Raw genomic sequence first — 144,179 nt, forward strand, 5'->3', positions numbered from 1 at the left:
GGGACATATTGTGTAGTTCAGTAGACCTAGCTAACAAATGGTAAGAAACGATAAGTAAATCAATCTTTTTTGTCTCAGTGTAGTTGACTTCTCCCTTCAGACAGGTATAAAGCAGTGACGCATCAGAAAATTTACCAGAACTTAAGAAGTTGTTGTCTGTTTCACCATTTATAAGCAAAACTTGAGAAAAACGTGTTTTTATCTAACTTAATTTTTACATGATCACAACATTTTAGAAACATTTCGATTTGGTTTTTGGGGTGAACCGCAGCACAGAGATTACCAGTGATTTTATGATTTTAGAGTACATTCTGCCTCTGCTTTTGACACAGTAGACCACACTATTCTTATGACTCACCTGAAACTCCTCGGCCTCACTGGTGCTGCTCACAGATGGTTCACATCCTATCTCACAGATGGATCATTTATATTGAGTGTAGACATGTCCTCCTCCCAGGTCCGTAAAATCACATGTGGTGTGCCCCAGGGTGCCTCTGTGTTTTTTTACTTGTACATGCTCCCTTTTGGTGGTGTTACCTTCCACGCCTCTGCAGGTGACACGCAGCTTTACATCTCCATGTCTCCTGAAGACACCAGGCCAATGGATACTCTTTTTAACGGCATTTTAGATATCAAATCCTGAATGGCAGAAAACATTCCCCAGCTTAACCAGGACAAAACTGAGGTTTTAGTCATTGGTTCTGAGGCCCAGAGAGAGAATCCCAAACTACAAGCACAACATTTTAATCCATTACAAGTGAAAATGTGGGCATAATTTTTTACTCTGAGTGACCTGGTTAGTCTGTACTTTGCTTCATGATTTACTGTATGTGCATAGCCTCATGTATTTAAGAGTGCTAGCATGTTTGTGTGCGTGTTTGTGGGTGAGATTGTGGTGGTTGTAGGGGTAGGGTGGTTAGGTGGAAGGACATGTGGGATTTTTTTAATGGCTGCAAAGCACTTTGTGTTACATTTTTGTATGACAAGTGCTTTATAAATAAAGTTTTATATTTACTGGACTTGTATATCAGTGTTAATTCTGAAAAAAAAGGCAACAAAATTAACCTACCCCTTTAAATCTGTATTCTTTCAAATTCACAATAATTCACAATTCTATGTTACGTCCTGCTAGTACCATGTAAATTCACTGACATGACAACATTTCATGAAGCCATTACATAAAATGGAGGTGGGAGCAGGCAGAATTTTTGCTTAATTATTACACATATTTACAAGAAACAAACACACATGTTTTACACCATCTTCTATTCAAGCACAATTGAACTAAGAAAAATTATTTTTTATTCTGGTGATGCAAAATTCTCTGGATTGCTATCAGTTGAAAAGGGTTAATCCCACAAAATCTATGCCACATTTATTACTTTATGATGAGGTTCATTTGGATATTGTATTCAAAAACTGTGAAATTGTCCACCTGGATGTCCAATTATGACATTTAGAAAACCATCTTTTTAGTTTTTTTTTTTTTTTTAAAACTCTTGTTAACTTTAGCAGAATAATTACTGCATTTTTGGATTTCAATTTCAGACCAGGGAAAAACCTATTACTTATCCCCATTTGTAAAGCTCATTTATTTCCTGTCGAAAACACAAGACTGATTCATTATTGTGGATCTTGTTTCCTATCTCCGGCCTAGCAGCTGGAGAGAAGAAGTCATTTTCCTGCTAGCTAACCGGATATCCCTGTCCAATTAGGAAGTGATGGACAGTGGAGCAGACTTCTCAGTGTCCAAATCACTGTTGCTCTATCCTGACATAACTTTCCTGGAATGCATCACAGTATGGCATTAAATGTGTCTGTCTAACATTTATTTCACTGCTTATAGTGTTTATAAATCCCTTGCATTCTTACTGTGATCAAGGTTGCCTCTCCACAGATCTGACTTGGTGCTGTCACACGCTTGTCTCCATAGAGCTAGATCTCCAAGTCACTGAATTTGATCAAATTAATCAAATGATTTACTTACAAATACTTACAGATAGTAGTATGCTTGTAGTAGTAGTAATAGGACGTGATCTATTCATTTTGCGAGTTACTTTTATATTGGCTTCAGTAGCTCAAAAACTTCACTTAATTTTGAATGAGACACAGTAGTAAGACATAACTTCAGGCTTTTATTACCTTACTATGTAGAGGATAAAAGTGCAATTGAATGTCAAACTACTACCCAAATTTTTAATGAATAGTGAAATTAGGAAATGGACAGCTAAACCCTGCAGGCGAAGCTCTTCTTTTCCAATTCAAGTGCAGTCACAGTGGCTGGCCATATGCTGAGGAGGCAGGCTGAAAACCTAACACTGTCCTTTTTTGACATCTCATGTATTTAAAACTCATTTGAATTTAGATAGCTTGCAAAACTAACCCAAGCACCGCCGCATACAAAAAATAATGGGTGGCTGAATGCATGGGATGATTAAATTAGAGAATGTATTGCCTCTCCGTTTATGGGAATTTGAATTATATGCTTACTAAATAACTTATAATGATGCATGAGAAGCAATCAAGTGGTGTAAATTGGCCTGGGGCTTATCTGTGGACGTGTTTTCAAAGTAGAACACAAGATGGCGGTGTGGTATTAAGATTTAAGCCGTGTATTTTTCTTCTTCCTCTTTTTTTCCATGAGGTATGAAAATATATTGAAAAACCAATTATAGCACAGTAAAATTATGCTACTATGATTAGATCAAATATATACAATCTTAGTATGAAGAAATATTCAACTAAACAGGCTAATAAAGCTGTTGTAAGGTTTATTTCTTTACTTGCATATCAAAACCTCGCGATGTTTCGGGTGACGTCTCGCGATACCTGTAGCAGCTGAGCCCTGTGGAGCAGAGCCGAAGCATGACATGTCCACTAAAAAGATAAATTATCGCCGCAAAGGTAACATTAAACGCGTACTAATTTAACACAGATGAAATGCGAACTCTTTGATAGCTTGTTATGAAATATCTTGCCTGTAAATTAAGACAAAAGTAGGAACGAAAAGAAAGTCGTATGATGTTGACAGTTCACTTAGCTTTGATGACAGCTGCACACATGTTAGCAATGTTTTCTGTTTCTATGTATCTACATGTTTATTAGAGCTTGATCAGGCTATTTATGCATTTGAATAGTTTTGCGGCCAGTTTTATTACCGCAAAGAGTCATATTAAAGCGTAGTAAGGTAGTGCCATACCTTATTTTGCAACTATTAAGTTCAGTTTTGATTTAGAACTTTCTAAGTAAATCAGGTGGCAGCTTTAAATATAAAATCTTTTGCATAAACGCCTGATTTCCTCTGAGTGCCCTCAAAGCATATCCTTATGCACCATTTGTTATAATATTTTCACTCTTATTTATAATTTTTTATTAATTTTATACAAAAACACCCCCATTTGTCTGGTTATCAAGTATACCAATTAAGAAATGGTGGAGTAGTAACATTAGCAGGACTATGTTGTCTTTTAACAGCTGCTAGTGTATTAATGTGGGAAATTACAAAACAATTTTTACTCAGCTGTTCGTGTCAAAGTACATATTTAGAGACTTTTAAATTAAATTAGATTTTAAATATGATCTTAATCAGTGTCTTTAGAAGTAAGTAAAGAATAATTAGCTCAAAATTCTAATAGAGGTATCACTTTTGAACTTGTAGGGAAACTTTCATGATCTGCTTTTGTCTTTTTAAAGGCATGTAAGGTGGTGAAATTTTGAGCTCCATCCATCCTTGCCCTGTCTCCACCTTGTCTCCATGGCGACCCCTCCACTGGCCCCGCCCTTTGTGGGACAGCCTCCTCCACTGCCCCAGGCTCAGGCGGCAAGGGATGTCAACACTGCGTCCCTCTGTCGCATTGGCCAGGAGACAGTCCAAGACATTGTACTGAGAACCATGGAGATCTTTCAACTGCTCAGGAACATGCAGGTGATTGCCACAGAGCCATATCAAACAGGGACTAATTAGCAGTAGTGCTACAACCTGGTCCAATTCATCTCCCCTGTTAAAGCCAATGTATACTAGGCTAGCATTGTCCCTCTCGCATTAAATAAATAAACAGAAATTATGAGCGATCTTAAAATTATGAACAATGTTAAAAAATAAAAAATGTATATTTTAAAAATATACATTTTTCATCAGAATTTAGGCTGAAAGTAATTATTAACCAGTCAGTGACCATTGTCTTCAATTAGTTGATCAGACAGATGATACATTCTGTTGCGTCATCAAGTTTTTTTTTTATTAAAAAACCCCAAAACATTTTATCAAGATTGCTGCGCAATAGGCTGACTGTAACTGAAGACCTTGTGCTGAAAATTTGTATAACTAAAAAGCACTTAAAATCACATCATTGTATATAGTCTAGATTGTGATTGTCTTTAACATATTTCCAATAATTGTTTTGTCACTATTAATCGGATTGTAGCAGCTCTATTCAGAAAAACCTTCCTTTTCTTATACTTAAATTTGTTATTACAGGGAAAGAGCAAGATTTTTAGTAGGATACATTTGGTTGAGGAAATAATATAGGAGTCATATTACTACTAATTCGTGCCATAAACCGCTCTCATTTAGTTATTTAATCTTAACTGTTGTTTTTGAGCTTCAGTTCAGTTCAGGTTGTGTCCTCAGCTCAAAGCCCAGAGTTCACAGACACTGTTTTCACAGATGCTATTGTTTGGGCTTGTTCTTTTCAATCATTCCTTTTACATCTTGATTCTTACAAAAATTCTTTCTTTATTGTGCGTCTCTTGCCTTGCTGTGTCTTTGTGTGTCCCTGTTTGCACACAGCCCTGAAGGCACTTGTTTTATGTTATGTCTGATATTGGTGAGCAGACAGACATCGTTTCAAATAAAAAACATCCTTGAATACTTTTAGTGGTTTAACACAGCAATAACGGGGAAAGTGGAGATATAAACTGTAGGACTATTTAAAGATGGGGTATAATAAAGTGTTTTTATTAGCTTTCTACCCTATTATAATGTTGCTCCCTCATCAAAAATATGCGTAAAGAGGTTTTTGTCATCATCCATGGATGTTTGAGTATTTTCGTGATCACTCCTGGACCCTATCCGAGCTCTCCTTACAGTTACCGATAAGGTTCAGTGCAATGCTCATCCCACAAGCCTACATCATCCATGCTCTCATAGATCAATTCTACATAAAAAATACAAAAAACATGATACAAAACTGTACACAACTATTGATTGTGATTATACTGTGATAGTGCTATGAAGGGGGAGTGACTTAACATGGAGAGCAAAGGGAGAGGAGACTCAGAGCATCAAAAACCAAAGTGAAGTTTGTTTTGTTGTATTTATCTCATTATGTCTATGTGGCGTCCCCTAGCTTCCAAATGGAGTGACGTACAATCCCAACACTCACCAGGATCGACTGGGAAAACTGCAGGAACACCTCCGCATGCTCTCCGTGCTCTTCAGGAAGCTCAGACTCGTGTTTGACAAATGCAACGAAAACTGTGCCGGCCTTGACCCAATACCCCCGGAGGTAAGAGAATCATTTTGGTTCAACTGGTTGAGTTGACTGGGCTAGAATTTGATTATTTCAGCTAGAGGGCATGTGCCTATATAACTCTATGGGAGATTTATTGTTTTTAATCTTATGGCTCTTAAGTCTTTTCAACTAACAACAATCACATCTTTGAGGGTGAATAATGGTGATTAATAATTATTAGGGTAATGTGGAATATAATTATTTAAAAACAGTAAATTATATTGGCCCTTTGTGTGAACTCTTTTGGCAGGAGTTTGGCCAAAACAAAATATCGGCCTATGCTGGAAATTTAAGGCCAATAACCAATATGCTAAAAAGTGCAAATATTGGCCAACTAATATATTAGTCTATCTCTAATTGTACCTGACTCAACGAAAATGAAGATTTTTTGGCTAATGTCTATTTGGTTATACCAGTTTGGGTGTAGTTGCTTGGCCTTGGATAGCCTTGACTAGGGGGTATGATGCAATTTTTTTTTTAGCTTTTCCTACCCTTTTATAGTGTTGTTTCCTCATCAAAAACATGCCTGAAGAGGTTTCAGATGTCATCCATGCATGTTTCAACATTTTAGCAATCTCCTGGCCCTATTCGAACCCTCCTTATGGTTAGCTGTGAGATTCTGTGAAATGCTCAGCCCGCAAGTCTACGTCATCCATGTTCTCACACGACAATTCTGTATAAATATACAAAAACATGATACAAAACTGTACACAACTTGTCAAAGTGATGGGATGTACAGTAATTTCATTAGCAAGATGCACGCTGATTATGTAAACTACAGCTACAAGTACAGCTTTAAAATCGACTCGAAATTACAATTATCCCCTAAAATCTACTGAAATAGACCGTGAATGGTTGGAAAATGAAATTGTACATATTATTGCATTATAACAAATTCTTAATAATCCCCACAAACGAATTGGTATTAAGTCTTCCTGAGTATTTCATGGTCCAGTGATTGCACGTGGTTGAAGTCTACAGTGTGTCAATTTGAAACAAGCTGCTGGTACATTTGAAGTGCTCTGTCATGGAGATGTGACAATGTCCCTGTACAACCTGTTTAAACAACAAGAACTAATACTAACTGCTAACTGTCAGACCAGCAAAGAGCAGAGATGGCTAAAGTTTGATAGTACTTTGAAGGGGAAGTGATGGGAGGAAGGGGAGGGCAGACTTGGAGCGACATGATGAAAGTGAAAAAATATATATGTTAATATTTTTCAGTGAATATAGCATTTCTCCAAATATGTGTTAGCAGTTAATATCCCATAGAAGTTCAATACCCCCTCTTTAAGTGACTCACCACTAACGATAACAATAAATAATTCATTCAAATTTTTAGAACTTTGAAAATTATTCCCTGACCTGTAAACACTTTAACCCAGTTTTCCCCAATGTTGCTGCTTCTAATTTAAAACGTGGAGTTGTTCATTCAAAGTAAATAGGACATCACAAAACAGTGCTAATCTCTGGGGGACACTTATTCCACAGCCTGCTTCCCCGAGTGTGCCTTATAGCCTGCCTCCTGTGTGCCTTTACCCCTGGTTACGGTCAACATCCACCTCCAGCGAAAACAAACATTATTTCGTGCAGTGTAGCGTGTCGCACAAAGGTGTTTTAGGTCCATAGACGCACACAGACTGTTTCTCTGTGGGCTAGCGCTGTACTGACACTTTCTGCACCCCTGTTTCATTGGATTTATGACTGCAGCAGAGTCCCTTTCCCAATTTCCACAGATTGGCTTGCAGCTAATCTCTCTCGCCAGACTTGGACGCAGGATAAAGCAGAGAGTGGGAGGAGAAGGGCCTTAAATTGGAACAAATTAGTGAAGGCTGCCACCGCGTTGATCTCATTCACTAATAAAGTTGGTCTGAAGTGCTTTTAGAAGATACACAGGCTATAAATGAGTCAGTGTTTATCAAAGTTTGCGGCAGCACTTTTTGTCTGAACCAAAGAGGATTGCAATTCATTTTGTGAGTTTCTTCTGATGTAGCAAAACTTTTAGTCAACAAACAGCCCTTTATTATTGGCATTGCTTTGTAGATTATGAAGTGTGTTTAGATTCCTATGCAACAGAATGTACTTGAAGCCAATTACTTTAATACAGTTGGTCTCTCAAACCAATTTACTTCTGTCCTTTTTGTTTTTTGATGTAAAAAGACTGGATTCAGTTATAACCCATACAACACAATGTTTTAATATAAATGCATATTATGATGGGGCTCCGTTTAGCTCAGAAGGTATAGCATTTGCCCATAAAACTAAAGATCAGATCAAAGGTGAAATTGGGACAAAATTCACCTTTTCTGAATAGTTTTAGAATCGTCTTTGTCCTTATCAGAACTTCTATAAGACCAAGCAGTAGTATTAAATAAACTAATATTTTGTGTTGAAAGTTACCTTCTCTTCATATTAGTATCAAAATCAAATTTGAAATGTTAGTATCATGGCAACTCTTGGGCAGATGGTCTATAGGTGCAGATTGGCAGCCATGGTTTAGTCAGTCTGTCCCCAAGGCACCTGTGGCTACAGAAAAAGTAGTAGTAGAAGCAGTAGGGGCGGTTTCTAGCTCTCACAGATTAATGCTGTCATTGTGTCCTTGGGCAATACACTTAAGACACACTTGCCCCCAGTGTCTGCGTACACTTGTGTGTGAATGTGTGTGTGACTGAACGTTTCCTTGATGTAGTGCTGTAATGTCATTTTTTATCATTTTAATATAGTAGTCTAGTCACTAACAAAAATGATCAGGCTCAACATTTTACTACAACACTGATGTCCCCAGCCACCTCTCAACATTATATCATTACTAATATATTTTTGTCATCCATTACCTCTATATTTCCAGGTTCCATTTCTCCCTCTCATCTAACCCACTGTTACGACGCCCATAGCTGTGTGTTGATGGTTGCTATTGTTGGAGTTTCTTTTTGGCCATAGTCTGCAGTCCCATCCATCATCGCGGTGCATTCAGGTGCCTCTCTGACAGCCGCGCGCTATTGGCCGCTCCGAACAGGAAGTGAATCAATGGCTCGAGCAGCGTGACCTCATGGCTGCCTAATTAGCAACAGAGGCGTTTAATGAACATCTGGAGCAAGCGCACACGTCAGCGCTCCTTTTACAGCTGCTGCAGCACTTTCTTGGCCTAAGCCTCGTTTTTAATGTTCTTCTTTTTGTGCACTGTTCCACTTCCATTTCACAAACATTATCAGTGTTCCCTCCGGCCCCTGAGGCTTGCATTGGCGATGCTGGTAGTTTAATGAGTATTTGTGGAAATTGTGTAAAATAATAGACCTACTTATTATTATCTAAGCTCAATTAGCACACATTTCACAATAATCAAACAGTATAATATATAATATTTACACATATGCACACAACATATAAGGCAAGTTAGAAATTATATAGATACAATTCCTATACTATGTAAAATTGACTCTTTTGAGGTTTAAGACATGTTATAATGCTATTGCCTCATCAAGTAACATACCTGGAGTTCTGTTTTGTTTCATTCACACGTTTGAGTAACACTGCACTATTATTTTTATATACCTTTTTTCTCTCGAAATTGGCAATTTGCTCAAATTAATCAAATGATTCTAGTGAATGTATGGAATGAATCTACTGAGTGGATGTGAATGTATGGAGACTCTTTCTTTTGCCTTTGTGGTTGATAAAATACATAATACTTAGATGCAGATGAGGCACATAGTTGACTAAAGAAATTCTTAGTCAATTAATGTCCTGCTGATCAATTAGTTGTCTAAAAAGGCATCTTGGCAAAAGTTCTCAAAACTGTTACTCAAAGTATGTCAATATAAAGACAGATTAAATAGAGTCATGAGTTTAATCTGCATTTCTACATAAATACAAAAAAATAACAAATGTTCGATTTACTAATTCACTAACTTTGGCTCTTGTCTGAGTCCTTATAATCTCACTGAAACAATTATTCGGCATAAACAAATTGTGTCAACTAAGGAAACATCAACTGATTAATCGACTAAATGACTAATGGACTAGAGCTCAAATGCAGACCGATGCCTTCAGCTCTATTCATAGACTGTGAATGGACATAGCTAATCTGCTAAATCCCGCCTTCTAAAAGTGAGCATGGGTGTGCGTCCGGCTCCATCAGCTCTGGTTCCCAAGTCACTTTGTATTGAAAAAACTTTACCCATCTTTTAACTGCTGCTGTTAGGCTCCTCAATTTGATTGATAAAAGTTTTGTGTTAATCCACTCTACATGATTGTGGGTTTTTTATGTCACTATGTTGTCTGTTAATCAATTCATATTCCTGAAGTCAGATCAGAATTATCCCCCATAATTGACCGGCATCCGTGAGCTTCATTTGACTGGAGCCTAACGCTGTGGGTGATGTCACATTCCCTTAGTCCACTTCTTTATACAGTCTTTGGCTCTACTGTAGACTCATGCTATCCCTGCTTATGACGTCCCATCACTTAACTCTCTTCTCTAACATCTCATCATCTTCCTCCTGTATTTCTTCTGTCAGACTTTCCTATTGTCTGTAAGGAAAAACCTTTGTAACTTCATCTGCTCATTCATCTGTGTCCATCTCTGAGTGTTATAATGAGACTCTTGGACCTGCTCACAATATAAAGCACACAGTTACAATAGGCCCCATTCCATCACTCGCTCCCAAACACACTCAGCGATTTTCCTTTACCTCCCAATAGTGTTGTTACGATACTAAAATTTCATGCTTGGAAAAAAAAAAACACACTACTACTACTCTATTTAATTATAGTACTATCCTTTATATTACCATGTGGTCCTATATCTGTGTAGTCCCTCAGTAGTCCAGCTAGGTTGCATAGTAGTCTGTGGATGTATACTATTCTATGTGTTCTGATACAGCTCAAGATCATCTTTAAGATGTTCAGGAAAGGTTCATTTCAGTCCTGTTGATGTGACTTTTTTTTTATCGATACCCGCTCGAATGAGTATCTAGTCCTGATGTATTGATGTATTGATTAGTATGTGATTTCTGATCATTTTGACAACACCCCCAGAATCCCTAGCCAAAATCAGCTCTGTGCTTTAAATCTGATGTCATTGGCTCCAAATAAGTTTCCCTCTTTTGTCAAGCATAAAGGTGCACAATGTAACCCTGCCACTGCTCATTTTCATTGATATGTCATTGCTTTGCCGGGGCGACAGTAGCTCAGTTGGTAGAGCGTTTGTCCACTGATCTGAAGGTTGGCAGTTTGAGGTGAAAACATCTACACATATCCTGTAGGGAAAAACTAGGGGCAAATGGGGTAAAATCCTGTAGCCAAAATGAGTGTGCTGCATTCATAAAGCAGAGAGTTAATTTTGATTAGGATTATGATATTAACTGGCTCATTTAGTTCAGCAGTTTATAAAGCCAATGCATGTCCTCACTCACCCCCACTTTGCTTTATGTCCCTTGTGTCCTGAATTGGCCTAAAATTATTTACAGTGTCTTTTAATATTTACGTGGCATTGTTAAAGGTCCTAATTTGTGCAAATCTGACTTTTGTGAGCTCAAAAACAGACCTGGTGTTGTTTTGTTTCATTTACACTTGAGTAATAATTTATTATTAGTCCGTCTACATCTCCAAAGTGCTAAAGGCTCTGCTCCACCTTGTGATGTCATGAAGCAGTAGTTTTCAAGTTAAGAAGTTGTTATAATATTGTTCCCTGATCAAAAACATGCCTGAAGAGGTTTTAAATGTTATCCAGGCATGTTTGAGTAATTTAGCAATCCCTCCTGGCCCTATTCAGACTCATACGGTTATCTCTAAGATTCTGTGCATTACATTACTCATACTCCCACACAATAATTCTCCATAAATATACAAAAACATGATACAAAGCGTACACAACAACTTGACAAACCTGATGAAATGTGCAGTAGTTTTATTTCGGGGCATGCATGCTGTGTTGTGATAGCCCTCTGAAGGGGGAATGACGTATGGAGCAAAGAGAGGGGAGGTTCAGAGCTTCAAAAACGAATATGAAACTTTCATAACATAACATATTAATACATAGTTTTTTGGTGAATATAGAATTTTCAAAACAATAAAAGGTAACATGGTGATTTAAATATGTTACAAGTAAAATACTCCCTCTTTTAAGTGCATGTCCTATCCAGTGAAGCCTTCAGTCAAGAAAATCTAGTAAAAAATAATCAAATCCAGATCATGAATTCTAAGCATTTCAAGTAAGGCTGGATATGAAATCTTTGCAGGGTAGTTAATCTTACCTTAATTTTCTGTTTGGTTGAAAACAATACTCTGCGCTGAACTATTTGGTAAAAGTTTTTGGTAGCGATTAGATAGGAGAAGACTGAAATATGAACTTATAAACGAATACAAGAATCACTTTTTAGAACATGTACAGAACTAAAGGGTTAGCTGTTTTTATGCAGAATAAGACAAGGTAGTTTGCTCTTGTGGTACTTCAGAAATTGCAGCATTTGCAATTTGGTAATTGGGTCCATTCAAATTGCATTTTCGATTTGATTACATTATATTGTGGAGCTGTACAGTACCGTATATAATTTTCTCCCATGGCATGTGTTATGTTATGGCTCAGAAAAGCTGGTGAGATTTTGCGTTCCTGAATACTTAAGGGATTCCAGTCTTATAAAAGGTTTTTTGTACTAAACCACTAAACTCAGTGACTTTAAGGTCAGTGACTCATTCAATGTTATTCAACTTGTCACCACTCTCAGAAAGTGCCAAAAACCCCTGCTTTCACACTTTTTGTATAGCTTTAGTGCTCTTTTGTAGAGAACCTTTTACTGTTGAGTAACTCTAAATTAAACTTTAAATTAAAGGTTATATTTAAAATATTATTCTTCAATGGTCAGCCTCAGAACATTCATTCTAAGTCTGTATCACCATGCAGTGTGATGTTTTTGATGTTATAATGGCAGAATTACATCATTTTGCTGTGAAATAAATGCCTATGATCGCTTGGGCCAGTTCTGTTTGTCCACAGTTTTTACACCCGTGTGCTAGCATCAAAGCTGGTTTTCTGCGTTGTCAAGGCAATTTGAGGAATGGAATTGACAAGACTGCTGAACTCATAAACATCAGAACTTCTGCATAACCACCTAATGACATCACAAACGGGAATAGAGTGGTTTGAACTCTGAAGACTGAGTACAACTAAATAACTATGCTCAAAATATGAAACAAAATACAAATGAGGTAGTTTTGTTTTGAAATAACCACATAACATTAAAATTAAAGGCTTACAAAAGTAGATTCATCACAACAAAGGAAAGCAGCAAATTTGTTGAGTACATCCCCCAAAGCAGTAGCACACAGCACAACTTTGCACTTTCTTTCTAATAATCTTTTAACAAGGTCCTCATTATGAGTAGTGTTTTCCCCCATTTGGTCAGAAGTTATGTTCCCACGGCAACAAAAACCCTGGCTCCTAATTAGCTGGAAATAAATGTGTTTTTGTGTTTGGTCAAAGAAACTTAAATTAGAGCACCAAAAACTGATCATTGTTCGGAGTTTCATTAGTGCAAATTCAAAATGTCACAAAACCAAAAACAAGACCGTGGATCACAACAAACTCACGCTCCAACCCATCACAGGAAGTGACAGCTAATTAGACCAGAGAAGAAGAAAAGAGGAAGGAACAAGAAAGTGAAACTGGCATACTTTGTAACTTTTTGATTAATTCTTTTACCTGATGTACTGTGCAAGTTTAGGATGACAATTTCAGTTCAGTTTGTCACGCATACATACATCATTGGCAGCAGTTACACAATGCAGTATAACAGCTATCTTGAGCAGTCATAAATAGGTCTGGGAGATTTTGTTGATAAAAATGGAATTGTGCTCTAGGTTTGTATTATGTGATTTTGCTAAGATCGCCAACATTGATATTGTGATTCATTAATGTTCTTCTTGAATGCAGTTCTTTGCTCAAACACATTTTCTTGTTGGCCTCAGCAATACTTTGAGTGACAAGTAGATTTAACCTATTGGTACTTTGCAGCTAATGTCATCAACATTCCCTGGGGGTGTGATGCTAGCTGAGGCACTACACTATCTGAAGCTCTGTTACTCCAGTTAGACTTTAATCTTAGCTTTATTTTAACACAGTCTGACCATAAAGAAGTGATTTGGCTGTTGCTACAACAAATGAGCTGATTTGTGCTATTAAACATGTCCTTCTCAAATAATATCACACTTTTGTAGTAACAGTTTTTCTCACCTTTTTGTTGAATATCAAACACCTAAACAGACTATGAACGCTCATATTGATCACTAGCTCCTGAAAATGTGTTATTTTAGTCCATTTGCTTTTTGTCCTGAGTTTTCAGATCTTAAATCTTATTTGTAGTTATTATTGCTAAGGTGATGTCACTGCAAAGTATCGGATACAAGAAGTCTGTTAGTACATCTTCAAGGCAAAAGAAACGGAGATAGATTTACATGAATTGTGATAAAATCGTAACCTCACTCCAAAAAATATGAATACTGACATCGCCAAGTGCAGTGGTGTTTGGATTTTATGTTTTTGCCTCTGCATCTGTTCCTCAAGACCTGGTGTGCTCCACTATACTTTTTTTTTTTTTTTTTTTTTTACTTATACCTTCTTTTACTTAAATTACCATAACTAGCCCAAGAAGTCGCAATACAGAGTTTTTGACTGTTTTATTGACAGTGAAGAAAAGGTACACAGTTCATCCGTATTTGAGACAGTAGAGTACTTAAGACATTTGGGTCTGCTATTAATCAAACCATAAAAGAAATTACTTTAAGAGACCTACCACTGGAACCTGTTTTTTTCATTTTAAGAGTTTATCCCAACTGTATGAGCTGTACAAATCATGAACACAGCTTATTGAAATGTGTATATTACAAGTCAAATGACCTATTGCACTTACCTGGAAAAATTTTAGGGGCCCAAGTATTGGACAATGGGCTAAACAGATGTTGACAATCTTACCACTGAAGAAGATGTGTCTCCTGAGAGGAGAAAAGGACTTGTTTGAATCTATATGGAGACCATTTATCACTTAAATGAATCTATTTGAAGATCACAGTGAGGAGGGCTCTTGAGACCAGATGTACATGGGACTGTGACCTGAAATTCCTCAATATTAAGTCTCTGTACACTTGGTTGCTAATTGTATTTTTGTAAGAAACACATGTCACTGAGAAGGTATGTAGTGTAACACTTAAATAAGCAATAAATATATTGTTGTAAAACATACCTTATGTAAAATTAATATATTCATTTGTGTTAGATTTTTATGACAGCAGTGCATTGTTTATTGCTAATTAAACTTGAAACTACTACAAATCACACTGGCTCTGGTGACCCAAATTCTAAATTCTAAATTGTTTAAATGCAAAACTCTCAGTCCTCTTGATGTTATATTTATCATGCTTTCAGATACTCCCTGCATTGTTTTTTCACATTTTCATTTATTTCCCATAATGCATTGCCCCTCTTCCTGCCCTCTTTTTGCCCTGTCTGAGCGTCTGCCATTTATTATTTCTCCATCTTTAGTTGTGTGGCTGTGGTGCGGTCGGGTCACTGTCTGCTCTGGGCCTCCTCTCCAGCTGTGTCCACTCTTTCACATTCACATTAACTGTGGAGCCAAATACTTATTGGGCCAATGTGAACTTGGACTTTTATGCAGTTTATGTTGGCCAACAGAGACTCCTTCTTATCTGCTTTGTTTGTGATCTTGTCTGGATTTGATTTTGAAACAAAATAGTTGAGCGGTGAATGTAGTGCGTAAAGTCTATAAATGTGTATAAATTTGACTCCTTTGAAGTTAATTCTTCAAGTTTGAAAATGAGCAATAACAATAATCAGATTAATTTTTCAGAATTCATCAGGGCTCAAATTGTAAAGTGTTGAGATCCAACTATCTCACAAAAAATGAATGACTGATAAAAAAATAAATAAATAAGTACAGAAATGTTTTGAAAAATATTTTTTTCTTCAATAGTTTTCTTGTTTTGTTAATTATAGGAGCAACAGTAGCTCAGTTAAGGGTTTTCCCGAAGGTTGGTTGAAGGTTTGAACCCTGCTTTTGACATGCTGTTGCTGGCTAGAAAACGGCAGTCTGACTGCCATTAGGTATCAGGATGAAATCCTTGAACCCACTGTCAGACCCTATGCTGGTGCTACGCTGGTGGTTTTGAGTTCCTCCTGATGCACGAGAATGCCTGGACTCATGTGGCAAGAGAATGCGGGTAGTACCTGGAGGAGAGAGGGATTGATACAATTGAATTGGCCCTCACGATCGCCTGACTTAAACCCAACAGAACACCTATGGAACATTATGTTTGGGTCCATCAGATGCTGCCAGGTTGCTCCTCAGACTCTACAGGAGCTCCGTGATCCCCTTACACAGACCTGGGAGGACACCCCACAAGACACCATCCGTCGTCTCATTAGGAGCGAGCCAAACATGTCAAACATGCATACAAGCATGCATAAGTTGCAGAAATTAATTTTTGGCAAAATTGACTAACCTGCCACATCATTATTTCACTTTGATTTTTCAGGGTGTCTATAAAATTAAGCCCTCTGTAGGCTGAAAATTAAAAGGGGTGGCATTGCCCTGCCCGTATTTGTATAGATATCTTACATATATATTTGATATACATCTGATGTGTTTTCAAAGTGGTCCTTATTTTTTGGGCATTATGTATATTATAAATATATGTATGATATATAGCCTATATACTATTATAGTGAACAGGCTGTAATACATGCATAATAACAAATGCAACAACCTGATTCACAGTTCACAACCAGTCCCAACAACCACCCCCAATGAAAACAAGCATCTTGCTTTCTCCAGATCGACTGCCGCAGACTGTATTCTTTATGCGCTGTCCTGTTGGCTCTATTTCCAAAACTGTATTATTGTCCAATATGAAGAGATGGAACTGGTCCATCCCGGTCCCGGCACCAATTGGTCCTAAAACTAGTCTTAATCCTACATCTGACTTAAATCTGAAAATTACACCAGTCCATATTATGACTAGGACACCGGTTAGACCTAAGCCCTATGCACGTGCAGAGGCTGATAGAGCAGCAAGCGTCAAACAGTGAGTCTGTGTATCTATGTCCACTGTTCTAATGTGTAAGGCTGTATTGTCTCTACCTCACACTCTCCCATGTGGAGGTTTAGGCGAAAGTAACTGGCTGCCACTAGCCAGTGTGTGAATGAAAATAAGAGCCATAGGATATACATCGCAGCCAGATGCACTCATTCCAGCTTAATGTTTCTTGCTTGGCAGAAGGGTCCCGCTGAAGAGAAGACACATAATTCTCCCTAAAAACAAATTCCTCTGACGCACTATGACTTGAAGTTGAACTAGCCATAACTCGTATAGCCCATAGCACTGTTGTTATTCTTTCATTTGCCTATACTAGAAAAATGGCACCAGTGGAGAGTTGGGGCTAGGTGGAAGATAGCTAGCAGGCTGAATCACAATAGGCTGGGTGTGATAAAAGTTTATGAAGACCAGTCATTTGGTTTGATTGCGCCCCGAGTTACGGCCCAAAAACGTACGTCAGAGCTGTAATCTAAAGCAATTGCGGGAGGCAGCAAATTTGATGTCAGATTTTCTCAAAACTTCAGGCTCTCCCATAAAACTGTACCCAGCGCATTCATAGGTCAAACAAAATGATATGACCACATTTATCTAGGACAGGTCAGGGAGAACAGCTCTCTTGGACCCTCTATTGACCAGCCGAACATGTTGAGATAGCCACCTTTTCACTTTTGCTCTTGGACATTTGATGGCTATCTATCTATCTATGTGCTTTTGGGTTAAACTTAAAACGTTTCCAAAAAAAAAAATACAATTTATTAATGAAGTCAAAGTGCCACCTTGCCTACTCATAGTTTTACAAATTTCCACTAGGTGTCACTGCTGTTTTTCACCCACAGTCATTGGTCCATTCACAGCAGTGGGTCTCCTGTTTCCTGTCCGCTCCAAGCCCCTCTCTCTCCCTGCTCTCTGGTGTATCTCGCCTGAAGCCTCTGCTCATCTCGGCACTGTAGAGTCACGCAGACAAGGTCAAGCACACCGGGCGTTTAAAAATGAATTAATATCCCTCTTTCGATTCTCTCGTTCCCTCCATTGGCGCGGCTATCCTCAGAGCTTACACCGAATCCCCATTTTCACCTATCACTGGGAACAAGATTACGAATGTGGTAATATCTGGGGTATAGGAGAAGTGCACTAACTCAGCACTATAACTGCTGATGGTTAAAGTGCAGACCAGTGCTTTGACTGTGAAGCCAAACCATAAATGTACACCGGTTTTATTCGATAATGAAGTCTTCTTTACGTCGGCTCTTTAAATTCAGAAGTAAAATACCATTTTATCTCTCAAAGTAATCTACTCCTGACAAATTACACTTTTATTTGCACGGTGTAAAAGCATTAATGGGCCTTGTAAAACACTTCGGCCGTGCAGGCTGAGAGGATAGAGTTGTATGTGCAGAGGAAAAGAGGAGAGTTTCATTTATTCACTTGAAAAGTAAGGATTTCTAGCTGATGCAATCTGACTGACTCATTTGAGGTACAATATTAATATTAAATAAATTATATGATTGAACAGGAATTACTGTATTTTTCAGACTATAAGTCGCTCCAGAGTATAAGTCGCACCAGCCAAAAAATGCGCAATGAAGAAGAAAAAAACATATACAAGTCCCACCGGACTATAAGTCGCACTTTTTGGGGAAATGTATTTTACAAAATCAGAGACCAGGAGCTGACATTTCATCTTGAAATGCAAGTTCTAGTAATAACAATAGAATAGAGAACAACAGGCTGAATAGGCCTTAATATGTTAACGTAACATGTTAACAGTTATTCAGATAATTATAGCATAAACAACAGAACATAAGTTTACCAAACTCACGGTCTCACTTCAAATCACTAAATCCATTGAATTCTTCATCCTCGGTGTCACTTCTGCGCATTTCTCACTCGCTCCAAACTTTCTTTCTGCTACTCGATTACCGTTTTCGGCTGCACATTTCACTATTTGGAGCAAAACAGCGGCTTTTTATACAGGAGGCATGCAGTAGAGTGCAAAGTGACAGTGGTACAGGAGTAATAGTAGTACTAAATATTGACACACAAGCCTAGAGTGCCCTCTTGCGGCTGTCAGTCTGAAAATTTGTATATATAAGTCCCACCGGAGTATAAGTCACAGGACCACCCAAACCATGGAAAAAAGAGCGACGTGAAGTAAAAAAAATACGATAACTAATTTACTAATTTACTAAACTAATTTAGGTACAGTATTTTCAGTTAGTATTTTTGTTGGAGCTATTAAATGTATACCACGCTATTCAACAATAAAATATACACTATGTAGGTTTCCTGGTGGAAGATGTAGGTGATCTGCTTGTCTCCATTAGATGTTGTTGCTTTGCCTGTGATGTTACTCAGTAAGGCTTTTTATGTCAGTGAGGTCAAGCAGTTGTCTCTACCAGCCCAAGTTACAGGTGATATCTGTGGCGAGGCAAGCATTACGCCAGTCTCGATAACTATATCGACTTATTGTTCAATAGATGATAGATGGAACAATATCTTTTAGAGCTCAGTTAGTGCTGAGATTTTTCTTACATTAGTTGTAATATAAGATTTGTCCTGTAGAGGGCTGAAAAAGTAACTTCTGTGGCTAATTACTTTTTCATTCTGCTATGTATTTGTTGCAGCTCATGCCTTTCAGTGATATATTTAAATAATGGTTTGCTAGAATTTGCCTGCTTTATTGTTATTGTGTCAGTGACATAAAGAAGAAATTTGTTATCATGATGGGCCTAGCAAACATGTTAATGTAAGAATGCATTTTTCCAAGGTGTTTTTTTAGCAGTTAAACCATGTATAATGAAGAAATGCAATATTGGATAGGGTGACCAAATGTCAGTTTTTCCCCGGACATTTTTCACATCCTGTTCTGGCTGTCTGGGTTTTATTTATAAAGTGATGCAAATGTCCGGGTTTTCATTATCTTTCATTGGGGCCATTAAATTGAGCAGCTCTCGTAGCTCTGTAACTCAGAAAGAGCGAGCAGACACAAACAGTTGGTCAGCCTGGAACATGCCGAAGCACAAATGCGCATTTAACGATGACTTGTTCAAGAAGTTCCCCGCTTTCCGTCCTGGTCGGGACAAGTGTGAGGCCATGTGCACAGTGTGCAAAACAGGCACATGTTTAGGTGTCCAATGGTGGTGCCAGGGACCTCAAAGCTCACCAGGACACCGAAAAACATTAAAAAGCTTTGTCAGGTGAGAGTAGCTCAATGTCGATGACGAGACCCCACCTCTCACCCCCCGTATGGTGCCCTGGTTTTGACAAACGTAAATATGGTCACACTAATACTGGATAAGCCATACTTTGGAACATAGGTCTAAACAATGACATCTCTATGGAGACAAGCTGACCCCCACCAGAAAAGTTACATGAAATTAAACTGAAGTTTTAGGCATTGATGATTTCAAAACTAAACTAAATAAAACAAACAAACCTGTGAGGAAACACAGTCAGTTGGTGTTATCTTAATGTTTAAAAAGTATTCACAGAAAATCCAACAATTTTGAGCAATTTTTCCAACATAACAAAACAATTTTGGCAAAAACAACATCGTCCTTGGTGAAGATGGTGTAATTTTACAAAATACAAAATTGATGTGTTTTTGTTTATCATCTAAATATTCATGAGATCCAAGGTTTTCTGTTTAGTACCTGCTTCCTCCCACTACCAAGGACATTTTTTAGAGCTGACACTGACTCACAATAAAAAACAGGATTTTCATACACGTTGTTTTAAGTTTGATTGACAGGTGAGATGTGCCTGATACATTAATTACGTTTTAGAAGATGCAGTGGTCTCTAGGGGGTGCGCTTATGTCCCAAAACATTTTCTACACCTAATTCCATCTCCTTTTCTTTTACTTTTCCAGATCGTCTTTTGATTAATGACTCTTTCTTTTAATAATCTTTACATAGCTTAGACTTTTTCTACTTTTACTTTGGCTACTAACTTTTGAAAGACCATCATTACATACTTGGAGTCCTCCTACATCGATCATTCTAATACAAATGTCCATATTTTTATTACAGCTGCTTATTCCTTTTGTGGAAGACGACGGGTCCAAGCTGGAGGACCGCTCCACGAGTCGAACCACGGCTGAAGAAAGAAGAGAGATCATGGAGGTCAACAAGGTACTGATGTGGAGTGGTTTAGCTTAACTGTGTGAAGGCTGTGCTAGTGTAAGGGAGCACTTAAAGAGCACTATGTTATGCATTCTTGTGGCTTTAATTCCCTTTTAAACATGCTTTTGGGTGCCTTAGGAGAAGTAGTTCACATTTTATAACTTAAAATCATGTCTGCATTTTGAAAACACATAATAAAGTATCTGTATGCATTTAGGCTCTGCTGTCAGCAATGGGAATGAACAACAGGAAATAAACAAAATACCTCATTAGGCTCTGTGAATGCTAAGGTAATAGAATCATGCATTTGTTGTGAACACAATTTGACCTCAGAAAGACTCCAGTGATGCTTTACAGACTTAAAAACTGCATAGGAGATTGTCAGATTTTTACCTGTGATGACACAATCCGGAATGCAAACAGTATTTTTGAATGCTCAGAGAACCATTTTGGATTAAAGGGTAAATTAAAGGACATTCAGTTTTGGATATCTTGGCTTTGAAAAGACTTGTGTGATTTGTTACTGGCTCTGACAATGTGCTGGATGTCTCTCCTCTCACTTCATTCCCATTTTTTGCTGCCTACTATCCTGTCTTAACAAACTCTAAAGGGGTTAAAATATTGTACATGACATATTATGTATTGATATGTATTATCTTAATGTACTATATCACAAAGATCAGTTCAATCTAACTGCATCTGGTAGGGCATCCAGTGTAAAAAATCTGTACAGATCTATTGGTGTATCAACCTCTGAGCACAACTGAGATGTGACTGCGTTAGATGGAAATGCTCACTCTATTTGTACCAGTTAATGTGAATAGCTTTCAACTTGTCCATATCTCTGAATGTCTCTGAGGCTGAATAGTTAATTAACTCTCTAATGAAGTTTTGCTCCAATATCTTTAAAATTATTTATCAGAAAGTGGCATTTTATCCTTTGAAATGAATAGATGTTTATTGTAAAGTTTACGGCTTTGCTTTTTTTTCATAAAACAAAGCACCAAACCCATTAGAGTGGCCTTCTCAGCTGCAAAATGGGACATAATGATCATTTGGATTTAAATTCATTATCCTCCAGCGTTTGTGCCATTAACCTGCAGCTTTAATTGTTGACTTTCAATTATTTTGAGAGCGTCTCTGGAGGTTGTAAAAATGTGTTTGGCGCTAAACAAAATGACGCGGTTACACTAGATAAATTTTATTGCTGATAGAGTTTTTCTTTACAGGCGCTGGCGTTCTAGTGAGATATGCTTCCCATAAGAAACCGACCGGGAACATGCCAAAACCAATAAAAAAGTTTGTACTCATGTGTTAAGATATCCTTGCACACTTCGTTCAATCAGATTCAAATATTCATAGGCCTGTCATGATAATTACTGTATTGACTATATTACTATATCGTTAAATAAGTGACTTTTATGAGTAATTATTGGTTCATTCTGTTATTTATTTGCTAAATAACCTTTTAATGACAGACTCTATTTCAAAATGGTTTACAAAGATGATCTTGCATTATTTTTATTGTGTCAGCAACATAAATTTGCTTCAATATTATCATTTATTGCAGTATAACTCTAAAGCAATATACCATGCTTTAGAATTTACTATCATGATAGGCCTAAATATTCATCATGACGTTGTGTAATTTGTAGAACTGATCTTATTAGTGGATTTTTTTTGGTACCTTTTTATTGAATAGCACACATAATCTAGTAACATGTAGGTTTGTCAAAAATGCATACCCAGATAACTGATCACGTAAATAGGACAGAATTTGAATAGAATTTTTGAATAATTTTTGAATGGTCTGTGTATCAGAGCTAGTATAAGACCATATTGTAATACTGAAGAAACTGAAAGAAACTGTATTGACAAAATAGAAATCACACATCATATATCACGCTATATCAAAAAGGTGGTGTCCCTCTGAGGCATCTGTAGTTTGAATTTCCACTTTGATTTTGCATCTAATTTGAAACATAACAATGGCCATACTCTTTATTCTTTTTTTTATGGAAATTCTGAACCAACAGTTGCTACAGCTTTGACAGTGAATGGGGTGAATGGCTGACAGCTCTATAGGAGACAGAGGAGCACAGACGTGCTGATGTCTTGATGTTTTCTTGTGAGGTGTTGAAACCGCGTCACTCTTGTAAAAGCCTCAGTTTGATGTATTTCTGTCAGGGATGAGATCGCTCGCTCACTTGGAGATGCTCCCTGACACTTAAAAGGGACGAATATGAGGCGCTTTTCAAAGTAATGTACCTTTCAGTCAATCAAGTGTTGCAGCCTGTTGGAGATACCTCAGAATTTCAGACTATTTCTTGCAGATAAAATAGCAATGTTTTTTTGCACTTCAGAAGCTTCAAAATAATCAGTTTGTTTAGGTTTTAAGTTTTTATGTTAAAGCAGACTTATTATGCAAATTCTGTTATACTTGTTTCCCCTCACCATTTACACTCTAAAACTCCAAGTTGTATTTGGAGTGATTTGTGCATTTTTTTTTTTTTCTCTTTTTTTCAATCAGCCTCTGTTTTCACTGCCCCTGGGACATGCCCACTCCTCTGTATTTACTCGATTCTCCAGTGTCATTTTCTTAATCAGTAATGTGATTATTTTTGTATAAGTGGAAGAAAAACTCTGCTGACAACTTCACGGCTCTTTGTTGTGATGACGTTCACAGCAATGTCAACTCCTACTGGACACCGCAGTTTTCTAACGCGGAAGTCAGCTGACTTGTTTCTTTTACTCAATTATTTTAAATGAATACTGCAATTTAAAATGTGCAAATTATAACATAATGACCCATGGGTGTTACAGATTATAACTGTATAGCAAGCACAAGCACAATATGTCTTCTTTAAAGGTGCACTTTATTCAGTTGCAGGCACTTTTATTGCTCTAATGCACTTAAAAACAAATTACACTGAGTCTGGTTCCCTCTCCAGAGATCTAATATGTAACTTGGTTTGATGCTGTCACCTACTTGTCTCCATGGAGATAAATATGTATGTATCAGTTGTAGAATACAATATGTATTTTCTTACACTTGAATTTAACCAAAACAAAATGTGCTCCAGTTTTATTACATTAGTGAAAAGACTGGTGGTATAATTGCTTTTGTACAAATTGTGTTCTGTGTGTTGCCTCCTTCCTTTTGGCTCCTCTGCTCCTCTCAGCAGTGTTTTGTTTAGTAGCTCGTGCTTTGCACCTCCAACAAGACCATTGTTGAGATGAAACAATGAGCTCTTGTAGTAAATACATTGCCACTGTAGAGAAAAGTAAAGTCAATTCAAACATGTTAAGTTGCACTGCTTATGCTGCACTGTAGCCTCCACTGCTCCTGACATGTGGACTTCAGATACCTTGAAGGACATTATTTTGTTGTTTGTGTCTGAACAGTACCTTTTAGCAGTACACTGTCTGTACTGTACCTATACACATTATGATATTATAAAGTAGGCCTGGGTAATATACAATGTATATTTTATTGTTATTTAAAAAAAACATACATAACACTTAGGCTGCATTTCAGACTGCAGCCTGACGTGACCCAAGTCAGATTTTTTGGGCCCCTATGTAACCTGTATCTGATCATTTAATGACAGATCCGATTTTTTCAAATGCGACCCAGGCCACTTCGAAATGTGGTCAAAGCGCATGAATCTGACCTACATGTTCTCAACAAGACACAAACGTCACTATTCTGCGCTGAAGTAGGTGAAAATTGTTAATGAACTCTGTGTCACTGAAGCGAAGCACATCGCCACTCACCACTCTTGGCTTCGTCTCCACATCCACACGTTCCTTTCAACGGACGTCGCTGCCGCTGCCCCACAAAACGCCACGGCCAAAAACCTCGTCCTTCTCCTTCTCAATCTCCTCCTTAAAACAAGTAAGTTGTTCATGTTCTGGCTCCGGTACAAGAGAAACTTTAAAATCGCCAGGTGCTCAATGCTTGCATCCATGTTTGGACAACTTCCTTAAACACAGAGTACGCTCGCTGCGGTTGATGTCATTGTGTCCTCCAGTGCTCATGCGGGACACTTTTGAGCCGTTTACCGTTCACACTGGAGTCACATACAAGTCGCATTTAATTGGAAATGTGAACGATCTCACAAAAACATCAGATTTCCCCAAAAAATCGGAATTGAACATTAAGCCCTGCAGTCTGAACGTAGCCTTAAATGTGCATTGTGATACGTTTTCTTGTGAAGGGTCCTTCAAATGCTTTTCTCCATATAGTATAGAGGTATAGAGTAAACCTTTCTATCTTCATGGAGACCAAACCAAACCAAGTTACAGGTCAGAGCTTTGGAGAAGAGACTCCACTCACTCATCAGAATGCCTGTTTTTCTAGGTATTTTAGAGCAGTAAAACTACCTGGAATTGAATAAATATGCGTTGTTAAAATACTTTTACATACTGGAAATTTCCAAGCAGAGCAATGACATATGACCATAGAAATAAGCAAGTGACGGACCCCAACCAAAATGTTGCATAGTGCAACTTTAAGATTCATAGACAAGACTGTGTAACACCCCTTCACACAAAGAACAAATAATTTTAAATGTTCCAAATCACACATCAATATTTCCTCTGGACCCAAAGGCCTGGTGGTGCTCAGATTAAATTAAATATAAACTAAAGTTAGAAATGTCTAGTTTCTCTAATCAAATGTAATCCAGCTAGCCCATTAGTTTTTATTCACTGCTATCAACAACATGGCAAAGCAGAGCTAATCTCTCATCTGTCTCACCACGAAGTTTCCTATGTGTGTGTGCTCTCTGGTGTGCAAAGCAGTAGCTACAAACAAAGACTTAAAAACCATGACAACAACTGTTCTAATGAAGTAAGAGAAAAACACCGCTCATAAAAACATGAATAATACTAGACATAACCTTATTACAATTTATGACAATTTACTGACCATGTGTAACACTAGACTCCACAGAGGCTGACGCAGGTGAATTTTAAAAGGGGCATTACACTGTGGCCGATAGACATGGCTAAGTGACCGCATCAGAAATACTGGACCAATTCTCGAGTTGTTTCTGCACAATAGTGTTGTGTGTCTAAACCTGAAAACACTGTGTGGACAATGGAGAGGGCCAGAGCTACAGATAAAAACACATCATGCATTATTTAGCAGCCTGTTTTACCGCAGCTCAGCTCTGGATTGTTTTGTATACATTGAGTGACAGCGGGAGAGCTTTTGTTCTTTTCTCCCATGCACAGTGAACACATCGGACATGTTTGGAGAGAGAGGAGAGCCCATGTATTTTACTGACGTCTCTCCCTGCCTTTGAACGCACCGTGCCTAGCTGCTGACATTCTCCCATGCGCAGTGAACACATCGCACATGTTTGGAGAGAGCCAATGTGTTTTACTAGGCCTGTCATAATAACAAATATTGATGTGTGGTAGATTGCTTAAGTAAACATCGACGATAAAAGATCATATTTAGAGATCGAGTAATATGAGTTTTTGCATGGCTGACACAAACCACAGACAAAACATGTCATATAAAACTGACAAATATAAAACAGACTTATAAAAGTCAGAAAGAGTCAATGATTCTAGGGCCGATTTTTATTATTTTCCCCAAATTATGTAATTAAAATTTACTACAAACTCATCCAGCATCCTTTTTAACTACAGATTAGATAACAAAAGAGTGTAGTCACATTTGGTGCAGTGCCCTAAGTGTTAACGTAACACTTCATGCATCATTTTAGGCAGCATATTGGCTCAAACAGAATATCGGCCTCTGGAGATTTTAGGCCGATCTCGATACACTAAAAAGTGCAAAGATCAGTCCGATATATATATCGGCCAAACAATATATCAGTCTCTAATAATATTGAAACTGCTTTATGCCACTGACACAATAACCCTAAAATAAGATTATTCCCCCAGAAACCTATTCTAACTTAACAATATACACTTAGTACTTACAATTAGTTATCAGTTTGTGTATCTGTAATCATTGTATCTATAATGAGTCATACATGCTGTTAATTTAACCTTCTATAGCTCAAATACTGCCAAAAATAAACAGACATTTCTCACTAGTGCAAAGAAAAGGTACACACAGTAATTGTTCCATCTATCACATATTGTCTGATAAGTTGATATAGTAATTATTGTGACTGACCTGTTACCGACATCTTCCTGCCATCGCTCCATGCACGTTGAACTAGTAATATCACGATACTAAGATTTCAAACTTGATTTTGATACTAAGGAATGACTCGATACTCATTACTGATTCCAATATGTAATAAAAACATGCTTTATATAGGCAATTGAATGTCATTTTCAACATTAAATTGTAGTACTTTCTTTTATATATCCATGTGGTCTTTCGCTTTTGCTAGTTCTGATATAGCTCAAAATCATTCTAAAGCTATTCAAGAAAAGTTCATTTCTGTCCTGTTCATGTGACTTTTTTAGTATCGATACCTGCTCAAATGAGTATCTAGTTTCAATACTAGTTTTAGAATTGATTCGTATCTGATTGCCAGTACTTTTAACAACCCTACATTGAACACATCGGACACATTCTGAGAGCGAACCAATACTTTTTTTCTGACATCTCCCTGCCTTTGAACGCACCGTGCCTAGCTGCTGCCTTGTACCCGGCCGTGTGCATGCCAAGCCAAGCGGAGTGCAATGATAATGGTTTGAGGTCAGGGATGTTATTTTTAAGAGCCCCGGTCACTCGGCTCCCCTGACTGCTTTTAAACGCTAGCACTGCGGTGAAACATTGCACTGACCCCTGCTGCTCTCTGCTCCATCCAAAACAAACACGCGCATTTTCACACGAAGCCTCTGTGCCCACTGAGCCGCCGGTGAAAGCTAGCTCGATAAATAACCCGGCGCTTATAACAAGGCTTTAAAATCCATTTACTTTTTTATTTTGCTGCTACAGAAGTGTTCCCACCATAGAGCCTTTTAGTGTGTGCAAGTAATGGTGCTGCAGCCAAACTGACAGGACATGTAAAAATGAGATATCAATGGCAAGGTTTGATGATGCTATACTGGAAAAACAAGAAAATATGTGTGATACTGTGGTTTCATAATTAGGCATTTTAGTAGTAGATGAGTTATTGTGATCTACATTCTTGGGTGATGCTAGAAGCTCTGTCCTGTCTGAGCTTTTGACCATAAAGAGCTGACATAGTTGGAACTACAACAGGTGAGATGATTTGTGTTGCTAAACAATCCCCTCACATAAAATACACAAACTAACTAGCCAACAGTTTTTCACTCACACCTTTTTGGTTGAAACAGCCTAAACAGGACCATGAACTCTCATATTATTGCAATTTCTGGACTGTTGAGTGCACCTGAATATAAGTAAACTAAAATCAACTAAATTTTAAAAGAAAAAAAATGTGTACATATATAGGTCTCACTTGTCTACAAGCTGCAGGTGAGATATTTATACAGAAAGATGGTGCACAGGAAGATTTTTATTTTTATTTTAAATTAAATACTGGTACATGCTTTTTCTGAACAGTACCTGTCACATGGCAGTAAAATGACAGTATTAGAACAGTATTATCAAATTATGTCAATTTGCGCTCTACCATGCATGTCTCCTGCAGAAAGAGCCGCTGTCCTGTTTGGTATCATTTCAGTGTCTTGGAGGATTTCAGCAGATTTCAGGCTAGTTGTATCGCTCAGGTATGAGTGTGCATTGTATAACCCTGAACATTCTGCCAATAGAGATACATGCAGAACATCCCCACCGTGATGTCACATCAAAACTATCAATATTGCCATTTTAGTACATATATTTCAAGCATTCGTAATGAACACATTTTCCTTCTATTCCCATAAGATCGGATAAGTGAAGATTAGTTAAAAATACAGATGGCTCAATACAATGTCAACAAAGCTCCAACAAAAGCTGGAATTTAAAAAAAGCTAAACATAATTGGAACGATTTTCATATTTAAGGCACAAAATTAACTTGCAACTCACTGTTCCTTTAATTGCCAATTTGTCACAATTATTCCAATTAACGTTATAGCTCTAGTTTTACTACTAAGGATTAAAAAATATAGATATTTTTGCTATTACAAATCATTGATATACATTAACCCCTGGTTAAAGTGAATACACAAAACATTTAATTTTTTGTCTTGAAAACATTAACAATTAACAATGTGACTGCCATGTCTGAGTGGTGTTTATTTCATTTAAGGCCACATATTATGCCATTTTCTGTTGTATGTTATAATGTTGTTTCCTCATCACAAACATACCTGGAGTAGTGTTTTGTTTCACTCAAATGCATGTTTAACCCACACATCCTGCAAATTTACAGTAGTTCTTCTCTAAAACAGAAAACACTGTTCCACTTTGTGATGTCATGTGGTAACACAAGAAGTGCTTTTTAAATTCCTTACAACTTAATTAGAATCAACTGGATAATCTTAGCTGTGGAATTTCCAATTTCTGCAAAACAAAAGGAAAAAGATAGCTGTTAACTTTGAAACTACCTCATCGTGATATCGCAAGGTGGAACAGAGCATTTTGAACTTTGGAGATGAAGACAGACCAATAAACCAGGATAACTCACACAAGTGTGAATGAAACAAAACACAACTCTAGGTATGTTTTGGACAAGGTAACAACAGTTTAACTTGGCTTAAAGAACACAAGAGTCAACTATGAATAATATAGGACCTTTTAAAAGTAACAACAGTTTCTATATTATCTATATCCATTTGACATTTAAGATATGACTTCTTTATTACAATGATAAATGCTAGTGTTCTATTACTCTTTGTTAAGCCTCTTCTTATGCACATAAAACACACTGTACCAGCCATATAAAAGTGTAAAATGACGCTATTAGCAGCTTGGTTTGTTGGTTATAAATGGCCTTATTTGCAGTTCGACCTTGCCCCTATGCAAAACATTAGCATGCAAATTGAGTCCTGTTGAATTATAGTGCCATGTATACAGATGGCGAAGAGTCAACCCTTAGGAAACTTCTATACTTCCATTTTAACACTACGCCCTCAATAACTATATAGACAAATGAACTGCTGCTTTGTGTATTGCCTCTCATCTCAACACCTCAGCATGGATGAAAACAGCTTGATAAGAAAGGATTTTAATATTGATTTCCTGTCGTGACTCACTTTTCCCTGAGAATAAAGAACTTGAAGTAAATAACCCACTCACATATTAGCGATTAGTCTTGATTAAAAGCTAACACCACAGTTATTTAAGTGTAATTTATACACAGCAGAGGACATAGGACTCTAATATAGGAGAGATAGATGACTTTTAAACAAGGGTCTATTGAGCCGCTAGCTCAATAATCGCTTTTTCTATGGTTATAAAATAGGTCATTTACAAACAACATATTTTTCATTCTGGTTAATTCAATTTACTGTGAGGGTTGGAATGGGATGCGCCAATAGCATGTAAGGACTAGCAGATATCAATTTAAACAGTAGATTGTTTGCTGGATTGAAGAATATTGCAAATTATGAATTCGCAATATAGTTCAGCAACTGACATCCAATTGACAACAATGTGAGTAATGTTAGACCTTACTAAGAAATATACCAGGTATGCCATTTAGCACTTAAATTTCTACTTTATACCACTTTAACCAGTAGCTTAAGTATCTCAAAAGCTATACACAGACTGCAGTGTAGTAGTCAGAAGTGAAAGTGGACGGGAGGGAACAATGTGGATATAAAAGGAAAAAAATTCTATTATTTCATTTCATTATTATTTTGCCATTACTTGCAGCACTAATAACTTTAACGTAACAATTTCTTCTTTATACTTAAGTACACATGCTTCTTTGCCTCACTTTCACCACAACAAAAACAACCTCAAAAGAGCAAAACTATTGAATCTGTATATTAACAATAATAACTTTACCTGCCCCCTAGAGATGCACGGGTGGGCTATTTTTTTCATCCGCAACCGTATCACTCATCAACTCATCATTCGTCCGCTATCCAGTTCCACCCATGGTTTTTGACCAATTTTCAAAACCGCACCTTGATTGCCGAGTTTCGAGTTTTTTATTTGGAGTAGTTAAGGGCGAAGTATATTTCTGCGTCAACTCAACACACACTGCTGCCGTTGCCTTGTCAGCGTCAGTTTTGATTTATGGATTTGTGTCGAGGTCAATGCGCCGCCAAGTAATTCATCGCCACAACACTAGGAAGCTGACGTATTATCTCTGAAAAGTTTGAACCATCTCCAACCCAGTAGAAGCACAGAACAGACTGACCATTACCAGATCTCTCTGTCACAGAAAGAACACATACACATACAACACCGTGTCCTTTTTAGGTCCAACAGAAGTTGACCGCATCAGGGCACAAGGAGCGAGTATGTTTTTTCAGTACTAATAGTCTACGCAAATTAGCCATGTGGTTGAACCAATTTGCGATCCACCAAAATGTTTGATAGCTGCACCGATATCCAGCAGCAGTATCAAATCGGTGCATAAAATATTATTAATTTATTGCGTAAAACCCAGCAATTGGTTCATAACGGACAATCAGAAGAGTTTGTGAAATCCCTCAGTTGTCCAATTAGGATCCATAGCAAAAGAGAACTTCAATTCTGTCAACTGGACAAAAGTTTTTTTGATCGATTAACGTTTCAGTTTCTCCTTTGCAACCAGAGGGTATCTGTCTGACAAGCAGACTAGACAACATTATCCTCAGACCCTCCTTTTTGGCAAGGAAGAACTCCAAAACCCAGTGGGGAAATTGTAAACCTTGTGGAGAGCCATAGTACAGTGAGGGGCTCTGGGTGTGTGGCACTGTACCTGTTTTTGGTGTCATATCTGGTTGTGATTGTGGCCAGCTGTGGTGCCAGTGCAGACAGCAGCTTGTGGGAGTTAGCACTGTTACTGTGATCAGCAGATCTGTGATACAGGGGACAGTGGAGGCAGATGTTTGGGAAAAGGCTTACATCTGCTGCTCTGTGCCTGACCACTACAGAACAGGACATCTCTACATCATCACAAATTTTAAAGGGCCCATATTACGCTATTTTATGCATATTTAGGCTGTGTTCTGGCGGAGATGCCGAACCGTGAGATACCAAAAGGTGAAAGTGCGGATCAGGGCACAATGACCAGGGGGGTGGGGAGGGTGGCCACCTTAACTATAAAGCGCTGTGGGAAACACTGCTAATGTGCACGCCATGGTGTCTTTGGACCAATGGGAGCGAGAGCTGCTAGAGTGGGCTCAGAGCGGGGCTTGGCTAAGTCTTACAAAGCTAACTTTTTGGAGCTTTGAGGATTTAAATTTTGAAAAGCTTATGTTGTGAAAATAGAAAATCCCTACAAAATCTGACCTTTGTGAAAGTTATCGATGCCCTGTCAGCCGAACACGGGCAGTTTGAATTTCCAAAAATGCACTGTGGTTCTATGGGAATATTCTTTCTTGGCCCAAGCTATCATTCATTATTCGGTCTCGAGCTGGGACAGAGGGGTAATGCCTTATCCAGTTTTTATTATAGATCCATGGACTCACCTGTGTTCTCTGGCCTTTGTCTGTCAAGTCATAACTGTCCCACTATCACACAGCATTAATGTAGATAGAATCTTGTGGTGTTAAGTGAGAATACAAGGAGAGTTGGCAAATCTAATTACAGCTTTAATTTCTTCTCTGTTTTGTTGTCAGCAATTTTGGGGAGAAAAATCTTATTATATTTTAACTTTTGGTTGGGTGGTCCACCATCTGCCTTTCTCCATAAAGAAGTTATTGCTTTGCTTGGAATGTTCCCCAGCAACATTAAACTTGTCTGTATTGTATGTATTCATTCATTGCAGAACAAATATCATGTAAAACGTGCATTCTTGTTGGAAGTATGATCGCCTCTCCACAGACCTGACCTGTAACTTGTAGGGGTGTAACGATATCAAAGTCTCACGATACGATATCATCATGGTATGAACCTCATGGTACGATATTTATTGTGATATCGTAGGAAAGCTCACAATATGGTGGGGAGGCTCACGATTAGGGATGTAACAATATCAAAATCTCTCAGTATATTTTCATGATATACATCTCACAGTACGATATTTATTGCGATATTTTGTGGAGGCTAACAAAACTATGAATATGCTACTTTTTCCTCTTAAAATGCCTTGACAAGACTTAATCGAAAGAACTGAGACTTAAAAGTGCTTAGAACTGTTATTTCTTCTTGTAGTCTACACTGAAATGGAGCAAAGGATCATGGTCTATGTAGTTCTTTGTCTTTTTTTTTTTTTTTAGCTATTGCTGCACCATAACTCTTAATTTAAGCAAAGAGACTTGTAATTCAATATATTGTGTTGATCCACGATATTATTGTGAAAACTTTGACGATACGATGTCACGATATTTCGGTTATTGTTACATCCCTAGTAGCTTTGCTTGATGATTTGCCTCCCTAGAGATAGAAAAGGTCTATTGAAAAAATACCAGATTTTTTTTGTTTTCTTAATGCAGTTTATAGCTGAAACATGCATTTAATGGTCCTGCTTAGGTGTTTGATTTTCAACAAAAATGGAGACTGAGTAAATGAAAAAAACTGTCTAATTCTAGCTAGTACAGATTATAGTCTAACAAGCCTCAAATAGAGCAGTGTCTACAGTTAACATCACACCACCAGGGAATGTTGATAACATCAGCTGCGGAATGTATCAATTGTCAGCTACTTTATTTTGTTTACCAATAGCAAATTATGCAAATTGAATGCAGAGAATCCATAGAGTAGAGTTACTGTTTTGGCACCTATAGAAATAAAGTTGTGAAGTTCTGAATACGTTTGAGAAAGTTGTTGAGGAGGCGTGTGTGTTTGTGCAGAGGAGGAGGAAAAAGCCCGGATTGGAAGCTCGTCTGCAGAAGTGGAAAGATTGTGTTTTGGAACAAATTGACTGTTGAGGCAGGGAAACGGAGGATGGATGAATGACCTGACAGATCACAGCGCTGTCTGAGAGAGTGGACGTGTGAACTGGAGAGGAAAACAATACAGCGGAGGTGGAAAAATTCAGCTTTTTTTTAAATGGGGAAAAATATATGGACCAGCAGCAATGCCTTCTCATATACACGATAGACAAGACATAAGTTCAGGGTTAATAAATGTTTGTCAAACCCTGCTCGCTAACAGAAAAAAGTGCAATGTATCTTGTGAATTTATTTGAAAACAATAAGTCTAATCAGGGCATAAGGGGCATAGACTTTAGTTTAGTTCAATGGACTTAACTAATAACACATACCCCTTACAACTAGGGTGTGTTGGATTCAGTTTAGCTATTTTTAAAACTTTTATCCAGTTGTATAAAAGAGTATTGAATTCTATCTCGTTCAGTTTGTACTATTTCAAAGAAGTAAATGCCTTTTGCAGTACGCCTGTGGTTGACTAAAGCAAGCTAAAGATTGACTAGTCGATCAGCAGGACATGTCAGAGGGGGGCTCTTAAAACTCTTAAGCACTTCTGTCTCACCCAAACTGCACTCTCAAGGCTACACCTGCACTGGAGTTCATGCAAAAACAACTATTAATGCAGAAAAAAAGTACTGAAAAGTGTATTAATATAAAGATTAAAGTTCTGAATTATGAGTTTAATCTGTCTTTTTGCATTTAAACACCAAAAATACCAAGGCCGGATTATCCATATGGGCCAGTGGCATGATGCCCAGGGCACCAACCATTCACAGCCAGTTGTAAATTTGTATGTTATTCACTTGAAAATGTTAAATGGCAATACATAGCTCGTGATTAACACAAATTTCATAATAACAATAACAACAATGATAATACTGAACAAATCAAGATTACATGTCCATTCATTCCCCATTACATATGAGAAATATACAAATAATGAAATCTAAAATGAAATGAAATGAAATATACAAATAATGAAATCTATTAACCTCAGTCTTAAAGCAATAGTGGCCAATACAGAGTAGGCACAGGTTTAGGATTAATGAAAGACTACATTTATAGAGCTGTAGACGTTGGTGCATTGGCAGTGTAAAGCCTTCGCCATTATGACCGACTCTTCACAAGGAATAACACAAGAGCGATGGCGCTACAGGGAGAAAATAGGTTTGCCTTCTGTCGAAACATGAGCGAGAGGGGGTTAGAGAGGAGAGATGGAGAGAGAGACAGAAGAGAGGAAGAGGGAGAGAGAGAGGAGAGGGTAACCGATGGGATGAAGAGAGAGGGAATAGATGGATAGAGAGAGAGGGAGGGAGGGGAGGTGTGAGACAGAGAGAGAGATGGTGAAAGAAAAGAGACTGATAGAGAGAGAGAAAGAGAGAGAGCTGTAGATTGATGCACAAATGAAAAGATAAGACCAAACTGCAGCCAATCAAACTGATATGTCACTGCTGTCGAGAATTGCCTTTCCACTTCTGAACAGGACTTAAAAGATTTCATAAAAAAAGATGAGTCAATCAAAATTTAAATTCACCATAGCTTCAGGCAAATCGTGAACAACAATGGAACGCACCTTGACGGGAAAAGATAGGGTTTTTTTTTCTTCGCAGGTTTTCTCGAGCACAGTTGGGAAGCTGTTTACCCATAGAAAACCAAGCCGAGTGTACACCTTCTGCTTACAACCGGGAATAATGATAAAACATGGCTTGGTTTTCCTCTGTATACGTCAAAGCTGGAAATCCAAACTTAATCCCTGTCAAAATCCTCATCCCAAACACACCGCTGCTACCGATAGCACAGGAATATTGACACAGCATCTGCGTCACCCACAGAGCCGCTTTGACAGGTTCGGATTCTGTATTTTTAGTGATGTAAGGCTGCACAAATATTACTGATTTGTACTTGAGTTCTTCCTCTCATGTCCAATGTGGTAACAAATTATTACCAAACCTAAATTAGAATGGTTTATATGTAAGAAAGGGAAATGTTGGACTCCAGAGTTGTCCAAAGTTGGTTAGTAGAGAGACTTTTCAACTTGTGATATATGTGATGTACATTATGATAATTAATTGAAATCATAATTTGTTATTCCTTGGTGAGAGGGTGGGTCTAAGGATATTTTTGACTTGTTTCTTTTGAATATCAGTAAACTTGTTTGCCTTTATTGACCTTTATTTAGTTTTGTAACCTTGTTGGTTAAAGCTACTATTTGTCATTATTATTGTTATTGTTATTATTACTATTTGTTTATTTGATTTCAGTCCCCTGTAGATGGCAGATGTGAAGCCGTCCTCCCCTCACTTGTGCTCTCTGGTCTTCTTCTATCAGGTCAAAGCTGGCACACTATCAGACAGCAGTAATGTAGATAGCATCTAGTTCTGATATGTGAGAATACAACAGGGTTGGCTCAGCAAATCTAATTATGGATGGTAGCTTTAAATCAACAATTCTGTAAAGCTGTGGATGGACAGGGAGGACCCAAGGAAACACAGCTATCTTGATTCTTGTCATCTTTTAGTATGATTTAGGTTACAAAAACTTTTTAAAATATTGAATTTAAACAAGAATGCATGATAGCAATAGAGGTGGGAAATATACATAAAAACCTGATACTATCACAATTGTGTAAGTATGCAAATATAGTGATCCCTCGTTTATCGCACAGGTTACATTCTAAAAATAACCCGTGATAGGTGAAATCCGCGAAGTTATCAACTTTATATTTTACAATTATTATATCTGTTATTCATATCACCACACCCTTTCTACACTTTTTTTTCCAGACAGGACAGGTGCAACCCTTTTTGTATCCTTCTTAAAACTTATTGCTGCTCCTTATGTTATTTTCCTCCTTCTTTACGTAACGAACCAAAGATTCATTTATTCAGTACAATGCACCGCACCTGCACTGTACAACACTGCAGTACAGCATCACACCCGTGCAGTACAACACCCGCCCATTAACCCGAGATTATATAAAAATTTTGAGCTGCCTACACCATGGACTGACCCAGGACTAACCCAGGACTAACCCAGGACTAACCCAGGACTAACCCAGGACTAACCTAGGACTGATTCCAGGACTGAAGAGGAGGACTAAACCAGGACTGAAGTAGGACTAAAACCGGAGTAAAACCGGACTAAACCAGGGAATAAACCAGGGACTAAACCAGGGACTAAACCAGGAACTAAACCAGGAACTAAACCAGGAACTAAACCAGGACTAAACCAGAACTGAAACAGGACTCACTGTCGGGACGGGCTCGGAGGTGACCGCAGGAGAACAGACCCACGCAGAGCTCCACACCTCACGGAGATAAGCATGGCAATTGCCCTATCGCACTTTGTGGACACCTTGCTTGGGGTTCTCTCTCTTAAGCCCACGATTAGTCCTGTTTTAGACCTGGTTTAGTCCTGACCCACACGTGTGTAATTACTACCTGCCCGTAATACGCAATATGCGTTCATACACTGTAAAAAAGCACTAAAGCACTAAAAAAAAAAATCTACGAAACAGTGAGACTGCGAAAGGTGAACCGTGATATAGCGAGGGATGACTGTATACGGTATTGTCTATCTATGGGTAGCAGAATGATGAAAATGTAGACATGATGTTTCCATAGCAATTAACAATTTTAAAAAATATATCTTTTCTTTTGAGTAGGCAAAAGACCCTAAACCCATGGACAGTGACAGCCATCATATTTGTATTTTGTGTGTAATAAAGAGGCTCATGTCCAGCTAGAAGAGAGAAAAAAAAAAACAGGAATCATTTTGTTATATTGATATTTTGCAGCTGATGTGATCAACATGCACTGGGGGGGTTAACTGCTAACTGCAAGCACTGTTCTATCTGAGGCTTGTTAGACTTTGAGTTTTATTTTAGCACAATCTGGGTTTAGTTATAACTACAACAGGTGAAATGATTTGTGCTCTTTAACAAGATTCTCACACATAAAATTACACAAGCTAGCCTGCCATCTGTTTTCCAGTTAGTTAGTTCTCTCACCTTTTTTGTTGACAATCAAATTCCTAAACAAGACCATGAACACTTGTAATGATCACAGGCTCCTGAAAATGTGTTGTTTAAATCCATGTTGTATTATTTCAGACTTATTGCTAATATGCATTGAGTCACCATGGTAACTGCTGACCGTTTCACCATAGAGATACATGTAGAACAACCCCAGCGTGATGTGCAAAATACAGTAGTTGATTCCCACTGCATCTCATTGAGAACTCACTGAACCCATTTGATTAAGCCATTACAGTGTGAAAAACCACTACAAGCCTCTCATTATAAATCACCATTCACGCTCTGAACAGTTTTTCCTCGTCTTTATCGTAGCCCTGTTTGACGTTTGAAGCTGCCTCCCACCGCTCGCTCACAGGAGGCAGGAGTAAGAACAGGGCTGTGGTGAAATGGAGTCTGTAGAGGAGCCAGATTAATAGTAACACGTGGAGCTTTATGGGACGTCCTGCGTGTGAAAGATGGCCCTGCACTCGTTAGCTGTCGATTGGGGTAATTGCTGTTTGTCGGGGGCGCTCTGACGGATGGTGATGCAATGGGAAGAGGAGGAGGAGAGAGGAGAGAGGGAGTGGGGGTCATCTGTCTCTCTTGTGTCTTCAATACACAGAGAGAATTTTCCCTGTGTAATCCAATGCCGCTCTTGTTATCTGTCCTTGGTGGAGATGAACAATATGTGCTCGGGTACTAATATTGATATTGGCTGGTGTAAAACAAATCCCGGTATTTAATTGGTGACAGTGCTTTCTTCTTCTCTTATTTATGTATTAGCAATGTGCAAGTGTATTTAACCAGCAAAACATACCCTTCCTTCAGTCGGTTATGTCAGTCATGTAGATTCTAAACTAACCCAATATCATTTCCAAAGATAAACCATTTTATTGAATTTTTAAATTTCACCATTATATTATAGCAATATTTTTCATAGCTCCCCCATTTTCTATATGCCCATTCATCTTTCCTTTTTGCCCTCAGTGCATCAGACGAAAGACTGAGTTAAAAATATAAGAAATTTAAGCACTATGAAGAGTTAGGGATGGCTGATTTTCTTGACAGATTTAACACCAATTATTTTAACAAGGCTTTGTTAAAATATAAATATATTATAATATATATGTATATATAATAATATATATAAATATATGGAAATAGAACTGTGTTATATGACTGTATGTTCACACTAACATGTGAAGAATTATTTTATATCTCAGATGAATACATATTGTTAGTATTTTTACAGATGGGAAATGTAGGGGTGTAACGATATCCAAGTCTCACAATATGATATCGTGACGGTATGAACCTCACGGTACGATATTTATTGCGATATCGTGGGAAAGCTTACGATATGGTGGGAAGACTCACGATTAGGGATCTGACAATATCCAAATCTCTCAGTACGATATTTTCACGATATACATCTCACGGTACAATATTTATTGCGATATATTGTGGAGGCTAATATGCTACTTCCTCTTAAAATGCCTTGACAAGACTTAATCGAAAGAACTAAGAATTAAAAGTGCTTAAAACTGTTATTTCTACTTGTAGACTACACTGAAATGGAGCAAAGGATCATGGCCTGTGTAGTTCCCTCTGTCTTTTTTTTTTTTAGCTTTTGCTCCACCGTAACTCTTGATTTAAGCAAAGAGACTTGTCATTCGATATATTGTGATGGTCCACGATATTACTGTGAGAACTTTGACGGTACGATACCACCATATTTTGGTTATTGTTACATCCCTAGTGAAAAGTGAATTTGGGATCTTTACTTCAACTTAAGATAAATGTGTTGGCATTACTATGGATATTAAAAGCTAAAAATATCTATATCGGCAAATATCAGTTATTGGTGACAAGCCTCAAAAAGAAAACAAACAAACAAAAAAACTACTAAAGAGGTGGCTCAATTGAGATGAAAATGCAACAAATTACATTATAAACAAGGTAAAGTAAGGTACACTTTTTTTTCTCATAGGGAATGTGCCCTCTGCATTTGACCCATCCTTTAATGGGGCAATCTTCAAGGGCAGTTGGCATTTCAGTGCTACACTTAGGGACCCAGCTCCAAATCCGGTGCCAGTCTTGATCAGGACTATCTTGGTTGGAGGATTTTACCTTAGGGGGTCATGTTTTGGGTTGTTTTCTGATGTTACTGCGATTTTTATGCCCTTGTTAAAGCCTTGTACTGTATAAGAGCCAGTTACTCCCAGTTATAATTAATAGTGGAGCTTTATATATCTAACCAAATTGACGCTGTTAACTCTAAATGATGCTAATGACATTTTCTTGTATTACCATTAATAGCTAGATGAATAATTACTTCTGCTCTTACCTATTCCCACAGCTTCTTGAGTGTCACTTTTATCTGAGCATGTGTGAAAGTCAAGCTGTGTTGCCATGAATCTTTAAAATGCATTACCCAGAATTCAGTGGGGCCTAATGGGTTGCAATTGCTCAGCCTCTTTGCTGCAGTCTTCATATAGTACGTAATTGTGCATTTCAATTTAGTTTGTGCTCCAGTGGAAAAGAAAGACCAGAAATCAGTTTACCCCGAGTGACCACGAAATCTGGCTCTAATGAATATGCAGAGGTTTTAGTCATGCCGCCGTTAATGAAGGAAAACAAAGGCAAATAAATTCAGTAACAAGATTATTTCCGAGAGATCAAATTCGGTGCAGTTGGTTATGTTTTCGTAGCTTCTGCTCTCTCATCTGGCTATCCTAAGCTCTGTCCAATATGGCAGATTCTTATAAACCAATACCACCAAAACAAAATGTGTATCTATATGTCATGGTGTACTATTCCCATCACTTTTCCCATCTAGTTGATGTAAATGTTGATTGACTCAAAGGGTGTGATGTGTGGCACTGCAGTAAAAGCTATTGGATAAGTATATCTATGATTTAACCAGACAACAAACTGCACAAACAAGACTCAATATATAGTACGCAAAAAGAAGAATAAATGGACTAAGACATCACAGACCCATTTGTTGACTAAGTGACCAATCTCTCTAGTGTCATTTTTGAAAGCTTGTCCCTTTGTATCCTTACACAGAGAATACTTTACACATCCATTGATTTGTTTAAAGTGCCTATGACAGTTTGGCCTACTCCTTTTAATAAACACACTTCAGTTCAACATATTTAAAATTGAACTATAAATATTAGCATTTTTTCCCAGTTTGGCAATATTTTTTAGCTTTTTATTACTTTGTTGAAATAATACTGAAATAATGTTTCAGAAAAAAATTTGTTTCTTGTGTAAATTTTAATGAACTTGTTGTTAGAATTCTCCTAGTGTGATTTCATCAGTGTGTTTTAGAACTCTCTACTTCATGTAATATTCAACATATTTTTCTACTTTTCTTCACAAATTGCTTCTTGATTGGTCTAAAATTATAATTTATATTTACATGTTTTCTTCCACCAAGTTAAGTAGATTTTAGAAATTAGAGAGTCATCAAGCATTGTCTAAGCATTGATTAAACTGACTTATATCATTTTATTATAGACTTACTTCAACATTTTAGTTAATCATACTCAGTTTCTAGCCAGGCTGGCGCCACCTAGTGCTTCCACTCAATTGCATTTCTCTTCAGCAACTAGGTCAAGAGTCAAAATACAACAGACAGTTCACAAAAACCCCAGAAGTGCAAGTTCGGGCACGAGCCAATCAGCGAAGAGTCATATTTTCAGTGCTGTCAATGATTCTTGAGATCGAGGATTTAAAGCCGGAATAAAGAGAATGTTTGGTAAATTTCATCAAGGGGAAAGACTTTAATGCCCTTCTCCCTATGGGGTTTGGGAAAAGCTTAATATACCAGTTAGCCCCGTCAGCGGCGCATTACATACGTCACGACCAAATAGCAGAGATTGGTTAAAAAGACTGGTTAAATAAAATGATAAAAAGTACTGTTGAGCGAACAAAATCTAAGGCTGCGAGGTCAGACGGTTTGTACGAAGTAAAACGAAGTAAAACTGGCTGATCAATCAGGCTACTCAGTTTCACCTTATCATGCAGTATTCATTGGACTGCATCCTTTGTAATAGCTGGACTATTTTTTACAACATAAAAATCAATTGCAAATCAAACTGGCCGCACATTGATCTGTTTCTGACAATAACATTTTCCATTTTACCCCATAAAAACAACGCTCCATTCAACATTCCCTCCGCTCTCTAATTTGGTGTCAGTTTTTGCTCGGACCCTCCAGATGTCCGCGTGGTGCTTTCCAAGTCTCTACATTATGTTCGGTTGGTGCCTCTGTGCCTGATGGGCGCATGGAGAAGCTGGCTGGCTAACTACATGCCTGGTCCAGTGACTGTGCATTTCGCAGGACGGAGGAAGCAATGATTCACGGTGGGTCTTTCTGGACCGCTTGATAATCATCCCATCTGGGCACGGGACAGGCGCTCGTGTCATTGGACCATCACTCTTGGTTTGTTCCCCTGTCCTCTCTTTTTATGTGCTGTTTTCTCGTCCCGGGAGGCCTTGAACATGACCCTGAAGGCACGTTTAGTATTTGTGAACAGAATGGCTCCAAAGAATGGTGCCATAAACCAAACAGACGCCCATGCATTTTTATCAAGGAAGCAACAAAATACGATATAACTGTATTGGCAGGGTGCAATATCAAAAGTTACACTATATTAGCATTCACTATTACTTTTTACAATGTTAGCTTTTGCGGCTAAATGCGTTGTTTTACTGCATTGACATGGTTGAAAGTAAATACATAGACCATGATGCTTTGCTCTCTTGTTGCTACACCAAGATCTTGGTTGTTATCATTGTTTTTTTTTGTTTTTTTGCCCTAATCTTTTTCAATTCAGTTCCATGTATTTTTGTAAATCCCCAAATCATAACACAACACAATTACAACTTCATCTTTTTAAATAAGATAAGAATAAGAAAAGTAGCTTAAGTCTCCAGTGGCCTGACACCATAGATCCAAAGATAGCATGGTGCCCCCTGTTTATATTTCTAAATTTAAAAAATTCCATCCTCATATCAGGTGATCTGAGACTAAAATATGTTTTTAAAAATACCTATGTAACCTTTTCTAGTGAGAGTTTGTCACAATGTACATGTTATTGCTTTGAGTGAAACTGAGATTATATATATATATATATATATATATTATATATTTTTTTTTTTATTGTGTTTTTAAATGCCCAAAAATATTTAAAATATATTGTGCCTCTCCACAGATATGACCTGTAACTTGACAAACAAGAGGCCGCAACAACTACTATAAAAGTGACATCTTTTATGGTTTGGATGGCACATATCAGCTCCATCAGCATGTGCACCTGCTCTGAACACATGACTGGTGGTTGTCTAGCCTGTACTAAACCTTGATGACCACACCTGCCCCCTCCTTGCCCCCCCGCCCCACCTCCTCCGTGCTGCTGCTGTCTGCCTCTGCCACTCGCCTTGCTCTTTGATTTAATACCGGCCTAAGTGTGAATAAATTCCTGTCACAGACCATTAAGGGGCCTTGGAGAGATCCCGGCTCTTATTAATTCTGCTCGGCTCCTCTCTCCTCTCTTAGTTACTATCTTGGTCTCCGTGCTCTCCGCCTTGGCTTTTTAATACCCTGTTAATTACTGCGCCTGTCCCTCTTTTATTCAAATGGGGAAGGCAGAAGAGTTTAGAAGCAATTTGAAATGAGAAAGCTATATCCAGTGTCTGCCTTTGCAATTGTCCTTTTCAGACCTGGTTAAATTCACCAAATGAGAATTCAGAATGCAACTTTTAAGCTATTCCCCAAATGTGTGGTTGTCAATGACTATTACATTAAGCTTGGACAATACTTAAATGTAGGAGATCATCTTTATTGGTTTGGGCCTATCCAAAAACTTTTGGATCTCTAGTTTGTGCAGTGTAAGACAATGGACTTGCAATATCTCTCACAACAATATCTCAGGTATTAGTCAACAAAAATGTTATTACTTGTGATTTCTTGATTAGAAAGAAATTGATACTCGATACTAATAGGTTTTTGTGCTGTCCCATTCCCTGTGTGCCCTTTTTGGACAGACTCATGAGTCAAAATGGAAATAGAAGATTATTGTATGGCTCTATGTTTACACAAACATGTAATATATTTCTTGCGTTTCGTAAAAAGCTCAATATTGGTATCGGCAAATATCTCTTTTTGGTCAAGACAATGATTATGTGGCCTATAAAATTATTTGCTTGAGCAGCCAGTCCCTTCTACATCCCATTCAAATCTCCTCTTGAAAATTCTTGTAACATTCAGAAAAAAAAACAACATCTTTTGCCTGAGATAAGAAATAGTTTGGTGCTTGATTCTGAGAAAATCCTTGCTTTTTCTCATTCCTTTATGTTGTTTCTTGCCCTTTTTACATTGACGCGAACAGACCATGTGTCTCTCTGATTGGTCTGCCTGGTTAATCTGCCTGCCTTTGAAATCAGGAAGACAAGATATAGCTCCAGATCCACTCGTCTTTGTACAGTTTTGTCCAAGCATGTGTTCTGGCTGGTCTGGCAATACAATTATTCTTATAGCATGTGTTGGTAAAGAGGTTTTATCAGAAAGATGGAAATGTTATTAAGTCAAAATCGGTCATGAAAAATACTGTTCAGATTTTAGAGGGTTTCAGTCTCCATATATATTTGACTTTATATTATACAGTTGTAGACCTAACTGCAAGAGTGCAGAAAGAATGGCTCTTTTTCTTCTCACACTTTTCTGTTCTTAATCTGATGCCAGCCTACTTATAAACTGTCTCTTTAAATATCACTGTGATTGTGTTGTGATGTGAGACGAGAACCTGTTTTCTATTTCCAAGAATTGTTTATCATTTATTAAAACTATGGTTATACTTTTAACTCCACCATAGCAACAGAAGACAGATTTCCACACTTGACTTGAGATGCGTTTCCCTCCAGCGTTGTTGTCATCTTAATTATCTTTGTTCGTGTTTGTTTGTGTCTAATGCAAATCTACTGTTCTTTTGCTGCAGGGGGAATAGAACCGTCAAACTAATGATGAAAAATAGGGCCTTTGTCACGTGTGTCTTATTTTATATTACACTGTACCGTCATCTGCCTCTCTACTTGTCACTTGTGTTCATTTACTCCTCTCCTCTCGGACCTCATCGCCTGCTGGTTTCTCACTATCTGGAGACCTGTGGATCAGAAGCTAGCTCACAGCACGGCTCTACACCTCTGCCTTATTAACAGCCTCATATGTGGTCCATTACAGTGACTTTTTATGCCTGGGGCTTTCTAATTGTTTTGCAAGGGTCATACGGTCCACTGTAACTGCAAACTCCCCCTCTCGCATCTGTGTTTTGTGAGCTTTTTTTGTTACAACCTCAATTATTTCAGTGTTGAGAGGCCACGCAAGCAATTAAAGCTGGCAATATAGGACAAATCGCTACCATTGTTTAGCATATTTACATTATTGGCTCGTTCACACAATGGGGAACAGGCCTTCTAGCTGCGTAATGTATTGTGTTTATGAGGCCAATTATGTAACATGCTTAATGATAACAAGGTCAGGCCATAGATGAGTCATACAGGAGATAAAACGACGCAAAACAAAAGTGCGTTTACAATGGTGCTAATTAGACAACACTGCAAATGTACTCGCTGTTTTTACTTGGACCTGGTTTGAGTTTTAAGATTGCAACATCTGTATTTCTTGAACGCATTTAAACTTAGACTAAAACATGACAATTTTGGCCTACAAATCCTGTATAAAATTGTATACAACTTGAGGTGACACGTTACAAGTTTGCTCAATGGTTAGAGCACTTATCCAAGAACCTTAAGGTCAGAGGTTTGATTTTTACTTTGACCAACTTCTGTTGTTGTCTCCTTAAGCAAGACACCCATAAATGTGGTGAGTAACTGATTGTAGAGATGCACTTATCTGATACTGGTATCGAATATAGGCAGCAGTACTGACAAATATGCTGTATCAGGTACCGGCTTTCAAATGGTTCTGCTGATATCGTAGGTGGACATATAAATTGATGTAATAAGGATGAAAAAACACGTCCAGCAATTTTCATAATGCTTGAACTTGTATTTATATAAAGTTGTTCTATAGTTAGTTGAGCAAGAAACACATTTACAGATTCACATTGGGATCAGTTTGGTCAAATGTACATTCTTGTTTTATGGAAATAAATGCGGCGCTGGTATTGGTTGATATCGGGTATGGGCAGATACGAATCGAAATCTGCATTGGAACCGAAAAAGCTGGATTGGTGCATCCATAATTGATTGGCTGTGGTTGGAGGGGCCAATGCCACAGATGCGTCTTTGCCAACTTTGGTGAAATAATTCCTGGAACACTCAAAGTTTAACGGAACATTAACTTTTTCCAGTAATGTAGAGGCCAGCCATTTTGTTTGTATATTTTGCTTTGCCCATCTACTGAAAGCTCTCATGTATTGTAATGCGTCTGTGGTCATTTTGTAAACTGCTGTAATTCTGGCTAAAATACAGCTATTCATTTTAAATTGAGGTTTTTGGTTAAAATGTTGAAGTGACAGCGAGTACAAACCAAACCTATTAAAATCCCATAAGTTTTATCAGTCTTGTCTCAGTTCCCACCAAAGACACCTTATCAGCCTTAACCTAGACAAATAAGAGATGACATATTTTTCTAACAGGAATTTTGGATGCTGGATCAGTTTCTGTTTATAGTCCTCTGTTTAGTTCACAGTATAAGTCTCTGTAATGAAGTGATGAAGTGTGTGGAGATGTGGTCCAGGGAGCGCAGCATTGGTGGAGATTGTGCAATAGACGTGTAAAACAAATTCCTTCCTCCTCTCCCAAAGCCCGATCCGGAGTTTAAATCATGTTGGATTGGAGTCGGACTCGTACTTGGATCTGCTCCAGCCTTCATCTCGGGACGTTCCACCTCCTCCATGTTCTGAACTCCTGCCCCACTTCTGTCCACAGTGGATCGCAGCCAAAGAATAGTATGATTACATTTCAGCAACTGGTTATGTAAGTTCACTGCTGAGCCAAGAATGTGGAGGGTAGAGAGAATAGTGCACACAAAGCACAATTTAAGTTCTATTTTCTTTAATAAAATTGATTTGGTAAGTTTATTGTTGCCCTTACAGGTATGTCAAGGTCGGTTATATACTTTAGACTATAAAGTGTTTTGTGCACACTATGACCCCGTTTACACTGAAACGAATCTGCGTATCACCGTATCACCGTATTGGAAACGATCTGCGTCCAGACATGTCGTTTCTGTATCCACAATCAAAACCTTCCCTGTCCACACAGTAAAGCAAAACCGCCTGAAACACTAGTCACGTGATAGACTGGTGTCACGTCATCATGATGTCCCGACGTCACGTGAGTGGTAAAAACAATGAAGTCTGAAGTTGCAGCAGCTGATTTTGAGCCGAGGGAGATGGCAAGTGTAAAAACTGTTTTTTCATGGACCGACAGCGAGGTTCAGTTGTTACTTAGTGTAAGACTGAATTTTAAGATGAGCATGGCGGCTCAGAATGTGGACCGACTGACACAGCTTTGAGTAGGGGTGGGCGATATCTCGATATTTTAAATATATCGAGATTTAAACTCGATATTAATTCTGACATATCGTATATATCGATATAATGCTTATATTCAATTTTGATTTCGCCGCTTCGCTTGTTTATCTTCTCTCTCGTCGCCTCCGCACGCCCCTGCCTGTTTAATAATAATTAATAATCTGCTGCAGTGTAACTTGTACAATAGTGTTTGGAAACGTTGGGTTTGGTCTGCAGTGGATTGTGGGAAACATCATAGCTCCTTACAGCTGGATAAGAACATGGATCTATTAAAATAAGGAACATCCTGAGCTTCCTCTGCTAAAGGAGCTCACGGTTATGATTATGGTTTGGATAACAGAGTTAATGCAAATATGAGCTTGTGTTGAGTTGTTTTATTTATGAATGAAAAGAAGGAAATATGTATTCTTTTTTTTTTATTTTACAGTTAAATTATTATTTATGTAATTAGGGTTTTTTGTAATCTTAAGTGTTCCTATATGAACTGCCAACCTCTTACACTTCAATTTAAAAAAAAAAAGACCTTGTGGAATTTGGCATATTTGTTTTTGCAGTTTTCAGTTTTAGGGGGTTATTTTTTCTTGAACATATATCGAAATATATATCGTATATTGAGATATAGCAAAATATATCGAGATATATTTTTTGATCCATATCGCCCAGCCCTAGCTTTGAGCATATTTGTTTACATTTTACAGAAATGAAACTTAAAACCACATGGCTAATTTGCATAAATTACATTCTCAGAAAACAGTTTGCTATTGTGCACTGATGCGGTTCAGCTTCTGTTGAACTAAAGAACAAGACTCAGTGGATTGTATGTGTTCTTTCTGTGACAGAGCTGCTAATGGTGAGTCTGTTCTGTTCTTCTATAGCGTTGGAGATGGTTCATGTTAAACTTTTCAGAGATTATACGTCTGCAGGTCGTAATCATAGACCGTATGTATGAATGGACATGTATTCTAGCCTCTTAGTGTTTTGGTGGTGAATTAGCCTACTTCGCAGCGCATAGACCTACATCAGCGTATCAGCGTTTTCAGGTGTCCACACAGTGCCCGATCAGATCCATACTCAAATGAATTTGTGGGAGCTGGTGGCACCAGATTGTTCCGTCTCTGGAGTTGTGATTAGTGTGGACGAACACTCCATCCACAACGAAACTCGAATACATACTAGTGTGGATGGGGCCTATGTTGTTTAGTCAGTTAAACTGTGTCATAGTTGAGTAATGATTTTATTACTTGTATACTTATTTATATGGACAATGGCAGAAATGAGAGAGCCTTAGATGATGAAGGTTAACTGAAGTTTTTGAATGAATGGACTTTTTAATTTGTGAAGATGCTGTTTACAAGCACTTCTCTGTACACATAACTGTTTTTGCATAAGTTCCTCAAAATGTTGGTAGTTTTTTCCAGCACCATACCCCCTTTTAGTCTGTTAATCATTGCTCATGGCATGTCTTCAGTAAACACTAAAGCTGTTGTTACAGGAAATGCTACATATCAGTTGTTGGCAGAGTACTCAAATCTAGAATCTAGATGTATTATTGGTTTGTACTATTCTATAATTGTTCTGCTAATTTCCATTGTAGTAGCAAATTTGGGTAGAAATCCAAAGGAGAGAGGATCCTTGTTGTGATACTGGTGTGAGGATAATGGATGAGACTGGATATTGATGGAGGAGCCACTCATCAGTGACAAGGAGCATAGAAAGTCCTAAGTGATCTTGATTATTTCTGTGTCAAGTGTTGTAATGAAACCCCAGGCAAAAATATCTCATCTACTGATAAGCACTGTTACCTTATTTTGTTCAGTGTGACTTTTCAAATCCAGGTATTGACTTTTTGTAAAGTGGTTGGTTTTGTAGGCTTAAGACAAAATATCTTTTCTCCATGGGCCTTATTAATCTTGTGAAATTTTGTGATTCTGTGCTCATTTCAATCAAATGCTCTCTGGGATGTTAGAAATTGGCAAAAAAACAACTTATCAGAACAAATACACAAGATTGAGTCTCGTGAGCTTTAAGCCATGTTAAAACACACCTGGAGTTGTGTTTTGTTTCATTCACACATGCTTGAGTATTATTAGTCTGTCTACATCTCCAATGCGCAAAATTCCACCTTGTGATGTTATGTAGTGGTAATTTTCAAGTTACCTTCAACCTCTGGTTCAGTAGTGATTGGCAGTTCCAGGGCTGAAATCATCCAAATAATTCTAGTGAAGGTGTATGGAGTTTAAAAACACAGTGAAGCAATAGTGACCTGTATTACCACATGACATCACAAGGTGGTTTGAGAGAGTTACTCAGTCTAAATATGCACGGTCGTGTGTTAAACATGTATGAATGAAACAAAACACAACTCCAGTTATATGTTTCATGAGAAAACAACATTATAACGTAGTTCAGAAAACAGTGTAGTATTGGCCCTTTAAGCTTTTGCTGCTGTCTTGGATCTCTATCACTCCAGTTTGACAAATTACACTTATTGATGGAGAATTGCAGGTTTTAAATACGCATTAACCTCTTGTATTTTGCTCCCATGCTTGTCTTCTTTCCGGTCCAGCTGGCGTCTTTGTTAAAATGATAGAGGTAATTAGACACAATTTAGCTGGAGTGTTGCCAGAGGGGAGCTGTGTTTAAGAATGTTTGAGCGATTGAACCAGTTTAACAACAACACTACAAAATAACTCACTTCTGACATCTGAAAAAAAAAAGCATAAATAAATGAAATGTATGCTAATTTAAAACAATATTTGGCCTTCCCATTTCCAACATATCTAAAACAAGGCTAGTCCAGGTCTGAACCAAGTCAAAACCAGGTCTATAATAGGACTACCACCAGTTTTATCTTATTAAGAAAAACACTGGTATTGAGCTTCTACCTTGGACAACTAACTAACTGCCAGAAACAGCTTGGAGCTATTTATGTTTTTTTTTTCCACGTCTATTTTTTGTCATTCTTGTTTTGGTTCACTGATTTTGGCATTGGATAATTGAACAAATGCATGAAGAAACTAGACTCTGAGATCCCATATAACTGTAATTATAAAACTTAAAGGTGCATTGGCAAACTTTTCTGTTGGAGGGTCCAGGAAATTATTTCCTACACAGAGATGTTATTGTTTTGTCTGGAAAATTTCACAATATAGCATTAAACCTTTTTATCATCATGGAGACCAAATCAGACCATGTTACAGGTCAAATCTGTGTAGAGGGAATACCACTCACTGTGAGAATACCCCAAAAAGTTACAAAGTGCACGTTTAAGCAGTGATAGCAAGTCAAACTATGCCAATTCTAACAAGGGTTACTACTGTATAGTGTTTCTTGTATAACCAAACCAAATGAGGACTTCAAGAGTAATGGCAGTCAAACTGAAATTACTGCAATTTTTGAAGTGCCTTTTCTACCATAAACAATATAAAAACAATAGTCTGATTCTGCATTAAAACTACAAATCCTACAAATCTGTAATTCTTAGTTTAGTTTATTAGTTTATTATATTTCAGTCTTTTAAATTCTTCTTAGGACGTTTTAAAATGTGAACTTTGAATCCTATCATTAAGACAAAATAAACTGCAAATCTACCGCAATTGCAATGCTTGTCAGAAAAATGACTATTAAATATGCCCCAGTAATATTCCTTCTGATAAATAAAACATAAAACATGAAAAAACAGTAGAGTTTTTTTTTTTTTTTTTTGCCTTGAACATTTTTTTTCCAATTTAAAAACCTCTGGTAACAGCCCTTTTAAATCAAAGCAGTGCCGACCCCTTTGGAGTGGTTCACTGGTCATTTCGGATTCCCCTGGTGTCATGTTTAGCGCTGGTGAGGTGTTGTGATGATATACGCCTCCGCACACATCAGACGAGATGAAAGAAAGGACTCCCGTCTGCTTTCAGATTGGAGCGGCGGGGTACCTGTGACTCTGGGGCACGCACTCTCAATGTGCACATGAGCTCTCTATGCACTCCTCAGTACAGGCCAGATAGAGACAAATACAGGTACAGTAACAGGTTCCCAGAAAGAGTCATGTAATTTAATGTAATAGGAAAAGAATTTCACGCTGGTGTATTAGAGTTAAGTCACCACATGAAAGAATTGTATTTTCGTTTTGGCAAGTAGACAAACTGGTAGTTTATTTTAGACCTGATGTTTTCAGTTGAACCAAGTAGTTTCAGCCTCTTGAGTTATGGGGATGATGCTTTACCAACTGTCTGAGTCTGTCAAAATTACATTTCTATACATCAATTAACCAGTGTGTCTATTAAATGTGGAGTATTGTACTTCTGTGCGGTATTAACTGTAATCATAACATAACATATTTAGATCACCATGTTACCAAAGAGTCTCCTCTACTTGGCTCTCCATGTGAAGATACTCCCCGAAAGATTTATGATTATTTTTTTGGTAATTTTTATTTTTTAACTTTTAATTTTAAATTTTTTTGCAATTTTAACCAAATTTTTATTGAAGTCAGAGCAGGGCCTGCTAGTGTTTCAGATAGGGGAACCTTTTCACATTTTCATACTATTATTTATGAAACTGTAATTTGCTTTCAGTTATATTTGTATAGATATCTCATTGTAATTGCATAATAAACCTGCTTTGCATGTAAAAAAAAGTCAGGATTAAATTAGCAATTTTTCAAAAGATCGATTATTAAAAACCCCAACTTAATAAAATAAATCTGAATAATTTTCCAGCCCTACATAAAAGTAAAATACCCCCACTTAAAGATGGCTCACTTCATTCTCAGGTGAAACCTTCAAATCTTTGCTCCATAATCTGGTCCACAACACTCACTTTATGATGTAACTTTATGGATTTAGATTTATTGCAGGCTTGATAATGATAATCATTTTAATCTTGCATCAAAACACAAAATACTACATAAAGTTTTTATTATGCCAGTGTTTTATTCATACTGGAAATTAAGTTTGTTGATGAGAGCAGATTTAATGGCACAAAAACCTCCTGTACCACTTTCTCTTTTTCACCAGCTCCTCCTCCAGTGCATAGCTCATATTGCTCATCAGGGTGCACTGTTCCTCGGACCTTTTCAGCTCCTGCTCAGGCACAATGTATTGCTTAACCTGCAGGGTGCGCTGTTGTCAGCTCTTAGTCCAGAACACTGCATGTCTCTTTTCAGTACAGTGAGCTGTTCCTTGGAACGCCTGGTGCCTTACACTTTTCTCCCTGCAGGATGCACTCTTCCTGAGTCTTCCTCAGCTCTTACTTCACAGCACCGCATGTCTCCTCCACCAGGGTGCACTTTTCTTTGGATCTGTGCAGCTCCTGGTCAAGTGCCATACAGCTTTCTTCCCGCAGGGTGTGCTCATCCTTTGTCTTCCTTAGCTCCTGCTTAAGTGCGGTGCATGCCTCCTCCAGCAGGGTGTTCTCTTCCAGAGTCCGTCTAAGACCCTCCTTCACCTGCTTCACCTCCTGCTCCAGAGCATTGTTTCTGTTGACCAGTAGGGTGCTGTCTGCCTCTGCTTTTGTCAGCAGTTGCTCTTGAGCGCAGCTGGTCTCCTCCATCAGGGTGCTCTCTTTAAGAGCCGATATGATCTCCTTGTTCAGCTACTCACAGGTCCTCAAAATGGTGGCCTCCTCGTCCCCCATTCTAGCTCTGATTTGTGATGCTAAACTGGTGCTAAAGTCTGCTAAACTCGGATAAAAATCGATTTCTGTAATAAATAATGATCAAATCTGACGGGCATTGTATTTATGACTAATGATAATCATACAAGTGGATCTCGTATATACGGACTAAATTTATCAACTTTTTGTTTAAGAAATGCAAATTATTGCTCTTTGAACAACTCGAACTAAGGTAAACACATACGCTAACAGTTTTATGTATGGTTTATTCATAATTGTGGTTTAACAGCGCATTAAAACAGTGCTTCTGTCTACTGTTATTCAGTTGTGTTGTGTTCAGTCTGGTACTGATCAGAAAAAATAACTGGATTGCATATTGGCTTCCAAATGTTGTTGACACCAATATCCTGGTTGGACATACTGATGTAATTAGGCTATTTGCTAGAAGTCTGTGTAATTCCTCAGTCATCCAGATATGATCCATAGCAAAACCAGATAATGAATTATGATGATTTTAGTAGTTGAGGAATGCGATGGTCAGTCCCTGCAGAAGTTAAGTGAAGAATATCTTTGAATCACTGCAACAGGATTAGAGATGGCATATTCCATCAGCCACCAGTCATAAATTTGAAGAGGGTGCACTTGGTAAAGCTAACAACAACTAGCATGCTAACTGTGCACACAATAAAACACATTATTTTGAAGCTTTCTACCATGTTATAATGTTATTTCCTCATCAAAAACATGCCTGAAAAGGTTGGAGATGTCATCCATGCATCCGTTGCAATCTGCGCAGATGTTTAAGTCAATTCATTGTTTTCAGTGAATATAGCATTTTCAGATCAATAAAAGTTAACATGGGGATCTAAATAGGTTGGATTGTCCCACAGTATGGCATTAAACACATTTATTGGTCCAATTCTTATTTCATTCAACACTACAGCCTCCACTGTCACTTTAAGACACATTTAACAGTGTCCTGATGAGGTGGGTCTATCTAAGCTCTTTACTGGTCCAAAAGCCTCTGAACAAGTCCTGGTCAGAGCACCCAAGGGACCCCGCCAAGCTGCTTTAATTCTCCTTCCATTGCTGTTAAAAAAAAAACGCTTAATTGACGACTTAAACTTAGCAGCTTTGTCTCCGCGGAAGGCTTTAAGTGGCAGTGCATTTTGTATTGGAGCGTCCCAGGAGATTGAAGCCTTTTAAAGGGATTTTGAGAGAAGATAAAAGGCCATTCAGTCAGATGCATCAGGAATACAATAGACGCATATACAATCCCACCTTATGGACACCTAAAATCATTGCGGTAATTACAAGTGCTGAAAATATAGTAAAATTATACAGTTGTTTTGGGGTACATGTCTTTTTGTTATTGTGTTGAGTTTTGTTGAGCAGGTTTGAACTCATGATAAAATTGTTTTGCCAACATATTTACTACCTCCATGACACCATGATGAATACACATATTACACACACAGCCAAAAAAGTCCAAAAACTCCACAAAAAAACAGACAAAATGGATTCAAACAACCCACAAACATTTTCAGGAGCCTGTGACCAATGCAAGAATTTCTGACCCCATTTAGTAGGTGATTTTCCACCAACAAAAGCAAGAGTAACTTACTAAAAAATTGATAATCCTAGCTACCTTGTGGCTTGTTTAACAGTGCAAAATCAGTTTACCTGTTGTAATTCCAGCTAAATCTGTTCTTTCTGGTCAGATTTTGTTAAAATAAAACTCAAGTTAAAGTCTAACGTAAAGTATCAATAGGGTTTCTACAGTTATTTATGCTAATGCTGATTTGATCATTAGATAATTATTTTTCATTTTCACTTCAAATTCAAATGGTTAGATGAAAAAATAAAAAACTTTGGGTTGGGTTGGGTATTTGTGCAAACTTTGGCCCAGATTAGGCTAATCCAGAGCCAACTGAGGCCTTCTTGACAGAGTATATTTACAGACAAAAAATTGTTTGTTCTGCTGCCTGTAACCACCATTATTTCTCTTGTACCTTTTTGTATTTATTATTTTTGACTTGTAATGATGTCGTGAACAAGTCAGCTCTTTTAAACAGTTCTTTAAAGTGAACAGTTGGAACCGGATCTCATTTTTTTAAAAGAACCAAATCTTTTTCATTCACATGTTTATGCAGTTTTATACTTAACTCTGAGCAAACACAAGAATCAACACAGAAGCAGAGCAGGCAACATAAATGAGAGCTTTTGTACAGAAAAACATACTATATCTAGCATTATAATAACCAAACCTCTCTTTGTGATTTAGTTTGAGCCAGTCTTTTTAACATGAACAGATCCAAAAGAATCAGGCCGAAAAAGAGCCGAAAGTCCCATCACTCTTATTGACCATGTAACCCTCTCTCTCTCCACGTTTCCCAGCTAAGTGTTGCAGAATAGGATCAATGTAATCAGAAGTCTCCTCTTTAGCTTTTGAGTCAGTGCCAGGTTAACCTCATTGATTTAGTCTGTGATTCCAGTGTAAGTTTATGGAGATCTGGAGATGGTTAAATTTTGCGCTTTTCCTTTAAAACCAATGATGTCCACTGATGCCAGGAGTAAAAATGCCAGCAGAGCTAAAACCCAGGAATACAACTGTGTTTACTGGCCACAGCTAATTGAAATGTTAATTGCATATAATGTCGACGTAATTGGCTGAATCCAACATAATTACCTTCACAGCAGACCCAAGTCTCAGTGATATTACGCTGCTGATTGTGTACCATGCCATTATATAGTTGAAAAGCTTTATTTATAAGCAGTGTGAACTAGAAACTGTGTGATAAGAAGAACTATGAAATTCAAATGAAAGGAAATCCATAAGAGTTGATGCATAGAATGTGCAGCAAACTGAAAAGTCATGGTTTATTCAATAGTACGGATTATCCATTATAGATCATAATTCAGATTCTGATTAAGTTATACAGTTTTCCATGTACTGGTGCCCATAGTCTTTCAGCTATAATTTGAAACTGATTGCCATGTGGTTCCGGAAGTAAATTTCCCATTCATTTTTCTCCAAAAAATGTAATCAAATAAATAAAAGTTTGAAAGCTTGAGCACATAACATCACTAGGTGGAACAAAGTGTTTCCTGTTTGAGAGAAGAACTCAGCCTAAATATGCAGGATTTGTGTGTTGAACATGTGTGCATGAAACAAAACACAACTCAGGTATGTTTTTGATGACACAGTATAACACAGATCAGAAAATAGCGCAATATGAGTCCTTTTGAGAAGATGATGTTGGTACAGAAGTCCCAGAATACATATTGTATTGTGGTAATTACTGTATCATGTGATTGACGGGTAACGTGGATTATATAAATAGGGCTGTCGCAGTTAGGGAATTTTTCCTGCAGTGCGGTATAGTGGCTCAACACCGCGGTATGCAGTGATATCGCACCCTCTCCTCCACCCCACATCCCCCGGAGTTATAATATTTCCAGCGGCACTGAAAACTCTCTCCAATGATGCGTTGTTGCACAGCTGCACATGTACTTTGGTTGTCGCGTGGATATAGTGTGTAGCGTGGGAGAAGTAACATTTGGCTTTGGAACAAGTGCCGCTGCATCTCTCCAGCTCTCACTGTGGCAACTCAGGTCAGAGTCCTGCTCCAGGTTGGGTCCCGCGGACTTAAGAGAGAGAGAGAGCCCCTAGCACGAGCACGCAGAGCAGGTGTCCGCAAAGCCTGATCGGGCGACGGCCACACTTACCTCTGTGCGGCGTGGAGCTCTCGACTCGTCTACGTGGGCACACCTTAGTCCTGGGTTAGTCCTGGGTTATCACAGGCATGGGCAGTAACAGGTGGTATATTAACGAGTCCAGGCGGGTCTCTAATAATGGACCCTGTGCGGGACTCTGAGTCGGGTCACGTTGGTCATGTGCAGTGATCACGGTGGCCCAATATCCATCGCGGTGGGCCTCTTAGTACCGCGGTGATTCATTTTTGCAGTTATTGCAACAGCCCTAGATAAATATATCATTATTTCTCAGTTTTTGTATGTTATTACTTTGCTTGCAGTTTTCCACAGTATGGCATTAAACTTCTCATTCTCCATAGAGACAAGCAATTGATGCCACCAGAGAAGTTTTTTCAATGTGTATTAGCAATTAAAACACCTGTACTTGAATAAATGCAAGACAGAAAACTTCAGTGCTATACTTTGGAACATTTCGGGCAAAGCACTTCAAGCAGACCCTCTTCACATTGCACAGCTTTAAGTTAAGTTGCAGTCATAGCAACATTTGAATCATTTGTGCTAACCACTGCATTTTATTATCACAGTATATTTGTGTTAGTTCTTGTTCAAAATTAGTCATGCATATTTGTTATAGCCTAAATGTTTTGTTATTTCAAAGCTTTTTACTTGTAATCAAACTGAAATTCCTATCACAAAAACACCTTGGAAGTTTGATTCTCCTCTTTCTGAACAGCACCAAATCTCTGAAACAAAGTTTGATTGTTTACTTCAATTCCGCAACGTGGAGGTTCTGTTTTTCCCGACTTGAAGCTCATTTCGTAGTTTCTGACAGTTAATATTCGCCGCTCACTTTAATTAAATTTGACTGGGCCCTGTCACACACTGTCTAAGCCGTGGTTTTGCTTGGGTGACTTGTGCAGACTGGAGCAGAGATAGAGGAGATGTGTTGGTAATATAAATGTCCAGGGATCACGCACTGCTCCTCACCTCTTTCCCATAATCCTCTCTGCTCTCTCGAAGACTCTTGTATTTGTAATTCTGCACAAGATCCGGTCGAGAAAAATCCATGTTTGGAGTCACAGGCGACAGCTGGGATTACCGGGAAAGCACGTCTTATTTGCACTTTGTATTACGACTGTATGGGACCAGGAAAGCAGGTGATAAGTGGTGAACGTTGTGATGTCGGTATAGGCTACTTTGCAGAGGTGTAGCTCACAATTCTGGGCTCTTTTCTCAAGATTTTTTCCTTTTAAATGAACATATTACTCTATTTTCTGATCTATCTAATAATACTCATCAAAAAAATACCTGGAGTTGTGTTTTGTTTCATTCATGCTTGAGTAACATTTAAGTAGTAAGTAGACAAACTAATAATGCAGAATTACTCAAACGTGTGAATAAAACAAACACAACTCCAGGTATGTTTTTGATGAGGTATCAAAATTCTAACATGGCTTAAAGCTCACATGAATATAGGACCATTACAGACTTATCACAATGTTTGATTTTCCATCTTTTCTATCGCACATTTCATGAAAAAGACTGTTTCCAAAGTGCTGCACATAGACACATTTTAGATTAGATTTTTTGTATTAAAGCTAATGATAAGCGTTTTCAGTCTTCATTTCATGATCATAAACAAGACAAACTCTGAACTCTGCTCCAAACCACTTGCTTTTACAGACGGAGGATTGGCTGTAGACCCCACCATTAAAATGCCCCAAGCTGTTTATCGACCATTTCAAAACCATGGAATTTCAATTAGATTTTTGACATTTGTACACACCACATTTTTTAACAGTCTGCAGTGGTCCAAATTTATTCCTCACTTACCTTATTCATTCTGAGCATCCTAACTCTTGATTATTTGCAGCTGACATCGTCAACATTCCCTGGGGGTGTGACGCTAACTGTAGGCACTGCTCTGTCTGAGGCTTTATTACACTTGAATATATGCTTGATACAATTTGACCATAACTGACTTAGCTGAAACTACAACAACCTAGATGATTTGTGCTGTTAAACAAGTCCCTCTCAAATATTTTTATAGACTCAAACCACCTAGCATTAGCCAACAGTTTTTCAGTTAGTCACCTTTTTGTTGAAAATCAAACATTTTAAAATGACCATGAACACTCGTATTGATCACAGGCTCCTGGACATACTGTTTAAATAAATCATAACATCATACATATACAGCCTGCATGTTGTCACTGCAAAGTATCTATAGATCTTACCACTTTGTACGTCTTCAAGCTGAAAGCATTATGTAACTTTTCTGGTGGAGGGTTTGTCATTTGCTTTTCTTTGTGGAGATGTTATTGCTTTGTCTGAAATGTTTCACATTATGATATTAAACCTTTTTATCATCATTATGGCTGGGTATCATGAAGAAGTTGCCAATACCTCGATACATAGACCACAATATGATACATATCTCGATACAGTGAGCTTTCAGTTCTATATGATATATTTCAAATCAATTTGTACAGTTCAATATAAATAATGGCAAAATTATGCTGTGATACTAAAAGTCTTTGTTAAACCAGTTCTTGTGTAAAGTGAATATGAAACACCCCCATTTTAATCCTCAAAACAGTGAAAATGTCAAATGTGTTGCATAAATGAGTTTCCTTTCACTTAACAAGCAACAAAACTGTAGTGCTGTAACAAAATAATTTAGTAAAATACACAAAAAAATACTGTTGATGATATATCAATACAGCAGCCCATGATATCGATGCTGTATCATCACATTAAACGATACGATATATCGATATTTTGATATTTTTGCACACCTCTAATCATCATGGGGACCAAACCAGACCAAATTATTGGTCAGATCTGCTGTTTGGCAAATCGACTTTTCTAGGTTTTTTGGAGCTGTAATTGAATAAATATAAGGTAGAGCTGTTTTATGTCATAATGTGAAACACTCCAGGCAAAGCAATGACATATCCAGAGAAACAAGCAGGTGACGGACCCTCATCTAAGTTGCCTAATCTAATTCCCCTTCAAGAGCCTATTTATTTCTCCCACGCTGCCATCTCAAAGCAGCAAAAAAACGACTCAGATAGACTTGACGAACGTGTGCTTGGCTCTATTTTAATCAAAGATAAATTAATCCAAACTGCACACAATACTCATTCATATTTCAATATAATTAGACAATTAGCTTAATATTCCTATAATGTGCGTATGGATAAGACTCCTCCAATCAGCTTTAATGGGAAAATAATGCTACAGACTTAATTAATATAGAGATGGCAATTATCTTTCCTGATACGCCTGGAGATGGAGGCACTTGATGACCTAGTTGCGTCAAATCTTCTGTTTACAAGATTACAGTGGTGGTATGGTGTTGCTGGCTGAGTGAAGAGCATTGATCTAGTATAGTGAAGACTTTGCAAAGATCTTTTCGCTCTTAATTGAAATAAATCTGTACTGGTTCAATGCGTCTGCCGCTAATGGAGGTCGAGATATGTTTACGTCTCGGGGAAAGTCAACTTGAAGTGAGCTGTGGAATAAATATGTAAATTAGATGCGTTTTATGTTTGGCTTCAATGGACTAATTGAGTAAATAGTCCTAAAGTTCAGTGTATTCGCTTTTATAATAAGGCTGTATCGTGACAGGCTTTTTGGCAATATGTGAAGAGATAGAGATGCATATTGGTGGTACTTTTAAAGAGCGAGTATTTTACTTCAATGGGATATTAACTGCAACACATAACATGTTACATTGCACATATATGGCACAGAATCTCACAGGAGGGTTTGGATAGGGCTCAGGAGAGATCACTAAAATACTCAAACATGTATGGATGACATCTTTAAACCTCCTCAGGCATGTTTTTGATGATTGAACAATGTTGCATAGTAGAAAGCAAAAAAAAAAAAGAAGTCTGTTAATCAATTTAAATAATGGTCATTTATTTATATTTTTATTTTATATATATATTTTTTTTTGTTGCGCTGAGCATCTTATACATACATTTACATTATATATATTTTTTCTTTGAACTTTATTTAATTACTTTTTCTAAGTATCTGTATCAGTAGGATAATAAATTTGTATAAAGACAAAGAGATGATTAAAACACACAAGTGCACAAAAAATACATAAGTCAAAACAACTACCATGTCACCTAGACCCCGTTTACACTGAAACGAAACTGCGTAAAAAAAAACAGCTCGCTATTGTGCGTTGATGCGATTCAACTTCTTTCGGACTAAAGGTTATGACTATGATTATGAGTGTTCTTTCTGTGACAGGGGTGTTCTGCTGCTGGTGAGTCTGTTCTGTGCTTCTATCGCGTTGGACATGGTTCATGTGAAACCTTTCAGAGATTATATGTCTGCAGGTCATACGCATAGACCGTATATATGAATATATGCTAGTCTCTTAGCGTTTTGGCGGTGAATTAGCTACTTCGCAGTGCATAGACCCACATCAGCCTTTCAGCGTATCAGCGTTTTCAGGTGTTCACACGGTGCCGGATCCGTACTCAGATGAATTTGTGGGAGCTGGCGGCACCAGATTGTTCCGTCTCTGGAGCCATTTTCAGTCGGATCAGTGTGGACGAACACTGCATCCACAACGAAAATGATTCAAATACATACTAATGTGGACAGGACCCTAGTCACAGTAAACATGGACATGAAAGAATGAGATAGAAATCAATCAATAACAAGAGTGAAAACATCATTCTGGAACAGGGAGAAAATTAACAGACTCAGTAAAATAAAAAAATAAAAATAAAAAAAGCATCCAATGTTTTTTGAGTTTTCAGTGAGCCCCCAAGAGTACATCTTAGTTTTTCCATGTTGACAAAATATAGAACGTCTCTAATCCAGGCAGGCCTGTGGGTGGAGAAGGAAACTTTCATTTAAGAACAATAAGGCATCAAGCAAAAAGGTAACAAAAGCAATGACATTTTTTTGCATACTTTGGCATACAGGGTTAGAATAATAGAATAACATCAAACAAACAATGGTAATCTATTATAAATTGACCAGTTATACACTAAAGCACCTGCTGATTACTGCATTAAAGAGCGTATAATGCAAGATCGACTTTTTTGAGCTTTACCATGTTATAACATTGTTCCCTCAAGAAAAACATGCCTGAAGAGATGTTATATTATGTCATATGTCATCCATGCATGTTTGAGTAATCTCACAATCGCTCCTGGACACTATTTGAACCCTCCTCATAGCAGTAGCAGTTTTTTTTCAAAGAATGTAGCATTTTTTAATCAATTAAAGGTAACATGGTGATCTAAGTCTGTTATGTTAGCAGTTAATACCCCATAGAAGTTAAAAACCCACTGCCATTTTCTACAGCCCCAAGTAACTGATACTAGTCTAGGTATTGATACTAAAAAAGTCACATTTACAGGTCAAGAATGAATGAATTGAATAGCTTTAGAATGATCTTGAGCTGTATCAGAACAAGTATAGACTAGAATACGCCCGAAAAATGCTATATGGCTCCAAATGTGTAACAATATAGAATAATTTAACGCAATCAAATAAAAGATGCAATTTGAGTTATCACAGTTATCAAATCGCTAGGGCGGCAAAACAGAATGTCCCCTGCAAAGTACAACATATCCTGTGTTTTTATAGAAACATCTTCTAGCACTTGTAGTTTAGAGATCTGCAAACACCATGGGCTTTTTGTATTCATTTATCAGTTCCCATCTTCTCTTAGATATGAGTGTTGGAGTTGTTCATAATAAGCACTGTGAACAAAATTCTACTTTTTAAAGAGGGTGGTTTACTTCTATGGGGCATTTACTGTTACACATAGACATATTTAGATCATCATGTTACCTTATATTGTTTTGATCATGTTATATTCTCCAAAAACCACATATTAACTTGTTTTAATAAGTTTCACAATGACCCTCACCTCCCTTTAGAACACTATCATAGCACAGTCACCATGCCTGAACATTGGACAGAATCGTACACCCAACCATAAGTAGGGAACCTATAGGGCTCAGGGAAGATCACTAAATTATTCAAACATAAATGGACGACATCTGTAATCTCCAGGCATGTTTTGATCACAACAACATTATAACATAGTAGAAAGTAGGGATGCACCGATACAATACTAGTATCAGATATCAGCGCTAATATTGACAATTTTGATGGGTCGGATATTGCTTCCAAAATATCGGTTTAGTCGATATCCCATTTTGATCTATAAACAGGTTTGATAAGACAATTAACTGGTTGATGTTGGCCCAAAACACCTTGAAATGTTTTTCATAGCTGTTCTGTCGTAACTTAATAACAGAGGGATTATACAAATATAAATCCACATGGTAATATAAAAGAAAGTACAATACAATTTAATGTTGAAAATCACATTCGACTGTTCAAATAAAGAGGTTTTTTTTAGTATCAATGTACTGGAATCGGTATTTGAGTCTATTGCTTAGTACTGAAATAAAGATGAAATTTTAATACCATGACAACACTAGCTTAAAGCATGGAGTAGTGCGGTGGTCTGCATCTGTTCTCACATCTTCTATAACTAGGGTTTTTCAGTGTGGCAGAATTTTGATAAAGTGATCTAAAATTCACTTCTGTCTTTCACCCTTTTGCTGAGGACAACCACTTTGATCTGAGCTAGCAAGAACTTTGACGATAGTTACTGCATTTTTAAGTGCTATAACTCCCAAAAACTCTATCTCCTTATTTGAAATCCAGTCTTTGCTCCTATGCTGGTGTTGATAGCATTGTTGTTTTACGTGTGGTGGTCAATAAGCCATCAGATAGCCCCTCAAGCCTACGACCTTCTTCATTTTACTGTCACTGAGGGGAGATATGGCCTTGTTTGTGGTGCATATTTCACTATAGAATCGAGAAGAGCTGGCAGCCTCCCAAAGTTCTGGCACTGAAATAAAACAAGTTTAAAGGCCCTGTACCTGAATTTTACTGTCTTTTAAAAATGTGTAAAGCAAAACGAGTTCATTCTAAAGCGGACCTACTATGCAAAATGGACTTTTCCAAGATTTTAACCACGTTATAGTTCTTTTCACTCACCATTTACTCACCCGAACTTGTATTTGGAGTGGTTTATGTTTGAGCAATCTGTATTAGCTTATTTTCAATTTGTCAACCCGTTTTCCACCACCACTTGTACATGCCACACGCCCACTGCTCTGTACGTACTTCGTTTTGCAATTTTCATAATGGGTGATACACATAGGATTTGGCACTGTCTTGTAATCATTTTGGTGCAAATGAAATTGCTCCTCACTAGTGTGATCTGCAGCTATCCATCAGAGGTGCTGACTACTTCGTGGCTCTTTGTTGTGGTGATGTTGGTGGGGATGTCTACTCACATTGGGCACTGCGGATTTCAAACACAAGTCAGCGAACTTGTTTCTTTTATTAAGTAATTTTAGATGAATATCCCCAAGTCAGCAACGGTCACGACCAAGGCAGGGCTGGAGTCAAATCACCCTGAGACTACAGCAGAGAGAACCTAGTCCCTCCCGAACCCTTTGTAGCTTTGCACCCCTGACCTGGTGGGTGGGTCAGTTGTATCCGACGCCCAATGGCTGCAGATCCAGATGCCTGCCTGCCTACGTTGGGTTAACTCCACACCCCTCCCCTTCCCTGTTGCTAGTTCTGTGAAATGTTTGTACTGTGTTTTGACTATGTGCTTATGTGCGAAGGTCTTGTTTTTTGTGCACTCCTCCAAACTATGCACTGATATCGGAGCATGGTCTGGGGCTGTTCTCTTTTTCTTTTTTTTTCTCCTCCCCCTATCTTCATGTTATGCTGCAGTGTTTATTCCTATCTACTACCTGTCTTCCTGTCCGGTCCATGTTGTCATCCCCATGTATAGTATTGTATGTTTGTAATGTACAAACGGGTGGAGAGGTCCAATTTTGATTCCTTTGTCTGTACATATACATGTGAAGAACTGAAAAATAAAGGACATTAGTAATTCATTCATTCATTAAACTTAAATTGCACTAAACTTAAATATTGCTTAAAGCAACTTAAAGTTATTTCTTATTTACCTTATACATTCCGAGTATCCTTATTATTCAAAGCAGATGGCCAAATCAGAGTTTTACCAGCACAATCATGCTCACAGCAATTAGCATTCTAACTTCCTTCTTGATTACTGGTCAATAGCACACTTTATATATTTATGCGGATACACAGTGGACTTTTGACCTCAATAGCTGCTTATACAATATATCCGTACTGGGCCAAGACACATTTTGCTCAAATGCGTGGGAAAAAAGTAGGGGCCTCTTAAGTATGATTCAAAATGACTAAAGAGATCCACAATGGGAACTGACTAAATCCCGAAACAATAGTATTTTGCCTAACAGGATTTCTCTTATTGAATATTTAACGTGGCGCTGCATATTAGAGCGACCACTTCAAAGACAGAGCAGCATCCACAGACTGAAGAAGTGGGCACAGAAAGAGGATGGGAAAAGTTAGGACAGAAAAACCTCATTCAAAATAAGTTGAACTTAATCGAGGAAAATGGAGAAAGTGCTGTATGGGTCCAAACGTGTAACAACAATATAGAACAATTTAACGCAATCAAATAAAAAATGCAATTTGAGTTGGCACAGTTATCAAATCACTAGGGCGGCAAAACAGAATGTCCCCTGTAAAGTACAACATATCCTGTGTTTTTATAGAAACATCTTCTAGCACTTGTAGTTTTGAGCTCTGCAAACACCATGGGCTTTTTGTATTCATTTATCAGTTCCCATCTTCTTTTAAATATGAGTGTTAGAGTTGTTTATAATATGCGCTGTGAACAGAATCCTACTTTTTTAAGAGGGCTGTTTTACTTCTATGGGGCATTTATTGTTACAGGTAGACATATACAGATCACCATGTTACCTTATATTGTTTTGATCATTATATTCACCAAAAACAACATATTAACTTGTTTTAATAAGTTTCACAATGAGTCTCCCTTCATTTTGTTCTCTACACTAAGTCACTCCTCTCTTTAGAACACTATCATAGCACAATCACCATGCCTGAGCTTTGAACAGAATCTTACACCCAACCATAAGCAGGACACCTCCATGGCATGGGAAAGATCACTAAATTATTGAACCATGAATGGATGACATCCATAATCTCCAAGCATGTTTTTGATGACAACAACATTATAACATAGTAGAAAGTAGGGATGCACCGATACAATACTAGTATCGGATATTGGCTCCAAGATATCAGTTTAGTCGATATCACATTTTGATCTATAAACTGGTGTGATATGACAATTAACTGGTTGATGTTGGCCCAAAACACCTTGAAATGTTTTTCATTGCTGTTCTTTTGGTACATTAAATGATAAATAACAGTTACACATATGGATAATTTTTTACCTTATGTTTTGTGTTTGAAGGAAATACATTTTATTTTCAGTTTCTGCCTTAGTATACCTGATAATGGTTGATATCAGGGATTGGCAGATACTTTAAACCAAAGTATCGATTTCAGTATTTGCACAGAAAAAGCTCATCCTTAGTAGAAAGCACAATTTTGCATGATACCCTCTCTTTAAACATATCACAAATTGCAATCGCAGAAATGTGTTTAATGTTTAACCCTTCCAGACCTAAGGGCATTTTTGGTACATTTGTCCTCGCCTGGATTTTTTTTCCCTAATTTTGCTATTAAAACTCCTTTTATCCCCTAATGAAGTGCTATACATCATTTTTTCAGTACAACCTGTTCTTTCACAATCTGAGTGCTGTAGTTGTGTCATATGGCTGTAATAAAAGCTATAGAACTAGAAATACAAAGGAAAAAAAAAAAAAACGGAAAATAATATTCACACTCCTTTATTCAAAACACACAGCAAACATGTATAAACAACTTTTTAGACATAATAAATACTTAGTTTAGGGTCTTAGCTACAAAAGTGCAAAATATCAAGTTTGTAGGTGCTCTAAAAATGTCATTTTTGCCCTCAAAACAAAAAAAAAGTGCACTCGTCCAAGTCCTTCACTAGTGCCAATCATGGAAGCAGTTCCTTATCAGGCACCAGGCATAGTGCCACATCACATGCCTTGCATTTCCATGCAGTACACTGCCTCTTCCCCTGTGTTTGTCAGCAGTGCACACATGACAGCCTCCCATATGATCCTTGCCTGCTGCGGTCTTCCTGGTGTAGTGGTTAGTAAGTGTGGTGATGGAGATGAAGTACTGAGGAGTGGAGATCTGGATCTTCCATGTCCTCCATCCCTGCCCCTCCTCCTGCTCTCAGAGGAGATCGTAGGTGTTGAAGGTGTTGATGGTTCTGGACGGGTGGCTGGGGTTGTAGACACTGATGAAGCTGGGGAGACACCTGAAGTGAATGGCACAGGGGAATCTGGAGGAGCCTGAGGAACATCCTCTGACTCAGCACTAAACAAAAGAAAAGGAAAAAATGTTGGCTTGTGTGCTTGTGTAAAACTTGTGTATTACATATGTACTACAACAAGTCTAAGTCTAGTGCAGCAGGGGCAAACACAATGTACAACCCCATCCCCCACCCAAATGGTGTCAAGATATTATGACCTCACTAATTAGGACATCCACACCTCCCAAACCACTTTCATCCACTTTTTGTAGCTAATTACTACAAACAACAACATACATGTCATAAGTCTAGTGCAACACAGGTAAACAGTTGTCTGAAGTTCACAATCTCATCCCCCACCTAAATGATTATACCCCTCACGCATCAAATAAAACTGTATCCAAACAATACGTAAATAGGCATTACGCATGCTACTATTATGTATTTACGCCCGTTTACTACAAGTGTTGCATGATGTTTGCTCTAAATAATTATGAAATATTTGCTACTTACTCTTCAAAAGGGTCCAGACCCTCCAGGTAATCCAACTCTTCATCTGTATAAAAAGTGTCCACATCTGACTCGGCGTCACTGCCAGGCTCCGTTGCCATCGCCACTGCTTCCAGCAAGGAAAGTGACGCTTTGCGTGCCATTTCTGTTCGTTTGTTCTTTCTTTCTTCTGATAGACTTCCCGGTGCTCTTTATCCTCTGTGCGCAAAACAACAAATGCCTTGGCACACGAATGTGCGCTGGGTCTACGCCAAGCGCGCATCTGCGCGCACCTGCTCACACCCGCGCGCACCCGATTCATTGCTCGGCACTAGGCTGTTTACGTCCTGTTGGGTGTATTATGTATCATTTGCAAGTAAAAAAAACTTTTCAAATAAAAATAGTAAGGGATGCGCAATTACGCACACCGAGATGCGTAATTTGCCATTTACTTGAGAAATAATGGTACTTAGGGCTGCTTTATCAAATGCTATGAGCACAGTTTGAGCACAGAGTAAACTATCTTGACTTACAACAATCTTTGGCAAAGTTTGGGCCAATGAAAATGGATGGAGCGCGTCACGCGCCGAAGAGCGAAGTTCCTATTTGACACCTGTTTTCATTACGTCACCACGCAGCGTGCGTGTGACGTAGGATGATGCCGGAAAGATGCTCGTAAAGCCACGGGTCTTATCTATTCAAGGAAAAAAAAAAAGTCTCTATCTTTTATGGTTAAAAAGTTATGCGCGGTTATGTAAAACATGTCTGCCGGTATCGTATACGATACCGTCGGTCTAGAAGGCTTAAAAACGTAAATGTATTTAGTTGATATTCACAACAAACTTACTTATGCACCAGCACGCTTTTGTCCAGCTCTCCTTTAACCATTGAAATTATATATAAAAACAAATAGCCTGCAAAGCTGCTGGATCAGATAACATGGCTATTTCTAAACTCCAGTACACTGGGAGCATTTTAGTCCTGTGTGTGGTGTTGAAAATGCCCAGTGTCACTGTGGCTCTGCTCTAAACCAGTGTCTGCTCCAGGGCATTTAGTAACAGCAGGTGCTCCACTTAGACTAGTGTCAGTGCAGAGGAGGTGCTTCAACTCAGTAACAGCCAAAGTGCACTACTATGGAAGAGTTTTGCTCATTTGAAAGAAAAAAAAAAAAAAAAAAGGAAAACAAAACAGATATTCTTGTGTGATTCAAAAATATTGTGGTGAAATCTCCTTAGCTGCCCCATTCCTTAGTAAAGGTTCATTCTGCTACTGTATTTTCTGCACTATTAGGCGCTCTGGATTAGAGCCTGACCGATATATCGGCTGGCCGATATTATCGGCTAATATGGGCACCTGGAGACATATCGGCTATCGGCCGATATACTTGCTGATATGGGCCGATATTTCACGTGGGCATGTTATACCTCGTTATAAAGCTTAGACTCTCTACATTATGTTCATTTAATCCAATTTACAGACAGATAAATGTCCTAATATGTGGCTCCGCATCAGTATTTATCTGCGGTGTAATTTGTCTGTGTCCGTACTGTCCCTGAACACACCACCAGAATGACGTCACTTCACTCGCGTGTGTTTGTTTACACCCGCAGCGGTGCGCAACATTGAGATTATATTCTTTTTCGGACAATCGGTTTGAGTCTGGATTAAAAGGACATTTGTTAGTGCAGACTTGTGATGTGAGGAGGAGCCTGTGTGAGCGGTGAGTATTGGAAATACATCGACTTTGAAGCTAGTTTAGGTTTTGTTAGCGGTTAGCTGCTGTAGCTCCCACACATAAACAGGCTGTTTTCTATTGGTCTATTGTAAAGTGACTACATTGGCCGTATATTTGTTACTGGACCTGCACTGATATGTAAATGAGCTGTGAATAGACGTGTGAATGATCCACATTTATGCATATAATTAATTACCGCGGTGCGCAGCATTTACGGCTAAAGGCTAATAGCGATAGTTTACTAGCTAGGAGTTATGGGTCGGTCGCGATCGAAGCGGCTCTTAGTGCCGACTCTTTGAAGCGAACAACGGGAGCCTGCTTCTTATTGGGAGCCGTGTTTTCTCTTTTTCTCACTTTTTCTCTTCATGCCGCATGTAGACCCGTAGTTTGACAGCAGCAGCGGCTGAAAACGAAACTTTCAGAAATCTGCGTGTGCATAGGATAAAAAAAAAAGTGCATATTTGGCTGCAGTTCAGCATAAAATAAATAAACCAGGACTAATCTTGGGCTCGAGTGCAGGAGAGAGATAGAAACCGAGTCCCGACACTCAGTCCTGGTTCAGTTCTGGTTTAGTCCTGCTTGCAACAAAACAATCTCAAGAGTCGCTTGGGAGCTGAAAGAGCCAGCTGCTTTAGTGAGCCGAGCCAAAAGAGCCGGTTCTCCAAAAAAAAAAAAAAAACTGGAATCCCCATCACTAGTAGCTAGAATGTGATGCAAAAATGCCATTAGGCCAATCTACTGTATGTAAATATGATGTAAAGAGTCAGAATAACAATAAATGTTGCCTAAATAAACCCAATTTAGAATTCACTAGAGCCAAACCTAAGTTTTTTAATCAATTCAAGATTTACAGTGAATTTTTACATCACTAAATATATCGGTGATTATATCGGCTATCGGCAGCGCCAACTCCCATTATATCGGTTTCATATCGGCCACCACAAAATCCATATCGGTCGGGCTCTACTCTGGATTATAAGGCACACTGTGATAGAATGGTCTATTTTCGAACTTTTTTCTCAAATAAACCGCACTGGACGAAACACGACAGTTAGATGGGTCAGTGGGACTTTGTTTGGTGCGTTCACGGTGACTCTGGGCTTTTTCAACTGTGGCTGTAGGGAGGGTGCTGTCTGGGACCGCTGGATTGTTGGCGTGCTCACAGTGACTCAGTTGTTCAGTTGTGGCTAGAAGTGGCACATTGCACTCGCTTTTTCGGATAGTTCCTCCGTTCCATTCCTTGTCCGCGCAAAGTGATGAGTGTGCCTGCGGGTGTTTTTCGCTGCACGGTCGCGGTCTGCTCCGTGTGTGTTTGCGTGCGCTGCGGGTGGTGCAGCTTTGTAGTTTACGGAAGTCGTACTGGGACACCCGAGTGGATTCGTGTATAGGGCGCTCTGGATTGCGGTTGCGATTGATGGGGTTGGAGGCTTAAGAGTGCACCTAATAGCCCGGAAAATATAGTACTTCTATACCCTTCCTCAGAATTGACCCATGAATTGTTATTTAAAGGGCCCACATTAGGCTATTTTCTGTTCTGTTTTAATGTTATTTTCATCATTCACACATGTTTAACACACACACCCTGCATATTAAGTTCTTTTCTCAAGCAGAAAGCATTTTGTACTTTGGAGATGTAGATTGCCCGGTTATGCAGGGTTACTCAAGCATGTGTGAATGAAACAAAACACAACTTTAGGTATGTTTTTAATGAGGTAACAGCATTATAACATGACTTAAAGCCCTCAAGAGTCAATTTTGCGTAATATATGACCTTTAACTTGTCTCTAAGCGCCCTTATAATAAATGAGATATTCCATAAACTGATTCTAAGTGTAAAAGAGTGTAGTGCTAATTTAGATGTGAGTGGGATTACTGTATCTCTCTGTGGTCCCCGATCGTTTTGCTCATAACTGCAGCTCTTGTATTCCTGTATGAAGATTATAGCACTGATCCTTTTCATAATGAACTCTTTGTAAAACACGCTCTGCCTCTGTGCTGTTATTTCAACTGTGAAACCAGGATTTTGAAGCTAGATTACAACAAAAAAGCAACAGTTTGGCTCTGAATGTTTAAAGATCCTATATTACACAGACTTGACTCTTGTGAGCTTTAAGCCATGTTAGAATGCCATTACATCCTCATAAACATATCTGGAGTTGTGTTTTGTTTCATTCACACATGTTTGAGTAATCCTATCTACATCTTCAAAGCTCACAATGCTCCTGTTCCACCTTGTGATGTCATGAAGCAGTAGTTTTCAAGTTAACAGCTTCTTTTTACCTTTAGTTTTAGCAGAGATTGTAAATTCCAGGGCTGAAATTATCCAAATTATTCTAGTAAAAGTGTATGGAATTTAAAACCGCACAATGTGTTTTCTGTTTGAGAGAAGAACTGTCAATGAAACAACTCCTGGTATGCTTTTTCCTCATGTTTGATGAGGAAATAACCTTATAGACTCAGTAAAATATAAATCCGTGATGCAGTTTTCAAAGTGGTCAGTGTCCAAGTGTGTGGTATGGAGTTCCTAACTGCAGCCTTGTAAATAAAACAACTAAACACTCACCTGTACTTTGAGAAATATCTAGGCATTCTGAAATCCTCTCCTGGTCTCTAGTATGGATTCAGTCTGCCAAATAAACAATGGAAAAAGTAAAATCTTTCCAAGTTTAAATTACTTTTACCAATTGATAAAATGTTCTCTTGAACTGAGTAAATTTGACAGGACAGGTAAAATGATCTACCAATGGAACATGTCTTTTTGTACTTAAAATAGGAAAGTACATCTTGTTACACTAAAAATAAGAAAAACAACAGCTATTTGAAAAAATAAGAAACAAAATCTTATTTTGCTTGAATTGAGAAAAAAATTATTCCATTGGCAGATCCTTTTTCTACTCAAATCTAAAAAAAAATCTAATTAAATGTGCTTAAATTGAGTCATTTGAATTTACCTGGACATTAGTGTCTGCAGTGTAGTAAGAGTTCTTTTCCATCTCAAAAAGTTACTCTGTAGTTTTTCAGTTAGTCACTCTCAACTTTTGTTGTTGAAAATCAAACTTCTAAACAGCACCATGAAAGCTCAGGCTCTTAAAAATGTGTTTTTTAAATCCATTTTGTAGTTTTATAGTGTCTGTTAACATCTGCATTTTGTCACCATGGTAAATGCTAAATATTCCCCCACAGAGATACATGTAGAACACCCCCAGCATGACGTCACTGCAAAGTGTCAGTAAACTAAAAGTATTTCTTAACATTGCACCAAATTGGATTGTATTGTCCCTGGGAGATGTTATTGCTTTGCCTGAAATGTTCCACAGTATTGTTTAAATTTATCTTGATTTTTTAAATTGCTAAAAAAAACTATTTGGTTTGGTGGCATTTCTTGCTCATCTCCAATGGAGATAGATCAGTCTTATGCCATTCTATCATTTCCTTCTAGTGTAATACAAACTCTGGTAACCCCATTCTTTCCCCTTAAATTCATTATCACCCCCCTAATTTTAGACCTTAATATCAAAGCTAGTTGATGATAGATGTGACTAAAAGGCCTCATATGTCCCGGGGTGATTCTTGATGTGAAAAGTTTGATGCCCTGTTCTGCTCTACACTCTGATATCTTCAAGGACAATCAGCTAAACAGTTGATATTAAGAGCGCTGTGTGAAATCGATGGCTGCCGGGGCTCTCAGTGCTGTACAAGAGGCTGTAATTAGTCACGGCTAAAGGAGCGTTAGCCACACCAGTTTCATATTAATAGATTTCTGCTCTTAACTCTACAGTAGAGAGTCTTTCTTACTTTACACCTCTCTGTGGCTGTTTATCACATGAAGAGTGAGTCATTGAGCTAAGAGATGACAAAGTAGCACAAAAGAAGACCTGAAAATTGTTACACTCTTGAATTTTATAAGAATTATGAATGAGAAAGACCATTGCATAGTGGTTTTATATGTATATATATATTTTATTTAAAACTAAATATTTCTTTTGAATGTGGCATATTGCCGCATTAAACAGGAAGGAATGGTGATATATTTTTGTTGTGATGACCTCCACTGGATAGCTGCATATCACACTGGCGGGCAGCGGATCTTTTTTCACTTGTACCGAAATGACTACAAGACGCTGCTGAATCCTACTTGTATCATAGATTTAGGAAATAAAATTAGAGAAGTACAGAGCAGTGGCCGTATATTGTTGGCAGTAAAATGGAGGTTGATCTGTAAAATAGCGTCTTAAAAATAATTTAATATTAAAGATTGCTCAAACATGCATAAATCACTCCAAATACAACTTTGAGAGAGAAAATGAGAAAGGGAAACATGGTTAAAATCTCTGAAAAGTTGATTTTGCAGAATAGGTCTACTTTAATGGTGTGCTATGTAACCTTTCTGGTGCTTTTGTACATTGAACTATTATGTCTTTACCCTGAATGTTCCACAATATGAGATTATTGGTGTTGCTAACCAGAGTGGTGTAAATATTATGGCTCATCGTGTATGCCTGTTTTTCATAAGCACTTGTACTTTTTATAAACCTTCTTCTCTACTGTAGCCAGCATATCTTTGAACAACTTTAAAATACACCAGACTGTTTTTAATCCTGTGGCCTGACTCTCCAAATATTGGTGTTGAAAATGGTGTTTCTTCTTATTTTTCAGGTCGACTATTAACCCTCCCTGGAGCCTCCAAAGTATTAAAGTATCGCACTAGTTTATGGTGTAAACTTGATAGCAGCTTAAAAGAACAGAAACACTAACCTTTAGAAATCCCACTGGACCCAGACTCTTGCTCTCTCACAAAAACAAGCACACAAAAGTGATGTTATAAGGCCCTGAAATAACATGAGCTCTTGAATATTTTACAAGGTGTTAGAAAACTGTACGTCTGGTGTCAGGGGATGTTTATCTTGAAGCAGCTCTGGCTTTTTGATCTTATTTTATGTGGTTTAATCTCCTGTTTATGTTCAGAGCTGTTTGCATTGTTTCAGATGTTTAGCTTTGGGTTGATGCAAATTATGAGGTGAGGATTAGACTAAATTAACACTTTGTAGTTTGAATTGTAGACCGCTCTATACAAGTGACGTAAACAAACTTAAGTGTGAAAGCAATTTGGGTTACACATGGTCGTGTTTTTTTCATTTGGATTAAAGAGAAAAAGTAAACTAGCAATTATACAGTATTTTATGACAGCAGAAACTCGTGTAGTAGTAAATGACAATAAATTTTTCTTTTACTACTACATGATGGCCTTAAAGAGCACATTTTCTGATCTATATTATCATGTTTCCACATCACAAACATACCTGGAGTGGTGTTTTGTATGAAGGTAAATATGTTGCAAAATGGGAGAGCGTGTAAACTAGATTTTAGAACTTGTAGAATATAATGTGAGAATGTGTAGAACAAAACTTTGAACTTTGTAATTGCCTATTTTCATATGCTTGAGTGTACTTGCGGATTAAAATTTTATTTGATATTTGATATTTGCATGAACAGATTGGCAGCTAAAAGGACTAAAACAAGTCTAAACCAGGTCTCAGTCCTGGTCTCAGTCCCTGTTTGATCCTGGTCTGATTCCCGGTCTGATTCCCGGTCTGAGTCCCAGTCTGAGTCCCGGTCTGAGTCCCGGTCTGAGTCCCGGTCTGAGTCCCGGTCTGAGTCCCGGTCTGAGTCCCGGTCTGAGTCCCGGTCTGAGTCCCGGTCTGATCACCCAACAGTCTAAGCGAGAGCACCTCTGGGCCAGTCCCGACACTCTTGGTTCAGTCCCGGTTTAGTTCTGGTTCAGTTCTGGTTTAGCCCGGGTTTAGGACTGAGACCAGGACCAGGACCACTGATAGCATTGGGATTGAGACCGGGACCAGACCAGAACTGAGACCAGGACTGAAACCGGGACAAGATCAGGACTGAGACCAGAACCACTGGTAGCACCGGGATCTGCAGCGGATCCGCTTTCGGTCTGCCATATCCGCCCCACAGTCAGTCCACTCCGTATTTGCTGCATATTTGTTGCGTATTGGTTTTATGACTATCGCTAAGCTTATCCTTTCGGCAGCCTGTTGTCACAGAGAGGGTATGCGACTAAATCATCTTCGATCCGCACTGTGAACGCACTTTTAACACAACACTAGTTAGATGTGACTGTCAATGAGCGGATCTACGGCTAAACCGGTTCAGATTCGCTGCGTGGATGCACCATTGACTTATCAGCTGTTAACTTTAGTTTTTAAAGTTTAAAAACACGGTCTATTACTTCCTGTATCACCACATGACATCAAAAGTGTTTTCTGTTTGAAAGAAGAACTAAAGACCCTAAATATTGGTTTGTTTTTGTGTCTTGCAGAAGTTGAGGCAGAAGAACCAGCAACTCAAGCAAATCATGGACCAACTGAGAAACCTCATCTGGGAAATCAACTCGATGCTGGCTGTGAAGAGCTGAAGGACTTTGAGTAAAACTAACCTTTATTTGAATTACAACAGACAGGCTAATCCAATAATGTGGTCAATAACTGGACATATGACAGGGTACAGAGCGCACTTTAAATAATAGTACACAATTTGAACATGTTTCTGATGAAGATATGAAGGACCTGAAATGAAGAAGATAACAAGATCCTCTGTTATGACAATATGGACAACAAATACTCTTAAGTCCTCAGTATTCAAAACTTTACCAGACTAACCCCAAGAGTGAATATATAATTGTATCTTTTTGTAGAGGTAGCTAAAGTGTATATATTCTATTGTTATCATGTTAGTATCTGTTGTTGTCTGTTAGTTTGTCTTTGTCTGAGTGTACGAACAGATGCAGAAGATTTATGATTTTAGAGAGCCCCTCATCTGCAAAATCATTGGTTATTTTTTAAAAGAGAACAATATGTATTTGTTTATCCATGGTCAATCAACAACAATGCATTAAGTAGGGATGCACCGATACGATAATGGTATTTGATATCTGCGCCCAAGATATCCGTGCGGCCGATATCCCATTTTAGTTTCTAAACTGGTGTAGTAAATTTTCAACTTACTGGCCAATTTTGCCCTAAAATGTTAACGTATTAAACTTGTATTTTTACAAAGCTGCTCTCTAGTTACTTTAAATGATAATAACAGTTACAAAACACATGTGGATCATTTTTGACTTATGCTGTTTGTGTTTAAAGGAAATAAATTCTGTTTTCAGTCTCTGCACTGGTATGGGTTGATATCAAATATCGGAAAAGCTGGATCGGTGCATCCCTAGCATTAGGTGGGTTAAATACTCACTCACTTTGTTAGTATTATTAGTACTTTGTTTAGTATTTGTATTATTTTTGAAGAAGGTTTCATGATTAATAATTGGAGGTTCAGCTAAATAATGTAGCTACATCATACTAACATGGACTGGTTTGTTTAAAAGGTTTACAGCCAATCCAAAGACCAGAGTTGTCACAATATTAAAATTTCAATGCAGGGAAAGGAAAAGGAAAAGACTTGATACTCAATAATATTAATCAATCATTATCAAAATAACAATTGAAAACACCTAAATAAAACATAATGTATTTTTAAACAAAATAATAGCAGTGTCTTTAAAGCGCGTGTATTGTTCACAATCAAATTTTTTTTATCTATTATTTTTTTTAGCTTTCTACCATAATATAACATTGTTCTCTCATTGAAAACATGCATGAAGAAGTTTTATATGTCATCCATGCATGTTTGAGTAATTTAGTGATCTCACCCTCCTCACAGTTAGCTGTAAGATTCTGTACTATGCTCCGCCCACAAGCCTACGTCATCCATGCGCCCACACGACCTGATGTGGTGTGCAGGAGTTTCATGAGCAAGACATACGCTGATTGTGTTGTAGTAGCGTTCTGAAGGGGGAGAGACTTAATGCGAGGAGCAAAGGGAGGGGAGACTCAGAGTGACACTTAGAAAAAAACATGTTAATACGCTGTTTTTGGCGAATATAGCATTTTCAAAACAATAAAATGTAACATGGTGAATTAAATATATTATGTGTTAGCAGTTAATACAGGGTAGCCGCGGGTATTAAAAGTCTTGAAAAGGTCTTAAATTTCACAGGTTCAAAGTGTGAGATAAAAGTAGCGGAAATTACAGTAGTTGGTTGGTCATTATTAGAATTGGATCTGGTGTTTTTCGCCCGCAAAATGGGTGTGATGTTGGTCTTAATTTTCATTCAAGTGGTCTTAAAAAGGCCTTTAAAAAGTCTTAAATTTGGGGTAGTCAAACCCGGGGATACCCTTTAATACCCCTTAGACGTAAAATACCTCCTCTTTAATATCATGACATATAATATTACCGTATTTTCCGTACTATAGGGTGCTCTGGATTATAAGGCGCACTGTCATTGAATAGTCTATTTTCAAACGTTTTTCACAAATAAACTGCACTGGACTATAACGCGCATTAAACGAAACACAACAGTTCGATGGGTCAGTGGGACTTTGTTGCGCTGACTCTGGGCTTTGTTCAGTTGTGGCGTGTAGGGAGGGTGCTGTCTGGGACCGCTGGATTGTTGGCGTGTTTCCAGTGACTCAGTTGTTCAGTTGTGGCTAGAAGTGGCACATTGCACTTGCTTTATCGTTTCGTTCCTCTGTTCCATCCCTGGAGTGATGAGTGTGGCTGCGGGTATTTTTCACTGTGCGGTCGCTGTCTGCTCCATACGTGTTTGCGTGTGCTGTGTGGCTTTGTAGTTTACTGAAGTCTTGCTGGGACACCTGAGTTGATTTGTGTATATGATTTGATGGGGTTGGAGGCTTATGAGTGCGCTCTATGGTGTGGAAAATATGGTATGTCTTTTAACTTTGATATACCGTATTTTTTGGGCTATTAGACGCACTCTTAAGCCTCTAACTGCATCAAAAATTTACTGCATGCTCCACAATCCAGAGCGCCATATACATGAATCCACTCGGGTGTCCCAGCACAACTTCAGTAAACTACAAAGCCACACCACCCGCAGTGCATGCAAACACGCACGGAGCAGACAGCGACCGTGCAGCGAAACACACCCGCAGCCACACTCATCACTCCACGCAGACGAGGAACGGAACGGAGGAACGAACTGAAAAAGGGAGTCCAATGTGCCACTCTGAGCCACAACTGAACAACTGAGTCACTGTGAACACGCCGACAATCCAGTGGTCCCAGACAGCACCCTCCCTACACGCCACAACTGAACAAAGCCCAGAGTCACAGTAAACACGACAAACATAGTCCAACTGACCCATCCAACTGTTATGTTTCCTTTAAAGTCCAGTGCGGTTTATTGGTGAAAAAAGTTCGAAAATAGACCATTTAATGACAGTGCACCTTATAATCCAGAGCGCCTAATAGCCCGTAAAATACGGTAGATCATCCTAAAACAGGAACGATCCAACTTTGGCCTACTTTTATTTCAGTATCAACACACACACAATGATTTGATAACAGTTTGAGTATCAGTTAGTATTGACAACTCTACCAAAGACGCAGTAATAACAATAAATAAAATATAGTAATAATTTGAGTAATGTAGCAATATTTCTTTTACACTTCCATCAGTTTGTGTTTGACAAATTGAAAACCAGTCTCAAGAAGCACTGTGAATTCTTATTGTTCTTATCTGTCTACTTACTCGGTGCTATGTCAGTCAGTATTCAGATTCATATTTTACCTGTTTAATCATGTGTTTAGTACATTCTGTGTTCAGTCATAGTACTCTGTTCAACACTAAATAAGCAGAACAGTTGATCAAATTTAGCCATATGTAACTGAAGCTGTGTAACCGCCATTAAAGCTGCCATCTGTACGTTTATTTGAATTCATATTTTTTGGTAACGCTTTAGTTTAGGGGCCTCGTATAAATGGTAAAATGCATAATAAGTGCTTAATTACATCTTTGTTAGTATTTATCCAGTTACTTTCAGTGCCGTATTTTGCACTTAGTTGGAGCCCAAATTAAAGTGTCACCCTTTTCTTTTTTTTTCTTTTTTTCCAGTAAAGGGCCACGTCTAATTTCTCTTTCCATTTTGCAGAGGAGACACAGCGAGGGGAGAGGATATAAACTCTCCGCTGAGACCAATAAAGTTTGATTCTTTTCTCTGATGTGTGCTCCTGAAGCCTCCCTCATGTTTACTCCTTCCTTCTGTGGTGTTTCTTTTGGATGACACTTAATATGACACATGTGATTGACAGCTGAAGAAGTGAGGATCGAGGAGAACGAAGCGAGGAAAAAGAAAAGGCTCTATTCACGCTTACGTCACAAACCAGGAAGATGTTCGAAAGCGTGCATCTGTCTCTCTCACTGTCTTTCTCCTCTCTCTCCTCGCTCTTCTTCTTGCTCCCTCTTCTCTCTCTCTCTTCTCCCTGCTCTCTCACTCACTCTTCTACCCTCTCTTTCTCCTCTGTACCGTCCTCTTGCTCTTTTTCTCTCCCCACCACACTCTTTCTTTCTCTCTTTTTTCTCCCCTATCTCTCACCCTCTTTCTTCTCTCTCCATTATCTTCTCCCCTCTTTTTGGAAACAGTCCGTGTATCATTCGTTCATTTGTTTTTCAAAATAAAACCAAAAATAAGAACATGAAAAAACTACTGTTTTCTTCATTATTTGTCTCCAAAACCAAAATGAAAAAAACAGATTACAGTGTTTTTTTCAGTTTTCGATTTTGTGTTTAAATGGTTAATTGAAAAAAACGGATAACGGTCGTTTCCCTTTTCCGTGACTTAAACTGCGATGCCGGACTTTTGCGCTGCATACGGACTGAACCAGGACTAAACCATTACTAAGCCAGGTCTAAACCAGGTCTAAACCAGGTCTAAACCAGGTCTAAACCAGGACTAAACCAGGACTAAACCAGGTCTAAACCAGGACTAAACCATCTTCAGTCCTGGTCTGGTCCCAGTCTCAGTCCTGGTCTCAGTCCTGATCTGGTCCCAGTCTCAGTCCGGACTCAATCACGATCTGGTCCTGGTTTAATCCCGGTCTCAGTCCCAGGTCTCAGTTCCCGGTCTCAGTCCCGGTGCTGGTCCCTGACTCAGTCCTCGTCTGGTTCCTGTCGAAGTCCTGATCTCAGTCCCCGTCTGGTCCCGGTCTGGTCCCGGTCTGGTCACGGACCTGGTTTAGTCCTGGTTGAGTCCATATGCAGAGCAAAAGTCTGGCATCACAGTTTAAGTAACGGAAACGGGAAATGACCGTTATCCGTTTTTTCCATTATTCATTTAAACACAAAATTGAAAACTGAAAAAACGAATCATTATCCATTTTTTCATTTTGGTTTTGGAGACAAATAATGAAGAAAATAGTTGTTGTTGTTTTTTTTTTTTTTTTTTTTGAAAAACGGATGAACGAATGATACACGAATTGTTTCCAAACGTCTTCCTGGTTTGGGACGTAAGCGAGAATAGAGCCTAATGAGACGTGGCCCTGGTCTTTGTGGAATCTCACCTGTGCTCTCTGGTCTTCTTCTGTCAGACCAAAGATGACAGCAGTAACATAGACAGCATCTAGTGGAGAAATGTGAGATTACAACTGATGGTAGCTTTAATATATTGTTTTTGTCTTGTTTTATGTGAATTTTTCAAACCTCCAGTTGCAGATCGGGGGCTCTCTGAATTGAAATCACGTCGTAGCAAAGTGCTAAGTCTGAGTCTAGAACCAGATCTAAAGCTCTAGCCTAGTTACTGTGGACATGCCATCTCAATGCCTTGTTAACCACTCTCTTCAACTATTAAATCTCTCAGTGATTTTTAAACCTCTCATTTTCTGCTCAGTATGTTCACCGTCAAAGCAAGTCGCTTCAACCAAAGTGGTATTTTTCTCCTCACAAACTGTGGTAAGACTGTACAAATTTGGAATAATATTACTTTTTCTCATAAACTTTGGAATTAGATTTAGATTTAAAACTGTTTCAACATTTTGAACATGTACAGAAGTATTGACAATTTAGAGAAGACTGAAATATGAACTGCAGTACAAAACTAGTATAAGAATCACATGTATTTCAGAATATTCTATGATTTTATAATCCAGATGGAGTGTGGAGGTCTGTAACTGTTTGGGTCATGACTGAAAAATATCCACAAATGTTGATCCTTATCATTGTTTGTTAGGCTTTGGCTGGTTGAATAATGACACCACTTTGTGAATCTATTGTGAAAATATGTGTTTATTTATGCGAACAGAGAATGTTGAACTTTGTCCCGGTTTTAGTTTCATGTGGACAGACCCAGTAATTGCAGAGGCATTAACCGTAAACCAGATCAACAAATCTGCAATCTGACAGTTACACAGCAAATTACAACATCTGACCTCTCCTCCAGCACCGTTGTGAAATATAGAGATTCTTGCAAATTGATACTTTGCAGACATCACACCGGGGATGTGCAGCATGTTTGTCTATGGTGGAATATGCTGCAGTTACCATGGTGACACAACGTACTTGATCATTATTTGCATTATACGAAAACTCATGAATCTGAATATTAATGTAAACAAAGACTTTTCAGGGGCCTGTGTTCAATTCACGGTCCTGTTAAAGGAATTTGATTTTCAACAAAAAAAAGTGAAATTGGCTGAGAGTGTTGGCTAATGCAATCTTGTGACTGTAATTTTATGTGTGAGAGACTTGTTTAACAGCACAAATCATCTTACCTGTTGTATTCCAGCTAAATCAGTTCTTTCTGCTCAGGTTATGTTGACTTGACTTTATTTAGATCTTTAATTTAACAGAGCGCCAGACAGAGCAGAGCCTACTGTTAGCATCACATCACCTGCAAAGTATCTGTAGTATTTCCTGTTTTAATTTGATAGTGATTAAGGCTATGTCCACACGACAACGCTCCTGAATGTTTTTTTTTTTGCACGTTGAAAAAAATTTGCATCCCCACACGTCAGATCAATAAATATTCACATCCAGACTACAACATGGAGCACTGAGTGAAAATGCTGTAAAACACCTGCCACACCTGTATGTGCTGCTGTTAACAATGATAATAATATTTAATAATAATGCTTATCTCATCACTGTTGTTTTAAACTTTAAGGCCATTTAGCCTATTTTAGATGTATCCCAGAAATATAGCCATTTTGTTTTGCAAAAGTTAAACATTAGTTTTTGTTTTTAGCCGTAAGATTTGAATGAGAATTATTAGAATAACTTGGTCTCAAAATCTAACAGTTTGATTGCCCGTGCATAATCTTTGTTATTGATCCGTGTGTGCAGTCTGTGTGGTGCATGTTGTTAGTATTAGTGCTAGCAGTGTGTCTCAGTTGCGGCTCCGTAGGCTACACCTGTCCCATTTTGACAATGAGGCTAGTTCGAGGGCTGCAGCCTCCGCTACATCGGAGGACTCTGCTGATGATGGGGTTGCGACGTCATCGTTTTCCAAAAGCTGTGATTTGCTTGTCCACACGACAACACAACACTGGCATTCTCAGAATTCTCTACTCTGGAACCCGTTCTCAAAAAACTCAGTTTTCACCCACCCAAAATGCCGGCTCTGTGTTGACAAAAGGCCAAAACGAATACAAACTTCACTGTGTGTAGGCCTACGTCCTACACACAGAAACCTGCACACGAGCCAAACCCAACAGTAATAGACTTAATCTTACAAATACAGTGTTTAATTATTCAGTGGTAAAGGTATTTCTCAGACTTGTCTTGTGTCCAGTAGGAGACACAGAGGGACAGTAAAGTTATTTCTCAGACATGTCCAGTGTCCAGTGTCCAGCAGGAGACACACAGGGACAGGAGGGGCTTTCAGTGAAATAAAAAATCTATGTGAGTGGAGTAAGTTCTGAAGCCTCCTCACAGAGCTAATGCAGGTGTGGTTATTGCATCCCGAAGGGCACTGTTGCATTGTGGAGTTTTATAGCCAGACATATGGAGTGGGTTTTCATTCAGAGGTCAGGGCCACAAATGATAAAGGGAATAAAAATGGCAAGCGGCACTGATGGGCCCTTGTTGACGCAGAGAGAGAGAGAGACAAAAAAAAGATAACGTTTAAAGGGCCACGCCTCTATATCATTTAAAAACGTTAAAAACAGTGTTTGATATTTGGTGATTACCGTTGGAATAAAAAGGTAAGTTTCTATTATTACTATGGGAACATTGTAAATTTTATTTTTATTTATTTTTTTGACAAATAAACCAATTAAACAGTATCAGTAAAGCTTAATCATTCTTGTTTGTTGCCTCCTCACTCTTTCTCCTTGCTTTCTTTTTTCTCCCCTCTCTCTTCTCATCTCTCTCATCTTCTCTTCCATCTCTCTTTTTGTCCCCCTCTCTCTCCTCTCTTCTTCTCACTCTCTCTCTCCTCTCTCTTCTCCTTCTCTCTCCTCCTCTCTCCCCTCTCACTCTTCTTTTCTCTCCTCTCTGCCCTCCTCTTGTTCTCTTTCTCTCATCCCCTCTCTCTTTTCTTTCTCTTTTTTCCCTCCCCTCTCTAACTCTCTCTTCTCTCTCTTGTATTCCTCTCTCCCTCTCACCCCCTCCCCTCTCTTTCTCCCTCTTTCTCCACCCCCTCTCTCTCTCTTTCCGTCTCTCTTCTGTTCCGGAGGTATTTTTAACTTGACCTTAACACGTTCACAGTGACACGTTTTACAGTCTCACCGTAGAAACGAAAACGGGATTATAATACAGAATGAACAGACATATTTTTATAACAAATATCTCTTTTCTACCATGTTATAACATCAAAAACATGCCTGAAGTGGTTTTAGATGCCATCCATGCATGTTTGAGTAATCTAGTGATCTCTCCCAGGCTTTATTTGAACCGATTCTGATTCTAAATCTACAAAAACTCGACACAGAACTGTAAACAACAACTTGACAAACCTTCATTAGCGGGATTCAGGATGATTGTGTTGTGATGACGCTCTGAAGGGGGAGTGACTTAACGCAGGGAGCAAAGGTAGGGGATTCAGAGAGCGTAAAAAAAGTGAAACATGTTAATATGTTGTAGAAGTCAAAGAACCCCTCTTAGTTTATATTTTAAGTAACCTCATTCTGACTAGCCCACACTTCTGCCCACAAAAGACACGCAGAGATGCAGTTATCAAATATGAGTTTATTTTTTATAAATCATTCTTACAAAATTGGCATTTGTCTGTTTCATTTGTGACTCTAGAAAAGTCCTCTGTAATTACACCCTCGAGGGAAAGAAAAGGCATCAGGACAGTCCCCAACCGTCAAAGAACACATTTTTATTATTCTCTGACTTGTTAAATCTGATAAATAATTCTACACATGCGTCGTCGCCCGTGGCAACAGTGTCCGGACAGGAAGTGAACAAACAGGAAGTGAAGAGAGATTGAGACAAAATGGCGACTGTGGCTGTTCCAGTGTATGAAGGCAGCGTGAACACTGACAGATCTCATGTTTAACTGTTCAAACTGATTTTAAAGGCACAAATCAAGAGCAGACACGTTTTATACTCTGCAATACTCAAGATATAAACAGAAATGATTGGCACGATTCATATTAAAGTGTGTCCTCAAGCGAACCATAAGCATAATGTTTAAAACTATTCGGGAGTTTCCACGGCTGAAGTTTTGGTCCAACAAAATGTGCTTAAAGACTAGACCAGTGTTTGAGAAAACGGTGGATAAGGTCACAAAAAGGGTTATTTTGTCAATACTGATAGAATAAACAACTGCATTTGGTAAGAACATAAAAAATATTGATGAATAATACACTTTTTTAAATACACTTTTTCTTGAACTGTATTGAAAAAGCATAATTAAAACAGACAATGCAGTGAATTGACTGGAGCCACTTTATATAAACCATACTTATTTCCTGATCCGATATAATGTTGTTTCTTCATCGAAAACAAACCTGGAGTTGTGTTTTGTTTCATTCACACATGTTTAATCATAGACTGTATATATGAGTGGACATAGCGCTCTAGCCGCCGCGTGCCAAATAGGAAGTTTGCCAAGAGACTCTTCCGGCTCCTTCTGACTCTGACTCCAGTTGACTTACATTGGGATCTTGTTGCCCCTCTCTCTACCTGCTGCAGTGAGCCTCGTCATTTTGGTCTTAAAATAGCGAAAAAAAATAAAATCAGGATCATGTAGAGTGAGTTAATAGAAACATTTTGTCAGTCAAAAAAATCCTTTTCATAACCTAGAGCCTTAGCCAGACTGTAATACACTAGACGGTTCACAAAAACCCCGGAAGTGGGAGTCCGGGCACCAGCCAATCAGCGAAGAGCCATATTTTCTGTGTTGTCAACGATTTCCGAGATCGAGGATTTAAAGCTGGAACAAAGAGAATGTTTGGTGAATTTCATCAAGGGGAAAGACGTTATTACCCTTCTTCCTACAGGATTTGGAAAAAGCCTAATATACCAGTTAGCCCCGTTAGTGGCACATTACAGACGTCACGACCAAATAGCAGCAATTGGTTAAATGAAAAAGAGTACCCGCCTACCATCAAGCGAATGAGTTCTAATGCTGTGAGGTCAGACGGTTTCCAAGAAGTGAAACCGGCTGATGAATCAGGCTAATAGAGCCTGGCTCCAGATTTGCTCCTGCAACGGCCTCATTTGAGCGGCGCTGAAGGCTGGGTGACGTTACACTCGCTTAGTGCACTTCTTTTATACAGTCTATGTGTTAAACTAAATATGTAGGATTTATGTGTTCATTTCAAACTGAAGACACTCTGTCCCACTGTGTTTTTAAACTCTGTACATCTTCACTAGAATCATTTGGATAATTTCAGCCCTTGTAATGCCAATCTTTACTGAACAAAAAGGTAAAAAATAGCTGTCAAACTTGAAAAAGACCACTTCATGACATCGCAAATTAGAACTGAGCATTTTAAGCTTTGGATATGTGCACACACTAGAAATAAAGGGTTACTCAAACATATGTGAGTGAAACAAAACACAACTCTAGGTTTGTTTTTGAGCAGATTTTGGATTTTGAAACACATAATTTGATTTTAAATTTGATGTTTTACAATATAGCGACAATCAGGGAAAAAATGTGGTTGCACGATTTGACCAAATGAAAACAGCTGCATTAAATAGTCAAGAATCAAAACCTAAACCAGATCTGGACCAGAAGCAGATGTCAAAACTCCCTTTAAGTTTCCATTTCCCCTTTACATATTTAACATTTTAAACACTTTGAAAAGTCATCCCACATTTTTTCGTCTTATTTGACCAAGCTGTGAAAGAGTAAATTTACCATTGAACCATTCTGTGCCGTGCTCCCATCTGCTCCTCCCAGTCGCCGTAGCGTTCAGTGGGATTTTTCCAATTTGTTTCCTGCTGCGAGCCAAGATGCTGTAGCCCTATTGAATTGGAGATCGCAGTTTGGCTAGAATCTTTTTCACTTTTTCCCCCCCGAGCTACAAGACTTTGAAATATATATGTGATAGTTTGATTGAAGCCTAAAGGAAAACCAAACATTATTCTCAAAGCGTATGAGAAATAAACTTCAGAAAGGACCTGTACTTGATTTTGTTAGCCATGCCCATTTCACCCCTCCTCGAACCATGAAAGAGAAACTGTCTGGGATAGTTGTGTCCGCACTTTCTCATCTAACAACAATTCTGATGAAATTCGAGATTCGAATTTTGTGCATTTTTACTGTGACCGCGGTTGATCTGACGCGTAACTTAAGACTATGTTTACACTGAAACGAATCCGAGTATCATCGTATCAGAAACGATTTGAGCCCAGACATGTCGTTTCTGTATCCCCAATCCTTCCTTATCCACACAACTTTGAGCATATTTGTTTACATTTTACAGAAGCGAAACTTAAAACTGCATGGCTAATTTGCATAAACTAAGCACTCAAACAGCTCGCTATTGTGCGCTGATGCTGTTCAGCTTTTGTCGGATTAAAGGACACGACTCAGTGGATTATATGTGTTCTTTCTGTGACAGAGCGGTGTTCTGCTGATGGTGAGTCTGTTCACTGCTTTTATCACGTTGGAGATGGTTCGTGTTAAACTTTTCTGAGATTGTATGGACAAATATTCTAGCCTCTTAGCATTTTGGCGGTGATTTACTTTGCGGCGCATAGACCTACATCAGCGTATCAGCGTTTTCAGGCGTCCACACGGTGCCAGATCAGATCCGTACTCTGATGAATTCACCAGATCGTTCCGTCTCCATTTTCCATCGTATTAGTGTGGAAGAACACTGCAATGGCAACAAAAACGACTCGAATATGTACTAGTGTGGATGGGGCCTTAACCTGATGGGTCACTTGCTTGTTTCCATGGTGATAGACACATTTAATGCCATAGTGTGCAAAAATCTTCATGGACACAAGCAGGTGGTGAACCCTCCATCAGAAAAGTTACATAGTTCAACTTTAATTTATGTGTGTCAGCGAGAATAGATACAAACTTGATTTGCGACAGTTGTTTCCTCATGGTATTTGCAAAATCACATATGCCACTTTTATTTTTTCTCACAAATTTCTGCTTTTACAATCCACTGTACGGAGTAAAAGGTGTTTTTCTGAACTAGACGAAATCAAAATCAAGTACACATCCTTTAAATCATTAATATTAGCCTAATTTAGCAACCCAAGCTCTTCATTCACATCTCAAATTTCAATAAATACATACAGAACCGAACTGTTTTTGCATATGATGTGCACAACAAGCCCCGAGTCTCTGGAGACCATGGCAACCGGTAACAAACATACATGAAAAGCTCGGCTGGAACATTTCTCTCTGACTGTGCAGCGGGCCATATGGGTTTGTATACAGATTGTTGCGTTTCCCTCCAGGATTTGATCACGTGGTACTTCAGAAAACCCAGCGCAAATATTCCCAGTAAACAACTTCAAAACCGTAGTCCAACGCGCTCGCCACCAGACACGAGATAGGACTGAAAGATGCAGGAGTAAACAGTGATATGAAGGGGCTGGAGCCGTCGGATGAGAGTTACAATACAGTATAGAGAAGCAAGCTGGACTGCACTTTCCATAATGCTTTCTGCTACTTCAAATGTTTAGTATGCTGCAGATTTGAAGCTTTGATACAGAACTTTTCTTGTATAGACTGCAGTACCGCCTTGTTTCCATGGAGATGTTATTGTGTTGCCTGAAATGTTCCGCAGTATGGTTTAAAATGAAAACTACTGGTCAAAAGTTTTAGAACACCCTAGTTTTTCCAGTTATTTATTGCAATTCAAGTCCAATGAAGAGCTTGAAATGATACAAAAGTAAGAACTGAACAGCCAGAGGTTAAAAAAAAAAGATAAAAGATAACAAAGCACAAGTCCAAGCTCCAAAACTACCTCAGGAAAAAAAAAGAACAAACCCCATCGAGCTGGTTTGGGATGAACTGGACAGAAGAGTGAAGCAACCTACAAGTGCCACACATTTACGGGAACTTCTGCAACAGACTTGGGAAAAACTTTCTGAAGCAATATTTGATTTCTGTTGTAAAAAGAACGAGCCACGAGTGTGTTCAGCTGTTATATCTGCCAAAGGTGGACACTTTCATGAAACAAAAGTTTAGAATATGTTTTGGTCAACAGTAAAAAACTGGAAAAAGGTGGTGTTCTAAAACTTTTGACTGGTAGTGTATCTATCTTGCATTTAGTCACTTACAGGTGTTTTTTTTTTTTTTTTTATTGTTCTAGAATGAAAAATATTTATTCTTACTCTTAGCAGGGTGATGTTGGTCTTCATGGAGATAAACACACTAAATAATGTCATACTGTGGAACATTCCAGGCAAAGAAATAACATTTTCACTTCGACATTTCCATAGCGAACCTTCTAAGCAATGTTTTTTTGTTTGTTTGTTTGTTTTCCTTTTCAGAGGTGTAATTTTTTTTGATACTTTGCAGCTGATCATCAACATTCCATGGGGGTGTGATGCTAACTGTAGGCACTGCTCTGTCTGAGGCTTGTTAGACTTTATTTTAACACAATCTGACCAGAAAGAGCGGGTTTCGTTGCAACTACAAAAGGTGAGGTTTTTTTTTTTTTTTGTTTTTTTTCACTCTCTCACATAAAATTACAGTTTTTCAATTAGTCACTTTCACCTTTTTGTTGCAAATCAAACACCTAAAAAGGACCGCGAATGCTCAAATTGATTACAAGCTCTTGAAAATGTGTTGTTTAAACCCATTTTGTATTTTTTCTTGAGTGTTCAGAAGATCTTAAAACTTTTTTGACAGTGTGTGCATTGTGTCTCCATGGTAGCTGTTGTGCATTCCACTATAGAGATGCACGGAGTAAACCCCCAGCGTAATGTCACCGCAAAGTATCAATAGACCGCTTATAAAATTCAGTATTATTAAATTTGACAACACCAGAAGAACTCCCCAGACGTCCCACATATCTTCAAACTGATTCAAACTGCCATACTCTTCATAAACTGCCATACTCTTCATAAACGTATTGTAAAACTCATTAAAAGGCTCTGGCAGCACATTTTAAACATGGCACTAAAAACAACAGATTTCACTTGACACTTGAAAACACTTCACATTGACAAATAAAAAGACAAAAGTGACGCATTTTTAAGCCCCTGATGCCCGCTCGGCTCCAAAAGGCCCCTAAAAGCTCCGCTCTCTCCGCGAAGTCTCCAAACGCTTCAGCAGATAATGATAGTCTCAGTCTCCGAGATGGAAGCGGCCAATTATAATGTGACGTACGGCTTTATTTATGATGCGTTAAGAGGAGACGCGAGCGGTCGGGGCGACGTTTGATGACACAAAGTGCAGGCTCATTCGGCAAATTAAAGGCTGAGTGAATACGCGCTTGACAAATGGAAGGACAAAAATTGGCAGCAGAAAACGTGCTATTAGCTAAACAATTTATGTCAGGAATAAACAAAAAATAGGCGAAAGTTTGGAGTTCCAGTGCTGAGTGTAAAACAAGTTTAAACAATTGGGACTTAATCTGGAAGTAGACCAGGACTAGACCAACACTAAACCAGGATTAGGCCAGGACAAGACCAGGACTAAACCAGGATTAGGACAGGACTAGACCAGGACTAGACCAGGATTAGGACAGGACTAGACCAGGACTAAACCAGGATTAGGACAGGACTAGAAAAGGATTAGACCATGATTAGGCCAGGACTAGATCAGGATTAGACCAGGACTAGAAAAGGACTAGACCAGGATTAGGCCAAGATTAGGCCAGGACTAGGCCAGGACTAAACCAGGACTAAACCAGGATTAGGCCAGGACTGGACCAGGACTAAACCAGGATTAGACCAGGACTAGACCAGGACTAAACCAGGACTTGGCCAGGATTAGGCCGGGACTAGACCAGGACCAAACCAAGTCTACCTCAGGACTAAACAAATATGTCTTCAAGTTTGGGGAGAAGTTTAAGGGAAGTCTAAGGCTGTGTCCACACCATATAAAAATTAGGACTAAACACAGAACTCGAACAAAAACTAGACCAGAACTAGACCAGGACTGGACCAGGACTGGACCAGGACTGGACCAGGACTGGACCAGGACTGGACCAGGACCAAACCCAAGTCTATATCAGGACTAAACCAAGTCAAATGTGAACACTGCCTTAGATGAACCATGACGAACGTTGTTTTGTGTTTAACTTTGTAAAATACTAGTGCATAATGGAAGTCTGGTGATCTTGGTAATATGGTATTTAGTCCACCCAAACATTTGACAATTTGACAATAATAAATAAATAATGCAATGACAAATGTAAAGGTGCATTAACTTTTCGGATGGAGGGTCCAGTTTGTCTCCATGGAGATTGTGTAGCTTTTCCTAAAATATCACAAAGCATGGCATTAAACTTTGCTTCATTGCGATGAGGAGGTAGCGTCACCAGGCCAAGTTACAGGTCAGATCTGTGGAAAGGCGACCCCACTCACATTAAGCAAGAATACATGTTTTTTTAGTGTGTTTTTGAGCACATCTGTAGTGAAATAAATGCAAAATCAATATGTTTAAAGGGCTTGTTTGAGAGTTTTCCCATGCATTTGAGCAAAATAATCAGGAACTGTGCATTAGCATACTAGTCACTGCAAAACTCTGCTGTGGGCCCTTAAGGTTAGTAGTAAAAAGTGCTTAGAAACTCACTGCGATGATGTTCAAAATGCAAAATGTAAGTGAAGAATATTTGGGCTTTGGATAAGAAGCTCTGTTTTTTATGTTTTTGAGGTTGTAAAAATCAGGTACAGCACCTTTAACACCACACTACGGAACATTTTACATAAAGTGACAGCATCTCCACAGAGACAATAATATGACAGACCCTCCAGCAGAAAAGTTACAATTAAAGTCCACTAAAGGCAGACAGGACGAGAATGACACTTTTTAGTTTTAATGAAAGCACTCAGACTTTTTTTCAAATCTCAAAACGACGCCGTCTGAAGTCACGAAGAAAAGGGAGGTGGAAAAACTACCAGTGCCGGAATGAGCTCGGGAGCAGCGTCACGCACCATTTAACCCCGAAATGTTCATTTGGATTTGCGCTAACAGAGGCAAAATGGACTCGGCGCGGGCTTATGGGCGGATGAGCCAGGTCTGCAACGCGCGCGCACAAAAACGCACTTTGAAAGACTGAAAAAAAGTGAAAATGAGAAAAGTACAAGCGCACGAGAGGGAAATGGGATATGAAATTGTGGTTTTTGGGTCCATCTTTGTGATAACGGAGAAGGCCATAGAGCGTTATAGAAGTGATACGAGCACAGAGAAACCAGGCACGAATGCTGCTGTTTACCGATGGGAAGGAGATTTGTGGATAGTGCCGCCATAGGACATGATAAAACTCTGTGTGGACAGCCGTCTGAAATACCAATGGTCTAACAAAAAATATATAAAAAAAAAAAAAAAAAGCTAAGTCCAAATGTTTTCATACCCAAGCTCAAAGCAATAACCCAAAATGAAACAAAAGATTTCTTACTGTTTTTGTGAATCATGTTTGAACTTTTGTGCCATCATTTCACTGCTAATGTTAGTTATATTGACACTTTGCAGCTGATGTCATCGACGTTCCTTGGGGGTGTGATGCAAACTGGAGGCACTGCTCTGTCTGAAGCTCTGTGACTCAAGTTAGACTTTAATTTGAGCTTTGTTTTATCACAGTCTGACCTGAAAGAGAAAATCAAACTCCTAAACACGATCATAAATGCTTACCGTATTTTTCAGACTACAAGCCGCGCTTTTATTTTTCTTGGTTTAGGTTGTCCGGGAACTTATACTTTGATGCGACTTATATATTAAAATTTTCAGTATCTAGTATTACTATTACTCCTGTACCATTGTCATTTCGGAGTCTACTGCGCATGTCTCCTGTTCTGCTGCAAATAGTGAAATATTCAGTCGAAAATGGTAATTGAGCAGCAGAAAGAAAGTTTGGAGTGAGCGAGAAACTTGTGAAGGACTGGGGTAAAGTGGGGATGGAAAACAAAGCTTCATGGCAACCGGGCGGGTGCGCCATGTAACCTTCCTGGAAGTCACTGCGTGAATCGACAAAGCCTGAACTTCAATGACAACCGAAACCATCCTGTAGGGTTTCAGAAAGGCCGCAATAATTCTAACTGGAACTGAAGGCGAGTCTGACGACAGCTACACAGAAGAGGAAGTGGTTTACCTCACGGATCTAAGGTTTATCTCCGGAGGTCGCACAGAAGTCACACAGAGGATGAAGAATTTAGTGGATTTAGTGATTTGGAGTGAGATCGTGAGTTTGTTAAACTTTTGTTATGTTGTTTATGCTATAATTATCTGTATAACTTTCAACATATTAACTTTCAACATATTAACGTCTATTCAGCCTGTTGTTCTCTGTTCTATTGTTATTACTATAACTTGCCTTTTAAGATGAAATGTCGATTCCTGGTCTCTTCTGGATTTTCAAAAAAAAGATACTACAGGTAATTTCAAACAGTCCAGTTCCCATGCTTTGATAAATGTGCGTTCATTCTGACCATATTTATTGAAGAAAGTAATATAACAGGTAGGGAAATATTGCTGTTAACATTATGCACATCGGGCTTTTAGCTAAAATAAGAATGAAAAATTGATGTGACTATTGTCACAATTAACAAAAAACGGTAATAATCCACAATTAATTTAGCTGTACATTAAAAGTTGAAATATGTCTGCTGATCAATTAAAAGTTACTAACAAACAGAACGCAAAAAATTATATACTAACTACTATAATATAACATAAGTAAATATAAATATAATAAGTATTTGGTTTGGATTACAAAACACTTTTTTGCAAATTGTAATTGCTCACAAATTTGAATAATAATATCTTTTATTTCTATTAATAGTATGCAAAAATCAAGTAACATAGGATCATAGAATCGTGGGATGATTGATTTGAGCGATTGACGATAGCTCAGATGAAAACTGATAACACTCTTTAAAGCCAATAGCCAAGACAGGAGAGTATCAAGTAATGATTCAGACAGTAGTGAATCAAGTACATCAGATAGTGAATTTTTCTAGGAAAAAAAACAAGAATGTCCAAAAAAAAAAATTTCTTAGAGGAAGAACCTTTTGAAACCCCTGATGCACAAAGGACCAATTCACAATCCAGACATCTTCTTAGTCCTTGGAGTACTTCAGAAAAGTTATAACTTGTGTCTTATGCCATTGTGATGCTGTGATAGACTCTATGCATCATTGCAAGTGCATACCACTGACATGAATCTACTTGTTCTGGCATCATCTATGATTTCACGTACTGACCAGTACACTAACAATATCCCTTTGCTTCAAGGAAAAAAAACTGTGTCACTGATACAAGGCTTTCTTTTTCAATAGATAACTGATAATACTTGAAGCATGAATATGTGAACTTTGATAGATAGTAAACTGAAGTGTGACTGATCAGTTCATTTTGTAAGGTCCTCTGACGATTCATTTTATAAAATACATTTCCCCAGAAAGTGCGACTTATAATCTGGTCCGACTTTTATATGTTTTTTTCTTCATTTGGCTGGTGCGACTTATACTCCGAAGCGACTTATTGTCCGCAAAATACAGTATATCTATCACAGGCTCCTGAAATGTGTCGTTTAAATCCATTTAGTATTTTTCTTTCTTTTTTACTAACTTTTTTGGTAGTTATTGCTTATGCGTGCATTGTGTCTCTACGTTAACTACTGAACATTGCACCATAGAGATACATGTAGAATACCCCAACTGTGTCACTGCAAAGTATCAATAGATAACTTATACTTTGACAATAGTGAACTAGATAAAACTGAAGACTGCAGTTTTTGTTTTTAGGTCTCTGAACACAAAATGGATGCCACAAAATAAGGTCAAGAACCATTACATTGATCATCATTAGGGTATGAATCATTTTGGGCTTAACCTTATATGGCAATTGGCAATAAAAGAAAATATGATTTGTCTATTTCCGTGAAGAGACAAAAATGGCATTAAGTGTACAACATGAACAACCTCTTAAACCCCTCGACCAGTGCTATTGATATAACTGAATGAGATATGGTTATGTAATAATCGATTAGCTGATTTGTACAGAAATCAAACCAACTCTGAAGTCCTGATGCGTAATACATTTTCGATCTTCCCTCTTTCCGAATCCCGCTGTTGTGCCGGTGACAGTCATTCCCCACGTACAAAAAATATTCTATGAGTTCACGTCAGTAGTGTTTGGGTGCGGGCCCCTGGTTTCGTCCCCTCGGCGGCTGGCTCTCTTCAGTCCGCTCTGGGGTCCCCCGGCGTGGGAGGGGGCCTGTCCTGTCAGAGGCGCTCGATGTCTCTGTATTTCTTGCGCAGGATGGAGACCTGGTCCTTAAACAGAACAGGGTCCAGTCTCATTTGGGAGTGGACGAGGGGCATGGCGCCAAACCAGCTGGCGAATTTGTTCATGCAGGTCTGCCTCTGGGCGAAGTGGTCGGGGTCGGCCCATCGCGACGCCCGAGAAGACTGCAGAAGAAGAAGAAGAAGAAGAAGAAGAGGTCAGGGGAAGTTAAACAGTGAAGTGCATTTGTGTTTGAACTGACTGCAGCAGGTACATCATCAGTGGTGGAAGAAGTACTCAACTCAAACCAGAGAGAAGAAATACTCAAGTATGAGAAATCTACTCACATAAAAGTATTAAAGTACCAGTTTAAAAATGTACTAAAAGAGTAAAAATTTTAAGCATTTTGTGCAGCTTGTGAGATCTAATAAAAGTTCAAATGTAGTGATTTTGATCAAGATTTGTGCTGAATTTTGTTCAATAGAAATATTTGAATAATTTTCTTTCTTAAGTACAGTACTACTACTACTACTTTTACTTCATTATGTTCTGTCATTAGTATTCATATGATGGATGATGGATGCAAAATTTTTTTTTTATTAATATATATGTATATTGTTTTATGGGATCTTGAAATGACCAAAAGGACGAGATCACGGATACAAGCAGTTGATATGAGTTTCGTCTGTAGGGTGGCTGGGCGCTCCCTTAGAGACAGGGTGAGGAGCTCGGTCACACGGGAGGAGCTCGGAGTAGAGCCGTTGGTCCTCCACGTCGAGAGGAGCCAGTTGAGGTGGCTCGGGCATCTGTTCCGGATGCCTCCTGGGCATCTCTCTCGGGAGGTGTTCTGGGCATGTCCCACCGGGAAGAGGCCCCGGGAAAGACCCAAGACACGCTGGAGGGACTATGTCTCTCGGCTGGCCTGGGAACACCTTGAGGTCCCCCCGGAGGAGCTGGAGGACGTGTCTGGGGTGAAGGAAGTCTGGGAGTCTCTGCTTAGACTGCTGCCCCCGTGACCCGGCCCCGGATAAAGCAGAAGAAAATGGATGGATGGGCTCTTGTAAGAGTATGTTTAGTTATGATATTCTTACCTATTGATTGATGCTTTTTATTTATTTGAATTGGGACTGAACTGGCTGAAGTTGCAATAGCCATGACATAATTTCAGCAATCTTACCTGGACTGCAAGTAACTGACCAGTGCGTATCAGTGTAAATGGTTTAAAAAACATCAAACTAAGCCTAAATGGACAGGTGATATTTTGTCCTATGTAAACTAAAACAACTCTTTCTTGAATTTTGCTATTATTACAGTGCCAATAGAAGTCAAACAATGCAGCTTCCACTTCTACAATCATCTACTTGTGTGTAATTGAGTGATATGGTCAAAGAAACAAGCCATTTCTTTCTCAAACTGATTCTAATTTTCGGATCGTTTTCAATGACAAAAAAGTAAAATCCAATTCATAATGTAGAGACTCCAAACATGATTTAACTGATAAAGGATTATTTGGTTCTCTTAAAAAGACTCAATCTGACCACTGACGATTTGAAATGATTGGATTTTGATTCCAGTTTTACTTTATTTTTACTGTTGAATGGCAGCAAATAGGGGCTGTTTTCGGTTTTCAGAGTTACAAGTTAAAGTTTTGTTTTACAGTACTAAAAAAAGATATGTTTTTGTAAAGAGTCTTGGACAGGTTTGAATTGAATCGCATTTGTCTCTCAGTGTGAAGTGTTCAGACAGCCCTGCTCCTGTGGCTCTGCTCAGACACACTGTTTACAGCAGCTCTTTGACCTGAACTTTTAAAGGGAATCATTCATGCGCTTCTCCAGCTGTGTGAGGGACCAGGGCTCAGACATGAGACAAAACTACAGCTACAGAGGGACACTTAGATCTTCACTCTAGTGTAGTGTTGTCAAAAAGTAGGGGGTGTTATAGGATTTTTTTTGTCACATTTTACATCATTAGAAAACATAACCTGAGCATGAGGGCTTGAAGAATCAGAGAGAACACAAATACAGGTATGGACAAAAGGCTTTAAGTCTCAAGGAGTTGATCAATCATAATATAAACTCCTCTATCTGTGACTAGTACTTAGTTGCAGTATGGCTTTATATACTGAAATACTTTATACACTGATTAATTACTGTATTTTTCTAACTTTAATAATTCATACTTTTTTCGTGGTTTGGGTGGCTCTGCGGCTTATACTCTGGTGCGACTTATATATTAAAATTTTCACACTGACAGCCGTGAGAGGGCGCTGTAGGCTTGTGTGACAATATCTGTTACTACTATTACTCCTGTACCACTGTCATTTTATTGGCTCTACTGCGCATGTCTCCTGCAGAAAGAGCCTCTGTCCTGCTGCAAGTGGTGAAATATGCAGCTGAAAATGATAATCGAGCAGCAGAAGGAAAGTTTGGAGTTAGCGAGAAACTTGTGAGGGACTGGCGGAAAGCGGCAACTGGGAGGGTGCACCGTGCAGCTTTCCTGGAAGTCACTGGATGAATCGACAAATCCTGAACTTCAAAGACAATCGAAACCATCCTGTCGGGATTCAGAAAGGCCAGAATATTTCTAACTGGGACTGTTGCTGAATCTGACGACAGTTATGCAAAAGAAGAAGTGTCGCTCCGTTTACCTCTGGAGGTCGAGGACGAGTTGCTCAGAAGTGACACGGAGGATGAAGAATTGAATGGATTTAGTGATTTGGAGTGAGATGGAGAGTTTGTTCTGTTCTGTTGTTTATGTTATAGTTATCTGAAGAACAGTTTATATGTGACGTTAACAGTCTGTTGTTCTCTCTTCTATTGTTATTACTGTAACTTGCCTTTCAAGATGAAATGTCGGTTCCTGGTCTCTGGTTTTATAAAATAAATTTCCCCTGAAAAGTGCGACTTATAGTCCAGTGTGATTTAAATGTTTTTTTCTTTTTCATTATGCATTTTTTGGCTGGTGCAACTGATACTCCAGAGCGACTTCTAGTCCGAAAAATGCGGTAATAGTTATTGCAGTTTCACAGTGGCCACTTTTGACATGCAAAATTTTCTGTCAACCTCTGACCACAATAAAGAAAGTTTGAAGTCTCTTTTTTTCCTTAAGATTTAATCCTGTTCTAGTCTTGGTTTATTTTCGGGTTTAGTCCCAGTTTAGTCCCTGTGCTGATGTCGTGAGTGGGTATGGCAGGTAAAACTGTATATACATTTGCATCACGTATGGGGCCTTTATTATACTGTTAAGTTCAGATATGGGTAAAAATAAATTAAGGTTTAGGTTAAAGTTAGGATCGCTCTCCAGGAGTCGATGTAATGTCCTTATGTAACTGTTAAACCCTCAGCCTCAGTGACTGGACTAAACTCTAGTGACATGGTCCTTTACCTGTCCCATCATGGTCTCCTTGTACTGCTTCTTCTGCGTGACTTTGATGGGGGGCAGTTTGGTTACCGCGGAGACCAGGAAGTTCATCAGGATGTCCTCGCAGTTGGCCAGCTGGTCCACCATGGTCTTCAAGCTCAGAGGCAAGAAGTGTGTGTACAGGAAGTGGTAATACCTGGAGTAAAGCAACAAAAGTATTACACAACAACGCCTTACACAGTACATACATCTGCTGGTGGGGACGTTTGTTTATTTCAGATCTATATATGACAAATTAACATATGGAAGGTAATTTGTTTCATTAGATTTAGAATTTTAAATACTGCTGAATTTCTCACTTTGATTTTTTTTTTTTTATTGCTGAAATTTTAAGTATACTTTTTCAATTCAACCGTCAAAATTCAGTGTAAAATTCGCATCTCATCTGTGTTTGGGGTTTACACTTAAGAAATAAAATGAGATGAGGCTAATTCTGACCATTCAAAGTGCTTCACTGCACCATTTCCTGTTTGTTACTAAGTTAGATCGATCTAGTATCTTTCCTGTGAATTTTTTTCACTGCGAATTTTACACTCTGAATTTTGATTATAGAATTTTTGGGCTTGAAAAAACATTTGTGCTGAATATTTATAAGTTTATATTTGTTTGTTTATACTGAATTTTAAACACTTAGAAAAAGTATACTTAAAATTTCAGCAACTAAAATTCAGAATAAAAATAATTCAGTGTTAAAAAATTCTAAGTATGCATTTAAAATTCCAAAATCTGATGAAACAAATTATCTTCCATATTCCCAGCAATCATATACACAAATAGAAAATCAGCCTGGTTTGAAGTTAAAGTTTTGTAGTGCAATCAAATCAATACTGCTGTTGTGTCTTTGGGCAGTACACATTTCGATTGTGGCTTTAATAATAATAATGCATTAGTATTATCTTGCTTTCCTAGACATTTGAACTCACTTTTGACACTTTTGACACAATTTCTTGCATTAATTGTTCACTCCAGATTCTGTGGTGGTCAGTAACTTCTGCAGCCACAACTGCCCTGAGGTAGACTGACAAAAATGAGGCTGCACCATCATTCAAACACCACATTAATACATATAAGGGGTTGTTGGACACTGCTGCCTTTGTGTATAACTTTCTTTTACCAACAAATTCCAACTAAAACCTGATCATGCACGCAAATGTTTGTCTGCTGTTTAAGATCAATCTTGGCACTGCTGCTCTAAAACAGTTTGTTTCTCTGAGCACTGAAACCAACTCCCGAGCCGCCCGATCCAATGTGCGCGCGAGTGCAGGATCCCCAAACGCAGGACAGCATTTGGAAACTCGGCCTTTTCATGCGCGGCCAGTCAGTGGAACATGTTACCAACAGAGATGATCACATGTACAAACTATGGCACATTTTCACACCTGGAGAAACAGTGGCTCCTCCCAAACCAAACCTGTGCCCATAGTGTGAACTGATGAGTGTCTGGAGAGAGTGTGATGCTCTGAAGTGAATGAACTGAATGTTGCTTTTGATAAGGATGATGTTTTTAAGATGCTGAGAGAAGTGGGAGTGATTGATAATACAGAATTGTTATGATGCCCCGGACATTATAAACACATTCTCTTTGTATGTTTGATTATGAACTATAACATCAACCTGCCCAGGAACTACAGGTGGAAATGAGCTCTAGTGTTACAGCCTGGTACAAAGCATCTCTCCGGTTAAGGTTAATGTAGATTGTGTACTGTCTCTGTCTCATTAAATAAATAAACTAAACTATTTCCTTATTATATTGTATAAAACATATATTTTCCATAATATTTCTTTATATCTTGCTCCTAAAGGTTCACTATGTAACTTTTATTTTTTATTTTTTTCCAAATATTTTTATTAGGAACATTAAAAGAAAATATACAATATACGATGAAGTTGTAATAATAGGAATGTCTTTTTTATATATAAAAACATCCCCATCCCAACCCATCTCAGCTTGTCATTTAAACCACATAAATAGCACCAGCAATTAAATATTAAATATTCCAAATTACAGCTATAACAGGTTATAATTACAACTACAACAGGCAGGTACTGGTACGACTATGTAAGTTTTCTAGTATTGTATTGGTTTCCTGCAACGCTGCACAGTTTGCCATTAAATGTATCTCCATGGAGAGGAGCAGCAGATGTCACCAAGCCAAGTTACAGGTCAGATCTGTGGAGAGCTGATTCCACTCACAGTAAGAATGCATGTTTTCAATGTATAGTTTGACCAATAAAAAAACATCTATTTAAATAAACACATGCTAGATAACTTTAATGCCATACTGTGGAACATTGCAGGCAAAGCAATAACATCTCCATGGTGACAGCCCTCTGCCGGAAGAGTTACCTCCTGTACCTTTAATGACATTTATTATATTCCAGTGTTATATTTTGGACTGAAGGTGTGTCTTATTGAAAGTGATGAGGCGTTGCTGAGCCCTGATTGGCTGACTCCAGATTAATGGACTGTCCCCGTCTCATCACAGTGAAGTGGATTAAACCTGACACAGCTGCAGTTCAAACGCGGGACACAGGGGGCGCTCCAGCTGTGACATTTTGGCATAAAAGGTGCCCATTGTCGGGGAAGTTTTCCGGAGGCAGTGCACCACAAAGACCACAGTTTGTGCAATCTGAACATCGGCTTCAAACAGCCTTATCAAAACCACACAAGAGGAAAGGGGGAGAGAGGGGAGAGGACAGAAAAGAGGCTGTGATCTGCTACGACTTGAAGAAAATACTGAAAGAAAAAAAAAAAATACAAAAACCACCAAGACCAAGGAGACGACAGGAAGATATAGAAAACATATGTGAGATTGTCAAATTGAGTAAGCACAGAGGCTGTGTAAAGAAACTAAATATCTTAACACATGGTAAGAAGATTTTATGAATAAACTGCATGTAATTTCAAGAAAACAAATTTCTCGAGGAAGATGTTTGAATCATTCCATTATTTTGTGTTGGAAGCTGCACTGAGGAAGACACACTGTCCATGTCTTAATGAAGATCTTTGTCCACCGACTATTCATGCACATCAGTTACACTTTTCATCACTTAAAAGATATATTTTGTTTTTAATTGTTGATTTCTGTAGCAACTAATAATAAATACAGACCTAAATTTGTATCATTCTGAAATTGGATGGATAGATTTCCTCACAAGTTTTATCAACAAAAAAATAATGTTCACAAGTTCCTTCAACATGTTTTTTTCTGCCGTGGTTTAGCAGCTGATGACGAAGATGCAAGTTTGGAATTTATGAACTAGTAATGGCAGTGATAAACAATCTATCTGACTGTCTAACTATACCACAAATGTAACTACTGTGTACTCATCTGCTCAAACATCTCACCATTGCTTTTTCCGATTTATAAGCAGATTTTGTGTATGTACCTGTGATAAATGGCCGCCCCGGTGAGGACCATGGAGTAGTCGTTGGTCCATTTGGACGTGTAGCCCCAGCGCTCTTTGTTACTGTCCCAGAAGTGACTCCGAGCCGGGTAGCCCACGATCCGCTCCGGAAAACTCTGCCACACGGTGAAGGCAAAGTCCACCTGGAAACACGGCAAGAGGAACATTAGACAAAATTCAGGTATCCATGAGTTGGTCACAGTGATTCAACTGTACAACAAACAAACAGAAACGTGATAAAACATGGATTGGGAAAGATTGTACCGTATTTTCCGGACTATTGAGCGCACCTGAATATAAGTCGCATCTATGAAATTTTAACAAATTTTTTAAATTGTACATATATAGACCACACCTGAATATAAACCGCAGGTGTCCACGTCTTCAAGAACGTTATCAAGGGCCATCTGCTTTTATTGCCTCAAAGTTTTTGTCGTCTTTTTGCATTGAGTCAGTTTGTCACGCTGCCATTAACAACGTCTCACCATTGATTCATTGATGCCGAGCTCACGTGCAGCAGCTCTGTTTTCTTCTTCCACAGCCACATCAATCACCGTTAACTTAAAAGCTGCATCATCCGTGTTTCTTTGTGTTTTCCATGAGGAGGGCGTGAGCATGACGTGCAAAATAACTGTTCAAAACTTCCTCAGTGCATCACCCCCGTCTCGCCCCGCTGTGCATGTCTCCTGCAGAAAGAGCCTCTGTTCTGTCTGTATCAAGTCAGAGTCTTGGAGGATTTCAGCAGATTTCAGACTCTCTCGGGGGCGGGGCTAGTTCTGTCAATCAGGTATGAGTGGATGTTCAGCTACTAAAGTTTGAGACGATTCTTCTCGTCATTTACGCCTATGGGTAAGACCTATCCTCCTCACTAATGTTCATTTAGCATCATTAACTTATTTTATGACACAGTGATGAACTATTTGACAATATCAGTAGCTAGTGTAGAACAGACAGTGGCGCTTTCTGCACTCAGGCTGCACGTATCTACTGTGTTTCCAAATCATAGACCATATATATGAATCGACAATGAGCCAAACATAGAATCTGTGCATATATTCACCGCATCATTTTATTAGCCGCAGGGTTCAAAGTGTGAGAAAATAGTAGCAGCTTATAGTCCCAAATTTACGGTAAATATATAAATAGCCAATAAGAACAGAGAGAACTAAACAATATATTCATGTGTTATGGCATGTTGTTTACATTGTAATTTTAAGAGTTATGAAAAATTAGCATCGTCATTTTTCATAACTCTGAAACGCATGAATACACCAAGGTGGAGTAATTATAATATAAATAATAATGAGATTACTGTACACCACTAAAAATAAGTCGCCACATAAATATGAAGTTTTGGACTGTGCATACAATTTCCAATAATAACAAAATAGTAAAAAAATATATTATTTAATTAAAATTTTCCCCATTTACACAGATTAGACAAAGTAACGGAATACACTCACATCCTATCACTACAGGCTATTACAGCAGAATCAAGAATTCACATATAAGTCTATACATCTATGTTTTTGAATTAGGAAAAAAGGTTATAATTATATAAATATAAGACCAAACTACACAATTTGCCTTACAAGAATTCACTGAAACCATTATCTTGATTGAATAAGACGTGTGACAAAAAAGCATGTAAAACCATCTCTAGTTTCTTTTTTTTTTTTCTTTCTAACTCCTGAATCTCGGATGCGTTTGTGATTGATCGGGCTTTGGGTCGATTTGGTTTTGTTTGGATTCTCCCTTCGGCTAAAACAGACTTTATGAGATCCAACTCTGATCTGTTCAAAGCAGCATCTGGCTTCCTCTGGTGCCGCGCCAAAATATGTCCCCGGGAAACAAGAGTCCCACCAGCACATAGAATAAGCATGCAACACAGAGAGGATCAGTCACAAAAAAGGGAAAGACAAGTTGAAAGTTATGCATGAAGATGAAAATTTATCTTTAACTCTCCAATATTACTCTCCTATATTACGCCAAATGGATTCCTGTGAGCTTTAAGTCATGTTATAATGTTGTTACCATCAAAAAAACATATCTAGAGTTGTGTTTTGTTTCATTCACACTTAATTGAGTCATTATCAGTCTGTCTTCGTCTCTAAAGCTTACAATGCTCTGTTCCACCTTATGATGTCATGAAGAGGTTGTTTTCTAGAGCATTTTCTGTTTGAGAGAAGAACTCAGCCTAAATATGTAGGGTTTGTGTGTTAAACATATGTCAATGAAACAAAACACAACTCCAGGTATATTTTTGATGAAGAAACAACATTATAATCTAGATCAGAAAATATAATATGGGCCCTTTAACTACTATATCCATGGAGATACGCAGATGATACAACCAAGCCAAGTTACCATATTTTCCGTACTATAGGGCGCACTTAAAAGCCTTTAATTTCATCCAAAAATGACTGCCTGTCTTATAATCCAGAACCCCTTATATATGAATTTATTGGGGTGTCTTAGTACGACTTTAGTAAACTACAAAGTCGCACCTCTTGCAGCATTACGGCTCCCGTAGTCAGGAGCATTGCGGAGTAATACATATTGTAATTGCTTTTAATATCAAAATGCACCTGTCAAGAGACACGCTTACAACGCCGACTTCAAACTCAAGGCTATTATAAGGTTAAACTGTGAGCTGTGTGGGAGCAGTGGATGAGAAAAGGTGAACACACATTCACCAAGACAGAGAGACAGCGCCGAGCGACTTACGCCACGATCTGCCAACGGATCGTGGACGCCTGGACTAAGGATCAGTATCAACTGTGGTCCAAGCTTTCACCAAGACAGGAATCATCACTGAACTGCCAGGTAACAGTAACCACACTGACTCGGATAATGACGAGAGGGATGTGCGCGTGCTGGACGCCGTAATCGCCCAACTGTTTGAACAATTATGATTTACTGTGAATACACTAACAATTTAGCGCTGTCAGACAGTTTTTTTTTTCCTCGTTACAATTGAACAAAATTGAGAGTTATTGTGAACGCGTTAAATAAAGTTTGACTGACTTATCTAACTGTTGTGTTTCGTTTAATTCGTCTTATAGTCTGGTGCGGTTTATATGTGAAAAATGTTCGAAAATAGACCATTCAATGACCGTGTGCCTTATAATCCAGAGCGCTCTATAGTGCAGAAAACACAGTACAGGTCAGATGTGTGGAGAGGCAACCCCATTCATACTAAAAATGAATGTATTTTTCAGCAACACTTGGACATGTTCAGAGAAAGGAGAGTGAATATACGTTTAGAAGAATGCTGAGATTAGAGTGGCCGGAAACAGGAAAACCAAAGAGAGAAATAGGACATAAATAGTGTTATAGTGTTTTGTACCTCGGTGGTGGAGAGTACTGTGTCTTCGTCCAAACTCAAAACAGCATCCGTCATAATGATATCATACGGCAGGAACCGGCTGCTCATCACCTGCAAGGGGAGACAGAGAGACAGCAGCCTTAACATCAATGACATATTCATAGCCTTAGATCAATAAATTCTTGCAGGTTTTAGATTTAGCGAAATGTATGTACAGAAACAAACAGAAACAAACAAATAGTAACTAAATTAAAACAAGAAAACTATTGTAACCTTCTCCCAGTGATGCTCTGCACACTCTGATCTTCTATTGCGTGAGTCTTAACACCTTATACATTAATATGCACTAATACACAGTTTCTATGTATAGCCCTTATATTACATTCACCACCTGACAGATGGGTGAGCTGGTGAGATATGTTAAGAAATCTGAGCCAAGAACAGACACACAATGTACCTTCAAGGAGGTGAATACATGCTTGTATTAGTTGAAAAAGTTCTGGGTGTTAAAAGGTCTTGCAACTTTGCTACTGTGCATCTGATTATATCAATACGTGCCAATGGAGTAAAAGTGCAAAAACAATTTACAACATAACAAAATTAACCATAAGGTGCATTTAACAAGACTTACAATTGCTGTTTTCAAAACACAAATATGTTAATATATATATATATATATATATATATATATATATATATATATATATATATATATATATATATATATATATATATATATAAACAAATTTGACTCTCGTGAGGTTTAAGCCATGTTAAAATGAACCTGGAGTTGTGTTTTGTTTCATTCACATAAGTTTGAGTAACCTTTTATTATTAGTCGTCTTCTTCTCTAAAGCTCACAATGCTCTGTTCCACTTTGTGATGTCATGAAGTGGTCGTTTTCAAGTTCGACACCTGTCTTTCACCTTTTCAATTCAGTTCAGTAGAGATTGGCATTTCCAGGGCTGAAATTATCAAAATTATTCTAGAGAAGATGTATGGAGTTTAAAAACACAGTGGAGCATTACCGCATGACATTAAAAGAAGGAACAGGGGGTTTTCAGTTTAAAGTTGCACTGTGTAACTTCTATGGTAGAGGGCCTGCCAGTTACGTGCCTCCAGTCTCCATAGAAACAAGCAGGAGACGCCACAAAGCCAATTTACAGGTGAGATCTGTGAAGAGGTGACCTCGCTCACAGTCCAAATGCATGTTTTTAAATGTATTTTTGTGTAATAAAAATAGCCAGAATTGAATCCATGCATCTTATATAAGTCAGGTTATCTACAGGTTTGACTACCCCAAATTTAAGACTTTTTAAGACCACTTAAATGAAAACTAAGATCAACATCGCACCCATTATGCGGGCAAAAAACACCAGCTCCAATTCTAATAATGACCATTACTCACTGCTTTAAATAACAAAGAATACTTTCATTATAAATTCTTATTCAGAACTTTATTTATAGTAGTATGCATTGCTTCTAAAATGGCCAAAAAATCATTCATAACATTCAAACAAGACAAACTAAGTATTGTTTGTGCATACTCCAAATTAGACATTTATTCATGTGATTTCACAATGTTGTTTAGTTTTTTCCTCCCTCTGTTTAATATTACACTGCAGACCGGTTGAGTACACAAAATAGGCTAATGAAATTTAAGACCTTTATGAAAAAAATAAGACAACATAATTTGAGACTTTTTAAGGCATTAATTTAGGAACATGAAATTTAAGACCTTTTTAAGACTTTTAAGACCCTGCGGCTACCCTGTAAGTTTAATACCATATTGTGGTAAAGCAGGTAAAGCAGAAGCATCTCCATTTATAGAGGACTTAAACTCCTAAACTTTAAGAGAAAAACTGAAAATAGGTTTGTTTTTGAGGAGGAAACAACATTATAACAGAGACCAGAAAACAGCGTCTTCCTTGCAGCCCTGGTATGAGCACATGAAACAACTCCGACGATCAAACTTCTGCCAAAGTCTTACACAAAGATTTACAAATAAGCCCCCTAAAAGATACTGCAAATGTCTCTACAAGCATTCAGATCCCCAGTACAGTTGTTTTAGCATTTTTTTTAAATCAATACGAAGCAGCGCCAGCTAACACAGTGACTCATGTCCGCTCTGGGCACAAACAGACCTCCGACTCACCGTAAACAACACAGTGGCTAAACATGTTACACCACGGCTCATATGAATATTTAGGGGAAGTGAGTTTCCCGCGGCGACGGGGCTGAGTAGGCGGGGTCTAGGTTCAAACGTCTCCAGGACATGTAGACGATGACTGTTTGGGATACTGAGAAAAACCACCCACTCACAGAACACACAAGGAAATGTAATAGGGTTTAACGCCAAGGTCAGTGCGCTCAGAAAACACCTGGACTCAATACAGTCATGTGATCAGTGCAGGCAAAACGAAGATACAGCACGCCTAAAATACACAGTACTAATTAGGGGTGTGCAAAAATATCAAAATATCAACATACTGTATTGTTTAATGTGATGATACAGTATAAGTATTGTGGGCTGCTGTATCAATATATCGGCAAGAGTATTTTTTGTTATATTTTACTAAATGATTTTGTTACAAAGCTACAGATTTGCTGCTTGTTCAGTGAAAGGAAACTCGTTTACGTAACACATTTGACATTTTCACTGTTTTGATGATTAAAATGTTTGTGTTTCACATACATTTTGCACAAGAAGTGCTTTAAGACTTTTAGTATCACAGTCATAATTTAGCCTTTATTTTTTTATTGAACCGTATTGAGTCGATTTGAAATATATCATACTGAATTGAAAGTGCACTGAATCAAGATATGTATCGTATCATGGCCTGTGTATCAAGGTATGCAGCTTCTTAATGATACCCAGCCCTAGTACTAATATATACTTCTAGATGTAGTTTAAAGCTGCACTATGGAACCTTTATGATGTAGGACCCAACTCATTTCCCTGATGGATAACTCCGCTGTTTCCATGGAGATGTTATAGTTTTGCCAGAGATGTTCCCAGGCATGGCATTAAATGTAGTTAATATGATTATCTGAGATTCAGGAGCAAAGGATCATGGTCTATGAAGTTCCCCCTGTCCTTTTTTAGCTATTGCTGCACCATAACTCCTAATTTAAGCAAAGAGACTTGTAATTCGATATATTGTGATGGTCCACGATATTATTGTGAGAACTTTGATGATACGATATCACGATATTTCAGTTATTGTTACATCCCTAGTCTCTATCTCCATGGAGACACCACTAGGCCAAGTATAATCATTGGTGGTCAAAGCTACATAACTATAGAACCGAGTAGGATCATCTCCTTCCAGCTTCCTTATTTTGAGTTATTTAGAGTTTATTTTTTGTTTACTACATTCCATATGTGCTCATTATTGTGGCCGTATAAGCACGTCAGAGTCTGATCTCGTCAAATCTCAGAGGCTAAGCAGCGAAGGGCCTGGGCAGTATTTGGAAGGGAGACCGCTGGAAATAGCAGGTGCCACAGTGGTGACCGGTCATGTGTGTGTACTTTTGACTGGTCATGTGGGTTGTTTTCACACAGTGGATGTATAAAAACCCAGGTAACCTCCCAGACTCACATGGGCCGCTGCAAACCTGTACAAATATATCACTGGTGACATGAAGAGCAACAGAGGAGGAGAGTTTTGTTGACAGAATAACTCTTGTTAATTTTAGTCTCTGTGGCTGAGGCAGGTGAGGAAATTGTAATGTGTTTATTGATTGGGGGCCTATAGGAACCCACTGACCTTTTGAAATAGTATTATGGGATGTGCAGACACAGAATACAAATGCTGGCTGCTGCAGTGGCATGGAGAATTTATATCATTGGTAATAAAACAGGGAAAGGCAAAGGAACATTTAGAGCAGGGGTGTCAAACTCATTTTGGTCCAGGGGCCGTATCCAACCTACTTTGATCTCAAAGGGGCCGGATCAGAAAACTCATGTCATATAAACCCCAAAAATAACAATAAGTTCAAATATTTGTGCAGAGAAATGCAAATCTATTACAGAAATCTTTTTTAATTGATTAACTCTTTCTTATTATAATATTAAATATTATGAACAACCTGAAACTTTAAGAAAAATTCTATTTCAACACAATGTTTTAACATTAACTTGTATGCAAACAGGAATAAGTCAGTTTTTCTTGGAAAATCCTGCACTCGGCATCTACTTTTCTCATTTTGGACATTATGCTGATGAGGGTGTCACGGTCAACAGTCAAAACGATCGTCCTTTAAGAGCGTTTGGAAAGAGACAAGTCTTCATTTGTGCTGCTCTGGTGGGAGGGGCCACGCACAGAGACGCTGGAGACGCTGCTATGCTCAGCACCACAGAAAATTACCAATATTTTAATAGAAAATATAATTCATATATTTTAGTAGAAAATCACCCAAGGGCCACATTAAAGGTCTTGGAGGGCCGGATCTGGCCCCCGGGCCTTATGTTTGACACCTGTGATTTGGAGAGTAGACGTGTTACTACAGGGCATGTTCAACTTCAGCAGTAATCCACAAAAAACATTTCAAACAAACTTACATTTTGTTTGGAGAAAATGTTAAAATATGAGCCAATAAAATCAGGGTTTTAATGGCTTATTGTTATAAACGCCTAGTATTTGTTATCTTGACTGTTTAAGTGGCTTTTCTGCCATTTTTTATCCGACACTGCTTTGTTTTCCACTGACTTGTCTCCATGGAGATGTTATTGCTTTGTCTGAGATTTTTCACAACATGCTTTGCCCTAGATTCCACAATATACCTTTAAAGTAACTGGAGGCAAACAGATAATACCAGGTCAGATCTATGGAGAGGCAAGAATATCAGTGTTTTGTTAATTTTGTGCAGCCATAATGAAACAAGAGTGTTGAACAGAAGCATTTGGATCCAGTCAAATGAAGCTCATCGATGCTTGCAGTTATAGGGACAAATTTGGAGCAGAGTTCCGTATTTGGAATTCTGACCATGAGTATCATAGCAACCAAAGAGCCAATCAGGAGAGACGGTGCTGAAGTTAATGTCCCTTCCTGCCACAACACTGGTTTAGCAGGGAGCATGCCCTCAGCCTGATTCATCAGCCGGTTTTATTTTGTTTCACTTCGTACAAACCGTCTGACCTTGCAGTATTAGATTTTGTTCACTCGACAGCAGGCGGGTGCTTTTTGTCATTTAACCAACTGCTGCTATTTGGTCATGATGTATGTAATGAATCCATGTATCATTCATTTTTCAAAATAAAACCAAAAATAAGAAAACGAAAAAAAAAAACTGAGACCAGGACTGAGACCGGAACCAGGACTAGGACTGAACCAGGACTGATCCTGGGACTAAAAGAGGACTAAACCAGAACTAAACCAGGTCTAAACCAGAACTGAACCAGGACTAAACCAGACTAAACCAGATGAACTAAACAGGACTAGTCAACTGAACCAGGACTAAACCAGATCCTGGTGTCAGTCCCGGTCTTAGTCCTGGTCTGAGTCCTGGTCTCAGTCCTGATTCAGTCCTGGTTCAGTCCTGGTTTAGTCCTGGTTTAGTCCTGGTTCAGTTCAGCATTGCAGTTTAAGTCAAGGAAATAGGAAATGTCCGTTATCCTTTTTTTCCATTATTGATTTAAACACAAAATCAAAAACTGAAAAAACAAATCGTTATCTGTTTTTTCATTTTGTTTTGGAGAGAAATAATGAAGAAAATTGTTTTTTCTTATTTTTGGTTTTATTTTGAAAAACAAATGAACGAATGATACACAGATTGTAATGCGCCACTAACAGGGCTAACTGGTATATTACATTTTTTCCAAATCCCGTAGGAAGAAGGGCAATAACGTCTTTCTCCTTGATAAAATTCACCAAACATTCTCTTTGTTCTGGCTATAAACCCTCGATCTCGAGAATCATTGACAACACTGAATATATGACTCTTCGCTGATTGGCTGGTGCCCGAACTTGCACTTCTGGGGTTTTTGTGAACTGTCTAGTGTATTTAGATTCCTGACCTAGTAGCTGGAGAGAAATGAAATTGAGCAAGGGGGGGACTAGGGGACTCCAGGATGCCAATAAATCCTGCTGCTAATGTTAACAAGAGCGAACATGGGGGAAAGAATGTTCATCTTTAAAAATTGTGATATACAGACAACAAAGTGAAATAAAAACCTCATGTAGAGCGAGATTAATATGAACATTTTAAGACCAAATGCCCGACAGAAGCGGGTCCAGAGAAGGCTGAGGCGTTTTCAAAATAAAGTGAGTTGGAGCTAGAACCGCACTTCCTATTTACATATACCGTCTATTTTTTTTTTTATAGTCCAACTGCTTTTAATCGTCCACTCCATATTTTAAGCCCAAATAAAAGTCAAAAATATGAACTGTCAGTACCAGTCCATCTGTTAGTCAAATCAAGCCTGACGGTCTTACAGCCTAATAAAAACACTATATTTAAGCTCGCACTGTACAACTTCAAAGCAATATTTTCTCCATCTTTCTCTCCGGCTTTAAAACATGTCAAGTGCATTTATAGAAATAGCCGGAGCTGTTAAAGATGTATGCACGTATCGTCACCGCCTGAAATATTTACTGGCGTCTTGCGTAAAAGGCGGAGGAGGAGGAGGAAGAGGGGAGGAGGAGCGCGTGGGCACAGGAAAAGAGGGATGCAGAAGAGGAGAGGAGCAGGAGCGGTCTGGATGAAAGAGAGAAGGAAGAGAGGGAGGATTGGGAAAGAGGGAGGGAGGGGTCCGAGGGAAAGACATGTTAAATCAGAGACTGCTAATAAACACAAACATGGAAGTACTACAGGTTTTATAGGATGGATGTGAGAGTTATTTTGAAAAATTAAAAAATATTGCATAAGTTGTTTTGGAGATCTCTAATGTAATCTTCCAAATGAGAGTATATATAAAGTATGATTGTGTTGGGACCAAACCTCAATCAACATTTAAAGAAAATTTAGTGGAGAGCTGGATCAAAATGCTTAACTAAATTTTGCATAATATGAATTGTATTTCGTTATAAAAAAGCAGTTTGTTTTTGTTTTGATGAGCTGGTAAGACTGATAAGAGTTTATGTTATGTCTAAGCAATGAAAAAGTGACATTGCCTTACAAAAAATGTCATAAAAAACACCTCTAAAATAATGCAATGCAGCTTTAGTCCATGCATGAGGTAAAATGATAAAATATGTTTATTTTCTAATTCCAATGAGCTTAAACAGGCCGGTCAGAGTCAACCAAAGAGCCGCATGTGGTCCAGGAGATGTACAATGCCCAGGTCTGATTTAAAGGCACATTTCTCACAAATTATCTAGATATTGTAACAAAATTGTCATTAAAAAAATAGATACTTTCAGAATAAAAAATCTGATTGTATGTATTTTTTTATTTTTTGTCAATACCATCACTGAGTGGTACAGAGTGAATGAATAATAAGTAGGGATGTAACAATAACCGAAATATCCTGATCATCCTGATGTCAAAGTTTTCACAATAATATCGTGGACCATCACAATATATCGAATTACAAGTCTCTTTGCTTAAATTAAGAGCTATGGGGCAGCAATAGCTAAAACAAACAAACAAACAAAAAACAGAGGGAACTACATAGACCATAATCCTTTGCTCCATTTCAGTGCAGACTACAAGAAGAAATAACAATTCTAAGCACTTTTAAGACTTAGTTCTTTGGATTAAGTCTTGTCAAGGCATTTTAAGAGGAAAAAGTATCAGATTAAGAGTTTTGTAAGCCTCTACAGAATATCGCAAGAAATATCGTATCGTGAGATGTATATTGTGAAAATATTGTACAGAGAGATTTGGATATTGTTACATCTCTAATCGTGAGCCTGCCCATCATATCATGAACTTTCCCACGATATCACAATAAATATTGTACCGTGAGGTTCGTACCATAACGATATCGTATCGTGAGACTTGGATATCGTTACACCCCTAATAATAAGTAATGGTGTAGCGCAGATCTGGGCATTCTACATCTCTGGGGACACATACGGTCCTTTGGTTATGCTAATTTGGAATGACAAAATAAACATATTTTATAATTTGACCTCATGCATGGACTAGAGCTGTATTGCTTTTATTTTACAGCTGTTTTTTAAATAACATTTTTGTAAGGCAACCTCACTTTTTCATTGCTTAGTCATAACATAAACTCTTCCCAGTCTGACCAGCTCGTCTAAACAATGCTGTTTTTTTTTTTTTTAAATGAAGAAATACAATTAATATTATGCAGAATTGAGTTAAGCATTTTGGCCCGGTCCTCCACAATATTTCTGTTTCTCATGTGGCCCCACGGAAAAAATAATTGCCCATCCCTGGTGTAGCGCTTTAAAGTTATTTCCCCACACCATTTACTCTCTCAAAGTTATATCTGAAGTGATTCGTGCATTTTTAAACAATCTTTAATTGCTTATTTTCAAGACGGTATTTTGCCACCGCCGGTATATGCACCCTGCTTTGTATTTACTTTGTTCTCCAATTTTATTTTGTTAATTTATAATGCGCATAGGATTCTTCTCTTTGATGTGATGTTTACAGCGATGCTCCCATTGTGCACCACAGTTTTCTAACACGGAAGTCGGTGGAATTGTTTCTTTTATTAAGTCATTTTAGATGAATATCTTGATTTAAAATATGCAAATGATAACATAATGATCCACAGGTGCCAGAACTTATAAGTATTTATATATCAGACTCAAACACAATAGGTCTGCCCTACATTAGCACTTTGAGAAGGTGCCTGTAAAACATAATGTGGTTATATCCTACATGATGAACACATAGCACTTTCGTAAAATGGTTTGATTTCTGTATGTCATTCTTCAATTTGACTGATCCAGACACAGTGATTTTTCCACATTTAAAAGCTTAAAGCAGCCAGCTCCTCTCCTCCTCTTTATCGCTCTGGCCCTGATGCCCCGCCCCCCCGTCTTTCACACTCACAGCAGCAGAGAATTTGATTGACGGCTCTGACAAACTCTGTGTAAACCTGGACTATCTCACTGACACTGATGTGGGGGAGGCTCTTATTCTGATTGACAGATGGGTTCAATCCTGGCTGTACAACACACGTAAGCTCCGAAAATACACGCTCGGTGAAACATTTAGTCTTGACTCTCGTGGCTTTTGAACTCTGGAGGGGCAGGTTGAGAGGAAGTCCAAATAAACACGGCGGCCCCTTCAAAGTAAAAGGCTAATAATCCTGTCAAAATAAGTGCAACTGGGGCATGCTGGGAGCTATGACTCGCTGGGGTCTTAGAAAAACACAAGAAAAATATGTTTTGCTTCTCAGTCTCGAGAGGAGGGTAACTGGATCTGTTTTTGGAGAACGGTCGAGGATTTAAACTGGCACGCCATATTGTGGAAAATATGCAGTCGATAAGATAAAAACATGTGGTCCATTGGAAAAGCATCATTATTTATCTAACATATCACATTTATTGAATATTTTTTCCACGTCTACCATACACCAGCTATACTAACAAATACTCCTTCCTGTTAACAGATAAAGCCTGTTAGTATCTAAACAGTGCTGAAAAACTGAAAACTGAAGTGCTTTTTATAATCAAAATACCTGGAGTTGTTGTGATTTCATGTGGTAATACAGGAAGTGCTCTACTGTGTTTTTAAACTCCATATACCTTCACTAGAATCGTTTGGATGATACAGTATCTTCCCTGGAATTGCCGATCTCTATTGAACTAAAGGTATAGCTGTTAACTTGAAAACTACCACTTCATGACATCACAAGGTAGAACAGACTGTTTTAAGATTTAGACATGTAGACAGACGAATAATAAAGGGTTACTAAAACACAGTGATGGGAAGAATACTTTGAATATGTTTTGAATACCTGCATTAAAATGTATTTTGTAACATATTCCAATACATCAACCAATCTTAGTACTGTATTCTGTATACTTACTACCGTATTTTTCAGACTATAAGTCATACTTTTTTTCTTGGTTTGGGTGATCCTGACTTATAGTCTGGTGCAACTTAAAATTATCATACTGACAGCCATGAGAGGGCGCTCTAGGCTCACGTGTCAGTATCTAGTACTACTATTACTCCTGTACCACTGTCACTTCGCACTCTACTGAGCATGCCTCCTGTAGAACAACCTGCTGTCTTGCTACAAATAGTGAAATATTCAGTTTGGAGTGAGCTCTTTATCTCTGGAGGTCACACAGAAGTGACACAGAGGATGAAGAATTCAATGGATTTAGTGATTTGGAGTGAGATGGTGAGTTTGGTAAACTTATGTTCTGTTGTTTATTTATGCTATACAACAAAATACTTAACAAGGTTTTGGTGTGAATTATTTCCGTCATAAAACATATTTCTTCATGTTGTCTGCACTGAATTGAATCATGGGATATAGAGTTCTCTATCTTTATAAGCTGTTACTATTATAAAACCATGCATTTAAGCAAAGGAACTTGTAATTTGACTTTTGACAATTCAATATCACGATATTTTGGCTATTGATACATCCCTACTTACGAGCTTTAAGCCACGTTATAATGTTGTTACCTCCTCAAAAACATACCTGAAGTTGTGTTTTGTTTCATTCACACATGTTTGAGTAATTGTTTGAGTAAGTGTTTTCTGTTTGAGACAAAAAGCTCAGCCTAAACACGCAGGATTTGTGTGTTATACTGTGCATGTGTGAATGAAACAAAACAAAACTCCGGGTCTGTTTGTGAGGAGAAAACAACATTATAACATAAATCAGAAAACTGCGTAATGTGGGCCCTTTAAAGCTCGCAAGAATCCATTTTATATAAGAGCTTTAACAGTGAAAAGTACATTTAGCATCCTCCCACCAAAACAGCACCGCGCAGCTTTTCTAAAATAGCCCACAAATGTAACTTTTGGAGCAGAGTCTGACTCACTGGGTACAAACGCTCTGATGTGATTGGTGCATTTCCCTGGAGGGCCTCTCGCCACTCTTCACTTAATGAGATTTGGGCCGTGATTGAAAAACGAAGCAAACAGAAGCGCATTGAAAATAAATGCGTATTGCCATATTAGCCCGCTCCTTATCTTTCAACCCAATATGCATTAGCTGTTTTCCTCCAGTATTATTCCCATTACCGCGCTTTAATTAAAACCACACAAACTGTCTCCTAATGGGATCACCGCCGTACAAATCGAAGGCCATTACAGTGGGAGGAAGAGGGGAGAAACTATAGTGTTGTACAGTTGGGGGATTTTGACTCTAGTGATGTGTTGTTGTTGTAGTAGTAAGCAGAGTTGGATAAAGTACTCAGTTTTGTTGCTTAAGTAAAAGTGCAAAGATAAAAGTTACTCACATGAAAAAAATCTACTTAAGTAAAAGAACCTGTTTAAAAATGTACTTTAAGAGTAAAAAGTAAAAAGCTGAGGCACTCAAAAAATACAAAATAATTAAAAGCATTTAATATCACCATGATTTTAACTTTATCTGCCATGTAGTATTAAAGGCTTTTAATTATTTTGTACTTTTTGAGTGCCTCAAATTTGTCAGCTTTGTATTTGAGGCTGGAGAGTGACTGAAGAGCACCAAAAGGACAATTTTGCACAATCTCTACACACCCAAAAAGCACTCCAGCCTCCTAAAGTTTTAAAAGTATTTTGCACATATTTTTAGAACAACTAATGGATGACATGTAGTTATTTTGAAAAGAATTTTAAGCGATTCAATTCATTTCTTAACTTTTCTAACATCCCAAAGTTGAGACGTTAACTCAAATTAAATGTGCTAAAATAAAGTCACGCCGTAAAGAAAAGTACTTTTTACTTTTCAGTCCTGATCTAAAATATAGCAGATTAGAAAGTACAGATACATGTTCTCAAATATAGTAAAAAGTATCCAGTGTAAAATGTACTTAAAGTAAAGTACAGATACCTAAAATTTTTACTTAAATATTGCACTTTTACTTTTGCACTTTGTTACCTTCCACCACTGGTAGTTAGTGGTAGTAGTAGTAGTAGTAGTAGTAGTAGTAGTAGTAGTACTAGTAGTACCTTATTTTCTCCCTCGATGACAATGACGGGGACAGACGTAGCAGGCCAGCGGTGTTTAGCAGGCAGAGGCTTGTCACAATTCCACAATACGATGATCTGAAATGAAATAATATGAGAATATCATCATTATCATCATCATCATCATCATCATCATCATCTTTATTCCGGACTCATGGTCCATTTAAAAAACAGACAAGGACAGTGACATTACAAAACAATAAACACTCATATTTTGAAAAGACAACCACACAAGTGTCTCCACATGTTGGACTGATATCTTATTGCACTGAATCTCATATTTTTGAGTGACATTATTATTTCATTTTCTGATTTGTTCAGTCTGCAGATAAAAGTGTACATTAAAATTCTTAGTGCAGCTTGCAAAGTGTTCACTCGAGTACAAGAACCAAACTTACAAGAGTACAAGAACCAAACTTTCGCATAAGAGTACAAGAACCAAATTTAGGCATAAGAATATTTGCCTGAGCATAGAGCATCCTACACTGTCTATACATATCATCATCTGTCATGTTAATTTTTGTTGTAACAGACAACACAACATTTGACAGGCAAAGGTCAAATCTCATGTGTTTAAAGAATAGATAGAATAGAATTAGAATTAGAATAGATTAGTATGAGAAATAAAGGCAGGGAAAAGCACAACAATGATAAAAACAGTAAATAAAACACTTTTACAATTGATATTTTGCAGCCGAAGTCATCAACATAAGCTGGAGGTGTGATGCTCACTGTAGGCACTGCTCTGGCTGGGGCTTTGTTATCAGTTCACATGAGCTTTGTTTGAACATAACCTGACCAGAAAGAACTGACTTTAATTTTTATTATTTTACATGGAGACGATTTTATTCATAACTGTAAGTGGAATAATACCAATCCTAATATATTTTAATTCAAATGCAATCTTAAACACTAATTTACATCATTAGAAAATGAAAACATTCCAAATAGATCAATGAATTACCCCCACATCTCTGCATGCATGTTGAAAATAATTTGTTTGTATATCTGCAATAAATTTAATGAAAACAATAAAGACAGGTGAGCTGATTGAGTTTTGTGAGTAGTTTTTTTTCACTTAGTCTCTCACGGACACTTGTATTGATCGTAGGCTCCTGAAAAAGTGTTGTTTAAGTCCATTATTGTGTCTCCATGGTAACTGCTGAACATTCCATCATAGAAACACATGTAGAACACCCAGAGTGATACCACAGCAAAGTGTCAATAACCCTAGAACTGACATAAGACATCTTTCTTGGCATAAGACATAAAACGCAAACTCCTAACACAAAACTGCACCATTTACCCAAAACTGTTAAATGAGATTCTTTGATTTCTCTGTTCTCGTGTTTTGTTTTTTCTTCACTCTTTCGACAGTGTGACATTTCGGTGCCCCGTGGCTCTAAATGTCATCTAATAATGCTCCGATTGAACTACAAAGAGCAGAGCAGCCCACAGCGCAGACAAAATACTGCAAAGAAACACCAACACTTTACCCATAATCCTTCACACACCTGACACGGGTTGGTACAGCGGAGTCCGTCGTGTAGGTGTAGATGTTACAAGCGTCTGACATGATATAAGCGTGTTTTGGAGGCAGAGTACTTCACTGGTTTTAACAAAGCTTCCCTTCACTGGTTGCTTGTGTGTTTTAGAATCAATTTTAAGATTTTACTGATCACTTTTAAAGCTTGTTTAGATCTTGCACAAAGTTACATTTACAGTTACTTAGGCAAGTCCCTGTTCGCTGTTCCGAAGTCCAGGCTCCAGACGAAAGGTGATGGAGCCTTTTCAGTCCAGGCGCCTCGGCTTTGGAACGACCTGCCTGAGGAAAAAAGGCTCGCATAGGGCTGGGCGATGTGGAGCAAAAAATATATTTCAATATATTTTGCTATATCTCGATATACAATATATATCTCGATATCTGTACAGGACAAATAACCCCCCAGAAACTACTGCACAAACAAATAGGCCAAATTCCACAAGGTCTTTTTTTTATCGAAGTGCAAAGAGGTAGGCAGTTCATGTTGGAACAAAGTGCTTCTGTGACATTTAAGATTACAAAAATCCCTAACTCCATAAATAATAATTTAAGTGTAAAATAAAAGAAATAACACATATTGCCTTCTTTTCATTCATAAATAAAACAACTCAACTCAAGCTCATCTTTGCATTAACTCTGTTAACTGTACCATAACCTTGAGCTCCTTTAGCAGAGGAACCTCGGGAGGTTCTTTATTATAACAGATCCATGTTCCTCACCAGCGTAAGGAGCTATGAGATATCCCCAATCCACTGCAGATCAAATCGAACGTTTCCAAACACTATTGCACAAGTTACACTGCAGCAGATTATTCGTTACAATCTTCTGCATAAATAAACTTTCCATTACTAAACTTTGCAACATATATAACACATAATGACTCTGGAGCCACATCAGCCCGTTTGAGATTATAATGTGTTTAATGCAGCTTTGCGCAGATTTGTTTATGTTTTACAGAAACAAATCTTAAAATTTCATTTGCATAAACAGCACGCTCCTTGTGCCTTTCGGACTAAAGGACACAACTCAGTGGAATGTGCTGCTGATGGGCTTGTCTGTAAATGTGGTGCTAGAAGCTTTTCACTGGCACCAAGTTTCAGCATTCACGGTGGTAGTGAGGAGTGAATGAGACACATGCAAAGCGGCGAAATCAGAATTGAATATAAGCATTATATCGATATATACAACAAACCACTTCTTAAAACCCACTTTTATCAGTTGTCCGTCCTTTAGCTGGTTTTAGCTTGATTTTATTCCATATTTATTTTTATTCTATTTCTTTTTATTTATTTATTATAATTAATTGTATTGTTTGCATCATTGTCTGTTTTTGCATGCTTTTTGGATGCTATTTTTATAATTTTTGTATTGTTCTTTGCTGTACAGCACTTTGTAAACCTTGCAGATTTATTATTATTTTTATTAAATGTGTTGTGGCTGTGTTTGACTAGTGGACATGGGTTATGGGTTCATCTTTAAGAGCTCAGACAGGAGACGCCATTAAAGATTGATGAGAGCTACATGAAAAACGAGGCCTCTGACACACGCACACAGAAGTGGGTTAAGTGTGGAAATGGTTTTGACTGAGACTGGTAAACGTAAATGAACTTGCTGAACTCTGATGGCTCTAAGTGTAAACAGTTTTTATTGATTATTGGGCTGTGAAACTAACTGTAGGTTCTGCTCCGTCTAAAGCTTAAGATAGACTTTAATATGAGTTTTATTTTATCACAATCTGACCAGAAAGAGCTGATTTAGTTGGAGTTACAAAAGGTGAGGCGGTGAGCTGTTAAAAAAGTTCTCTCCCACATAAAATTACACTCAGAAGCTCGCCAGCATTAGCCAACAGTTTTTCAGTTAGTCACTTTCATCTTGTGTGTTTCAAATGCAAAATCTAATATAATTTTACTTTTAAAGGTCCAATATTACATCAATTGGACAGTTGTGAGCTTGTGCAGGAGCTTGTGCTGGAGTTGTGTTTTTTCATAGTCCAATCCAATTTATTTCTATAGCACATTTCACAAGAAACAGTTTCCAAAGTGCTGCAGGAATACATACTAATAACAACAATAATAATATAATGATGAAATAAATGTTCAGATTTAATCATACTAGTCTTAAAACAATAAAACCAGTAAAATAAAATAAGAGCAAAACCATAAATACAAAAATACATAAAAAATAAATAAAATAAATAAAAGAGACCACACAACTCACGTGGTGTTAAAAGCCAGTAAAAGTGGGTTTTAAGACTTAAAACACTCCGCTGCGGGGGCTGTTCGGTTGTGGGGGACAGGCCCTGTACCGCATGGTTTTAAATCTCATCTTAGCCACCACGACCTGGAGCTAGCCCTTGGACCTCAGAGCGCGTGCGGGGGTGTAAATTTGGATGAGGTCTGAGACGTACTGTGGGGACAATCCATTGAAAGCTTTAAAAACAAACAATACAATCTTAAAATCAACTCTAAAATTAACAGGAAGTCAGTGCAAAGACGCAACAATTGGGGTTATGTGCTCTCTTCTTTTGGTTCTGTTAAAAGTCGTGCTGTAGAGTTTTGGACCAACTGTAATCGGTCAAGTGTGTTTACATAGTCTGTCGATATCTCCGATATGAGCTCAAAATGCTCTGTTCCACCTTGTGATGTCATGAAGCGGTAGTTTTGAAGTTAACATCTACCTTTTACCTGTAGTTCAGGGTTTCTAGTGAAGGTGTATGGAGTTTAAAACTGCAGTGGAGCATTTCCTGTATTAGCAATACTGATATTTCATTAGTTGCGTTAATGAAATTGGTTAGATAATACGATTTCACCTGCAAACAACATCTGTTTTGTCTTACAATTTGCAAATCTTTTTATTAGACAGGAGAGTTTGTTTAGCCTGTTTCATCAGTCCGTTTCACTTCGTAGAAACCGTGTCACAGTGTTAGAATTCGTTCGCTCGACAGTAGGCGGGTACTATTTATCATTTAACTAATCACTGCTATTTGGTCGTGATGTATGTAATACGCCGCTAACGGGGTATATTAAGCTTTTCCCAAATCCCGCAGGAAGAATGACAATAACATCTTTCCCCTTGATAAAATTCACCAAACATTCTCTTTATTCCGGCTCTAAATCCTCGATCTTGGGAATTGTCGACAACACTGAATGTATGACTCTTCGCTGATTGGCTGGTGCCCGAACTTGCACTTCTGGGTTTTTGTGAACCCTCTAGTATATTTTGATTCCTGACCTAGTTGCTGGAGAGAAATGAAATTGAGCAGAGGCACTAGGTGGCACCGGCCTGGCTAGAGTTTGTTACCTACTTTACATGTTTCAGAGCTCCTGTCTCACTAAGAGAATCACTAATTCTACTTTTAAAACTGAATACAGAATGAAACTTTACCAAACAACAACATATACTGTATATCTATATCTTCTTTCGAACATTTATGCTTTGACTATGCTTTGAATTTGAAAATATAATAATAATAGTGCATTCATCTTTTAACAATTTTGTGCATTATTCATTCGCTCCACACCCACACCAACCAACGCACACACACACCACATTCATACTATGTGGGTGAAGTATCTTGATTGCCTAAGGACACAACAAGAGTCTGGACTAGATTGGAGTAACCACTAAGGTCTCTGGTCCAAGTACTAACTGAGCCCAACCCTGAATAATTTGTGAGAAAAACTGTACTTTGGTTCTTTTCAGGCCAAATTGTGCAATCCTTGATAACTCTGTCCAAATGTACTGAGGTTCTTAAAATAAAACAAAACATCTGACTCTAATTTCCACTGACCGATATTAATAAGATGTAAAAATATTATAACATAGATCAGGAAATAACGTAATCTGGAACTTTTAAAACATTCTTGGCTCCACCCGATCACGCTGAACAAAAAGGCATTGTACTTCCCCGTTTTATCTAAACTTCTTAAATTCACATGTCTAGGAGCAGAAAGCATGTACTCCTATAAGATAACACTGTTTTGAATGTGGATTTGCCTGGAGCTGTACAAAACCACTATTTACCATTGCCACAAATCTGTTCAGACACAACTCAAGTACAACACAACACCTCTGACACCTACTACCAACAAAATTAAGTCAAAAATAATCACCAAATTACCGTCAACAGTGTTATTAGTAATCTGATCTCAACACTTCATCTTTCTTTGTCATGTCAGCTCTCGTCTGCCCGGGCCTGGAGCTGTGTTCACTGAATCATCTGATGTTTCTTGATGCAAAACCACAAGAATTCTGCCGTCGGGGATCAATAAAGTTCCACATTATTTTGACATTAGCGACACCACGAGCTGCAGTTTCCCATAGAGACGGAATGTGATGGGACGTGTTCAATAGTGAGCTGACAGGCCAGAGTGAAGGAGCCAAGAGCAATGGTGAAAATGTATTGACGATAGCAGAGATGGGGAAAAGAGATGGATTTTCGGTTATTTGAGGAGACATTGACGGCACCTCGCAGACTAAAATCAAGCTGAAAATAAATGGTATTTTAAGTTCAAATTTCATCAGTATTATTTACTTGTGTTATGATCAGTGGTAGAAGTAGTACTCAGTTTAGTTTGAAAGTACAAATACCAGAGCAAAAGAAAAATAGTAAAAGTAAAGTAAAAATATCACATGCAAAAGTATATAGTAGTATTAAAGTACCTGTTTTGGACTTAAAAATGTAAAAAGTAAAAGTATTTCACATATATTTTGAGATCTAATAAAGCCTCAACAGAAACAATTGATTTAAAAGTTTTTTTTCTAGCTGTTTTGTGTGTGTGTGTGTGTGTGTATTGTTGTTTGCTCAAACTATGAACTTGGGTTCTGCTATGAACATAGCAGGTCTTAAACAATAATAATATATGAACTTCTCAGTTAAAAACTGTGCTGTCAAAATATTACGTTATTAACAAGTTAACGCAAAACAGTTTAAACAGTGTTAATTTTTTTTAACAGTATTCAGATTTTTTTTTATTTTTTTTTTAATCTGACTAGTTTTTTCATAGGCTGTGGCCAGTGCTAATAATGTTAGAAAAACTACAGGATCTGGCTGTAAACCGGAAGCAAAACAACTAGTATGAAACTGAGAAGCCCTGTCACGTGCTCCAAAACACATGGTGAATCTGCGCTTACCTTCGATAAGAACTGTGACAGAGACAAGATTTGCAGCCTCTCTCCTTCGGCTGTCATCACTGCTCTGTGCTGATGTTATATCCATAAACTCACAAAGGAGCGTGTATTGCAGCAGGACTCATATCGGTCTCACTATTTAATAGAAACTTCTGCCACTTATTTTCTCCTCTAAAAGCAATAGCCCTGCTGCACGGCATGTAAACAAACAGTACTGTGTGATGACGTCATTGTCCTTAGTACAAGTGTTGGGTCAGACAAACACACAGTTACAATAAAAAAAAAAAAAAAAACATTTCCACAAAGCAACCCTATCCACTTTTCTATGTTGATAAGAGTTTTAAAATGATTATTCAAGGGACAAAAATGTGTGATTAATTTGCGATTAACTATGTTAATTAATTGACAGCACTAGTTAAAAAATGTAGTTGAGTAAAAAGTACAGATACCTGCTCTCAGATGTAGTGAAGTAAAAGTAAAAAGTATCAGCTTATTAAAATTGCAGTTACAGAAGTCAGAGCCAGTAAATCTCAAAACTGTTATAATTAAAAGTATACACAATTCTTCTTTACTTTCTTATTATGAGAAAAATTGGTAAACTCTGTAGTTTAGACCTCCACAAAAATGTTCTAAAATGTGCTCTATATGAGGCTTTGTTAGAGTTTAATTTGAGCTTTACTTTAACACAATCTGGCCAGAAAGAACTGATTTAGCTGGAACTACAACAGATTAGCTGATTTTTACAGAAAACAAATCTCTCACACATAACATTACATTCACAAGCACTAGCCAACAGTTTCAGTTAAGTAATTAAAAAAATTTGTTGAAATTCACCTAAAAGACCAAAACAAGGCCATGAGCAATTGTACTGATCTGTTGAAAATGTGCTGTTTAAATCTTATATTTTTTCTTGAGATTTTAGAACATCTTAAAACTTTTTTGACTGTGTTTGCTAATGTGCGCTGTGTGTCCATGGCAACTGCTGAACTTTCCACCAAAGAAATACTTGTAGAACACCCCCAACATGATGTCACTGCAAAGTATCAAGTAATCAATCCAGTTCTAGTCTTAAATGTAAATAAGAAAACTTCTAATCAAACTTATATAACAAAAATCCAATTAGATGTGTTTCCAAAAAAGTTCAGCCGTACTTTACAGATTAAACATTGGCAGTTAGTGATACTCTACAGAAATGTTTTTGAATAAAATTATTAAAAGATGGATCGACTGCGCCAACATGGTCTCAGTAGAAAGCTATAGGATATGCTAATGGGAAAATGCTATTAGTCAAAATCTCCATTTCATATTTGGGTTTACTACACTGATTAAAATGTAACCACAAATGATAAATTAAACCAATAAAATGTGCTAATTAATAACATTGATTTTGCCAACCACGTCTCTAATAATCAAGATAATATTTTCATTTGAGTAACTATAACAATGCAAGCCAAATGGATAGTGTCTGATAGTCAGGTTCAGAGGGATGGAAGCTGTGTTGTTGTTGTTGTTGTGTTGTGTGCCTCTGATATGAACAGGCCTAAAATGTTAGAATGTTGACTATTTTATGTTATGTAGGTGACACTTTTCTTACTTTTTCTAACATGTTAAATACCACAAAACATTTTCCTTAACAATTTTCCTCACCTTTCCTCAAACACTATGTAACTTTTTGGTTAGGAGTCCGTCACCTTCTTGTTTCTATGGATATGTCAGTGCTCTGCTTCAAATGTTCCACAATATCACATTAAACAGATCAACCTAACGTGGATTCATTTACAGGTGGTTTTACAAGTGCTTAAAAAAAAACAGGTATGGTATCTGACTGTGAACGGGGTCGCCTCTCCACAGATCTGACCAGTAACTCGGCTTGGTTGGGTCTCCGTGTTGATAGAAAAGTATAATGCCACACTGTGAAACATTCCAGACACAGCAAAAGTTTGAACACACTGTCTCATTCAGTGTTTTTTTTTTTTTCCTGTTTAACTACTTTCTGCATTTGACATACATACAGAAGACATCAAATACATGAAGCAAGATACATGTATATGGAATAGTTATTGAGTTAAGATCGCCACACACTACAGGATTTTTTGGTCTTAAATGATTTTTAAACGTGCGACAAAAAGCGCACACCACACACACGAGGAGAATCTTATGGGATTTTAAATCAGCTGTATCCTGTCTACAGTAAAACCACTCGCTTTGAGACTCTTAAGTGTTCAAAATATCAGAGCATTGCACTTCTAGTTTAGATACAAGTCAAAACTATGCTGTTATTATTTGAAATACATGATTTTTAATGCACAGAAGGCAATAAAGTACACAGGAAGTAGAGTCAGTATTGCAAACTTGCAGCTTCACCATGATTCGTGCGCTGTGTCGGATGTAAACACGTGAGGAACTACTCCGGCCTTTTTACTTTTAAAGAACACTTTAAACGGGATTAATAGTGCTGTTTTGTGGACTGGATGTTATTATTTGCGTAGGACTAATTCTATGGATAATGTGGATGAGATGCTGCACTTTAAATTTACAACTTTACAAGAAGTGAGTCATAATTATATTCGCTGTTTGTACTGAGTTGTGTCACTCCAGACAGTCCCCGATGCTCTGTTTTATTGGCTGTTGCTGTGGTTTTGTGGTTACAATCTGACAGAGCAGCTCGGAGTCACACTGACACCACACATGAGGAGCGCAGTGGCTTCAAAATCGCACACGAAGACACAAAGTCGGGTCACGCCTCTCTGAACTCGGGAAGAGAAGCAAATCGCAGCCAAAATGGGGCAAATTCTCTTGTAGTATATGGCGGCCTTGAGTTCAGTTTTTCCCTTTTATCACGTAATTCCATATATATTGCTTCCTATATTTCATGTCTTCTGTGTGTATCTAAGAAAGTCCTAAAAACAAAGATAAAACAACAGTGACTAAGAGCGTGTGTCCAAACCTTTGACTGGTACTGTATATTATATGTACTGCACTATGCTTCTTATCAGGCTGCACGGTACTTGACTTTGTTCTTGTTTGTTTTCACTCAGCGCACAGACCCTTCTCCTCGCTCCATTATCTCTGTGTGGATACAGAGCTGTATTGTTGTATCAGTCGAGGAAATCCCATGTGCACGTGCGGCAGGTGTGTGCACGAGAGCCACACGCACGCTCGCAGCAGGAGGTCCGTCTCTCAGTGCACGCCAAGAATTCCACTTTAAAGCTTTCTAGTGTCCAATATAGTTTGGTACAACACCAGCAATGCTTCTGCTCTCTCATATATTCATTTATTTATTTATACCCAGACCGTGCCCGGCTTTTTCTGCGCTCTGAGCCGAGAAAACACAAGCACATACAGAGCAAACATCCAGGAACAAAGCACAATATAAAAACAAAGAAACAGGAAACAGTGACAGTACGCTTCCTCGCAGACAGGCAGGGTCAGAGCTTCATATACGTGGGTTTGATGGACAATTTGCCAGAGCGATTACCAATTTAAAACTATCATATTGTAATGTTGCATATAACAGGAAGCTGAAACAAATGAAAAGATAAAATGCCTGCTCTGGGTCGTGGTCTTTAAATAGAACAAGAAGAGCAATTATATTAATGGTATAAGAGACAAGAGGAATCAATAGAGAGCAGTGACATCACGTTAGGGCAGGGTGACCAGATTTTCAAAATAAAAATCTGGGACTGGTTTGAGTTAGTTAGGAACAATAAAATGGTTAAACGAGTATGGAATATTGTTACCCACTTGGCAATAATGTGAGTCAGTATGGTCACATTTTCTTTGTGTTGTGGTAATTTTTAAGCAGCTTTTCTGTATTTTACTGAAACAAATGACAATGTATGAATCTTTTTACTGTTGGCAGGGATTAGATTGGTCAAAAATAGCGACATTTCTTGTATAAAACTGAGACAAATCAGTGGTTTTGGATAAAACTGCTGGGACAGAGGACACAGGGCTCAAAACTGGGACTGTCCTGGGTAAATAGGGGCATCTGGTCACCCTGTGCTTGGGGTGTTCTACACGTGTCTCCACGATGGAATGTTCATCGGTTACAATGATGACACAATGCACATACAGTCTGAAAACTCAAGAGAAATACAAACTGGTTTTAAACAACACATTTTCAGTGATCAATATGAGTGTTTAGGAGTTTGTTTTTCAGCAAAAAAGTGAGAGTGACTCACTAAAAAAACTATTGGATAACTCGAGCTATATTGTGACTGTATTGTTATTTAACAGGGACTTGTAATGGCACAAATCACCTGTTGTAGTCAGTTTTTTCTGGTCAGAGTTAAAATAAGGCTAAGATTGAAGCCTAACTTGAGTAACAGAGCTTCAGACAGAGAACTACCTACAGTTAGCTTTATAATACAGGGAAATTCAATGGAAATATTTCTTGAAGATGCCTTATACAACTTAGAAGGGAGCTTTGCCTGGAATGGTCCACCGGGTGCCATGGAGACTAGCTCTGCGGAGTGGCAACCCCCACCATATTTAAGACTAAAGTGTAAATAATTTCCCTTGTGAATCAAGTTTGTCTGGACTAGACTAATCCTGGACTGGACTAAACTCTAGAACAGGACATCACCAGCACTAAATAAAGCTCAGGTAAACACACCCTAAGAGAACTTTGAATTTCCAAGGAATCAAACCCACAACCTCTTTATAACTATACTTCTTTTAGCCTCTATATTCTAGTGGTGAAGTTTAAAAACACAGTGGGGTACTTCTTATATTACACTTGATGGCATCATAAGGTGGAACAGTGTCCTCCTTTTGAGAGAAGACCACAGTCGAAATGTAGGAATCACACCCACAACCTCTTTATAATTGTTCTGCTAGAAGGTGTGTGGACTTTAAAAACACAGTGGGGAACATCATAAGGTGGAACAGAGTGTTTCCAGTTTGAGAAAAGAACAGTCTAAATATGCAGGATTTGTGTGTCAAAGATGTGTAAATGCGATGTTTAAAAATCAAGGAATCACACCCACAAACTCTTTATAATTGGACTGTTTTTGTGCACAATTTCTAATGCAAGATTCAAAACTGCAAGTCACGCATCGCAACACCAGATCGATGTTCTCACCCACCACTTGATACAAATTTAACCCCGTATCTGACTAATCAACTCAATGCAAGTCTATGGAGAACATCAATAAATACAAAATCTTGCTCGACAAATCCCAAATATCCAAGGACCCGGCTCACACAAACTTCACACACACACACATACACACACACACACACACACACACACACCGGGCTTAGAAACTGGGAGAACATTTCATTTCCTGCTCCAGTCAAAAGAGCAGCATCGATCCGGGGCCCAGCTGTGAGCCTGCTGCCATGGCGACATCAAATCCACCGCTTTAACATGAAACCTCAGACAGATGCAAGGGTCCAAACGGAGAAACGATCTTTGTGATAAGAAATGTTAGATGGATTTTAAGATTATTGAGAGCATACAGGGGAAATGCTTTATTCATTTCCGTCCTTTCTATGTATTTATTCAGACAAAGCACACTAACATCCTACCATTAGTCAGATATTAGCCATAGATTTCTTTGAATATAGTGTACCAGAAACTATTAAAAGACAAAAGAGAAGATTTATCTGATAGCCGCTGTTTGTGGTATTATTTTCACAGTGTCCTATATTATGCAAAAGTAACTCTTCTGAGCTTTTAGCCATGTTATAATGTTGTTACCTCATAACAAACATACCTTAAGTTGTGTTTTGTTTCATTCACACATGTTTGAGTAGTGAAATTTAGTGGTAGTTTTAAGGTTAATAGCCATTTTAGACTCAGTTTAATAGAAAGTCTATCATATCTGCTGGTGCACCAAGGAGTGAGGCAGTTTAATGAAGCTAAAACAATAGCTGTAACTTCAAAGTTCACCAATTCCAGGGCTGAATTGATTCAAATGATTCTAGTGAAGGTGTACAGGGCAATGGAGCATTTCCTGTGTTACCGCGAGTGTTTTCTGTCTCTGCCTAAATATACAGGATTTGTGAATGAAACAAAACACAACTCCAGGTCTGTTTGTGATGAGAAAACAACTACAACAATTATAATATAGATCAGAAATAATAAGGCTCGTTTAAGGTTAACAGCTATTTATAAAACACAACTCCAGGTCTGTTTGTAATGAGGATTTTAAAAAATAGTACGGAAATAGCTTGATAGGCACTTTGACCACATCTAAGACCATCATGCAGAGGTGGGACCAAGTCATTGTTTTGCAAATAAGTCCCAAGTCTTTAACATCAAGTCTGAGTCAAGTCCTAATTCAAATACAGGCAAGTCCAAGTCGAGTCTTCAGTCACTGGTTCATAAGTCCAAGTCATCTGCTTTGAGCTTCAAGTTGTTTCAAGTCTTTAAACCAAAGTACCAAATATAGCTTAGATTTTTGTAATTTATATACATTTTAAGATAAATTGTACTTAAAAAAAATCATAGTATATTTATATATGAGTATTTATAGAGTATGTAGATTTGTAGAAATTATTTTTAGTTAGTTAATTTTTCCTTTTTAAATGTTTTGACAAGATCTTAGTGTGATTCATTATGGTCAGAATAGAGAGCACTCAGATTTAAAAGTGCTTCTCAAGTCACAGGCCTCAAGTCCGAGTCAAGTCCCAAGTCACTGACCTTCAAACCCAAGTCGAGTCCCAAGTCTTAGTCCATCTTATCAAGTCAAGTCTCAGTTCCTAAAAATAGTCACTCAAGTCTGACTCAAGTCCAAGTCATGACTTGCAATTCTCAACCTCTGAGTAGTAGTAGTAGTAGCAGTAGTAGCAGTAATAGCAGTAGCAGTAGCAGTAGTAGCAGTAGCAGTAGTAGTAGTAGTAGTAGTAGTAGTAGTAGTAGTAGTAGTAGTAGTAGTAGTAGTAGTAGTAGTGGTAGTAGTGTAGTGGTAGTAGTAGTAGTAGTAAAAGCAGTAGTGGTAATACAAGAATACTGGCAATGCTGTAACACTTCTCAAGTCACAGGCCTCAAGTCTGAGTCAAGTCCCAAGTCACTGATCTTTCAAGTCCAATTTGAGTCCCAAGTTTTAGTCTATTTTATCAAGTCTCAAGTCCTAAAAAGTCACTCGAGTCTGACTCAAGTCCCCACCTCTGCCATCATGTACTATTGATCTACTACTACACAGACCACAACACATCTTGAATCAGTTATTTTTCTTCAAGTTTATCATTGGTTACTGCAAAAATAATCACAAAAAATACTATACAGTGCACAGATGTAATGAAAAACCATCTGTACCTGATCGCAGTACTGGGACTTGGCCACCGACAGCAGCAGTTTGAGGATGGGCTGGGACTGAGACACCAGAGGAGAGACGGCGTGGATCACTGCAGTGAACTTTGCGAACGGTCTAATACCTGGAAAAAAAACACACACAGATAGTGCAAGGTCAGTTATTGTGTATTATATTATAGATTTCACAAGACCTTACTTCTACTACATAGACCATGATCCTTTGCTCCATTTCAGTGCAGACTACATGAAGAAATAACAGTTCTAAGCACTTTTAAGTCTTAGTTCTTTGGATTAAGTCTTGTCAAGGCATTTTACGTGGAAAAAGTAGCACATTAACAGTTTTGTTAGCTTCTACAAAATATCGCAATAAATATCATACTCTGAGATGTCTAAAGTGAAAATATCGTACCAAGAGATTTGGATATTGTTACATGCTTAATCATGAGCCTCCCCTCAATAATGTGAGCTTTCCCATAATATCGCAATAAATATCATACTGTATTTTTTTATCTTTTTTTGCAGTTTATTAAGAGAAATATGACAACCGAGCGCCACAAAATCTTAAAGGTTCACTGTGTAACTTTTCTGGTGGGTGGGAGGGACTTGTGCCAGTCAGTTTCCATGTAGATGTTATTACTTTGTCTGGAATGTTCCACAGTATCCATCTTGTATTTATCCATATACAAATGTTTTTATTAATAAAAAATACCCTGATTATCATGAATTCTGTCTTTCCACAGATCTGACCTATAAACTGGCCCAGTGAGGTCATCTGTCTCCATGGAGACAGATATGTTTAAAGCCATACCAAGTGGCATACCTTCTACCAGAAAAGTTACATAGTGCATCTTTAAATAGTGGTCAGTATTTTATATGTGATTCAACAAAACTCTACTAAAATGATTTGTGCTAGAAAATAGAAAATAGTTTAAACAGTATTGGGGTCGGGTCCTTTAGACTTTAATCTGAGATTATTTTAAAATAATGTGACCAAAAATAATTTAAACAGGACCACAAACACTGATATTGATCACAGGCTCCTGAAAAAGTGTTGTTTAAATCCATTTTGCATTTTTTCTTAACTTTTCAGACTATTTAAAAACTTTCATGACAGTGTTTGATCATGTGCGCGCCATGTCACCATGGTAACCGCTTCACCACCAGGCATTATGTCACCACAAGTACCACACACTATATAAAAACTAGGATGTTCCACTAGTAAAAATACCAAAACGAAAACCTTGAATACAAATGCTTCAATACTGAATACTTAATACCACCTCGAGAATACACAGCCCTGACAGTGTAGAGAGGGGAGTATTTGAAGTACAGACAGGATTCACGCTCAGTCTTGTACTTTTTGGAGTGAGTCTGAGAGCGTCTTCAAAGAGCTTAATACCATAGTGACGGCTGAAAGTCTGCTATCGGCTACACTAATAAGGAAATATGAAAACGGAAGCATGTGTGTGTCTGGAGAGGCTTTTGTTTACTGCATAATTAAGATAGTGAACCAAATGGTATCTGCTGGTCCATACACACGCTCCTATTGTTTGATAAGGGCTACATTATGTTATTAAAGCTATAGCTGAGGATTTGAAGGACTTTGTTGTTAAGCCCCTTAAGAGTTACTTTTGTAAATTGGCGTTTTAAAGAATTGCATTTTCAATCGGCTTCAACAAAGTAAAACTAATGTACTGTTTGGCAAGTACTGCTTTCTGTCTCGCTTCTGCTTTATTTTAATATGTAATGAAGTGAAAATACAGTTGTAAAATACTGCTGCTGCTGCTGCTGCTACTACTACTACTGCCACTACTGCTAGACCAATTACTACCGTAACTTCAGCTACTACAACTACTGCTACTAGTACTCCTACTACTGCTACTACAGCTGTTACTTCTGTAACTACTACTACTACTACTACTACTACTACTACTACTACTACTACTACTACTACTACTACTACTACTAGCTACTACTACTACTACTACTGCTACTACTGCTACTACTACTACTACTAGCTGCTACGTTACTGCTACTAACTACTACTACTACTACTACTACTACTGCTACTACTACTACTACTACTACTACTACTACTACTACTACTACTACTACTACTACTACTACTACTACTACTACTACTACTACTACTACTACTACTACTACTACTACTACTACTACTACTACTGCTACTACTGCTACTACTACTACTACTACTACTACTAGTAGTAGTAGTATTACTGCTACTGCTACTGCTGCTACTGCTACTGGTACTACTACTGCTGCTGCTGTTGCTGCTGCTGCTGCTACTGCTACTACTACTACTACTACTACTACTACTACTGCTACTACTACTACTACTACTACTACTACTAGTACTATACTGCTACTGCTGCTACTGCTACTGCTACTGGTGCTACTACTACTGCTGCTGCTGCTGCTGCTACTGCTACTACTACTACTACTACTACTACTACTACTACTGCTACTGCTTCTACAGCTACTTCTGCTACTGTTGTTGCTGCTACTGCTACTGCTACTACTACTACTACTACTGCTACTTCTACTACCGCTACTACTACTACTATATTAATTACTGCTACTACTACTACTACTCCTACTACTGCTACTGCTACTGCTTCTACAGCTACTTTTGCTACTGTTGTTGCTACTACTGCTACTACTACTACTACTACTACTACTACTACTACTACTACTACTACTACTGCTACTACTACTACTAATAATAATAATAATTATTATTATAATACTTCTGCAACTACAGCTACTACTTCAACTACTACTACTATTACTACTGCTAATGATACCAGCCAGTACTACTACTACTACCAGTACCACCACTAAAAGTCCTAGTGCTACCACTATTACCAGTATTACTACTACTACCACCACTGCTGCTACCACTACTACTACAAAAAAAGTCACTTGTACTTGAGATAAACACAACAAAATACCCCAGTATGAAGCCAATAAACAAATAGAAAAAAATATATTTTGACTGAAATGAAGCAGAAATGTGATGTGTTGAACAGTGCATAAACATTTTCTCATTTATATCAAATCTGATGCACAGGCTCGTCTCCACCCCTCAGTGACTCCATGATCAGGGAGGTACAGGGAGACTCTAAACTAACCCGTATCCAGGCTCTGATGAAACGGTAAAAACGCAGAGACTGGGCACCGAGGCTGTAAACATGTAACATTTTTATCTTCTGAATTTCATCAAATATTCAACTAAACATGAAGGGATGTTTAATCTTACATGTTTGTTTGTTGCCTTATACACATGGTTCTAATGGGGTTTAAAATGGTAGACTGTCACAGACTGTCTAACTGAAAGTGAATATGTGTATTAATAGTCAACAGTTTTGTGAATACCAAGCTTTATGGGATAGTAGCATGATTGAAAGTGTAAACATAGCCATGGCATAACAGCAGAAGTTGGAATTTGACTACCAACTGTCTTAGCCTGATTCATCTGCCAGTTTCACTTCGTGGAAACTGTGTGACCTCCCCCCCGCAGCATTAGGATCCGTTCGCTCGGCTGCCATTTGGTCGTGACGTATGTAATTTGCCGCTAATGGAGCTAACTTCTATATTAAGCTTTTCCCAAATCCTGTAGGAAGAAGGGCAATAACATATTTTCCCTTGATAAAATTCCATCTTTGTTCCAGCTTTAAATCCTTAATCACAGGAATCGTTGCCAACACTCAATGTATGGCTTTGTCTACATCCATCTCGACCTCTGTTTGCGGATGTGCTGTACCACAAAAGAGACCCAGACAGACTTAAGTTTGATGTCATGGCTTCACAGCTCTTCGCTGATTGGCCAGTACACAACTTCCAGGGTTCTTGCAAACTGTCTAGTGAATTCCGATTCCTGACCTAGTCGCTGGAGAGAAATGATATTGGGTGAAGGAACTAGGTGGCGCCAGCCTGGCTACAACTGTCTGGGATTGTTAAAGACAGTTGTTTCTAGTTAATTCTCATCCAACTATACACAACAACAACAAAAACAAGTGTATGTCGCAGTTGTTTTTACATGGTAATTTTCTTTCTTTACCTAAAGGAATAATCAGGCATTTTAAATTAAAGTGGACCTATTGTGCAAAATCGACTTTTCAGACCTTTTAACCGTGTTACAGTTGTTTCCGCTCACCATTTGCATTCTCAAAGTTGTATTTGGACTGATTTGTGCATGTTTGAGCAATCTTTAAACACTTATTTTCCCACTATCTGCCCACTATTGTGCACTTACTTCTTTCTCCAGTTTTATTTTCTTAATCATTTTGGTACAAATGAAAAAAAATAAAAAAAATAAATCCAAGTCCTGCTAGTGTGATCTGCAACTATTCATCAGAGGTTTTGACAGCTACTCTACTCTTTGTTGTGATGATGTTTATTGCAATGTCAACTACCACTGATGTTTCTTTTATTCGTCGTTTTAAAATAATATTGTGATTTAGAATGTCCAAATTGTAACATGATGATCCATGGGTGTAATAGAGTCTTCTTTAAACCATTTGAATTCAATATCTACTGATCCAATCTCATACTTTTACTACACTACTTTCTAAACTATTAATTTGGGAGTTCTATCTCTCAAAAGTTGCTCTATTTATAAATAAAAAACAACAGCATAACAGTATTCCTCTGACATGACTAAAAGGTCTGTTGGAGTCGGCCATCTTGTCTCCTGTCTCTCATATCTGTGACAGGCTCTTTGTCTCGGCTGAGGCACATGAAGCCTGTCACGTCTCATCTGTTTGCACATCACTCCACCTCCTGCTCCATCAGTCAGAGAGGGGGTGATCCTTCAGCGGGACAGCACGGAGGAGAAGAGCCCAGACTGGGGTAAGGGAGGGAGGAGAAGGAGACCAGACTGGGGTAAGGGAGGGAGGAGAGGAGACCAGACTGGGGTAAGGGAGGGAGGAGAGGAGACCAGACTGGGGTAAGGGAGGGAGGAGAGGAGACCAGACTGGGGTAAGGGAGGGAGGAGAGGAGACCAGACTGGGGTAAGGGAGGGAGGAGAGGGTGGGGAGGGGGTGGTCGCAATCTGGCAATCATCAAGACTGTGATTTTACATTAAAGTCTCTGCAGAAAATGAGATCTATATTTTATCTTTATTTTGTCTCCATTATCTCTTAATCCTGTAGACTAGACCTCGATCTGTGGAGAGGCAAGTAGGAATGTTTGGTATCTGTTTTTGGGGGCGACTGTGGCTGTGGTTTTTTATATTCTCTAGATTAGAACCCTGCATTTGGTTTCACATCTGGCCAAAATATTTGGGTCCAAATTTTATGGAACTTAATTAAAATATAGAGGTTGCTCAAGACAGTTGAAAATTGCCCTACAGGGCCTATACATATAACATAGCGAAACAAATAAATAAGGTGTATTTGATAAATTGTCATTTTATTCTGCAAACACAAACTGAAACTTGCATAAGAATTACATAGGAATTCTATAAAAGTTTCTTAGAAAGTCCATAAAGTCCATAAAAAGTTACTTTGAAAGTCCAGCAACCACTGTGGCTTTGTCGGCATCATAAAAGATGTAGCTGTGCTCTTTGACAACTTGCAGTAGATACTATTTCTGATCTTCATTCTTTGTTAGACTACAGTTAAAATCTAGAATAAGCTTCACCCCCTTTCAGCAACATCAACAACTTTCCTGGAATGCACAATTTTAGCAGCTTCTGAAAGTCTGCATCATCAGCCCAGTCTGTAGGAAGAATTGTTAAAAATCTTTTTGGAAGATTAAGAGCTTCGAAGAAACGCATCGTGCTGTTGGCGACAAAATCACTGATCTGATTCCCTTCATAATCTGCTTGAGTAAGAGCATCACATCATTTTGGTGGAACCTCTGAACCTTCCTTTTCCACAATACTGTGAACCATCAGCTTCTTCTGTTCTTTTGTCACACTGGAGTTGAAGAATTCCAGGCCAACCATTTCTCCACTCAAGTACCAAAGATGTTGGCCCAAAGCTGTTAAGGCTGCTTTCTTTATAACTACATTTTCATACTGTGACAGCTTCTTAAGGAATATCAAATCAGCTTCAAAACTTCATGCAGCTTGAGCAACCTCTCAAAAATCTCCCTTTTCTTCCAAATTTCGTCCTAAATCATCTTTTCGATGATAAAACCTAATGCAGGGTCCTAAATGAGGTTATCTGAAACTTAATTTTTTACCATACTTTGATGGACCAACCTACTTCTCATCCACCGTCCTGAAGGTTGGAGGTTCAATTTCCGCATGGACCAAGTTCTGCAGTTGTGTCCAAGAAACTTCAGGCAAGACCCTTCACCCACCTTGCCTATTATGACCATGTGTGTGTTTGTGTGAGTTATTAGTGACTGGTCAGAGGAGCCAATGGTGCAGATTGGCAGCCAGGATTTTGGCAGTCTGCCCCAGGTCAGCTGCGGCTACATAAGTATCTTGGAGTGAATGAATAATGACTTCAGTGTAGCTCTTTGCAACACAACAAGCCTTTAAGAGTAATTATATAAATGATAGATAGATATGCAGTGCACCTTTAAATAAAACCAAGGTCCAACTATGCAAACCATTTAACTCCAGCACTTGGAAGTCAGACCCAGCCAAAGTGTGTGACTGACCTAGTGTGGCGTAGTAGAAAGGGAAGTCCCCCAGATATGAGGAGTACTGAGGCAGAGCGAAGAGACCTCCAGGGTGACTGTTCCACATCAGAGAGCTCCGGGACCCCTGCTCCAACACACGGTCCTGGATGATCTGAAAACACAACACAACATACATTACATACAATATTACAACTATAGACGGGGAGGGGGTAAGGGTCGATAACATGTGATACTGTCTAACGTGCTGTGTTTATATGCACACCGATACCTTATTATTATCAGATTTCTGAAATTGTGAGATTATTAAAATGAGTAATCTGAGTTTAAATCTGACTATGATCAGAACAATATCACATTGCTCACGTCAGATTTTGCTGTTTAGATTTTTTTTTTAATCCCTATGTTACACTATTTCCTGATCTATGTTATAATGTTGTTTCCTCATTAAAAACTTCTGGAGTTGTGTTTTCTTTCATTCACACGTTTTACACACAATCCCTACATATTTTAGACTGAGATCTTGTCTCAGAACAGAGTATTTTGAGCTTTGGAGATATATGGCCTGTCAACATGACAGCGTTTTTTTGGTTGAAACAGTAAAGTTTGTATTTGTTTTGGCCTTTCGTCCACATGGAGCCAGTGTTTCAGGTGGGTGAAAATGGTGTTTTTTGAGATTGAGGTTCCAGAGTGGAGAAATCTGAGAACACTGGTGTTACGTTGTGTTGTGTGGCCAAGCAAAGCGCAGCTTTTGGAAAATGATTATGTCACGATCCCATCGCAGTGCTCGAACTAGCCTCTGCCGACTGCAAGACCGTTGCCGAAATGGGACAGGTGTTGCCTACAGAACCGCTCCCGTCACACAGTATCCGAGACACGCTGTTAGCGCTAATGCTAACAACATGCATCATGCAGATCACGCACACGGATCAATAACAAAGATTACACACGGGTAATTAAACTGTTGGATTTTGAGACCAAGTTATTCTAATAATTCTCATCCAAATCTTACGACTAAAAATGAAAACTAATGTTTAACTTTTGCAAAACAAAACGGCTATATTTCTGGGATACATCTAAAATACGCAAAATTACCTTAAAGTTTAAAGAACAGTGATGACATAAGCATTATTAAATATCATTATCATTGTTAACAGCACCACATATAAGTGTGGCAGATGTATTACATCATTTTCACTCAGTGCTCTGTTGTCGCCTGGACGTGAATATTTATTGATCTGATACGTGTGGATGCAGATTTTTTTCAACTCACAAAAAAATTTAAAAATTAAAAATCCAAGATCGTTGTCATGTGGACATATCCTGATGTAGACATTCTGATAAATCAGGATTACTCAAACGTGTGTGAATGAAACAAACACAACACCAGGTATGCTTTTATGGAGGTAACACCATTTTAACATGGCTTAAAGCTCACAAGAAGCAATTTAGTGTAATATAAGACCTTTAACATTCTGGCATTCAGTTTTCTACGCATCAAAATTCATTTATTCCCTTTTGAGTTGTATGTTAGGAACTGATCCAAAGAAATAAAGATCAGGCAATAATGCTGAAATGTTATCCAATATCTGAAACCAAAGAGTTCGATTCTATTTGACTTTTTAGTAAGACAATCAAACCTTGCCATTACGTTTTTATCCAGCTGACCATTTGAGAAAGACCTGAATAACATAACCTCTACATGAGATACTAAATTGTCTTTCTTTTTTCCTGCTGGCATACAAACCGTGTTAAAGAGGTACACACGATAATTTCTCGATTTAATACACAAGACTGTGCATAGTGGAAGTATCATCACCAGCAGTGGAAGGTAACAAATTAAAAGTAGTGAAGTACTTTACTTAAGTAAAAATTGCAGGTATCTGTACTTTATTTAAGTAGATTTTAAAGAAAGAATACTTTTAATTTTTACTTCACTACATTTTTGAACTGGACTGAAAAGTTTTTTTTTATGATGGTCTGACACCTGCTGAAAAGTTTAGGGTTTATTTTTAGCACATATAATTTGAGCAAACAGAGCAAAAAAAAAAAACAATCCAAGACAATCTAGCACACGTCTGTATCAAAATCACTACATTTGGAGCCTTATAAAACCTTAAAGCACAATATACTTTTACTTCTGACTCTTCAAGACAAAGTACTCTTTAATAACTCTTAATACCTTTACTTATATAGACTTTTTTCATGTGATGCTTTTACTTTCACTTGAGTGTTTTTTGCTGCCGTATCTGTACTTTTACTTCTTTCACCACTCACCATCACACATATTAAGGTTATGGGGTTATATTTAAAATCAGTTTTGCCTGCCACAGCCATGACCCCAAACTCAATGTAAAAACCTGTAGTAAAATTTTTCAATTACTAAAAAAACTACTCATCACTCATCTTTTCAAAACCAGAACTGCGTGTAGTGATAAATAAAGTACAACCATTTTTATTACAAATGAACATGTATCAAATATTGAAGGTTGTATGCTCTTTGTAACAGCCCAGTGAACCATCGTTTACAGAGTTCAAAGGCAAAATGAAAAAATATTCTGAAGATTTTACTGATAAATTTGCCTAGTCTTTTCTAATGTTGTACTAACAGGGCCAAGGTTTGTCTAAATTACACAATAGTTATAATTTTACAACACATTATTTTGTTAAATCAATGTTTAAAATGTCTCAAAAAAAATAAAAAATAAAAATTCCCTGTATTTTAGTTGGATTTTTGGAAGGATTCAGTATCAGAACTGCTTCCTGCATTTTTATTTTTTTTTACTTTTTCCATAAACTGCCACTTAAATAAATATTTACTACACGTGTCACACCAAAAGAAGTCATAACGAGAAAAGTACTTTAATCTGTCAAATCCTCGGAATACAACTCTCACTGTCAAAAAAGGTCTGCACTCCATAAGAAAAGGTGGAGGGTATTTTTGCCTTGAGTCCCATAAGAAGCACTGTACTGTATTGATTGGGTCAGGGGTGAATTGATGTAGCAAAGAAAGTAGTTACTCTGTTCTCCTCATCTTTTCATTTTTATTTCTTTTACACAGGCTATGTGGGGCAAATTTTATCAGAGGAATTTACAAATGGTCTTAATTATTATAATGCACACGTTTAATGAAGTCCTTCGAGAAGAGTTTACAATGTTCCCTCAGTAAAAGTGACTTGGTTTGTTATCCCACTTTTCTTGAGCAAATGATCCTGACAGTTTGTTTCTTGTGCAAAACACAAAGCAAAAAGAGGATGAAGATGTCGTCACCTCTCAGACCACAGGTTCTGTGCTCTAGTACTTGTTTTGGACATTGTAAAGTTCCTTAAGCCCTTGCTCTCTTTGCTTTTGGAAGCATTTAAAATGTTAATGGATCTTAATCTTAATCCCCTGTTGTATTATTCACTGATAATAGTTTGTTTGTGGTTGTTTATTGCTATGGTAAAACATGTGATGTTAAGAGTTTAGAAGTGTTTGTGCCAAACTGTGTTTTTAAATCTGGCATGACACAATGAGTAAATGAGCTTTAATGTTCTACATCTGTTGTACTTGGAATATTGTATGTACTTTGACTTCTTCAGTTGGGCTTAAAGACGTGAAATGAATAGTTCACTCTTAAAACCTAAAATAGTGTGCAAACCTGCTGTGAAGCTTTTTTGACAACAAAAGTTGATAAGTTAACCATTTCTTGGGTCGACTAATATTAATGATTTCACCAAAGAGTGAATAAAATGCTTGCTGGACTTTAAACATGTTTTTGTGTGAAAGAGTATTCACATGTTTTGTAAAAAAAAAAAAAAAAGGAATAATTTGTTGACTCCTACCAAGAAATGATTATTTTAAGAACTGTTGAGTTTAAGTTGAGTCAACTTTTTTTTTTTTAAAAACATTGTACAGCTAAAATCTGCACCTGAACAACATTGATTTAAGCTCCCCCACCTGTACTAAACATTGTTGGTCTTTAGAATGTGGTGATGAAACACAGCAATACCTTACAGAAAATTCAATATACTGTACATATGAAAACATCAGCCCTGAAGCGACTTCCACTGGTGCCAAAACTATCCCCACTGTATCCAAGCTCTGACTGAACAAATAGAGTGGTCAGTGAAAGGAAGGACACAGAATAATCAATGTTTCCCCCCGAAACAAATCCACTCTGCATTATTCTGTCACTGAGATACTGCCGCTGTGCCCTTGAGCAAAGCTAAATTGCTTCAGTAAAAACGACAGAGGTTTGTGGCAGTGTTTTATAGAGGCTATTGAGAGAGTGGAGGTAACAGCTGCTGTGTGGTCACTCATCAAACAGAAATATGGCCCCAGCAGAGGATAAGATATGTCCAAGAGGGAGAGTCCAGCTTTAGAACATTGGCCCAAGGATTTCTTATAGTTTGTTTAGTGATGACCACAATGCAGTGTGATGGATGTGCTGTAATTTAACAGTTTATCTAGCACTTATCATTTTTGACATCTTTCACAACTGAAGCTACATTTAAATGGTTGTATTTAGCAGTTAAGAATACAATTATTTAAGGAACAATTTCCTCTGCAAACAACCAAAAATCCTCGAGTACAAACCTGTTCTGAAATGCATAGTTTAATACAACGATTCATATTTAGGCCTTTTAAAAGTTGATATATCTGGATGTATTTAAAATGTGAACAAATCTAATCTCAATCCCAATGTTTTTCACAAAAATGTTACACTTTTGCAAAATATTTCAAATGTATTTCCAATTCTGAAAAATAATATTGTTGTTTACTGTATATTTTCTTCTTTATCGATGAACCCATTATTCCAGCATCAGTTCTGCATACATTTTTGCCTTTAAAGAAGACATATTGTGCTTGTGACACCCACAGATCATTATGTTAAGGGAAATTAATCTCTTTAAAATGGTCAGAGTCCATACAACAAGGAAAAGTTTTTGTATTTCAGTTTGTGGGGTCAAAATCTGGAACTCTGAGTGATGAGCTCAAAAAATATGAAAATGTTTAAATATACATATAAAGAAATAATTATAGCTACAAATGCAGAAGAAGGAATTTATTTGTCATCATGAGTCTGGCAGAAGCACATTTTTGCTTTAATGGGATTGTAAAAGGGGGTGGGGGTAGATAAGTGTTGCTTCTCCCCACTCCTTTTCACAATGATAGATTTTTTATTTTTATTTTATTTTTGGAGATTATAGTTGTGATAAACAATGTAAAATAATTGCCTTTATGTATCTGTTGATTACTGCACCATAATGCAATTTATCATTTATCTTTTATGGAAACATCCGAATAAACTTGTCATTATCATGTTATCATTTGCACATTTTAAATCATAATATTCATCTACAGCTTAATAAAAGAAACAAGTCAGCTCGCTTACATGTTAGAAAACTGCAGTGTCCAGTGGGAGCTGATGCCACTGTAAACATCATAACTACAAAGAGCTGTGTAACTGTCAACACCTCTAATGGATAGTTGCAGATCATACTAGTGAGTTACGGTTTGTTTGTTTTTTATTTGCTGTCTGATGCTGCATAAGCCTAGCCTGATACATCAGCCGGTTTCACTTTGTTTTACTTCTTACAACTGTGTGACCTCGCAGCCTTAGATTTGGTTCACTCGATGGTAAGCGGGTACTTTTTATCATTTAATCAATCGCTGCTATTTGGTCGTGACATATGTAATGCGCCACTAATGAGGCTAACTGATATATAAAGCTTTTCCCAAATTCCATAAGAAGAAGGGCAATAACGTCTTTCCCCTTGATGAATTCACCAAACATTCTCTTTGGTCCAGCTTTAAATCCTCGATCTTGGGAATCGTTGACAACACTGAATATATGGCTCTTCTCTGATTGGCTGGTGCCTGAACTTGCACTTCCCGGGTTTTTGTGAACTGTCTAGTGTATTTTGATTCCTGACCTAGTCGCTGAAGAGAAATGAAATTGAGTGGAGGCACTAGGTGGCACCAGCCTGGCTAGCATAAGCCTACGTATATCATTAATAAATTAAGTATGTATGTATAAGTTCATAGCAGTGGGTGTACACCAGTGTGGATCTTTAAAATGAGTGATTAAAGATTGCTCAAACATACACAAACCACTCCAAATACAACTTTGAGAGTGTAAATGAGAAGGGAAACAACTATAACACAGTTAATTATGAAAAGTCGATTTTGCACAATAAGTCCACTTTAATGTCCAATGTTTACAAGCTGCCAACACACAGGAAATGCCATTGCCGTTTGCCAGTGTTCTGCCTGTATCTATGACTGTGTAAACTGTAAAAGGTTAATATTATAAATCAGCCCGAGGCCCTCGCTCACTGTAACGCAATATCGACAAAATCTCATCAAAATTCATTACGAGGGGGTGGGGCTTCGGACACCTTTCTCCGTGGTCCTTGAGGCCAGTCGATAGCCATTTGCCTCGGCCCACCGGATTAACTGCAAATCCGCTCTCCTCTCTATCAAAAACAGACTTACAATGTTAAAATCCTCCGCTGTTCTTCCTCTGAGCTCTGGGAGGATATTGGGTCCGGTCCAGCTCCCCGCACCCTTTGGC

At 38.1% G+C, this 144,179-nt stretch overlaps 2 protein-coding genes across 2 annotated transcripts in view; one reads left to right on the plus strand and one right to left on the minus strand.

The window, feature by feature from the left end:
- The first annotated feature begins 2,823 nt into the window (after positions 1 to 2,823).
- med30 (mediator complex subunit 30) lies at positions 2,824 to 78,285 on the plus strand. The gene is made up of 5 exons (XM_020939313.2): positions 2,824 to 2,904; positions 3,694 to 3,925; positions 5,349 to 5,507; positions 20,651 to 20,752; positions 75,505 to 78,285. Exons 2-5 carry the CDS (start codon positions 3,755 to 3,757, stop codon positions 75,598 to 75,600), a joined length of 528 nt encoding a protein of 175 aa, XP_020794972.1. The 5' UTR covers positions 2,824 to 2,904; positions 3,694 to 3,754; the 3' UTR covers positions 75,601 to 78,285.
- A 16,150-nt stretch (positions 78,286 to 94,435) lies between these two features.
- ext1b (exostosin glycosyltransferase 1b) overlaps positions 94,436 to 144,179 on the minus strand; it is a 353,934-nt gene continuing 304,190 nt past the window's right edge. Inside the window, exons 5-11 of the mRNA XM_020939269.2 lie at positions 137,642 to 137,774; positions 131,006 to 131,124; positions 117,048 to 117,143; positions 105,027 to 105,116; positions 101,660 to 101,820; positions 98,234 to 98,405; positions 94,436 to 95,034 (exon numbers count right to left, since the gene is read on the minus strand). Of these exons, the coding sequence (XP_020794928.2) occupies positions 94,849 to 95,034; positions 98,234 to 98,405; positions 101,660 to 101,820; positions 105,027 to 105,116; positions 117,048 to 117,143; positions 131,006 to 131,124; positions 137,642 to 137,774 (957 nt within the window). The 3' untranslated portion in view covers positions 94,436 to 94,848. The remainder of the gene's footprint in view (positions 95,035 to 98,233; positions 98,406 to 101,659; positions 101,821 to 105,026; positions 105,117 to 117,047; positions 117,144 to 131,005; positions 131,125 to 137,641; positions 137,775 to 144,179) is intronic.

Source organism: Boleophthalmus pectinirostris, unplaced genomic scaffold (assembly GCF_026225935.1).
Source record: "Boleophthalmus pectinirostris isolate CB_2022bp ecotype Guang Dong unplaced genomic scaffold, ASM2622593v1 HiC_scaffold_21, whole genome shotgun sequence".
NCBI classification, from domain to species: domain Eukaryota; kingdom Metazoa; phylum Chordata; class Actinopteri; order Gobiiformes; family Gobiidae; genus Boleophthalmus; species Boleophthalmus pectinirostris.

Coding starts and splice junctions, on each gene's coding strand:
- med30 (XM_020939313.2), top strand. CDS start 3,755: ATGGCGACCCCTCCACTGGCCCCGCCCTTTGTGGGACAGCCTCCTCCA. Junction 3,926..5,348: donor AACTGCTCAGGAACATGCAG/GTGATTGCCACA, acceptor GGCGTCCCCTAG/CTTCCAAATGGAGTGACGTA. Junction 20,753..75,504: donor AGATCATGGAGGTCAACAAG/GTACTGATGTGG, acceptor TGTGTCTTGCAG/AAGTTGAGGCAGAAGAACCA.